At 36.0% G+C, this 121,551-nt stretch overlaps 10 protein-coding genes across 15 annotated transcripts in view; 4 read left to right on the top strand and 6 right to left on the bottom strand.

Annotated features, from left to right (window-relative positions):
* Positions 1-7,053: 7,053 nt before the first annotated feature.
* On the top strand, positions 7,054-14,792 carry clic2 (chloride intracellular channel 2). Its single transcript, XM_051918315.1, has 6 exons — positions 7,054-7,308; positions 10,131-10,240; positions 11,284-11,409; positions 12,556-12,656; positions 13,732-13,901; positions 13,990-14,792. The coding sequence occupies exons 1-6, from the start codon at positions 7,255-7,257 to the stop codon at positions 14,146-14,148; spliced, it is 720 nt and encodes a 239-aa protein (XP_051774275.1). The 5' UTR covers positions 7,054-7,254; the 3' UTR covers positions 14,149-14,792.
* Positions 14,633-17,516, bottom strand: urp1 (urotensin-related peptide 1). Its single transcript, XM_051918316.1, has 5 exons — positions 17,393-17,516; positions 16,300-16,401; positions 16,145-16,185; positions 15,920-16,025; positions 14,633-15,142 (listed from the first exon to the last, which is right to left on the bottom strand). Exons 1-5 carry the CDS (start codon positions 17,493-17,495, stop codon positions 15,111-15,113), a joined length of 384 nt encoding a protein of 127 aa, XP_051774276.1. The 5' UTR covers positions 17,496-17,516; the 3' UTR covers positions 14,633-15,110.
* A 2,654-nt stretch (positions 17,517-20,170) lies between these two features.
* slc24a6a (solute carrier family 24 member 6a) lies at positions 20,171-38,209 on the bottom strand. Of its 2 annotated transcripts, none has more exons than XM_051860305.1 (17): positions 37,496-38,209; positions 34,175-34,270; positions 31,549-31,625; positions 30,394-30,468; positions 30,222-30,306; positions 30,040-30,143; positions 29,873-29,947; positions 29,767-29,792; positions 29,607-29,660; positions 28,619-28,761; positions 28,367-28,533; positions 26,611-26,896; positions 24,914-25,080; positions 24,705-24,819; positions 24,491-24,603; positions 22,760-22,825; positions 20,171-22,665 (listed from the first exon to the last, which is right to left on the bottom strand). In XM_051860305.1, exons 1-17 carry the CDS (start codon positions 37,659-37,661, stop codon positions 22,555-22,557), a joined length of 1,926 nt encoding a protein of 641 aa, XP_051716265.1. In that variant the 5' UTR covers positions 37,662-38,209; the 3' UTR covers positions 20,171-22,554. The 2 variants fall into 2 exon arrangements, with proteins under 2 accessions (XP_051716265.1, XP_051716266.1); XM_051860306.1 differs by having other exon boundaries at positions 28,448-28,533.
* A 149-nt stretch (positions 38,210-38,358) lies between these two features.
* Positions 38,359-41,889, bottom strand: zdhhc24 (zinc finger DHHC-type containing 24). The gene is made up of 4 exons (XM_051860308.1): positions 41,723-41,889; positions 41,071-41,471; positions 40,691-40,968; positions 38,359-39,735 (listed from the first exon to the last, which is right to left on the bottom strand). Exons 2-4 carry the CDS (start codon positions 41,373-41,375, stop codon positions 39,443-39,445), a joined length of 876 nt encoding a protein of 291 aa, XP_051716268.1. The 5' UTR covers positions 41,376-41,471; positions 41,723-41,889; the 3' UTR covers positions 38,359-39,442.
* Positions 41,890-43,723: 1,834 nt separating this feature from the next.
* LOC127494263 (protein starmaker) lies at positions 43,724-51,227 on the top strand. 3 transcript variants are annotated; one of them, XM_051860012.1, is made up of 11 exons: positions 43,724-43,912; positions 44,035-44,094; positions 44,423-44,579; positions 44,922-45,005; positions 45,080-45,236; positions 45,317-45,820; positions 45,946-46,090; positions 47,739-48,362; positions 48,472-48,669; positions 48,750-48,784; positions 50,584-51,227. In XM_051860012.1, the coding sequence occupies exons 2-11, from the start codon at positions 44,048-44,050 to the stop codon at positions 50,682-50,684; spliced, it is 2,052 nt and encodes a 683-aa protein (XP_051715972.1). In that variant the 5' UTR covers positions 43,724-43,912; positions 44,035-44,047; the 3' UTR covers positions 50,685-51,227. The 3 variants fall into 3 exon arrangements, with proteins under 3 accessions (XP_051715972.1, XP_051715970.1, XP_051715971.1); XM_051860010.1 differs by having other exon boundaries at positions 45,077-45,236; XM_051860011.1 differs by lacking the exon at positions 43,724-43,912 and having other exon boundaries at positions 43,937-44,094; positions 45,077-45,236.
* Positions 51,228-53,645: 2,418 nt separating this feature from the next.
* foxa (forkhead box A sequence) lies at positions 53,646-57,136 on the bottom strand. Of its 2 annotated transcripts, none has more exons than XM_051860005.1 (2): positions 56,936-57,136; positions 53,646-54,955 (listed from the first exon to the last, which is right to left on the bottom strand). In XM_051860005.1, the coding sequence occupies exons 1-2, from the start codon at positions 56,993-56,995 to the stop codon at positions 53,885-53,887; spliced, it is 1,131 nt and encodes a 376-aa protein (XP_051715965.1). In that variant the 5' UTR covers positions 56,996-57,136; the 3' UTR covers positions 53,646-53,884. The 2 variants fall into 2 exon arrangements, 1 of the variants encoding a protein (XP_051715965.1); XR_007924832.1 differs by lacking the exon at positions 56,936-57,136 and adding an exon at positions 56,166-56,487 and having other exon boundaries at positions 54,820-54,955.
* A 2,830-nt stretch (positions 57,137-59,966) lies between these two features.
* cyfip2 (cytoplasmic FMR1 interacting protein 2) lies at positions 59,967-88,409 on the bottom strand. 2 transcript variants are annotated; one of them, XM_051860098.1, is made up of 29 exons: positions 88,242-88,409; positions 80,532-80,681; positions 79,600-79,689; positions 76,795-76,872; positions 76,229-76,330; positions 75,698-75,879; positions 75,110-75,206; positions 74,557-74,685; positions 74,369-74,473; positions 74,192-74,280; positions 72,687-72,924; positions 72,313-72,605; positions 72,096-72,243; positions 71,840-71,993; positions 71,546-71,702; positions 71,079-71,175; positions 70,904-70,980; positions 70,660-70,768; positions 70,348-70,467; positions 68,996-69,195; positions 68,816-68,903; positions 68,567-68,710; positions 68,311-68,401; positions 67,865-67,995; positions 63,493-63,565; positions 63,283-63,377; positions 62,286-62,524; positions 62,027-62,174; positions 59,967-61,696 (listed from the first exon to the last, which is right to left on the bottom strand). In XM_051860098.1, exons 2-29 carry the CDS (start codon positions 80,646-80,648, stop codon positions 61,529-61,531), a joined length of 3,759 nt encoding a protein of 1,252 aa, XP_051716058.1. In that variant the 5' UTR covers positions 80,649-80,681; positions 88,242-88,409; the 3' UTR covers positions 59,967-61,528. The 2 variants fall into 2 exon arrangements, with proteins under 2 accessions (XP_051716058.1, XP_051716059.1); XM_051860099.1 differs by lacking the exons at positions 59,967-61,696; positions 62,027-62,174; positions 62,286-62,524; positions 63,283-63,377; positions 63,493-63,565 and adding an exon at positions 65,566-66,726.
* A 1,384-nt stretch (positions 88,410-89,793) lies between these two features.
* itk (IL2 inducible T cell kinase) lies at positions 89,794-100,334 on the bottom strand. Its single transcript, XM_051860679.1, has 17 exons — positions 100,109-100,334; positions 99,865-99,969; positions 99,610-99,691; positions 99,341-99,463; positions 99,161-99,192; positions 98,612-98,763; positions 97,565-97,630; positions 97,400-97,454; positions 95,158-95,237; positions 94,919-95,064; positions 93,827-93,901; positions 93,047-93,215; positions 92,721-92,937; positions 91,656-91,720; positions 91,448-91,566; positions 91,145-91,302; positions 89,794-90,764 (listed from the first exon to the last, which is right to left on the bottom strand). The coding sequence occupies exons 1-17, from the start codon at positions 100,244-100,246 to the stop codon at positions 90,696-90,698; spliced, it is 1,851 nt and encodes a 616-aa protein (XP_051716639.1). The 5' UTR covers positions 100,247-100,334; the 3' UTR covers positions 89,794-90,695.
* A 5,128-nt stretch (positions 100,335-105,462) lies between these two features.
* Positions 105,463-106,937, top strand: med7 (mediator complex subunit 7). Its single transcript, XM_051860025.1, has 2 exons — positions 105,463-105,613; positions 105,999-106,937. Exon 2 carries the CDS (start codon positions 106,009-106,011, stop codon positions 106,735-106,737), a length of 729 nt encoding a protein of 242 aa, XP_051715985.1. The 5' UTR covers positions 105,463-105,613; positions 105,999-106,008; the 3' UTR covers positions 106,738-106,937.
* A 186-nt stretch (positions 106,938-107,123) lies between these two features.
* lonrf1 (LON peptidase N-terminal domain and ring finger 1) overlaps positions 107,124-121,551 on the top strand; it is a 17,408-nt gene continuing 2,980 nt past the window's right edge. Inside the window, exons 1-11 of the mRNA XM_051860024.1 lie at positions 107,124-108,709; positions 111,370-111,488; positions 113,428-113,550; positions 113,679-113,849; positions 114,035-114,164; positions 114,801-114,876; positions 116,819-116,933; positions 118,078-118,199; positions 118,409-118,567; positions 119,245-119,407; positions 121,437-121,551. The exon at positions 121,437-121,551 is cut by the window's right edge and continues 35 nt beyond it. Of these exons, the coding sequence (XP_051715984.1) occupies positions 108,397-108,709; positions 111,370-111,488; positions 113,428-113,550; positions 113,679-113,849; positions 114,035-114,164; positions 114,801-114,876; positions 116,819-116,933; positions 118,078-118,199; positions 118,409-118,567; positions 119,245-119,407; positions 121,437-121,551 (1,606 nt within the window). The 5' untranslated portion in view covers positions 107,124-108,396. The remainder of the gene's footprint in view (positions 108,710-111,369; positions 111,489-113,427; positions 113,551-113,678; positions 113,850-114,034; positions 114,165-114,800; positions 114,877-116,818; positions 116,934-118,077; positions 118,200-118,408; positions 118,568-119,244; positions 119,408-121,436) is intronic.

The raw sequence follows: 121,551 nt of genomic DNA, 5'->3' as shown, positions 1-121,551 counted from the left end.
TTGCGTGTCAAACCGCCAAACTGCTGAAATCACGTGACTTTGGTGCTCCGAACCGCTGATTCATAACGCTCCGAAGCTTCCTGAAGCAGTGTTTTGAAATCGTCCATCACTATAATAAGTCGTTATTTTGTTTTTTTTTTTGGCGCACCAAAAATATTCTCGTCGCTTTATAATATTAATATTGAACCACTGTACTCACATGAACTGATTTAAATATGTTTTTAGTACATTAATGGATCTTGAGAGAGGAAATGTCATTGTTGGCTATGCAGGCCTCACTGAGCCATCGGATTTCAACAAAAATATCTTAATTTGTGTTCCGAAAATGAAGGTCTTACAGGTGTGGAACAACATGAGGGTGAGTAATAAATGACATTATTTTCATTTTTGGGTGAACTAACCCTTTAAGAAACATAGCTATTTCAACGAAAATAATTGTAATAATTTTAAAATAATTTTTGTATAATTTTTCACTGTAAATTATACAATCACCTATTCTTTTTCAATTCCAAAAACTGTAAATTTATTGGTATTTTACTATAAAATTACATTAAATGTACAGTTAGAAAATATTAAGCAGCACAACTTTTCAACATTGATTTCTGAGGGATAATGTGACACTGAAGACTGAAGTAATGGCTGTACAATTTTTGTTTTCTTGAGTTGATCATGTTTTAAGAAAGTATTTTTACTGGAAAAACCTCAAAACCTCAAAAATCTTTTCTGAGTTTGATGGTTTTGTTTCCTTCGCTTGCATTGATGTATAATCACAGAAGTGGGCCCTCATGATCAACATGTGGGGTCCTGTTTAGGGAGATAAAACAAGGATTTTCCAAGCTGTGTGTTCCCAGCTGCTGGATGTCCTGTAGATAGCCTATCATCTCAGGATAAGTGCTTCCTCTCTCAGCCTGAGGAAAAGAGAGGTCAGTGGTTAGTGAGTGCATCACATTTCTCTCCATTCCAGAAATACTATACACTGTAAAAAATTCCGTTCAATTTACGGTAATAAAACTGGAAACTGTGGTTGCCAGAAATGTACCGTAAAAAATACAGTGGCAACATTTTAGGTTTTACAGATTTAACTTAAATTTACAGTAAATCGTAAATCATATTTCATTAACTGATATGTTAATTTACCAACCTATTGAAGTACTGGTTTGTACCTTTGTAATACACTGACAACCACCAAAAACAGGTGGTGATGAGAAAGTCACATGATGAATCAAAGCTCATCACAGGCAGCTTTTGGAGAAGATAAATACTAATATATAGAAGGTGTCATTCACACAAACACTAAACACCATAATGCTAACACACATGACATTAAAAAATGCATTAAACATTCATTTAACAACATTAGATGTAAACCCTAATATACATAACTGGTTAGAAAAAATAAAGAAAAAGTATTAAAGAGTTAGTTCACCCAAAAATGAAAATAATGTCATTTATTACTCACCCTCATGCCGTTCCACACCCCTAAGACCTTTGTTAATCTTCGGAACACAAATTAAGATATTTAATTAAGATGTCAAATTGCTGAAATTGACTTTGGCGCTCCGAACCGCTGATTCATAATGCTCTGAAGCAGTGTTTTGAAATCGTCCATCACTATAATAAGTTGTTATTTTGTTTGTTTTTTTTGGCGCACCAAAAATATTCTCATCACTTTATAATATTAATATTGAACCACTGTACTCACATGAACTGATTTAAATATGTTTTTAGTACATTAATGGATCTTGAGAGAGGAAATGTCATTGCTGGCTATGCAGGCCTCACTGAGCCATCGGATTTCAACAAAAATATCTTAATTTGTGTTCTGAAAATGAAGGTCTTACAGGTGTGGAATGGCATGAGGGTGAGTAATTAATGACATTATTTTCATTTTTGGGTGAACTAACCCTTTAAGAAACATAGCTATTTTAACGAAAATAATTGTAATAATTTTAAAATAATTTTTGTATAATTTTTCACTGTAAATTATACAATCACTTGTTCTTTTTCAATTCCAAAAACTGTAAATGTATTGGTATTTTACTATAAAATTACATTAAATGTACAGTTAGATTTATTACAGTTATCCACTGTATATAACCTTCTGTTAACCAATTAACAGTTTTTTACCATAGTATTTTTAGTCTTTTACTGTTAAAATCACGATCATTTTTTACAGTGGGAGGAGCAACTCTTATAGCAACTAAATGCATAGCTGGTAAAAAAAAATTGCATGTGCTGACAATTGAGCAGAGGCCAGAAAACATGTAGGACTATCTATATAGTGCATTTAGCATTCTCAGCACTTTGTCAATACTATCACCCTCCCCAAGTTAAAGAACATTTCACCCCCACATATGAGATTGGTCTAGTGCCTGAAAGGAATGTTTGGAAAATTAAATTGGAGCAGGGTTGATGTATGGAGACAAATGCTGTACAATAATGTGCTGACCTTTGGTATGTTTGCTTAGTGATTGCAGCAGTGGAGTCAGATTAGAGGCTTACACTCTTGCATCGTTACAGCTCATCATCTCCATGGTGATTTCTTGTTTGGTGGTATATTCTGTGTTGCGGTGCAGTCTGTTAACTGGAAAGAGAAGCTAGCGTGGACTGAAACAGCTCACAGTTCAAATCTGTTACTCATAGTATCCTGTTGGCTCCAGGAGAAGGGAGTACACTGGGTAAAATAGCATGGCGGATGGCTCATTTCCTGTGCTAGCCGAAGTGGAACTCGCTTAATTTCCAGGATTTGTTAGTTTCCATGTCAGGCTCTTGCTTTGTATATAAACACAGTATAATCACCAGCCTTTTCTTTATTTTCTTTCTTTTTCTGGAACACCAAACCAGATTTTTAGTGAAGTAAATGAAATGTATGAGCTGCTCTCTTCCAAAAAATGAACGTTTTATACAACACGAATTCCGGAAAAGTTGAGACGTTTTTTTAAATTTGAATAAAATGAAAACTAAAAGACTTTCAAATCACATGAGCTAACATTTTATTCACAATAGAACATAGATAACATAACAAATGTTTAAACAGGAGAAATTTTACACTTTTATCCAATAAATGAGCTCATTTCAAATTTGATGCCTGCTACAAGTCTCAAAAAATTGGCACGGGGGCAACAAATGTTAATTAATTGATATCAGGTCTGTAACATGATTAGCTATAAAAGGGATGTCTTAGAGAGGCAGAGTCTCTCAGAAGTAAAGATGGGCAGAGGCTCTCCAATCTGTGAAAGAGTGCGTAAAAAGATTGTGGAAAACAATGTTCCTCAACGTCAAATTGCAAAGGCTTTGCAAATCTCATCACCTACAGTGCATAACATCATCAAAAGATTCAGAGAAACTGGAGAAATCTCTGTGCATAAGGGACAAGGCCGAAGACCTTTAATGGATGCCTGTGGTCTTTGGGCCCTCAGACGACACTGCATCACTCATCGGCATGATTGTGTCAATGACATTACTAAATGGGCCCAGGAATACTTCCAGAAACCACTGTCGGAAACCACTGTCACAATCTGCCGTACCATCTGCAGATGCCAACTAAAGCTCTATCATGCAAAAAGGAAGCCATATGTGAACATGGTCCAGAAGCGCCGTCGTGTCCTGTGGGCCAAGGCTCATTTAAAATGGACTGTTTCAAAGTGGAAAAGTGTTCTATGGTCAGACGAGTCCAAATTTGACATTCTTGTTGGAAATCATGGACGCCGTGTCCTCCGGGCTAAAGTGGAGGGAGACCTTGCAGCATGTTATCAGCGTTCATTTCAAAAGCCAGCATCTCTGATGGTATGCATAAGTGCATACATTATGGGCAGCTTGCATGTTTTGGAAGGCATTATGAATGCTGAAAGGTATATAAAGGTTTGCAGACGATGTCTATTTCAGGGAAGGCCTCGTGTATTTCAGCAGGACAATGCAAAACCACATACTGCAGCTATTACAACAGCATGGCTTCGTCGTAGAAGAGTCTGGGTGCTGAATTGGCTTGCCTGCAGTCCAGATCTTTCACCTATAGAGAACATTTGGCACATCATTAAACGAAAAATACGTCAAAGATGACCACAAACTCTTAAGCAGCTGGAAATCTGTATCAGGCAAGAATGGGACCAAATTCCAACACCAGAACTCCAGAAACTCATAACCTCAATGCCCAGACTTCTTCAAAATGTTTTGAAAAGAAGAGGAGATGCTACACCATGGTAAACATGCCCCCGTCCCAACTATTTTGAGACCTGAAGCAGGCATCAAATTTGAAATGAGCATAAAATTGTAAAATTTCTCCGTTTAAACATTTGTTATGTTATCTATGTTCTATTGTGAATAAAATATTGGCTCATGTGATTTAGTCATTTCATTAGTCAATTCATTTTATTCAAATTTAAAAAACATCCCAACTTTTCCGGAATTCGGGTTGTAGAGACCATGCTGACAAGGTCAACCATTAAAATAGTCCTTACTTGTACTCTATATTGTTTATAATGTATATTACTAAAATCTAGCTCAACAGACGTGGTCAATTACTTTCACAGCTTGGACATTCTGCTGAGGACATTCAGACAAACATGAGGGTAGTGGTGGGTGATATGGCAAAAATATCATATCACGATTTTTTTCAGGAAAATCACGATTCACGATTTTTGTCACGATTCTTCATGTTGTTTTTACTATTTTGCAAGTGACTGAGCATTACAGCCAAACTAATTTCCCTATTTTAAAAACAAAGCCTTACAAAATAACAAAATATAAAATAAAATTAAAAATGGCAGACATTTAGGCCAAAGTGGCGAAGATAAAAATCTTTGTCATTATTTTTTTTTTTATGTTATTTGTTATTATTTGTTATTAATTTTATCTTTGTTATTAAAAAAGAAGAAAAACATAGGCTACACATTATGCAAATGAAATTAATAAAATGATTTATTTTTTCAGCTACAGTAGATGTATTTAACAGTAGCATTCAAGTAAAAAATTAAATGAACAAATATAAAAATATAACACTAGACTTCACTGTATAAATTATACATTGATTCTTAATAAAGCTAATGTATTAAAGTTCTCAGTCAAGAGCAAAAAGTTATTTTGAAGAATGTAACCAGACAGTTGCTGGTCCACAGTGACTATGTTTTTCCTACTATGGAAGTCAATAGAGACCAGCAACTGTCCAGCTAACCCACATTCTCCAAAATATTTTATTTTATTTTAAGAAATTAATAGTTTTGAAACAACATTACAGTGAACTATCCCTTTAAGGACAAGCGACCGCATGGTTAATATTAGGCTGCTCTGTCATTTTAAAGACCTGCACGTATATCTAATATACAGCCACACATCCAATTTTCTCTCAAATGTTTACTTTCACTTTAGACATAACCAACTGTGTTTATGTAAACTTTGTGCGTATTTGACAGTATTAGAGCATTTGGACTCTAAAGATAACTTAGTAGCTAATTAGGCGCTGTTTGACAGGCTTTTAGTGCCTGTGCGCTTCGCGTGAACGCGCTCTGAAAAACGTAAATCAGAACAGCGCATCAGCACGCGAAAGAAAAGTTTAACCGGCAAGGCACATGTAATAATGATCTTTTGTGGACTGAAATGTCCCTTGAATATTACTCTACCGCTGCGTTAAAATGTGATGTGAATGTACGTCACGTTGAACAGTATGCTGAGAACTGCAACTGATAGAAAGCACTGTAGCGCGATACTACGATATTTCTTCATAAGCAAATCGTGGAGACATTTTAATCGTCCACGATCAAAAATCGTTATATCGCACACCCCTACATGACGGTGAGTAAATGATGAAGGAATTTTTATTTTTGGGTGAACTATCCCTTTAAAACTGTCTACAAACATTTTAAAAAGTCTTTGTGAGGAAAGAACAAAGCGACTCCTTGCTTTCTTTTTCATATAGAAGGGACATGTCTGCTTTTTACGGTAATATTGTTTCAAATAAGCGTGAATTCCCCTGAATGATGCAATAAACCCCCTCAATACAACATCTGTGTGCTGAATGAGGAAATGAAACTAAAGGGGTTGAAAACAATTATGTAACTCTTTTTTTTTTTTTTTTAAGAATGGCATGCCTTCACTAAAGTTTCTGTTTTATAGCGCTGGCGACGTACGACATGACTTTCATAGTCTAAGTTGGTGTAAGAGATTAATTTTATGGAGTAAGTTGTTCTAAGAGTCTTTCCAGGTCACTATAAGGGGAAGCCATGAGATGACGGAATTGTTGAGTCTTACTCAACATGTCTACTCAGGGAATGAGGGGAGCTCCCTATTTGTTTAAGGAGAAGCCATCCCTTGAGAATGATCACATACCCACACCCTCATTTGTCTACTCACACACACAACTGTGTATCTTAGCAATAGACTTCTAATGTTTTATACACTATAAATATAGACTAACCCTAACGCACACCCTACCGCTACTCATACCAGAAAACTGCAATTTAGAAATATTTATGAATCATTATTCAAATTGAGGACGTCCCCAAATGTCCCCAAAGGGATTAAGCTCACTTTGAGGGTTGAAAAACACAAAATCCACTTGGGATTTGCTTTCTGCTGTGCCTCAAATGTTATCAAAAGTGAAATGTTGTTTTTGGAAGGTTTTAACAGGGGTTACTGGAAGTTAGAAAAATTCCAGAGAAGAGATAAATTGAAAGCACAGAATGAGTCAGAAAGTCTAAATGGCCACTAGAAAAAAGATCGAAATAGAAAAGAGGAAGTACCTTTACTCCGTTGTCTGACACGTGAAAGCAATCAAATGTTTTCTTTAAAGTTAGTGGATTAGTTCATGTATAGTGAACAGCCTCTGCATTACACAGCTGAAAGCGGCACATTGTGATTGAACATATGGGAGAGGGGAATATTTGTAAGAGGTAGAAGTGTTAATAGTCTGCATGAATGGAATGTGGCCCCTGCTTTACATCTGAGATAACACTGTGACGTTTCTCCTGAGTTTAAGTGCGTGCTGGATAAAATTAAGAGCTATTTTTGAGCTCTCTGTCACAGCCTGGCAGCGCAGTTATATAGTTAGGGTCACGCCCATCCTCTCTAGCCTCCCTCCCTCCTGACTTTTAAAGTGTGTTGCCGGAGGGAAAAAGAAGACAGAGTCTGACTAACTTTCATTTCTGAACACTTGCACACGTTACAGCTGTTCACAATTCTTTCGGGATCTTCTGCTGTCTGGTTGATTTGTGGAATATTTTTCACAGAGGTTTGGACTTTTCTTTTTCCTGCTGGAAAGAAATGGCACTCAGACAAGACTCGGATAAAGAACCACGAATTGAGCTCTTCATAAAGGTCAGTTGTTCAAGTTTACAAGTTTGAGTTGGTCAGATACTCTTATTCCAAATTTTTTTTTTTTTTCAATTCCAATAAAGTAAGTACATTTTCAGGATTGTAGGATCAAATAATATTAAATATAAAAATATAAATATAATTTATGATAATAATAATTATAACAACAGTAAGTTAAAATAAACTACTAAACCACTAATCTGAATATTGATCAAACATTATGTAATCATTACTGTTGGAATAGTGATGTTAAACTCAATTATTTTAACTTTTGATCGAATTGTTGTAGTTAATAATATAGTTTATGTACCATTTGCCTCTTGTTTTCAACATATTATGCCACTTTTTTCTTTTTCTGATAGACAGGAAAGGAGATTATATTCTACTTCACATTCTTATAGACTGAAAAAAGGACTATACATGAGCTGGTTGCCAAGTTGTTTTGTTGAATAGTACTCTACATAGACACCATGAACCAAGATTGTCCAGTGCTCTGTCATTGCTTTTCATCAGGGAAGGTCTCCATTTGGGCACCATGAATCAGAGGTTGATTTGGGTGTATATAGTTTAACACAGTGTACTGTAGACTGGATAGTATGGTTGATTTGCAACTGTTCGCCTTTGCGCTTCTCTTTATCAGAACAGACACACACTGGAATCATCTTATCACCACACACATACACATACACTGAAAGACTGACAGCTCTTGGATCTCTGTCGTCACACCCGTAAACACGCTTATGTTATAGATCCCGTTGCTGTCAGTTGAGCTACAGTTCATGAACTATGGATATGCGGTGACCTTTAGATCCAAAGATCATCAAAGCTTTATAGATGGTCACCATTTATTACAGAAGTTATTTATAGTGCACCTGTTTGTGCTCTTATTTAAAAAGATTTGTGTTATGGGCGGTAGAGGCATTGTTCAGATTTGTTATCTCCCTCTTCTAGACAATTCCTCCTTTTCCTCTCCTTGGATCGAGCTCTTGAATTGTCCCTCCCACAACCACACAAAACATGGACTATTTATGTCCTATTCTTTTTGAAGGAAGGGACACATTTATTAAAAAATAAAAAGCTATCCATCAACATTAATAATAATAATAATAATAATAATAGACCGATGGGGGTCTGAGAGACCCCAGACATGTTTAAATATCTTACATAAACATTGTTATGTTTATTCAGGTTTTTGCAGAAACATTCTGAAACATCATGTAAACACAAACGTCTCCTTATGCTATACTGTCATGGTCCAAAAATAGAGACCAATATACTGTTGTTAATGAGTTGTCAATTTTGTTAATAAGAAGCAATTTTCAGTACCTGTAATTTTCAGTAATTACCTGTATTTTGAATGATGTGTTGTGATTTAGGGTTAAAGGAAATGTCTGTTACGTAATGGATCCTGGCAGAAAATTATCAGTACCATTTCTGCTTTTCTATTGGAAGAATAGAGAAAACGGTTTAATAAACCTGGATTTCCTTCAAATTTGAAGTGGCAGTAAAGACATTTTCTTTTAAACTTGAAGTCATCATATTAGAATGGTTTCTTCTTTTACTGTATTTTTTATCAAATCGATGCAATCTTGGTGAGCATAAGAGACTTTTTACAAAAACATCTTAGCAACCCCAAACTTTTGAACGGTAGTGTACACCATTTGACAGAGTAATAACAGTGCATATAAACACAAATGCAATTTGTGTCCTATGCAGCTTTCTAGCAATAACCAGATATGCATATCTCTTTATTTTTCTCAATGATAAAAAAAGATGGTTTAAACCTTAAAGTAATTTCTGCCTCTACTGGGTTTTGGTTAAAAGGAGAGTTCACCCAAAAATTAAAATTCTGTCATCATTTACTCATCCTCATATTGTTCCAGACTTTTTTCTTCTTCTGCAGAACACAAAAGAAGATATTTTGGAGAACATTGGGGTCCAAACAACAATGAGCCCCATCGACTATCAGTTTATAGTCAAAAAATACTGATACAGTCTTTAAATATCTTCTTTTATGTTCCACAGAAGATAGAAGGTCATACAGGTTTGGAACATGAGAGTGAGCAAATAACAACAGACTTCATTTTTGGGTGAACTATCCCTTTAAGTCAGAAAAACATATGAAAAGAATTGAAAGAGAAAGTAAACTTCGATTTCAAATGTATTATTAATATTTTTTTTTACATATAGGGTCTCTGGGACACCAAACAAAGAACATATAGAACGGTTTTAACATCAGGGTTAAAGACTTAGTTCACCCAAAAGTGAAAATTCTTTCATTAATAACTCACCCTCACGTCGTTCCAAAGAAATCTGATGAAATCTGAGAGCTTTCTGTCCCTTGCTTTATATGATGAACAGATTGATTTTAGGCTTTTAATATTCACATATATAACATTCATCAACTCACACATCAGTTTTGGTAAACAGAAGCTCAAACATGTTTGCTTGACGCGTGCGAGAACCAAAGAGGTTCATTCTCGTGTGTTACGCAGCACATTTGAGCTTCTGGAAGAGGTTTGTTCTTCCGTGTGAAGCAGGGAAGCAGGCTTTTTATGAACTTTTTGAAGTGTCAAAGTGGTAGATCTGTAGCTGTCTATTGAGGGACAGAAAGCTCTCAGATTTCATCAAAAAGATTTTTGTGTTTAAAAGATAAACTAAAGTCTTGCGGGTGTGGAACGACATGAGGGTGTATAATTAATGACATTTTTGGGTGAACTAGCCGTAGGAAATCTATAATGTGTGTTTCTCTGTCTGTTATGTAACTTAGTGTCTGGTCTGTGAAACTTTGTTGCTGACCATGAATTTCTCTTTTTTGTCTCAAGGCGGGTCATGACGGAGAGAATGTAGGGAACTGTCCCTTCTGCCAGAGACTCTTCATGGTTCTTTGGCTGAAAGGAGTCAAATTCACAGTTACCACCGTTGACATGAGGAAGTAAGCATCGCTTTAAGCTTTCATTTCACTGAAATAGAAAAGTACAGCCCCCATGACGAAAAGGCTATCAAATGGAATGGAATTCAGTAGACAAAAGTGCTTGTCACACTTTAAATAGTTAACCCTGGTTTATTCCAAACCCTGGATAAACGGAATCCTGGGTTATCTTGCTTCATGTTTCACACTGCTCATAATTTATCCAGGGTAAACAATTAATTCGATAATCAGGGTAGACAATATTCGTAAAATGGCGTTTCACACTGTACATTCCTAAACCCTGGGTTAACGTTCTTATTTGCATATTTGCGGTGTCAGCGTCATTGCTTGGATGAACACAGCATGCAACCTGTTTACATAAAAGCTCTAACAATGAGCATCCTTGTATTGAAAACAACAACAACAACAAAAAACAGGACATTCGCTGGTTAAAAACTTGGAAAAACTTTGGTAAAATGTTAATAATATAATGACACATGCAATAGCCTATATGATCATATATAAAACCACAATATCAACTTTAACAACACATTGTTTAATTATTAAAAAAAGAAAAACAGTGACATTTCCTGAAAAGTAGTAGTATTAGTCTTACGAGGTTTCCGACTGACAGCGTTGACATAGGCATATTTGTGCCTGCCGGGCATGTCACAATATGAGGTAAATCTGACCCTGGATAAGCCTATCAAATGTAATGGAATTCAGTAGACAAAGAGTGAAATCTGAGGAATTCTGGACCAGCAAGGACTGTATTTGATAACACTGGGGGCGTTCAAAGTGCAGGTGTACTACAAACAGGATGAAGGGAGTGTGAACTTTCCCATTTCCCTGTTCCCATCTAATTCTTCTAAATCTATTTAGCAGCTGGACACTCCCATATCCGTGTGCTTTGAGTGCTAAATGAGTTTTATACTGTTTTAAAGCAGCATTAATCACTTTAGGTCTCATTCAAAGACTCTCAGTATAGAATAAATGACTTCATGTTGACCATGTCCGCACCCTGTGGTTTACACTCCCTCTGCTCTGCTCCACCCTGTGTTGTTTAGGAAGCCAGAAGAGCTTAAGGATTTAGCTCCAGGTACCAACCCTCCTTTCCTCCTGTACAATGGCACGCTGAAGACCGACTTCATTAAGATCGAAGAGTTCCTGGAGACCACACTCGCCCCTCCTCGGTATTGTGCATGTCTATGAGCTCATGCTATATCAAACATATTGGCTTCACATTGACAAAAAACGTTCACAATGAGGCATTCTAGTGTTATTTATTCTGTCATAAGTCACATGGTTGCACTCATTTAAAGAGATAGCTCACCTAAAAATAAAAATTATCTCATGCTTTACTCACCCTCAAGCCATCCTATGTGTATATGACTCTTCCAAGATTTATAATGGTAGTGATTTTGAAGCCCCCCCAAAATGGCGGAAGCTAGTTATTATAGTTAATAAAGTTTTAAATATGGATATTTTTCTTACAAAAACCCATTGCTTCACTTTAGAAGGCCTTTATTAACCCCCTGGAGCAGTATGGATTATTTTTATGATGGATGGATACATTTTTTTGGGCTTCAAAATCTCGCCCCTTATGCACTACCGTTATAAAGCTTGGAAGAGCCAGGATATTTTTAAATATATCTCTGATTGTGTTCGTTTGAAAGAAGATAGTCATATACACCTAGGGTGGCTTGAGGGTGAGTAAATCATGGAATAATTTTCATATTTGGGTGATCTATCCCTTTAAGTAATATCTGACACACTGACATTGCTGTGTGAATCATCAATATCAAAGACTATCCCCCTGGTACTTCAGATAGTTCTTGCTGATCTTTTTAATCTTGTCTTTACTGTTCCAGAGATTTCAGAAAATTTCAGCATTGGCCAAATATTCTGGATTTTTTTTTTTTTTAAAGAAATGAATACATGTATTACATTGATCAAACGTGATAGTAAATGCATTTATAATGTTACAAAAATCAGCATATTAGAATTATTTCTGAAGGATCATGTAGCACCGAAGATGCTGAAAATTCAGCTTTGCCATCACAGGGATAGATTACATTTTGAAAATATAATTATTCTGTATTTTTTATCAAATAAATGCAGCCTTGGTAAGACTTACCTCTGACCCCAAACAGTAGTGTATATGACAAAATATTGGTGACATTTTTAAAAAGGAAAGACATACGAACTGTTTAACGTGCATTATGTACCATGGATAAGCATAAGTGTTTTTTGAGTGTCAGCATTATTATGTAAATGTTGGATGTCTATCTTTTAGGTGTGTGATGCTTTAAATATTTCCCTCTGTTTTATCCTATCAGCTATCCTCATCTCAGCCCTCGCTACAAAGAGTCTTTTGATGTTGGTGCTGACATTTTTGCCAAGTTTTCTGCATTTATCAAGAACAGCCCAAGCAATACTTGTGAGTTACAAGACCTATATATTAAATTTAATATATTACCATGGAAGCAGCATGAGTGTGTGATACTGCTTTTATACAACAGTTTGATTCATAAAGAAATTAAAGGGTTAGTTCACCCAAAAATGAAAATTCTGTCATTTATTACTCACCCTCATGCCGTTCCACACCCGTAAGACCTTCGTTAATCTTTGGAACGCAAATTGAGATATTTTTGTTGAAATCCGACGGCTCAGTGAGGCCTGCATAGGGAGCAATGACATTTCCTCTCTCAAGATCCGAATCTTCCTGAAGCAGTGTTTTGAAATCGGCCATCACTAAATAAGTCGTTATTTTGTTTTTTTGGTGCACCAAAAATATTCTCGTCGCTTTATAATGTTAATATTGAACCACTGTACTCACATGAACTGATTTAAATATGTTTTTAGTACATTAATGGATCTTGAGAGAGGAAATGTCATTGCTAGCTATGCAGGCCTCACGGAGCCATCGGATTTCAACAGAAATATCTTAATTTGTGTTCCGAAGATAAACGAAGGTCTTACGAGTGTGGAACGGCATGAGGGTGAGTAATAAATGACATTATTTTCATTTTTGGGTGAACTAACCCTTTAATATTGAGTAACTTACTTTTTAGACACAATATTGCGAAAATACTGCCAAAAAGCAGAACTGTTGCAATAACTCATTCATAATAAGTTGCTTGTGTCATTCCTAAATGAGTCAGATTTTTTGGAACAAATCAGTTGAATGAATGGTCACTCATAAAGACCGTAATCTGTCGCCACCTACTGGTGTAACGATGTAACCTGCAAAAAGAGTCCATGAAAATACACACCACAGACTGGAGCTGTGATTATCTACAAGCGGAGTGATACAAGCAGTTTTATTAAGATTTTCACTGTCATGATCAGTAACCATTTACTTAACAATGCATTTATAACACTTACATAATAAACGACAGAATATGACCATTTTCTGATTTATATCTGAATACTCATATAGAAACTGTGGCATCAATGTACTATATCACTATATGAGCTCTTAAATATGTTTTCTCTATTATTTGATTCCTCAGTCCATGAAAAAGCCTTATTGAGGGAGTTCAAGCGTCTGGATGACTATCTGAACACTCCACTTCAGGATGAGCTGGATCAAAACATCAGCAAATCCAACAGAAAGTTCCTTGATGGCAACCGCTTGACACTGGCAGACTGCAACTTGCTGCCAAAGCTACACGTCATCAAGGTCAACAGACACACACATACATAGGCCTATAAAGCTATTTAATTTGAAACATAATTATGATGTGTTCATTCTCTTCTTGGTTTTGTAGGTTGCTGCCAGGAAGTACTGTAGTTTTGAGATTCCTGCTCAGTTCACCGGTGTGTGGCGTTACCTGCAGAATGCATATGAGAGAGAAGAATTCAGCCAGACCTGTCCAGCTGACATTGAAATTGAGAAAGCCTATCTGAGTGTGGTCAAGAGGAACTGAACTTCAGATTAATGAGGAAATAAATGTTGTGTAAATAGTGTAAAAAGTTTAACATTTCAGTTTCTAGGCATCTATAGATGAAGTTCACAGTTTTAAATTACAACAAACACAAAAGACGCACCACACGCAGTTTGCTTATGCACTTTCTTTGTGCCTGTGATCTCAGAGCCCTTTAGATTTACTAGAGTACTTTTGAGTGACTGCTACTGTCAAAGAGGCTTTATTCTGGTAGTTTTGGATGTTATAGGATCTTTTGCAAACAATCTTGAGTACAATCACCTATTGTGCTCAAGATCATTTGCAAAAGATCCTATAACATCTAAAACTTCCAGAATAAACCCTCTTGTGCTTCTAACGGCATGTATTGTTTTTGTGCATAATGTATATATGTATTTTACATTCATTATGGTATATTCGGTTATATGTAATGTATATCTTTTAATCATCTGTAAGAATGAGTTGAAAACACAAATCATGTGCAGTACATAAGTCAATTAGTCATACGTCAGTAATGGTTGTTTTGTATTAAGGGTTATTGTGACGAATGAACTGCACAAACACCATTGTTAGACATCATGATTGTTTAAAAAAGAGATTAAACTGCTTTCTTTCAGATGTTACATAAAATAAAATTAATATCACCAGTTTGCCTTTCTCTTTTTATGTGAATGTGAAGCATATCCAGAGCTTTGATGGAAGATGATGACTGGATTGAAAAACAAAAAATACACAAATATTACAACTGATCTGTTTATTTTACATTTGCAGTTCTAGGTCCGTTTCTATTTATGATAAAAATACATTCATATTCCTGTTAGATTACTATATACTTATATATAAATATAAAACAATATTCACAATGTCAAAAGGCAGCTGAATGGATATTTCATGGGGAAAATCAAAGGTGTTTGTACATGAAATGATGTTAGGCTGGTCCTCTGTCCATCTCAGCCGATTAATTCCTAGTTTGTAACACAATATTTCCAAAAACAGGCTGTAAAGGGAAGGTAAAAAACTTTGATTAGTAATATAATAAGGATATAAAGACATTATGTCATCCTTGACATATTCTTTATATGAATAAAATCTGTATTGCGTAATTGTTTTAAAATTTTCTAAAATCTCATAATTTTTGTCATTGAAAACAATTATACACATATACATAAACACAAATTTTAGATACCAGTGAATACTTTGTCCTTGTTTGATTAACATTAAAAACACACAGCAGAAATATTAGGCTGCTGTCACTTTAAGACCTAATGCACGTATCCAATACACTGTCATCACTGGTAGACATCTTTCTCTACTATTTATGTTCACTTAAGCCAAAACTGACTATGTTTACTAGGATACTCACCGAGACAGTATTTTTTTAATTAATTTTTTTTTTTTAATTTTTACATTTTTTTTGTGTTCATTTGTCATTTTAAGCGCCAGAAAACGTGAAAGAGAGCTCAATTCAGTATTTGGGTGCTGTCTGAGACGCAGCTTTCTGGGTGTGTGTTTTTGATGTGTACGCACAAAATTTTACACACAGCGTGTGAGTAAAGAATTGAGTTCCCTTTTGCATATTTTTGCACTTGTATATTTAAATTGCCAATGCTTTATCTCTTGTGACGATCCTGTCAACTGCCTCGAGCTTCGTTCACGTTTGTTTGTGTTCATGTTCTCACGACATTGCATTGTTAAAATTCATAAAACTATTACTGGCCATAAGGAGATTTACACAGTATCATATACTTGTCATATCATTTGTTTGATGGCTCACCTCTCTTATTGTTTTTGGGCAAGTTTTGCTCAGATCGTAGATAGCCTTGAGAACGCAGGTTATCAGCTGCTGCTAGTTTTAAGACAACTGCTTTTAAGTCATCCACCTAAAGACATAGACATAATTATTCATTATCAAACAAGAAAGGAAGGAAGAAAAGAAGGAAGGAAGGAAGGAAGGAAGGAAGGAAGAATTGTAAATTCATTCATAAGAGTACAGTCATACCATGTTATTCATTTTCTCTTGCTGCAAAGTTTCTTTTGAACCTAGAAAGACAGAAAAACATGAATTGCCTGCAGGAAAATGTCCATCCATTATAATAACATGATAACATGAAATGTTGTCTAGTAACGACAAGTACCCAGGAGTCCCTATCTCACCTCTCTGGAGCAAGACAGGAAGCACAGTCTTGATGTCCCTTTGCTCTGTTAAATCATTATTTTGTCCTTCCTCAACCTCTGCCACCAGTTTCTGAATCAGTTCTGCAAAACCAAATGTCATATTTTGATTTTGTTAATAATTTAAAAAATAAAAATAAATTAAATTTTAAACAAAAAACTAAAAAGAAAAACATTACATAAGAAAAAAATCTCTGAGTTTCCACTATGTCCAAAAACAGATTTCTCTTCTGTTTCCAAGTTACATGTCTATTTTAAAAATTGGTATAGTGGAATGATTAGGAATATCATAATAAGATCAAGCTAATAGGTCTTCATCAAATTTTCCACTGTAAAAAGTAATACACTCTCTCTACTCATAAAATTGTGGCAACAGATTACAAGCAATATTATTAATTAAATTTGACATATAAGAATTTAGTTAGAATTAATCAAATTAATTCCTTAAAAATCAGCCATTTAAAATGGGTAAAATTAGCAAACAACATTACAAAAACCACAAACTGACATAAAAAGCAAAGAGTCAAACTGCCCAACTAAATGAAACACCTGATCGCCATAATGGTGACCAAACATTTTCAATAAAATCAACATCTAAACCTCTGTTAAGTTGTTTAATTTCTCTTTCCTTCAGTGATTCTACTTGTTATCATCGGGTGTCTTCAATGTTGGCAATAAAAAATTAAGAGTTCTTAATTCATCTTTGACGTCTGTCTGTTATTCAGATATTTTTGTTTAAATTTTACTTAAATTTTACTCGTTTTAAATGGTTGACATTTAAAGGAAATTAATTTGATTAATTCTAACTCAATTCTATTTGTTGAATTTAATTAATAATATTGCTTGTAATCTGTTGCCAAAATTTTATGGAGTAGATATAGCATATTACTTTTTACAGTGTATACTGCATTTCACCACTTCCTTTTTAACATTTACATTGAAAGCAGAAGAGACGTTAAGCACTCAGCAGTTTAATAAATGTACAGCCAAAGTTTCCTCATACATTAACTTGATGTTCACCCCTAACAAACATCATGAACTTGCCAACTTATCAAAAGCACAGAGTTGATCTTACCTTCCTGCTGTGGCAGTGCCGTGTCTGAATATAGAGGCAGTGCATGAGTCCTCCGCGCAGAGCAAACCACAGCCAGAATGTAGAGCAGTGCCAGTGACAACATGTTGAGAGGATCGCGGGTGACTTCAGTCTTCAGTGCCCTTGCCCCAGCCGGCATCTTCAGTTTTATATCATCCGAGGCCATCTATCCTGAAGGGATCAATACTGCTCATGTCACCCCATCCCAGTGTTAATGGTTTTGACGTGATGTTCTCTCGTCATAGACACAATTAAGGGGGTGCTGTCAATTCAGACAGAGCCTATCTCTGCTTGCACAGAAAGCCCTAACAAATGTTTACTCTTCACTACCCATCATGACTGATCCACCGCCTCAGATTCTTTATGTCTGATTCCTTACATTGCATGACGCACTTTGCAAATTTCTTCTTATTTTTAATCTCAGATTTGCTCTGATGTTTCATTTGTCACACTTTATATTAGGTGTCTTTAATGTACTTACATAAAAAAAAAATTAATTGTTAGGTACAAAGTACTTATTGTGTTCATGTTGTATTGAGGTGGGATATGGGTAAGGTTAGGGACAGGTTAGGTGGTATGGTTATGTTTAAGAGTTGGTTATAAGGGAAGGGTCAACAGTAATTACATGCAGGAATTTTTAAAAATATAAATACAATGTAAAAACATGTATGTACGCAACAAGTGCATTGTATCAAATGATTCATTTCAATGTTAGTACATAGTAGTTAAAGACACTTAATATAAAGTAGTATCGAAGCATTTGTTTATTTTTGGGATGATTCTGTTCTCAGTGACATTAAAGTTAGATACTGTCTCATTCAAACCTTGTTACACATTCAAAGCAATAAATGAATATTCAAGAAGCCCTTTTATGCACCAGATGACGTGTGTCCGGGGACATTGCTATTGGTTTCTCTTTTGCTGTATTTATCAAAGTGAAGGGTATATAATACAACACAAAGGTTTGGTGCCAAATAAACAAACAGCGTAGTGCGGTGATGGATTGTGTCGTCTCTGAGTTTCTGAAATTGCAGGTGGAAGTATTAGACCCTACTAACATCTCTCATCTTCAACCGTCTTTGTGTCCAAAAACAGAAAGAAACAAAACAACAAGAACATAAAAAAGAACATTTTGTGTGTGTGTGTGTGTGTGTGTACTTAAGAGAAAAAAATATTTGACGCATTTGTATGTATGTATATACACTGTAAAAAAGAATTGTTGGTTTAACTTAAAAAAGTAAGTTACCTGGTTGCCTTAAAATTTTGAGTTAATTGAAATTAAAAATTTGAGGCGATTGGTTTAATCTAGAAAAACTCTAAATATTATGTTATCTGGACCACATTAATTATTGAAGTTGATTTGACAAAAGAAAAAATGTGATAAATCATGAAAATATATATTTTTTTACATTTCATACACACACACACACACACACACACATATATATATATATATATATATATATAGAAATCACTTATATATCAGAGTGTACTGCTGGTATATGCTCATTAGTTATGTTAAAGGGTTAGTTCACCCAAAAATGAAAATAATGTAATTTATTACTCACCCTTGTGGGTGTGGAACGACATGAGGGTGAGTAATAAATGACATTATTTTCATTTTTGGGTGAACTAACCCTTTAAAAAATGTCAAGCAATATACACTAGTACTGGTCAAAAGTTTGGAGTGGAAAATGTTTTTGAAAAAGTCTCATGCTCACTAAGGCTGAATTTATGATCAAAAATACAGTAAAAACAGAAATATTGTGAAATATTACAATTTAAAATAACAGTATATTTTAAACTGTTATTTATTCCTGTGATGGCAAAGCTGAATTTTCAGCATCATTACTCCAGTCTTCAGTGTCACATGATCCTTCAGAAATCATTCTAATATGCTGATTTGGTGCTCAAAAACATTTCTTATTATTATCGATATTGAAAACAGCTGTGCTGCTTAATATTTTTGTGGAAGCCATGAAATAAAAGTAGAATGGAATAAACGTTGTGGAATAAGAGGTTTACACTTTATTTTAATATGATAAACAGTATATGAATGAAACCCAAAAGTGACGTTCTGACACGTAACAGTGTCTTTGTTACACTGTAATTATACATTTAAGTTCTGAGTAATATTACATAACTACATGTACTTACTATAAGGTTAGGATTAGGGTATGGTTTGTAATTAAATGAAAATTCTGTCATCATTTACTCACCCTAAAGTTGTTCCAAACCTGTATGAATTTATTTTTTTCTGCTGAACACAAAAGAAAATATTTTGGAAAATATAGTTAACCAAACTGTTGTGGGGCACCATTGACTTCCATAGTAGTTTTTTTGTTTTCTGTACTATGGAAGTCAATGGTGCCCCACAACGATTTGGTTACCTACATTTTCTAAAATATTTTCTTTTGTGTTCAGCAGAAAAAAATAAATTCATATAGGTTTGGAACAACTTTATGGTGATTAAATGATGACAGAATTTTCATTTTTGCGTGAACTGTCCCTTTAAAACACTGCTACATCACAGATAGAAGATAGAAATGTTCTTACAATAAATGTTTACCTATTTTGTTAAAACTGTTTCTGTGAGACTATGCATCATTCTTCCCTAAAAATGTAGTTCCCATAATGCTTATAAATAAACTCTTAAGAACTCAGCATCTTTAGATTAATGTTTTCACAAAATGAAACTTTATTTGTAACACTTCCATAAGTATATGGGGAAGAATGCAATGACTCATAAAAGTGATGATCTTGGGTATTGCACAGACCTTGTTTTATTGCACTCAACAACATACAAATATCTTTAAGAATATAGACAGGACTGTAACAAATGGTGAGATAGTAATAATGAGCCATGTCCGCATTATGTGACTTTTAAAATGAAAATAAACAGGGAAGATGTTCAACTGGACCTTAAACTGTGGCATAATAATAAGATGTTTACCCGGTCACATACTTTTTAGTGTGAGTGGTAAGATGAAAATCTTCTGGACATTTCAGAAGAGAAATTAAATAAATTACAATTTTGCTCATTAGTACTGCAAACCACAAGCAAGAAAATTTTGACGATTGGTGCGGGACTTTTTAAGCAATACATGTCTTTAAGAATTAAATATACAACAGAACTGAATCATAAGCACGTTTAATCAGGATAAAATGTCAAATGTTGAAAATAACTTTAAAGTTAACAATTAAAACACTGCTGTACCAGAATTAACCAAATTATTTTCAGCTTAAACAGAGGGAGCCTTTGGTTATTAATATATATTATAATTCATTATCTGTCCTGTAGACAGTATGCAATGTAGGATCATAAAAAAAAGAGATTCTATTGTTTATAACATTATATTATACTATTATTATAAGTTATAAATATATTGAATTCCAAACATTTTCATTTGGTGCAAAGACCAATTAAGGTCTGTTGTTTGATGAGGTGTCATTCATACATAGTGTGAAAATATATTCATTAAATTATAAAGGCCTGTGTATAAAGCAGTTATTTATGAATAATGGTTACACATTGTTAAAGATTTAATTGATTGTTACTTTCTCATGTTCATAGTTCATAGTGTTGCAGTGGGGCACAACAGTAACTATTTCATTACAACATATCAAAATGTGCAGGACACCTCTAAGTGACACTTTATATAAAACTAAGCATGTTTGGTACGTAAACACTTACCAAAGACAGGGGGTGTTTTTGGTTAATCAGTAATACTAAAACAACTGCCTTCCAAAATACCAGAATATTCTCTTTTTTAAAGGGTTAGTTCACCCAAAAATGATAATTCTGTCATTTATTACTCACCCTCATGTCGTTCCACACCCATAAGACCTTCGTTCATCTTCGGAACACAAATTAAGATATTTTTGATAAAATCCGATGGCTCAGTGAGGCCTGCATCGCCAGCAATAACACTCCTATTTTCAATGCCCAGAAAGCTACTAAAAACATATTTAAAACAGTTCATTTTTTGTGCCAAAAATAACAAAATAGCGATTTTATTCAACAATATCTAGTGATCGGCGATTTCAAAACACTGCTTCATGAAGCTTCGAAGCTTTACGAATCTTTTGTTTTGAATCAGTGGTTCGGAGCGTGTATCAAACTGCCAGAGTCACGTGAACTATTGAAGTTTCAAAACACAGCCTCGTTTACTGAAATCATGTGATTTTGGCGCTCTGAACCACTGATTCGAAACAAATGATTTGTAAAGCTTCATGAAGCAGTGTTTTGAAATCGCCCATTACTAGATATTGTGGAATAAAGTTGCTATTTTGTTATTTTTGGTGCACAAAAAGTATTCTCGTCGATTTATATTAAGGTTGAACCACTGTAGTCACATGAACTGTTTTAAACATGTTTTTAGTAGCTTTTTGGGCATTGAAAAAGGGAGTGTTATTGCAGGCCTCACTGAGCCATCGGGTTTTATCAAAAATATCTTCATTTGTGTTCCGAAGATGAACAAAGGTCTTACGGGTGTGGAACGACATGAGGGTGAGTAATAAATGACAGAATTTTCATTTTTGGGTGAACTAACCCTTTAAGGAACAACACAAAAAAAGACAGACTGCTCTTAAATATACTGAAACAGGAAAATCCTTAAATCCTAAACCACATTTTTACAGAACTAACGTCAAAAATAAATAAGGCAAAATAATGCAATAAATTGAGTGTATCTTGGTTACAAGAGTTAATAGGACTCTTTTTAGTAGTAACACTTTTGCAATGTCAAATTTGTTCTTCGTTTCATGGTTGATTGTGATTAGAATAGAAATATGCAAAAGGCGAAGCTAGAGGAAGTGTTCTGTGTGCTGTAAACATTTAACACCGCTTTATATAAATTCTTCACATCTTGCAATTGAAACTGGTTTTTGTTCTCTGTATGTTAAGTAGAAATGTTTCAGAGGTACAGTATGCAGTACAGTCTCCTTGAGTTTGGCAGCACTGTCTAGCGAGCGACTGGCTTAAAGCAGTGTGTAGAACTGGCCTGTTCTTAACCTACCAGAGCAAAGTCACGGTTCAAACCATGGCTGAAATAACTGCTACTAATAAGGCATGACTGGGGCTAAAATATGGTTATCTATGACTAGATCGACCCTACAGCTAAGCAAAACATGAACAGTGTGATCTAGAGTTTCTCAAAGCAGATGGAGCAGAGCAGGAAGATGGCATACAGGAACATAAGCCCAAGGCCTAACCTCCGGTCCAGCCTCCAGTGGTTCAGGTGCACGCTTAGTACCTGTGCAGATGGACAGAATACACGCCATGTACATGCCATAAGTAAATGCAAAAATATGAGATGAGAGTTCTCAAATTCTCAATGATGAACTTACAGTAAGAAAAACAGAAGCAAGAAGGAGAATCACTGAGTACACCAGCCCCTTACTGTTAATGAAGACCTTGAGGAAGACCAAGAGAGAATGCTGTAAGAATTGAAATATTGTACACTTTTGGTGCCATCTGTATTAAACACACAGAATCAGGATTATTTTTTAACTAAAACGAAGTATTAAAAATGTGTTAATTAAAAAAAAAAAAAAACTGAATGAAACAAACTTAAACTAAATGAAAAGTAGAAAATGAGTTGCCTGGGCCAGTGTTTCTCAACTGGCGGGTCACAACCAAACAGTGCGTCACAAAACCGTTTGGAGTGGGTCGCAAAGTGTGAAGTCAAAGAAACAACAACAACAAACATAATTCTTAATGTTTTTCTGACGCTAAACTTTTATTTTGAAAGACGCGCGCGAAAGCTGTTGACTCTTCAATCAGACGCAGTTTAAGTAAAGAGTCTCTGAGAAAAACATGTTGTCCTGATTCAGTATCTGCTGTCAGATTAGATGTAGTTTCAGTGTCATTATTCTAACATTATTTTCCTAACTTTTTACGAAATAAAAAGTCTCTCACCTCAGAAAAATAAACATTTCTGTCCTGTTAGATGATATACTCTGCTCTTAGTGTGCACTCTTCAGTTGCACGCGCAAATGTAAATCACTTCACTATATATAAAGAGCAAAAGAATTTACAAGTATGCAACGTAGTAAAGTTGTCAATTAGTAAGTCATGAAATTACTAAAGAGTTTCAATAAATTACATGACTGGTATGTTGTTTGTTAGCTGGGAAGGATTTGCATGCAGGTATGGTGTTCACTCTATTCATCAGGAGAAGTTTCCATATGTTTCATTAAAAGTTCATGTTAGTATTGTGTATTTAACTTGGTAACTGTTGTTTCCGTAACCCCAAAATACCTCTTTATTTTCACTTTATGTTATTTTCTATATTTTTGATGATTGTGGTGGCTCATTGCAACTTATTAACTTTACTGTATTAATAAAAACTAGTTTGGGACTGCTATTTATCAATAGCCTTACTTTATATTGTTCATTCATCAGTGTTAGTGATATTCTTACAATTTATGTGTATGTAAGTAAAGTGGGTCGGTACTTGTATGTGTGTCAACCATTTTTGTGAAATAAATTTGCTTGGTTTTTAAAATTATATATTTAGGCCAAATTCCTAAAAAATTGGGTCGTGGCTTAATGATCATGGAAAATGTGGGTCCCAATGTCAAACCAGTTGAGAACCACTGGCCTGGACAACAAACTGAAATATGTTTACAATGAAGCATTAAAATTACGTGGAAATACATAAAAACTAAATGTGAACTAAAATAGAGATAAAAATTAATTAAACCTGAATAGTAATATTAATAATAATAAAAATGAAAAAAGCACATAAAATGACTACAACTTACTAAACTAAAATAAAAATGAAAACTGTAAATGTAAAAATAAAAGCTCATTAAAACAAATAGAAAGTAAAAGTAAAAGGAAAGAAACTGTAAGTTAAAATTAGGGATGGAACAAAAGGAGTTTTAAGACTTTTAAAAGTTGCCTGAAAATATTTATTTGCTTTAAATATATTAATTTTATTTCATTATTAAATTATTGTTATTATTTATTTATTTTTTTTTACATTCAATTAATTTAATTTTTGTGGATCCACCCACAGTTGTTTGAGAAAGAATCGCAATTCCATCCCTAATTGAAAATAAATACAAACTCACCATTGACCCATAATCAACTACTAGAGTGCGTAAAGCCCATGGGAAACCAAGACCCAGCAGAATGTCAAAAATGTTGCTGCCGATAGAGTTGGACACCGCCATATCTCCCATACCTGCAGCACCAGACACATTAATTCATTCAATCATCAATAAAACTCTATAAAACTCAATAAAACTGGTCAAGAAAAGAAAAAAAATGGGGTTATCTTAGCACCTTGACGGGCAACTATGAGACTAGCCATGCAATCTGGGACACTGGTGCCTGCTGCTAGAAACGTAATACCCATGATAACATCTGGAATGTCCAGTGTAAAACTGATAATGGTGACCTGCAACAAAGATATTGTGTATTAAACAGAAATCCTAACAGGCCATCCTACATATTTTTTACAGTGATAATGAGCATTGAAAGGCTGATCTCACCATCCACACCATGAGGTAGGAGAACACGGCAATCCAGAGTGTTGAGGCCACAAAGGTAACCATGAACCAGCGCTCCCAGCGCGGCAAAACACAGTTGGGGACAGTGTAGTACAGCAGGCAGCCTAAGGGCCATGAAAATGCCCACTTCACTTGCTCCCAGCACCCCTCTGTGGATAAAAGTACTTCAAATCATTACCATTTCATACTAGGCTCCTTAATGCCACCTACAGGACAAAGAGAGTATCACAATTTCAAATGTCACCAGCAGGAAAAAGACTGTCTATATCAGGGGTGTCCAATCCTGCTCCTGGAGTGCCACTGTCCAGCAGAATTCAGCTTTAACCCCAATTATACACCTGAACCAGCTAATCAAGGTCTTAGTAGGCATAATAGAAACTTTCAGGCAGGTGTGTTGAGGCAAGTTGGAGGTAAACACTGTAGGATATTGGCCCTCCAGGAACGAGTTTGGACACCCCATGTCTATATAAGCCGCTTTTCCACCGAAATCACCCGGAACAATTTGTCCCAGGAACTTTTTTCCCCCAGACCTGTTGCTGTCTGCATTTCCATCGCGGTCTAAAGTACAGTGAAGATTAGTCCGGTCCAGTTCCCACTGGATTTCGTCCTCCGCATATAAGCTTAATAAAGCCTGAACCTCGTTGTCTGTCCATCATTCGTAATTTTTAAACTCCGTTGTTTATTGGAATAGCAAACAACTCTTACTGTACGCACCGCAACAAACTTTTAAAAATTGTGGTTGAAATAAAATGCAGCGTGGGGTCAACCAATCAAAATGCTGCGTGAACTCAACCAATCAGCATGTTCAGCATGTTCAAGTCCCACCCCTGAAAGTTCCTGAACTTTGAAGAAATGTACTACCTAGGCTTTAAATTTTTTAACCGGAACTTCATTTAGACCCTGATCCTTGCAGTCGAAGCACAACGAGTACCACCCCAAAGCCCCTAGTTCCTGGGGAAAGTTCCTGTGGTGGAAACGCGGCTATAGACAATGATGCTTGAATGAAATATTAATGATCTCTCCTTATTTGCCTTTCTTTTAATGAAATGTTTCAAATGGATCCCTTTTGAGCTCTTTAAATTGCAATTTTCACCCTTCCTGTCATCTTCAGTAACATGTTCAATTGTTCAGCAGCGATGGAGTTCATTTGATTGCAAGCTGCATTAGCCCCGAGTGATTTGAGAGCTCTCATCACTTTTCTATAATCATAACACTAGTGCACAAATCTAAAACGCATGCCCCCATTATCTACAAATGGCTCTTAGACTAATGGATTATGGTCCTTAATGGGTTAAAAATGAGAACCATTCTCCTAATCAGAATGCAGGGAAAAACTGGAGACACTTGAAGCACAAACTCAATGTGTTGTCCTGTTATTCCGAATAATGGTTAAATATAATGTTTTGATATCATTTATAAACATATCCACTAGAGGTGGGAGTGTTTATGCACCTCATGATTCAGTTTGTTTTTGATTCAGGGAGTCATAATCAAATTCTAAAATTATTCTGGGTGAATCTAATTTTTATGAGTGCTATAAGGATTCCACAAAAAAAACAAAACTACTTATTTCAAATATCAAAAATATTCATGATACAGATAACTGGTTGTTAACTTTATTAAATCAATTGAGTATTGTTTGAGAAACAATCTGTAATTCATCCTTAATATTCACTCACCTGGCACAGTAAGAGGTCTGAAGGGTTGTTCTTCATCTGCCTCTTCTTCTTCCTCTTCCTCCTCTTCTTTAGGCTGCGCATCCTCTATATCTGTTACTCGTTCTAACTCCTGTCCTTGGCCCCTCTGTCTGGGTTCCTCCAGGGGTTGAGTTTCACTCTCAAGGGCCCCTCCATTCTCCAGACCCCAGGGAACCCCCTCCATGCCTGGACCATCTTGGCCGGCAGTGTCCCCTGCTCCACTGCCACTGCTGTCTCCAGGGCTCCTGTTTCTAATCAGTCTCTGCCTCTGTGGAAGACAGGCAGAAGATGTGAGAGAAGTACAGTCGAACACTGTGCAGGGGAGACCCAATGTGAACCCCTTCAACCGAATGAGATTCAGTTAGATGAGAAATGGTGAGGACAGAGTTGAACACAAGATAAAGCGCAGCCTGTCAGGGCTTCTTAAAGATGACATGCAAGAGCTGCAAGAGTCAAGCCAACAAGCAAGTCATGTGAACAATATTGTAGATGGAATAAAGCATTTGCCCAAACAAACAACAAAATGGTTGTTACAGAAGATATCCAGGGGTTTAAACGAATATGGAAATCAGGAGTAGTGTCTAAGGATGCTTGAACCTATAGGAAGAAATACTATTGCTGACATTTGAAAAGTATACAGGAAATGACAGCAGACGTTCTGGACTGGATCAGTCACCATCCTACCTGCTGCAGATGTTACAGTAGGAGGGTCATATTAAAGGACCCATAGGAAAAAGAAACCATAAATAAGATCTCTTTAATATTTAATTTTTACTCTCCTAATTTTAGCAGAAGCACAGCTTTTTTTCTTAATCCTTTTTTTTATTTTGTTTTCCAATAAAACATAAGCCATATAAAAATTTAAACAATACATTTATTTGAGATTAAACATTGTGTAAGATAATAAGACTTTATAAGAATATGTATTGAATTAAGTTTTTTCTTATCTCAAATGTAATATTTTCTGATTTTAAGCATAAACCTCAAACTTTTTTTTCCCTTAAACATTGTTTTGCTCGAACCTTTTGATTTAAAATTATTTGCTAATGGATTGAGAAAAATATTCATTTCAATATTTTATTTATTTATTGTTTTATTCAGCAAAGATGCATAAAAAGTTGGATTGATCAAAAGTAACTGTAAAGACATTTATAATGTTACAAAAGATTTCATCTATTTGTATCTGTTTCAAATAAATTTTGTTAATTTGAAATTTCTATTCATCAAAGAATCCAGAAAAAATATATCACAGTTTCTACAAAAAAATATTGAGCAGCACAACTGATTTCAACACTGATAATAATGTTACTTGAGCACCAAATCAGCGAGAATCATGTGACACTGAAGACTGGAGTAATAATGCTGAAAATTCAGCTATGCTATCACAGGAATAAATTACATTTTTATAAGTATTTAAACAGTTATTTTAAATTGTAATAATATTTCATAATGATACTGATACTACATTTTTTATCAAAAACAGTAAATGCATAAGATAACTATCAAAAACATTTTAAAAATCTTACTGACCCCAAATTTTTTAACAGTAGTATATTCTTAAATATAGTCTTAGTCTTAATATCTTATAAAATGTTGTTTTTCACACCAGTATTTTTACTGAAAAACTGAAAACTTTAGATCTTGAAATAAGCCTGATAGTTTATATTCTCGTTTGTGAAACTGAGGTGCTGTTGTCCCATCCAGACGTGCAAAAAGCGAGCAAGCATCCAGCCAGTACCTCAGTGATGAGCATGCGTCCGGCCATGCTGAGGCGAGTGCGGGGGGAGAAGTGGGGCGTGATCATGACACGGAGGCTTGCCTCTAAAAAAGAGAACTGGTGAGGGTGTAGACTCATCAACTCATCCACCATCACCACCGGGGAGTCCTGGCCACCCGCATTCTGACCTGACAGAGAGAGAGACGAGGTACTTTATAATGCACAACCACTCAGTATGATCCACACAGCTCCACCCTCCACCCACACACACACCTTTCTTCAAGAGGATCATGGAGGTGTCACAGTGGGGGCTTGCCTCTCCTACCGACACATCTCTGCGCAGACTGCTCACCAAACACGGCTGACCTGGGATACCAAACCTCTGCTCCACCCAGCCCCAAATCTGACTGTTAAACCTTGAAATGGACACACACAAACCCATATTATATATTGGGAAAATTATGCACTGACCAAAAATATAAGTATGTAAATATGTTAATTAATCAAATAAATAAATAAATATTATCTTATTTACTATAATATAATAGATTGTATTTTTTATTATTATCGTAAATTATATTTTGACTGGTACTTTATATGATAAGTAAAAATGTTAAATACTTCATGAAAAGGATGTAAACTCCATTGGAATATAGTATGTAAATAAGTTAGTAAAAATAAATAAATAAATAAATAAATATTATATATTTTATTTTTATTTAATATATATAAATGATACATATATATTAAATATTATATAATATTTATTTATTATAATATAATAAATATTATATATTTTATTTTTATTTAATATAGTATTATATATAATACTATAAAAAATATATATTTATTTATTCATTTATTTTTAAATAAATAAATATTATATATTTTATTTGTATTTGATATAGAATTATATACATAATACTATATTAAATCAAAATAAAATATATAATATGTATTTATACTAACTTAGTATGTAAATAAGTTAATAAAAATAAATAAATAAATATTATATATTTTATTTTTATTTAATAATAATACAATATCAAATAAAAATAAAATATATAATATTTATTTAATATTATATTTTAAAATATTAATATATTATATTAATATTATATTTTATTTAAAATAAAATATATAATATTTATTTATTTATTTTTACTAACTTATTTACATATAATATATTATTTAATATAGTATTATATATATATATATATATATATTAGGACTGGTACTGTATATGATATGAAATACTCACTTCATGATAAGGATATAAACTCCATACATGGATATAAGGATTATAGTCTCCCACCTGCAACAGTGATGTTATATGATAAGGCTATATGCCCAGTTTCAGTGAAGATTAAATGTCAAAGAAGATTATTACATCTTATTTATAATGACTTTGGCACACTTACCAGATTACTTTTTCATCATATATGACCTGAAATACACAAAAATAGATACAAAAATGTCTTTAATTGTGACTACAAAACACAAACAGGCAAATATGGTGCTGCTTACCAGAATCAAGGCCAACACAGAGAGGATGTAGAAGATAGAGTCACGGAAGAGCGGCCACCAGGTCAGAGTGATGGTCTGTAAAGCAGGAATGGTGAAAAGTCACAAGAAACAAACACAGAGAATCTGTAAAGTTTTATATTTTATATAGTAAAATAACCATAAACTACCTGCCCAGAAAATATTCCACAAACTCCGATGATGACCAGGATGTTGAAGACAGCTGATCCCACAATAGTTCCCACCCCCAGGTCTCCCTTGGTGATGAACACACCTGATATGAAGAGACAACTACTTACTGACAGTAACAACGTATTACAAAAAAACATCGCTAGAAGTCACCGATACTGACCAATCAAAGATGTGAAAAGCTCGGGTGCGGAGCTGCCTGCTGCCATGAAGGTGGCACCTGCAACATCCTCACTGAGGTGCAGATTCTGAAAAGACAAACTCCAGCTCAGAATAAGCTCTGCTATATCCCAGTAACATTGAGATTCCTGCCGGTAGCAACAAACTACACTCACCTCACAGATTTTTTCCAGAGAGGGGACAAAGTAGACATCGCAGACAATAGCAAGGGCATAGAACATGTAAACTGCCTGTGGTCAAAACAGCACACAGAAGACAGGTCAGCAGAGAACCTTCACAAACACTCTATCAAAGACCGTACTGCATGAAGTCTTTCATTTTTAGTTATTTTGGTAACACTTTACAATAAGGTTAACATTAGTTAATGTATTAACTAACATAAACTAACCATGGGCAATACATTAGTTACTGTATTTATTAATCTTTGTTAATGTTAGTTAATAAAAATACAGCATGTTAGTTCACAGTGCATTAACTAATGTTAACAAACACGACCCTTGATTTTAATAATGTATTAGTAAATGTTGAAATTAACATTAACAAAGATTAATAAATGCTGTAGAAGTAATAAATGCTCATTATTAGTTCATGTTAACTAATGTAGTTAACTGATGTTAACTATGAACCTTATTGTAAAGTGGGTCACACTTTACAATAAGGTCTCATTTGTTAACATTTCTTAATGCATAAACTAACATGAACTAAACAATGAGCAAAACATTTTTTATAGCATTTATTAACCTTTGTTTATGTTAGTTAATAAATCTGTTCATGCTAGTTCACAGTGCATTAACTAAAGGTGACAGATACACCTTTGTATCTTAGAAATGTATTAGTAAATGTTGAAATTAACAAACTAAGATTAATAAATGTTGCAGAAGTATTGTAAATTGTTAGTTCATTTTAACTACTGCAGTTAACTAATGATAACATAAAATCCTTATTTTAAAGCGTTACCCCTATTTTAAAATTGAATTTATTCCTGTGATGGCAAAGCTGAATTTTCAGAAGTCAGTCTTCAGTGTCACATGATTCATTCTAATATGCTGATTTGCTGCACAAGAAACATTCTTTTTACAAGAAAATGTTTTTACGCATACATTTTCAGGATTCTTTGATGAATACAACATTCAAAAGAACAACATTTTAAATGTCTTTGCAGTCACATTTGAATGCATCCTTGCTGAATAAAAGTATTAATCTCTTTTAAAAAAATCTTACTGACCCTAAACTTTTGAACAATATGATACGGTCAATCGTTGCACCACACAGTTCTCTGTATATTTATCACTGGACTGTGGCATACTTACACAAAACACATGCAGTAGAACTGCCCCATGCCTCCTCTGTCCCTTAGTGAAAATGTCCTCTGGAAATTCATGGATAGCTGGGTGGAAAAGTAAACATTTTTGAGAATGCAGACGTACTATGAAACAATCACTATTCAAACTATGACTATAAGACTATGAAATTAATCACCCTCCAATCACTATGAAACTATCTTGACAGCTCTGGTCTGAACTGAAACAGGTGCTAATCACATTTAGCACATTAACATTTGCGTTAAAGGTCACATCTTAAAGGTTTTGCATCTGACAGCACACAGTGGCTATGAAACCTTATTCTGGGTTACTAAGAGTTTCTTTTGGCCCTAAAAATTGTGACTGATAAGAGAATATTTAACCATGCACATTCAGATGTATATATACAAAAACAAAAGTTAATTTGATTTAATCTTTAAAATTTGATTTCATTTTTGAAAACGCTAACCTATCTAGTGTTGCGCTTTCTCACTTCATTGATGTACTGTAGTAGAGAATCAAGAGAATGTGTTCCATTTAACTTAAGGTTGTTAAGAAGCTTTTGTCTATTGTAACTAAGTGGCAATTGAATTGACCAGCCTCTTAGCTAATCTGTAATAGTGCAGAGAGGCCAGGAAGAGTGGGCCCAAATCAGAGGACTGGTAATACTTTAGCCCACAGCTTCTTGAGATGCAATCAGCGTGAAGACTGTTCTTGCTCTGACTGCCTTAAAGAGGCCAGCTGTCTAATAAACAGCCATGAAATAAAGAGACGAGGGAGGAAATGACACCCCTTTAAATGCACAAAATAATAACAATCACAGCTTTTCAGTTTTTAAACTTTGCTACATTTATCAATTATTGCAAGTGCCATTCCACTAGATAATATGCCAAATGTAATGGAGAATATGTCTTTATTATCCTGAGCAATGCTATCGAATCTGTTATCGCAATGCATACTAGAACAGCTGCTCAGTTACATTTAAGATTAAATTTACCAAGGACTCCCTTATTGAATTTCATAAATCAGAAGGATTTATAAATTATTTTAGAGCCTTTTAGAGCATTACATTTTATTACATTTGTCCTCCAAAAGCAATCTGCTCTGCCTACACTACCGCTGATAATTTAGTTAGCTGTTTTTAAATATTTATAAGCCTTGCAAACAACTTTTACTAAATAGCAATAATATATCAGCAAGCATAATAATATATACAGATGTAGTATTAAATGTCATCAAAAATTAAATCACTTCATATGTGAACAGACTGCAAGCAAATAATCTTTAGCAAAACAGTGTATTTTTATGTCATTAAAGTGACATAAAAATGGCAGTAAAGAGCCACCAGGATAAAGCTTTTTAAAAAAGACGCATAAGTATCACAGAATGATCCCATGTGACATGTGTCATACATTACATGTATTGCTAAATGTAATACAACTCCTAGAAATCCCAAAAAAAGTATCCATGTATTTTCTTCACAGAGTTCAATATCTCAGATGACAGTCAGAATGACTTTTGACAGGTGTGAATGCGATAGCTTCTTGTTGCGACAAACACAATTATTATTATGTATTATATTATTGTATATTATACAATTATTTTATATTCACCTCAGAGAAGAAAGTACTTGGATTGTATTTCATGTCACGTTTTTATTAATCAACTCGGAGTGAACTGTGGTGTAACAGAGTGTCATGAATGTGCGCCGTGCACAGAAGACCAACGGCCAAGGTTGGGATTTTCTTTAAATAATACATTGATACATTACATTTTGGTTTGTTTTTCACCAAACCTTATCATATACCCCCAGAACACTTGGAATATATGACATATGTAGCATTGGACCATTCTGTGATACTTCTGCATGTTTTTTTTTTTTTTTTTTAAAGCTTAAAGCTGGTAGATATTTACTGCCATTATATGGATGAGCATGAGTGGTACATTTTTTTTTTTATTTTTTTTTTAAATATATCTGCTTTTGTGGTCCAAAAAAGAACGAACGGCATACTGCATCAGAACACCAGGGTAAGGTAAATGACGACTTAATTTTCATTTTAGGGTAAACTAACCCTGTAAATGAATTCAATTTAATTCATGACACCGACTACAGTATCAAGCATAAAAGTCCGCAAGGTGGAACCCCGTGCTTGGATCCATTAAGGGTTGTGGGACATCAGAACTGTCACAAGCTTTAATACCTGAGACACTGAACATTTATTTGGTGAAAAAACACTCACAATCTTTCATTTCCAAAGGTGAGATCAACATATCAAAAAGTGAGTGATTTGGAGAATGGGAGATGAAAAAAAGGAAAGAAAGAAAAAAAGAAAACACCTCTGTCGATGAGTCATTTGAGGAGTCGATTGAAGAAAAAAGGGCATATGACTAATATATCTAAAGTGGCACACTTTGAATGCTTAAAACAGACTATCCTCTGTTCTGAAATTAGGGATTCCGTTGCTTAGTAACACAAGCCTCAAAGGGGGCTTGACTATGAAGAGGGCACCTGTCTGCATCACTTCACAGAATGAAGAGGCAGGGGGAAAGATAGCAAGATATGGAAGGATGTGATACAGAAAGACAAGCGAATAAAGAGAGAGAGAGAGGGCGAGCTGCACTTGCTTTCACTCACCAGCTCTGGGTGTGTTTGATGTCTGGTTCTCCTCGATGATTTGCTGGGCTAGTCTACGCCGGGCCCAGGTCAGGTCTGAATCCTCTTTGGAATGGGCTGTAAAAATGCATAACATGTATACCTTTAACATTTTCTACTTATACATTTTTATTTTTATTTTATTTTTTTTAATAAAAGCCATTGCAATGGCACAAATGTAGCTTCTCAAGACAATATATATATATATATATTTTATATATATATATATATATATATATATATATATATATATATATATATACTGTAAAACCACAGTTCTTTAGTTACACCAAAGATGCAGAGCAGAGTGCAAAAGTCAAGTAAAAATGCTTCTATTTTGCATTCTTTTCTAATTGAATACATTTTTTTTTCAGGCTTTTGGACACGCTGTATCAAACTTCAGCTTATTTAAAAATAGGCAAAAGATTGAGGCAATCAGAATGCTTCCTCCCGTTCTCTCAAGTTTCCATGGAAACCTGATCCAAAAGCAGTGATTAATGAGTGGTGTGGAACTGGATTTGATCCCAGAGAGGGTGTGGTTTACCCAAGAACCAAATGACAAAGATAGTTCTCATTTGCATATGCAAACTAATCAGTTCCAAATATAACTGCAATAGGCTGAATGCCTGTATATTAGAATATGTAGACCAGACAATATTAACACAAAGGCACAGTAGTGATGGATAAAATTCAAGAGAGCATGATTCACACATAACAGCAACCTGTATATTTGAAAATTACTTTTTAATGATTTTTTTTTTCCAATGATGAGTTTACTGAATGACTGAGTTTAACTTATTTTAAGGTCATGACCAATTATAGAATTCAATTGTCATTTGCTAAGATGCCTAATTCATCTATAATAGGCTATATGGTTTCTGTTTTTTTTTTTGACATGTCTATAGATTCACGTCTAAACATGCATTGTGCTTGACATGGTAATGTTACAGTCCATTATTAAAGTGAAGCTTCAGTTACTAAAAAAAAAAAAAAAAAAAAAAATTCACACTCTTTTATTCAGCTGTAGATTCCAATGGCACTTTTTCGGAGCTGCTTAACATTCAGACTCAGCCTCCCAGAGGAACTCATTACTCACACAGACAAAGCTGGAAAAGTTAAAGGCACTATGAAAAGATCAAATTATAAGCAACACAGAAGAATGACGACACAGAAGCAGGTCACATTATACTTCCACCCCATCCCGTCCCATCCCATTTATGTCAGCATCAGTTTGTGCTTTTCGACAGATTGTCAAAATGTCGCCTCTGGCAGAACTCATTAGGAAGCTGACATATCCCGAGGTGTAACATGCTATTCTCAATAATAGACAATTTTCTCTCAAACATTTATGATATACAGTGCTGAGAAAAAGTCTTAGGCCACCACCAGCTTTGTTGTTTTAGCAATGTTTTAATGACCATCCATATTTATTTTTTTGTCTTTATTATGATACAAACAGTAAATACAGGAAATATGTACACACAATGTGAAGGAAAAAAAAAAAAATCAGAAAATGGCTTCTTTAAGCAAAAATCAGCATTTAGTGTGACCTCCTGGACATAGTTTCTCAAAGAAGAAAATCTGAGAAACTTGTCTTCAGATTTTGAAAGTTTTCTTGGCTTTCCAGTCTTTTCCCATTCCTTTAGGTTTAAGAGAGCCAGTTCCTGCTATTGCTTAAGTGTAAAGGGAGGTCACCAAACCAAATACTTGCCACTTTAGCCTATAGAAGTCTTTTTTTTTTTTTCAGATTTTTTCTGTTGTTTAATTCTGCATACAAATTTCCTGTATTTTCTGGTTATATTCTAATAAAGAGACTGAGAAATAATTATATATGGTCATTATACCATTGCTAAAACAACATTTAAAGGTGGCCTAAGAATTTTACACAGTACTGTATATCCAGCTTTTATCAGCTCATATTGAGTACTTTTTAAAAAAATATTTTGAAGCACTTTTGTCAGACCACAGTAACTAATTAAGGCAAAAAGGCGATTAAAAATGGTCAAAAATAAAAAGAAATTATGACCAGTTAAAGCACATGGACATGTTATGCATCAACTAATAGTTAGATCACCCAAAAAAAGAAAATTGTGTCAACATTTACTCACTCTCATGTCATTTCAAACCTGACTTACTTTATTCTATGGTACCCAATAGAAAGCAATGTTGGACCCCACTGACTGTCATTGTGTGAATAATAAAAATTGCATAAATAAATAAAATAAAATAAAATAGTGACATATTTTTCAAAATAACTTTGTGTTTCAGGTTTGAAACGACAAGAGGGTGAGTAAATGATGACAATTTTCATTTGGGGGTGGATTATCCCTTTAATACGTATGTAAACATATGGTTCCTATACCATTATATTACGTCATATTCATTTAATTGTCAAAAAATATAATTTAGGTGCTCTATATAAGCACCTAAATTACAACGGAAAGTTTGTACCTCTAAAAATTGATTAAATGGACCCTGGACTGATCTTCTCTGATGTCTGAAGAATTTCTAAACCCCTGCTGATTCAATCCTTCAGCCTCTGAAGATGAGTAATAGTGAAGACCCAATACATAGGTGTGATGTCCAGGTAACAATGCTCAAGAGATTCCGGACAGGTCACTGCGAAATATGTCAGGCTGAAGCAGCTGTCACAGTGATGCCCTTTAGAGAAAGGCAATTATGCGCCTGCCATGGTCCGCCACCCCTGCAGTTCAGTTAGTCCCTGCCGCTCTCCTCCTCCGCAACTCCTTTTGGGGTTTTAATGTGACATCTCACGATGCTTCGAAATGAACTGGATGAAGAAATTGAGTAATCCTTATTCTGTTCTCAAGTGTGTAAACTATTTAATGAGTTTTGACTTTTTAATTTTTTAAGACTTCTGATCGCAGGCATCTGATTAACTTTTTGTGTTTGGAACCGTATATAGGCTATAGGCCTACCTGTATGTCAAAGATAATAGGTCTACATATTTCTGAGAACCTCTCGAACATTTTGTTTTTAATTTAGGGTGGATTATGACAGTCCCACAATCCTCACCCTGTTCCTTATTCCCAGTTGGTCTAATTATTGGATTTGACCATTATAGCTGCATATATGGTTGATTCAAAGCCACACTGCATCACAGAAATACATTATGACAGAAACTAGTTAATGAACCATGAATACACATCTCCACGACAATGAAAAATACTCAGTTGTACTGCAACACACAGCATGCACCACGGCAAACACGTAAAAACTAAACATTTAACAAAAAATATGTAATTATTAGCAGCGGAAAGATTTGTTAATGAATAAACGCACCTGTTACATGAAGAATTTGAGCGAAGCAGGTGATGGCGATGAGCCCGACAGCACATATGAAGAGCCGATAGAAGAGCCGCTGCCGTCTCGATACCAACACCGCCTTCATCCCTCCACCACACCTCTCAAAACATGTCCACCCAAGAGAGAAGCCCTCTTCTTTCATTCACACCACCTATATTGGCCTTTCTTTTCAACATACGGCGGGCTAGCTTGCTTAAATTCAGCCATACGTCTGTCGCCTTAGCATCCTACCGCTTCAATAAAGACACACGGTCATCTTTCACTTACCGATATTTGCCCTCTTTCGGATCTTTAGTAATGTAACGGAACAACGAAAAGATTTTAAACTGTCGTTAAACAAGAAAAAAAAATTCAGATGTTTTCACATATTGTCTCAGCTTATAAGCATTCTTATCACATCCACCTCCATCTCCATCTGTGTCCCTCTTTCTCTCTCTCTCTCCTCCCTCCACACAGAGCTCGACTCCGTCACCGAGGGTGTTTCCCAGACTCACAACTGCGCTCTCATGCAGGGTGAACTATAAGAACAACACCGTTATCCAGCTAAGGTAAATCGTCTCTCTTGAGTGTTTGTAGACTAGATATACTGGCCTCAAAAAGTATTTGGGCTATTTTCTACGAATAGAGTACAAAATAGGGCCAGAAACTGGTATATAGTTTGGCTAAATTTGGCACTCTGTCACCCAGCAGGGGCTTGCTAGTTTGGGATGAAATTATGGTTTGTAGTTAATTTTTTTATAGGAAATATATTTGTTTTCTAACAATAATGTTGGTAACAGGGTTGAAGCAGGATTGCTTTGGACACTTAAGATATATCTAAAATTAATTAATAAAATAAATTAATAAATAAAAAACCCAAAAGGTATTTATTTTATGGAAAGATAACTCAGGCCTTGGTATTGATTAAAAAAAACAAAAAACAAATATAAACATTAAACTAAAGGTAAACAATATTCAGTGCCATACAAACAAAATTACATTTGTTGTATAATTCAGGACAAAAAAAAAAAAAAAAGACAGCTTGGCATACAGCACATTCACATTAGTGTTGTGAAAAGTACCGACCGCGATATCAAGTCGGTACTGAAGTTTTAAAAACATGATGCTTTGAGCGCTGTTGAGCAGATTCGTAAACACCTCTGATTGGCCTTTGTGTTTACACGCTCATCAGATATGTCTGCGATTGGCTACAATGATCAACGCACGGGAGTGTTTGAATTTGAAAGCGTTTTGAAAGCAGGAGCCGCTGATAGACGCCTGCTTTCAAATGCTCCCATGTGTATCTGCACAAGCACTCAGTGAAGAGAGTCTATTGAGCGTCACTGATGTCTATTTACAACATGTTTTTGAAGCATTGATCATTGTAGCCAATCACAGACATATCTGATGAGTACGTGAACACAAAAGCCAATCAGAGGTGTTTACGAATCCACTCAACAGTGCTCAAAGCATCATATTTTTAAAATTTCAGTACTCCCGGTATCGCAGCCGGTACTTTTGACAACACTAATTCACATTTGTTTGGACAGATTGTTTGGCACATCAATGACAGTAAAAAAAAAAAAAAAAGAGCAAACCAATCAGATATTCAAATAATTCCCTTTTCAAAAAAAGTTTGCTTTACAAAAGCAACGATTGCACAATAGAACCAAAAACAAAACGCATTATAAAATATTTAAAATTACATGCTTGACATCCACCAAATTAACACCAATTAAAACCAATAAGACTGCCGCAATGAAGAAAAACAATTGTAAAATGAATTAAAAAATCTGCATTTCTTGCTGGTTTTTCAGATAAAAAGAGAGCTGCTAATTGTTTGGTGTGAGCACAGCATGCAACCGCTGCTGCAGGTTCAACAACATGCCATTCTGGATCAGCTGTATTGAAATTGCAATGAGAAAATACCTATCAGTGCACACCCTACTTCTTGGGCTCTAGTGGACCAGTCAACTTGAAGTTTATGCCGTCTCCCGGCAGCGGGGAAGGTATCAATGGACAGAGCCAGCAGATGTACCAGTACTTGCCCAGGCATTCCCTGATGTTGCCCAGCACTCCCAGGCTGTAAGGCTTCCGTGTGGAGTACCACTCACGTGTGGTCTGTCCCCTCAGCATCAGAACCACGTGAAAGAAGAGGAAGGCAGCAACCAGTAGGAAGCCCACTACACAAGTGTCAGCAATGAATGCAAAAGCAAACGCCCGTGCCGTCACCTGTCCTGTGAGTGGAGAAAAACGGATGTTTATGGTATTTTTGTGACAATTTAAAAGGTGTCATATAATACATTAATGCATCATTTTATGCACAAATACATTATGACTTCCCCCCCTTTTTTTTGCTGTACATATACTAACATTCAAAAGTTTTTTTAATAGGCTTTAAATTCTTTTATACTGTCTTTAATTTTGAGTTTAAGTATTTATGCTCACCAAAGCTGCATTTATTTCATCAAAAATTCAGTAAAATCAGTAATATTGTGAAACATTTAAAATAACTGTTCTCCATTTAATACATTTTAAAATGTAATTTATTCCTGTGATGGCAAAGTTGAATTTTCAGCATCATTACTGCAGTCTTCAGTGTCACATGATCCTTCATAAATCATTCTAATGTATGGATTTGGTGCTCAAGAAACATTTCATATTATCATTTTCAATGTTGAATTCAGTTGTGCTGCTTAATATTTTTGTGGAAACAATGATACATTACATTATCAGGATTCTTTGATGAATAAAAAGAACATAAATTATTTTATAACTTTATAAATGTCTTTACAGCCTTGATCAACCTGTCGCATCATTGCTGAATAAAAGTATTAATTTCTTTCAAACATTAAAAAATAAAAATCCTACAGATCCCAAACTTCTGAATGGTGGTGTAACTAATGCTTTCCAAGACTATTAAGTGGGCCTAATTTTTACATTTTTAAGATGTCCTCATCTATGTTATATATTCATTTAGCAGATTCTTTTATCCAAAGCAACTTACAAATGAGGACTGCAAATATCATCCGACAAGATTAACATGTATAATATTGGATAAACATTGGATGGATAAACATTTCCACAGCACACTCAACTCTCGTTTCAAAAGACAGAGGAAAAATTGATTTCTTGTGGCATTATGGATTTCTCATAGTAATAGCAGACACTCATTAGAAACCTCATACTCACCAGAGACGAGCATTATCCAGGGCATGAGCAAAAGCATGACACTGTGAAAAGTGACACCCTCTTTTAGGATGACAATGAAGACCTCGGCATTCATGACTACTGCATAGAGCAGCCCTGCCCACATGAAGAACAAACAGGTCAGGAAATACCGGTAATTACGGAAGCCGACACACTGGCCAAAAAACACACAGTGGTGATCACGGCGCAGCACACACACGTTGCAATCGTGGCAGTGCGAGCATCGTGGAGGAGTGTGTGTCTCGCAGCTGTAGCAGTACCTGTCATAGAAGAGGAAAATATCACTTAATTGTTTACGGACTTTTGACTGAATTGGTGAATACCACAAAAGTATTAAATAAAACAAAAAACAAACCAATTACCTCCACCCTTGACCCAATGCATCTCCTCCAAGAAACACTCCACGGATACTTGGGTTAGTTTTCACGAACAATGAAGCATTCCAGGTTATATTTCCCAGCATGAAGTACTGAGCGAAGAGATGCATAGTTTTCCATATGGTGGACCACTCGGTCTTCTTCTCTGCTGGCTCAAAAGGAGCTTCCACCAGCACCAGATAGCTGACCTCAGCAGTGATGGAGAACACCAGAAAAGCGTTCAGAAAGATTGGCAGATGGCGACCGGTTGACTCCACCTTACACCATACTCTACTCATGAACCTAGCCATGTTTTCAGCTTTAAATCATCCGCTGCGTGAGACACTACCTGCTCAACCTGTTTGCTTTTTTACCTGTAAAGCCACTCGATTCTCGTTTGCTCGAATCTGATCACAAAAACAGAAAAATGGCCAATTGAGAGAGACATTAAAATCCTTAAAAAGTATTTTGGCTAAAGGACATTATAGAAGCTGCAACAAATAGGAAGCTTTTGGAAGTAGTTATGAATAGGACACTGCTAACTCTAACACATTACTTTGAATGTTCCAGTAACATTGTCAACAGATATCGAAACTAGAAAACTAGAAACTATAAAACACTCATACGACTTTATATACTTATATAAATTGATACCGACCTGTCATTCCATTCAGAATATCGTTTCGACAAGAAATACTCTCTCTGCTGGTTGCTGTCTCTCGCACAATGAACTGCTACTGAAGGCTAACAACATTCGGCACATGACAGGTCTGTGTTGCAGCTGAAACGGTCCCTCTGACGTAAACGGCACTCTACAACAGTTCCACTTAGAAATAAGGGGGTTGTACAACTCTCTCTCTCTCACTCACACACACACACACACACACACACACACACACACACACACACACACACACACACACACACACACACAATTAGCTTAAGAATGGGGACATTGCCTAGACTTCTATTGTTTTTATATATATATATATATATATATATATATATATACAGATAGTTATAAACCTACCCGGTTAAACCTACCCATCACAGAAAATCTTTCTGCAAAAAAAAAAACAAAAAAACAAAAAAAAAAACTTTTAATTACAATCCCCTGGTTTCACAGACAAGGTTTAAAGGGTTAGTTCACCCAAAAATTACAATTCTGTCATTTATTACTCACCTTCACGCCGTTCCACAGCCGTTAATCTTAGGAACACAAATTAAGATATTTTTGTTGAAATCCGATGGCTCAGTGAGGCCTGCATAGCCAGCAATGACATTTCCTCTCTCAAGATCCATTAATGTACTAAAAACATATTTAAATCAGTTCATGTGAGTACAGTGGTTCAATAATATTATAAAGCGACGAGAATATTTTTGGTGCGCCAAAAAAAAACAAAATAACGACTTATATAGTGATGGCCGATTTCAAAACACTGCGTCAGGAAGCTTCGGAGCGTTATGAATCAGCATGTCGAATCAGTGGTTCGGATCGCGTGTCAAACCGCCAAACTGCTGAAATCACGTGACTTTGGCGCTCCGAACCACTGATTCGATATGCTGATTCATTATGCTCCGAAGCTTCGTGAAGCAGTGTTTTGAAATCGGCCATCACTATATAAGTTGTTTTTTTTTTTTTTTTTGGCGCACCAAAAATATTCTCGTCGCTTTATAATTAATATTGAACCACTGTACTCACATGAACTGATTTAAATATGTTTTTAGTATATTTATGGATCTTGAGAGAGAAAATGTCATTGCTGCCTATGCAGGCCTTATGGAGCCATCGGATTTCAACAAAAATATCTCAATTTGTGTCCCGAAGATTAACGAAGGTCTTACGGGTGTGGAACGGCATGAGGATGAGTACTAAATGACATTATTTTAATTTTTGGGTGAACTAACCCTTTAAGCTAGTCCTAGACTAAAATGAGCTGTTTTAACTGAAAGCAACTTGCACTGACATGTCTTAAAATTTGTCAGTGCCATTGTTTTGTCTAAAGATACACATCAGTAATGTTTTTTTCTAGGGTATGTTTATAAAAGCAACTTTACCCTAATTGAAATAAGGCCTAATCCTGGCAAATAAAATAAATTAAAGTTTAAATTTTCAAGTTATTAATTTTACATTCACTGTTACATTTTTAACACAATAAAAATCACGTTTAAATCACGTTTAATATAGGCTATAGACAGACACGGTTTTCCTTTGACCACCCCTTTCCTTTCCGACCCCCTTTCGCAAAGAATAATCCCTAATCTGATAATCCGCACTGCTGGTTGTTGAGCAGATTGCCATTCAGAGCGAGTTTAACATGACATCATTTACAAAGGGTGAGGAGGAGCGGCATGACAATTATCAAAGGAAAGTGTACGAGAATATACAACACAAGTGAGTGACCCCTCGTGTGATCGTGTGACTTTATTTTGTTCGTTTCGTCCCTGCCCCAGATCTGTTTCTACCTGTCTCGGAGTTATATTTACTCAAGTTCTCTATATAGAATAGTTTAGTTTGTGTTAAGTGTTGTGTGGTGCACGTTTGCCATGATATTGTGAGTTAAATTCTAATAAGTGATTGAATTCTTATTTCCTTGTGTTAGTGGTCTGCCGTATCGTTAAATCCAGGAGAGGGCGCTATTGTCTGTCAACAAGTGTAGTAAAAAATCGAAATACTACAGTTATAGTTAACCCAAAACTGACAATTCTGTCATCAGTCATTTACTTTAAAATTATGAAACAATTAACATTACCTGTAGGATGTTATGTAGACTCGTTTTATGGTAAAAAGATGCAATGAAAATGAATGAATGCTTATCACATCTCCTTTTGTTTTCCTCTGAAGAAAGTAAGCCATAGAGGTTCGAAACAACAAGACAATGAACTGCTTTTAAATCATTCTGTAGTCTGTTTAACATTACTAACTTTTTCTGAATGTTTATCTGTATCTCTAATATCCAATCTCTGTAGTCAGCGAAGAAGGATGCAGCTTCAGAGTGATTTTCAATCACAACAGCGAAATCATCGCCTGTAAGAAACCTATCCATTCACCGAACATCCTAACATAAATATTTATTGAATTCAGAATTTTCGAATAAATGGAATGTGTTGTCTATGGCATTGTGCTGCTATGTAATGAAATGTTTACAAAAAAAAAAAAAAAATCCTAAAGCCTATCATTTTGGAACCAATGGAATCAAGAATTCTATATAAAAATCAGTAAGATTCTACTGGATAAACTAGATTTTTCAGGTTATCAAGAAGAATTTGACTTCATTTTTCATCTTGATTTAGATGCTTGCATTCGTTTTGTTTATCGTCTATGAATGAGTTCATCATGTTTTTTGTTGTGATATAGCAACAGGGCTGCCTGGCTGCAGGGCCGCTGGTTGGAAATCAGTGAGCAGGAGCGCAGGGCTCAGATCCATAACCAAAAGCTACTGCAGGACTTTCAGAGGGCACAAGACACACTCAATGACATGTTGGCCCGCACCGAAGCCATGAACAATATACGGGTAAGCAACCACGCAGGACTTCCCTGCCCCCTTCCATAATTTACAGTGTTGAAGAATACACCTGTATTGACGGAAAATGTCCTTGCAATGTCATCTCTTCTCTGATGAAGTGTGCACTGGTGTGAGAGTGGGCCTACAATCCCTCCGCTCCAGCAACCTGCCAATCACATGAAATGTCAATTAGCAAATGACCACAATCCAATCAATTCACAAAAGACAAAATCAAGTCCTGCTCTACATTTTTTTTCTTCTTAAAAACAAAATGGTTCATTACATTTTGGCATTGCATGTTCATGATTATTTTTTGTTGTTGAATTAACCTACACATTTGCTCTTCAAAAGGTTCAGTATGAACAGTATCTGGAAGAGAGCTTCCCACAATGGCAGAAAAGACTGAAAGACATAAGAGCTGCTGAAAAGTCCAAGGTGCTTTTTTAAAGGGAAAGTGATGTGTTTAAAAGGTGTAAACTTGTATTGATTGTGATGTTTGTATCCAGCAGGTACATCAGCACTTAAAGAACTATATTCAGCAGATGGAGGAGGACGAAGGTATGAAGACTGCTCACAGGTCTGACTTTAGAGGTCACCCTCTGTCCTCCAATTCTCCAAATCTATCTCAAACTTCTCACACCATGAAAAACACTCAGACAGCAAATGGTAATGTGCTTAGCAAGTTTCTGTTATATCATATCATCAGCGTTTTTGAGGAAACTGTTAACACTGCCCTTTTTCTTAAGACATCAAGCAAAATGCTGAAAGATGCAACCCAAATGGCCATCATCCTTACTTTCCACCCACTTGGTTAACTGGCTCACAGCCTTTTATTTCCAGATCCCCCCAAAACAATATTCCAAAGGATTACAAAAACATTCAGAACATTCAAGCCTTGAATCATCCCTACTATTCTTTACCTGGCAATTCACTCCATCAGTCACATTCTCTAGTCCAGCAGAAGTCACCATCAATGGACCATCTATGGGCCGGTATAAGGCAAGGGTTTATGCCTACAGCTCACTTCACTCCTACTGGTGCTTCTTGGCCACGACTTCCTGTGCTGAGCCCCATGATGTGGGGTATGATGGATGTACCAGAACCCAGTGAGGAACGAATCCAACGCAGTGAGACAGGCAAGGAAAAGGTGGCAAAAGAAACACTGAACCCAAATGAGGAGAGTTGCCAGAGACTACAACATAGGAAGAATGGGAAAGAAAGTGATCGGTCTGAGCTAGACTGTAGGCCAGGTTAGTTTTGTGAAATTTGGTAACTTTCCATTGATTTGTTTCTCATTTGGAAAAATATGACATGATATTAGTTTAATGTAAACAAACTGTCTTTATAAGTCTGTGTATATTTTGTATGCTTAAAGTGCGTCTATCAACTGACCATGAAGAAAGTAGTGAAGGCGGCGCTGTGCCCTCTGAAGTCACGGTTTCTGGGATGCAAAAGAGGGGAAAGAAAAAAAGAGTTGGGACCAAATCACACTCCACAGAAAATGATAGCAATTCTCAAGGGTAAGCCAAATTAACAATAATTTTCACATTTTTATCAATCCATGCAGACTGCATCTAAAAGATGGATCTTCTTAGGGCTGCCACGATTCCTTGATAAAATTTGAGTGCACGATTTAAAAAAATCCTCGATTGCAATTTACCTGTGTTGATTAACCGGCAAAATACCGGAAGTGGTGCATTCCACAGACAAGAATCCATGAACTGCATTGTTAGACCATTTTCTAAGCCTGCACAATATATTAAAACCATTTAAAATTCTGAATATAGGATAGTGCTATTGTGAAATCACAAAGGCTGCAATTTCTTTCTTCTGCTGAACACAAAAGAAGATATTTTGAAGAATGTCGGTAACTAAACAGTTTTTGGGCCCCATTGACATCCATAGTATTTTTCCATAGTATCAACTGTTTGGTTAGCCAAGTTCTTCAAAATATCTTCTTTTGTGCAGAAGAAAGAAATTAATACAGGTTTGGAACAACTTGAGGGTGAGTAAATGATGACAGAATTTTCATGTTTTGGGTGAACTATCCCTTTAAGTAGCTTTTAAAAACATTACTAGTGTGCATCTCGAGACAAAACAATGGCACTGACATATTTTAAGATATGTCAGTACAAGTTGCTTTCAGTTAAAACAGCTCAAACATGCATTTAAGTCAGTTTTTGATACATTATTTGAACCAATTATTATTGCCTCTTATATATGTATTTTAAATCATTTTATAAAACAGTTCCTGTCCTTGATTCTGATTGGTCAATAGCTGTGTTTTATTCACGATAAAACACGGCTATGATTGCTTCACCCAACGGTTCTGTGTATCACTACGCAACACCATTAGCAACGTAAACTAAATTGAAGCTTACTGTATTATATAGAACTAGAAGAGTATTGTGAGAAAGAGATCAATTGAGCGATTTATTACCTGCATTAAGATTTAGCATTTTCCTTCAGGTCAGTCCTATATTCATAATAAAAAATCTGTTTAAATGTCTGATGTATTATTTTGTCCTTTTAACAGTTAAGGGGTTTTCCCATGACTGCCAGCGCTGGTCAAAGCATTTGTCAGTTGCGTCTTGTTCCGTGTTCACAACAATTCAGTCTTTTCAATGTAAAAGTCTTCGCTACTGACTGACGCACTCATAAAGACAGTCTTTGCCGCCATCTAATGGCGTAATAATGTAACTTCTGTTGCTGTTCATGGTCAGGGACTATTTTTTCCGGCGGAAGGAAGGCTTTTAGTTAAAGTTTACTTCATGAAAGTTGCATTGATACATATTTTTGGCTTTAATATTTGTATTGTGTGGCAACCGTTTTATAAAAAGCAATAAGGTACATAACAACTCCGCTTCGCGTCGTGCCTAACAACGCCCTTCAGCCATGACTTATTCATGAAACAGCACTAGCCTCAAGTACCTTATTGCTGTTATAAAACGGTTACCCTTATTGCTTACTTAAAGGGTATTGTTCACTTAGGTCTGTTTTTATTATCATTAAAAGATCAGATTACTCGATTAATCGTCAAAATAATTGATGGATTACTCGATTACCAAAATAATCGTAAGTGACAGCCCTAGATCTTCTATAAGATTTTGAAAACTATCAAAACATTTATATCTCATTGTAACATCTTTCCACAATTATCTGTCGTAGCTCTTCCACTATGTCCCAAGATGCTTTGGATAGCCACTCGGACACAAAAATCAGCAAAATACTTAAAAAAACATCTAAGAAGTATAGCAGCAAAGAATCTATCATCACTAAGAAGAATGTTGGTGCAGTGATGCAATATGAAGAGGAAGACGAACAGGAAGAAAGCAGGAGCCAAGAAATACTTCCAAGTAGTGTAAGCTCAGAAAAGAAAGATGGATCTGAAGGACTCAACATTAGAGAGGAAGAGGATTTTGAAGGAAATGATGACATTCATGTTGCAGAAGAGAAAATATGTGACAGAGAAGTTGAAGATGAAGAAGAGGACGAGGAAGGCACAGGTGGAGAGGAGGAAGCAGGATTGGTTGATGAAGCACTGGGGGATGATGAAGAAGGGAGTGAGAAAGTGATGGGAAAGTTAGATGGGATTGAACCCAGTGATAGAGAAGAGCCAGAAGGGGAAGGAGATGTTCCAGAGGACATTCCAGATAGTGAAGATGGAGGAGAGACAACGGAGGAAGAGGAGAGAGAGAACAGTTTTCAAGATGAAAAGGAGACCAGAAAAACTCAAGAAAATGTAGAGGATGACAAAAAAGTTAATACTTCAGACAGAGACATTCACAAAAGGTGTATATTTCAATTTGTGCAAATAATACTGTTCAAGAATATTTATCACTTCTTGTTATTTTTAAAATGAATCTTCTCCTTATTGGATTAATACTGACTTTCTGCATAGTCTTGAAGAGTTGTATGCAGATGAGACTGAAGATGAAGAGGTTTGCAATCAAGAAACAGAAGATGATGAAGATGAGGTTGTGGTTGAGAAAGCGTACCCCTGGTCAAGAGACCCTTTTGAGGATCACACAAAATGCCCTGATGATGAAGATGATGATATTGAAGGCCTTCTCAACCCTGTCAACTCCCAAACACAGAAGTGAGTTTTGTTGTATTCTGTACTGTATTGTATAGGTTTTGCTCATCAGGACTCTCTCTAACCTTCATTTATTCCCACAGGGAAGATGACATGGAGGAGACAGACCAATCAAATGGTATGTATAAAATATAGCTGCAGTACAGCAAACCTGCAAACTATAAGGTGATTTCAGGGTTTGTCATTTGAGATTGACTCGAGTTTACCCTACTTAGAAACTAAAAACACAGGAATTGTTAAAGGGGACCTATTATGCCCCTTTTTAGATGTAATATAAGTCTCTGGTGTCCCCAGAATCTGTCTGTGAAGTTTCAGCTCAAAATACCGCACAGATCATTTATTATACCATGTTGTAAATACCCACACTGCAAAAAATGCTTTTCTTACTTAGATTTTGTCTTGTTTCCAGTCCAAATATCTAAAAATTCCTAAATCAAGAAGCATTTTCTAGACAAGTAAAAATTATTGTCTTGTTTTCAGAAAAAATAAGTCAAAATTAAGTGAGTGGGTAAGCATGGGGTATGGGGTAAGCAAAATAATCTTGTTTTCGGTTTGAAATAAGATTATTTTGCTTACCCTGTTGGCAGATTATTTTGATTGTTTTAAGGGAAAAACCTTAATTTTGACTTATTTTTTCTGAAAACAAGACAATAATTTTTACTTTTCTAGAAAATGCTTCTTGATTTAAGAATTCTTAGATATTTAGACTAGAAACAAGACAAAAACTCTAAGTAAAAAAAGCATTTTTTGCAGTGCATTTTTGAGTGCTAGCGAAAACATGATGTTTTCGCCTTTAAATGCAAATGAGCTGCTGCTCCCTGTCCTCTTTCCAGGAAAGCGCTTCATTCACAGCTCCTGCCTGCATCGGATACTCTGCCAAATACTAAAAAGACATCTGCTTGGTTTTGATTATCATCTATATCGTGATCACACTCCGGGACATTGCAGTTCTTCTACATCATGAACAGGGCTTGACATTAACACCCGCCAACCCGCCAAATGCAGGTAGATTTCAGCTGTGGTGGGTAAGACGGACACTCCCACTAGCCACTTTGGCGGGTTGAATATAATTTCAGCCTACAGTCAAATGAAAGGTAGCTAAGCTCGTCGTAGCACAAAATTACAATCCGATCACTATTCATTATCGATTAACTTGCAGTTAATGAAGGCGGGATAGGCGGAATCGCGCTGAATGACACACAACAGAAGCGCTCTCTCTCTGTCGCGCGCGCGATCAGATCTGCTTGCGCCTGAATAGTCAAATACACGCGCACACAGATGTCAAATTGCCCATCGTGTGGAGTACCCCACATGGATACAGTCGGTTATGGCTTAAGTGTACGTAAGCAGGTGGGTAAAAACTGGATGTGTCAGTATATTACGTACATGCATTCAGCAGCCCAATTAAATATCTCTATGTCATTAATGTTAAACAACAAAAAATGTTAAATAAATGTTAAATAAACCTACTGTATCTGAAAAAAGAGTTTAGGCTATTTAATTTACTATTGTATTTGTATCTTGATTTAGGTGGTCAATCTGCATTTGAAAGTTTGAAAGGGTTTTAAATCTAGCTGATCAAGTAAAATGACTCAAAATCAAGTAATTTTAGCATGCCAAATTCAACTTTAATCATATATAATGTAATTTACCAACAGCAAAATTGTGGCCAGTGAAAATGCTGAGTGGCTAGCAACTTTGGAAAACCACTAGCCACAGTAGCTGATGAGCAAAAACGTTAATGTCAAGCCCTGATCATGAAAGTTTTATTATCTGCACGCATTTTAAAGCTATATCAGTTTGAACTTCTATCTATCTATCTATCTATCTATCTATCATTGTAACAGTGAAATTTGACTAGTGGAATTTTGTTATTTGCATTTCATCTTTTTGTAATCTTATCTTTATTAAATCCAGATCAACACTCAAAGGAGGAAAATCAACCACAGAAGAACCATCCTGCAGCCACAGATGAGTCAGTGGAGTCTGATGATGAGTTTGACCACTTCTATGATTAAACCAGAAACTAGAACATAAAGGTGGGAAATAATGGAAAGAGGAAAACAACAATGGATGAATACATTGGACAGAAGCTGCAATAACTCGATGCTTTCAGAAAATGAACAAGGTGCACACCCTAAACAGCAGCCTCAGACAGAGAGCCACAAGGCCGAGCAATGAATAGAGGAATCAGATTACAAAGGGATGAAAGAGGAAGAAAGGGATAAATAGATGCTGGGTGTCCCTCATCTTTTTTTTTTTCTTTTTGTTATTTGCTGGTAGCTTATCTGACTGTCCTGAAAGCACCACACCACTGTCACTCTGCAAACACAGGTGGATCCAGAGATGAAGAGAGAATAATAGAGGAGATGAATAGTGGATGACATTAAATGAAATAAGCCAAATTATAGATTTTATTCTGAGCACATAGTGTCACTTTTATAAAACAGAAAAGTGTTTCTTTAATCTGTTTTATTTATGTCCTATTGGGAATCAAAGTGTTTGCCCTGAATTCTTCGGCATTAATTTAAATGTAGCCAGAGTTTGAGCGCTTTCTCATTCAGATAGGGAGCGTGGCCTGAAGCGAGGGGGGATGAGTGGGGGTTCGGACGAAGAGGGGGTGCTAAGGGAAAGAGTACAGGCCTGTCACTGCCTCTGACTGATGGCTATTTGAACAGGCATATTTACCCGAGCCCCTGTGAAAGGAGACGGAGGGACACTAACGGAGACGCGCAGGCACAGACAGGCAATAAAAAGCTGGCCACTGTGTAAACAACGTGGCCTCGTCTGTTCGACCGCTGCCATGCCAACAGGGTAGCTTCCACTTTTCAGCCAATCACATGCCAGCTTTTTGACAAGTGGAACAAAACCCCCATCAGATGTTTTAAGCAGCCATTGACGAAATGTTAATAAAATAAAATATTATCTTCTGCGTTTGGGTAGTTGATGCGGTGTGACATGCTGTACCGTTTTTTAAACAGCATTTTGTAATTCTTTTATCATTACTGCGCATGCAGCTTTTTTATGTCCTATGAATTGTGTACTTTAAAACTTTAAAACTTTAAAGCAAAAAGCTGATCATGAATGATGTAAAGCTTAAACGGAATGGTGACCAACAAATAAATATACACTTTTGAAGCAATTTAATTACATTTATTCCTTTTTATTTATATATTATAAAGAATTGTATTAAATTATTATTTTAAGATTTATTTATTAACACAGTAGCTACCGTTCAAAAGTTTGGGGTCTGTACGATTTTTTTTTATGTTTTTAAAGAAGTCTCATATGCTCACAAAGGTTGCATTTATTTGATCAAAAATACAGTAAAACAGTAACATTGTGAAATATTATTACAATTAAAAAAAACTTTACTGTAATTTGTTTCTGGGATGGCAAAACTGAATTTTCAGTGTCACATGATCCTTCAGAAATCATTCTAATATGCTGATTTGCTTCTCAAGAAACATTTCTTGTTATTATCAATGTTGAAAAAAGTTCAAGTGCTGCTTAATATTTTTGTGGAAACTGTGATACATTTTTTCAGGGTCCTTTGATGAATATAAAGCTCAAAAGAACAGCATTTATTTGAAATATATTTTTGTAACATTATAAATGCCTTTGCTGACTCTTTTGATCAATTTAATGCATACTTGCTGAATAAAAGTATTATTTCTTTCGAAACTAGTAGTAGTTACATTCATATAATTTCAATGACCAGTAGTACAGTCATGATGATCATGTTTTTGATACCATAAATTCAACTTACATACATTTAAGCAATTTTAGCTTTTTTCGAGTTTGACAAACAGTCACCTGGCAGCAGACCCCTTCCTCCCGTCCCACCCCCCTCACAGTCTGCATCCACAGCTGGCCTACTGATGACCTACAGACAGCATCTTCACACTCTACAAATCACAATTCACACCCCTGTATTGCTTAGAACTGAATACACACACAGCCAGACTTTTCAGATATTTATAAAGCAACAGCACAGTCATCCATCATATCAGCATACAGCAGATTCTGAAGACGGGCAGCCTTCGAAAGAAGACAATTACCATCAAAGGAACCGTTCACAGCCCTGAAATCTCATGAACTCCTCACGTCTCGCCCTCTCTCTGAATCTCGGACGCACACTGAGGGGTCTGTGGCTTCTGCTCAGATCGCTGTGGGTGTCCCTGTGTCCCATTGTTGAGAAGACACTGCTTTAGGGAGGTCCACCATTAAGACCAGTGTCTTCCTTTTGTTCTCATACACTCAAACACAATCCTGCTTACCCAGGAATCAAAGGTTAGACTAGGAGGGGATGGAGGGGGTCGCAACCTTTCTGCTGCCAGTATTCAGCCCATCAGACAGTCAAAATCGCAAGCCATGTCTGGACACTACTACCCTATCATATATCATCAGTAAATCAGTAGTTTGATTAGTTTGTGCAGAGACATGTTGGCACCATAATTATACTTTTATTTCAAACGCATTTACTAGTAAATATGCAAAATAATCCTAATAATTATCTAATAATTATATATATATATATATTCTGCCTGTTTAGAGACATGTTAGTGTTAGAAATATGCATTCAGACTCATTTACTAGAAAATTTATATGCATAATATTCCTATATTATCTAATTCATTTTCATAACTTATCATTTATTCATTATTTTCATGATTATTTATTGTTCAGAATCTTCTGTTTATGTGTCTTGTCCATTTTATTCATTTTTTATTGGTTTCTAAAGGTGGCTACTAGTTTTCAGTGTGGCTGTCTTGGTTAGTGTGAGGAATGTTAGGGCAGGAAATGATGTTTATCTTTTACAATGTGAGCAGGACAATACCTCCGTTGAGTTGATTCTTCCCCAAACACTCTCTTGAGGAATTTCAAAAATGCAGCAGAATAATGTGAAAGCTTGAAAATGTGATATCTTGCACCTTACACCAGACATGCAAATAATAGAATTAACACCTTTTGGAATGTTTAAAATTTTACTTGGGATTTACAGCAAGGAATTCATGTTGATATGTATCTTCAAACACCTTCAATTCAATTGAATTTATCTGAATCATTCACAGAGAATCACAGAAATCCTTTAGCATCAGATAACAGATACTTCTCCAGCTATGGGGCGTCCATTAACTAATATATACAGCAATTATAAGTATCTAAACAGAAACGGATTCATTTTTAATAGCCCTTATATGCTACAGAAGGATGATCAGGAGGAACTCAGAAGAGGAGCAGAACACATGCTAAATCCAGGATAGTAAACGGAGTCTCCAGCATATGAGGTGAAGTTGGGATGGGAATTTGTCTGGCAGTAAACCGGGTAGCTCACAGGGGTCTCGCAGTACTGTAAGTCCATAAGTCGTGGGACAGAAATGGGGTTTTGGGATGTTGATTCACAGTGCAAGCTGGTTTCCACAGAGGCTGATGGCACAGACTGCAGGTTAGGGGTGGACATTGTTGGGAACGGGACACTCAGGGAGTGTGTTGAGATATCTGGAGTCTGAGTAGGAAACAAAGTGTGTGAGTGAGTAAGATGCTGAGGAAGATGGGAAGAAAAAGGTGCTTTGGTGGTTGGATAGGACACTGATAATATATCTGAATGCTGTGTTGTGGCGTCACTCGAAGGAGGTACAGGTGATTTGCAAGAAGAGATGACTGTCTTGACCTCCACCTTTTTTTTCTTCCCTTCAACTTTCACAGCTTCCCCATCCGAATTTTTCGTTGCTGATGGCGACGTCGCCTTTTGGCACTTGAAACGCTTCTGGCGACGCATGTAGCAGCCGTTTTCGAACATGTTACCGGAGTCAGGGTGCAGGGCCCAGTACGAGCCTTTCCCTGGCGAGTCTGGCGATCTCGGTACGCGCACGAAGCAGTCGTTGAACGACAGGGAATGGCGGATGGAGTTTTGCCATCGCTGTTGATTCTGTCTGTAATACGGGAAGAGTTGGCGGATCCAGTCGTAGATCTCGTTCAGAGTCAGTCTCTTCGCTGGTGATTGCTGGATTGCCATGCAGATAAGAGAAATGTAGGAATACGGCGGTTTGGCATGGCTTAAGGTCCGTCTGTAAACTGATTTCAGTGCTGGAAACTCAGGTTCATTGGAGTTGCTTTCAGCGTATCCTTTGGGATTTGGTGGAGGCAGTATCCCCACTGGGCTTTCAAGCCTCCCGGTGTTTCCCGCAGCTGCTGAATCACACGATGGGCCGTAACTCAGGTAGTGATGCTCTGGGGGGGAATATCCTCTAGGGCCCAGAGGCAGACTGTCTGCTCCATAATACACCTGCAAAGATGAGAAATGATCATTATAATTGAAAAGAACATTATTATTGTAATGTGAGGGCCAGAGTCAGAAATAAACCAAGGCCTTGTGGCAAAAATGTCCTGTAAAAAAAATCTGTTATCTAATATTTTATATAAATAAATATAAATCAAAGGCATTGTTGTTGAATGTGTCACTAAAATTATGGCTTTTTCTTTAACCAAACTATTAAAACTGATTAAATCTAAAATAGAATGAGCTATATAATTTAAAATACTTTATAGTTTTCTGTTTATAGTGTTGATTGTGTGCATTATTTTGATTTTATAATTAACAGCCATCAAATTTACTGTAGTTCATTTTCAAATAAAGCATGATAGGCTACATAAATGGATATATGGTTTATATGGTTAAAAAAAAAACTACTTTACATAAAGAGAAATATCAAATCAAAAAAAAAAAAGAAAAAAAAAAAAGAGGCTAATAGACAGTTTAATATTCTCCCTTACAGGACTGAGTGAATATAAAAATGAGACCCTGGACCACAAAACCATAAGTCATAAGTCACACGGGTATATTTGTAGCAATAGCCAACAATACATTGTATGGGTCAAAATTATCGATTTTTCTTTAATGCCAAAACTCATTAGGATATTAAGTAAAGATCATGTTCCATGAAGATATTTTGTACATTTCCTATCGTAAATATACGATTTTTGTAAGTAATATGCATTGCTAAGGACTTCATTTGGACACCTTTAAAGGCGATTTTCTCAATATTTAGATTTTTTTGCACCCTCAGATTCCAGATTTTCAAATAGTTGTATCTCAGCCAAATCCTAACAAACCATACATCAATGGAAAGCTTATTTATTCAGCTTTCAGATGATGTATAAATCTCAATTTCAAAAAATTTACCCTTATGACTGGTTTTGTGGTCCAGGGTCACAAATTTGCTTGCTCTTTTACCATTTTGGTAATGCATTATTTGGGTCATAAATATTAATATTAACTCATTAATATTGGACATTGAGTGTGCATCATTTGGACTTATATTGCTGACGTCGGCGTCCATAGATCCCTGCCTAACCTTTATTTCATAACCAAACCTAGGCGCCTTTGGTAACGCCATGTAAATGTATTCTGACCACCCACCCGGCCGATAACCCCATTATCCGGCTAGTCCGGCTTTTCTTCTCACCCTTGTTTTGTCTCTTTTTAAGTCACTCACCGTCCGCCTTTTTTCTATCTCATGACAGAGGGGTGTTTGGGGGCGCGACTGCTGTTCTCAGTTGTTCTTTTTTCCCCAAATGGACACCGTTCGTAATAATTCGGCCCTTTCAAGTCGGAACCCCGCTTTCGTGTTTCGGATTCCGAAACGCCCCTCTGGTTATGAGCCCGTGCTGGGACGATTGTAAGTCATACACTAGTGTCAAAGCGCGAGACATCCAACACAATCACAGAGTCAATCAATTAACTGCTGCGAGACCACACACACACACACACACACACACACACTGACGCAGACAAGATGAAAACACACGTATAACCACGGGAATGTTAACGTGACTGCGTCATGCAGATAAAACCTTCAAACGGATTCAAGTCACCTGTTCTAGCTACACTATTATTTTAAAAGGATTTGTTCTCTTGTTTTGACTGAAAAAATATGTTTGAATGAATTAGAAGAATTCTAAAAGAAAACAAGCTATAGGCCTATGTTTGATGAATTTAAGATTAGTTTTAAACTAAAGGCCAACGTGTTTATGCGTCAATTATGACATATAAACACGTCATTAATATGAAAAAATAAACGTTAGCAAGTTATATATATTTATATATATATATATATATATATATTACTAGCTCTATTTAGCTATTTTGGAGAATAAATATTTACTCGCAAAACAACTAACAATAAATACGAAATATCAATTAGGTATTATGAATGAGAAATTACAGGTAAATCGAATGAAATGTTTTCTCCCATGGGGAACATACCTCGCTGGAGTAATATGACATCCATTGATCGCCTCTCTCACGTTTTACTTCGTCAATCATGTCTTCTGTTATTCAGCTAAATAATTAATTGCCAAATAATGCAAAATTCCAGAGTGAATTTTAAATAAATTATATTTAAATCTCAATTTGGATCACAGAGCATTTGGAAATCCCACACTATGTGTGTAAACTGCTGTAGGAGTCCAGTCAGGAAAGTTTGGAAGTGTGTTGCTCCTCACAGACTGAGTCACATATATGAGTGCTGATCTCCCGCCCTCTGACCAGCGTCCTGCCCACCTCCTGCCCTCTGCACCGTACACACACTAGCCTACTACACTGCTCTATTGACATTATTTTATTCAGCAATTACACGCCTTCAATAAAAAGATAATCTGAAATTTTATTGTCTCAAAATGGCCTGACAGTTTTAGGCCTAGCCCAAAACATTGTGTTTAAACGACTTAAAGTAAACGTTCGAGATACAACAATGGTCAGATTATCTCTGGATAATGTAAAGTTACAATGTTCAAAGGGCTTGAAATTTCTTTCTTTCTTTCTTTCTTTCTTTCTTTCTTTCTTTCTTTCTTTCTTTCAGCTTGATAAAGACTAATAATCTAGTAAAGGACTAGTAAGCAAAGGAGCTTGGGGCAAAAATAACACTAAAATTGACAAAAAATCTTTTTGGTTTTGCAAGAAGAAAGAAAGAAAGAAAGAAAGAAAGAAAGAAAGAAAGAAAGAAAGAAAAAAAAGAAAGTATATTATTTTATTTTACTATTAATATATTACTATTATTATACTAATAATTTTAATGTTCTACTCTAGGTGTAATTATATATTATCTCCTAAATAAGCAGTTTTAGTTGTTTTATGTTTAATATATAAAATTCATTTGTGTAATGTGAAAAAAAATGATGATAGTTAGAAAATAATTGACCCTTAAAAGGTGAAAACTCTTCCTGAAGTTCAGGAGGCAAATATTGACTCTTAATTATTTCCTGACTCTGATCATCACTACTATAAAGACGTATATAGACCTATATATAATATTCATGTGCATCTATTTTTCAGTCTGTAAGGTTGGCATTGTGTCTCATTCAGTGGTCACAGCTCACCCCTCTCCCGTCCTCTCCATTGTGAGAGACAGCTGTTTGGCGGATTGGGGGTGTTGGGTGTCATTTTTATTGATGGAAAGCAAACATTTACTCTGTGTGCCATTTAAAAGCACCACCCTCCTCTGCCTGCCCGTTCAGCTCAGCCAATCAGAGGCCTCAAGAAACACTCCTGCTCTTACAAAACAGACTTTATGAGTTGTGCAGGCTATTCATATTGTCAAAAGTGAGCAAAAATATTCATAACATCCTTGAAACTTCCACAAATGAAGAGTCAGTTTTGAAAGAAAAAATAAAAGAGAAAAACTTTGTGGATTCTTCACATTTCCAGCTGTGCCATCATCATCCTCATGTGGAGGAAATGTTTATCTAGTGCTAAGTGCCTCCTGCATTAGATGAAATGTTCTTAAAAACAAGGCAATTAATTACATCCTATTCAGACCTACCCAAGGTGTGAAGAATCACAGGAACTTACTGATTAAATCACCAATTAGACATTAACATGGTAATATCTGAAGACTCAAATAAGTAAAGCTTTCTTAAATAAAGTTTAAATGCTACATGAGGTAAGCATTTCACTGTTCTCTACTTTGATGCATATTGGTACCAAAAATATCAAAGTGCTGTGATTCCACCTCAGAAAGCATCTAAAAGATTCGCTAAAAGGATCTGAAGATTTAGATAAAAAGAAAATATTTCATTAAAGATGGAAGATGTTTCATTGTGGTAAGCCTAGATTAAACACTGCTGCAACTGAATAAATGACACTATATGCTAATTTACTGAAGCTTAAAGGGATAGTTCACCCAAAAATGAAAATTCTGTCATCATTTACTCCCCCTCAAGTTGTTCCAAACTTGTATAAATTTCTTTGTTCTGCTGTACACAAAGGAAGATATTTGGAAGAACCAAGTAGATCTCGCCCCCATTGACTACCATAGTATTTTTTCCTACTATGGTAGTCAATGGGGGGGCGAGATCTGCTTGGGGGGCAAGATAGTATTTTTTTCCTACTATGGTAGTCAATGGGGAGTGAGATCTGCTAATTTTTTTCCTACTATGGTAGTCAGTGGGGGGCGAGATCTGCTTGGGGGGCAAGACAGTATTTTTTTCCTACTATGGTCGTCAATGGGGGGGCGAGATAGTATTTTTTTCCTACTATGGTAATCAATGGGGGGTGAGATAGTATTTTTTTCCTACTATGGTAGTCAATGGGGGGCGAGATAGTATTTTTTTCCTACTATGGTAGTCAATGGGGGGGCAAGATAGTATTTTTTTCCTACTATGGTAGTCAATGGGGGGCGAGATAGCTTTTTTTTCCTACTATGGTAGTCAGTGGGGGGGGGCGAGATAATATTTTTTTCCTACTATGGTAGTCAGTGGGGGGCGAGATAGTATGTTTTTCGTACTATGGTAGTCAGTGGGGGGGGCGAGATAATATTTTTTTCCTACTATGGTAGTCAGTGGGGGGCGAGATAGTATGTTTTTCGTACTATGGTAGTCAATGGGGGGCAAGATCTGCTTGGGGGGGTGAGATAGTATTTTTTTCCTACTATGGTAGTCAATGGGAGGCGAGATCTGCTTGGGGGTGAGATAGTATTTTTTTCCTACTATGGTAGTCAATGGGGGGCGAGATAGTATTTTTTTCCCTACTATGGTAGTCAATGGGGGGCGAGATCTGCTTGGGGGGGCTAGATAGTATTTTTTTCCTACTATGGTAGTCAATAGGGGGCAAGATCTGCTTGGTTACAAACATTCTTCCAAATATCTTCCTTTGTGTACAACAGAACAAAGAAATGTGTACAGGTTTGGAACAACTTGAGGGGGAGTAAATGATGACAGTATTTTCATTTTTTGGGTTAACTATTCCTTTAAGGCAAATAATAATAAATACATAAAGACAATTCAAATAAATCAGTCCGTTTCAGTTAGATCTTTTTTTATTTCATGGAAATACAACATTATTATAATTCCTGTTCAGAACCATTTGTTGTACATTGTATTATTTTCTCCTTTTTTTTGTATTTCAAAACATGATCACTTGTACAACAATATGAACAAAAATCTCATGTCACAAATAGATCCATGATGACAATAAATTACACCTGTCATGCTTTGAGTTTTTAAAACAGCACTTCCTTAAATGTCAAAACATTTTCCCATCATCATTCACATTTTAACCCTTCCAAGAGCAAGAAAAATCAACTTTTATGCATAAATAGATTACTGGAAAATACCCATTTAATTCAACAGTTATTTAAAAACAGATTAAAATCAATCTGAAACTCTGAAACTGAAAAAAGGAAGTAACAGAATATGATGAGCATTCATGAGGTTACATTTACAATAGCCACATAAATTACAAAATTGAACAGAACGCTTGCCAATCTGTCTAACACTGCTGAAGCAAAGGGCATGTGAAGGTAAATACTGAAATATTTCTGGAAGTTTTAGTAACCTTGATATTGAAACAATGGATGTCCAACATTTTCCCTTTTTGTCCGTTATTGGTCAAGGTAATGCAGTAGTACTACTGCAGTCCGTAACAACTAAGAGGTAATTGAAGAGATGTCATCACAGCACAAATCCAGTTATTAGTACTTTAGAACGGTGAACTGCTTCACTAGTTTACACATGGTTATCGTGTACAAAATAGCCCAAATTAACAGTCTGAAGACTGAGATTAAACCGACAGAAAAGATAAGTGAGGTTACTTTTCAATAGTTGAGGCAAATACTGATGTCAGTGAAGTACCGATAAAATTAGAACAAGTACCACACGCAAATCTCGACAGCATTTACAATGATGGATGTTACAAATGCAAAGACCTGTAAACCAGTGCTGTAATACAATAAAGAGAACAGAATTCTGTAAACAATTCTGGCCATAAAAATATTTGAAAGGGGAGAAATTATTGGACATTCATGTCCATAGATGTCAATGTACTCTTGCTTTTTGGTCTGTATGTTACAATACAAACAGTATTAGGAGGATATATGGGATTTGTGAGGTACATGCAAATACTATTATAAATGAAATCATATCTGTATGGGCATGATTAAAAAAAAAAACTAAACTAAACTGACATCAATCATGGTTTTCTCTTAATAGTTATTTATAATCAAAAAGTCATTTAGATTTACTTTTTTTTTTTTTTTTTTACTAGAACTTAAACAACATTTGTTAAAACTTCCTCTGGTGACCTGGAAATATTTTTAGCAGTCCTAAATCTCTCAAACCGGTTTACTTCAAATCTCCTCCAAATGTTAAACGGACGACGGGTGTTGATATTCATAAGGGTTAGATAACATCTGGGACAGACTGAGAAATCTACTGTGTTTTTTAACCATGTGGCGAGACTGGAGGTCTGTCTCTTATTTAAATAAAACTGAGGCAATCTTCAAAGCTCAAAGCCCCTGTACACTACGTTTGAGACCAATGTCACACCAGAGGAAGAATAGGACAGCTGGAAGTCAAAGTTTGTTTAACATGTGGTGGCCAGAGACTGATGTATAGGAGGCTGGAAACAGCGAACATGCTCCACAGTAGAACTGTCTGTCTCCACAGCCTTCATGTACTTGTTGAGGATGGCAAAGATCTCGTTGTTGAGAATCTGATACTTTCTGATGCGGTCTGCCATCTTCTTCAGTGGCTGAAAGTTACATGACAAATAACATTAAATACAGAAGTTGGCGCATTTACACTACCATTCAAAAGTTTGGGGTCTGTAGGATTCTTTGATGAATAGAAACTTCAAAAGAACAGCATTTATTTGAAATACAAATCTTTAGTAACATCATAAATGTCTTTACTGTTAGTTTTGATCGATTTAATTCATCCTTACTGAATAAAAGTACTATTTTTTTAATCTTACTGACCCCTTTTGAATGGTAGTGTATATAGCATCTCTGGCTGTGTTCATAGTTTCCTGAAATGAGTTGTGTCATTTTAATAGTTCATGTCTACGACATTAGACACCCACCACGTTCTTAATGATCTCGTCTTTGCCATCCTGTCTCTGGACCTTCAGCAAGTGGTAGCAGAAATCGAAGAGGTCAAAGCGACGTTGCTGTCCTAATAGCACAATGATGGCACAGCCAGCCCAGTTCAGACCATCACCGAAACACTGCCTAAACACAAAAATACCCCAAACATTTCAGTTTTATGATGTAAACCTAAATCAAGTGCTTGTTGCTATTTTTTTTTGTAAATGACAAACTGAATGTATGATGTTGGCATACTCTGCAGTGAACTCGTGTGTGCCCACAGGGATGCAGTACACAAACTGCATGGCACTCCAGAGGCGGTGGAACTCCATGCACTCGTCCACATGCATGACGCCATTGGTGGGGGGAGGGCCTCGCCACACGCTGTCCTGCAGGAAGCTGCGAATGCGTGTCAGGATGACTTCAAACATGGACAGCCCACAGCACAGACGCTCCTTCGTCAGCAGGTCTCCTTCTCGCGCTATTGCAATTTGCTGAGAAAAGTTATTAAAAAGAAAAGAAAATGTTTAAATGGAAACCAAATCAAGCAATTCACATACTGCACTGAAGCCATAAACAGTCTAATAAACAGATGCACAAACCTACACTAACAGTCAAAAGTTTAGGGTCAGTAAGACTTTATTATTGAAAGAAATAAATACTTTTATTCAGCAAAAATGCATTAAATAGATCAAAAGTGACAGTAAAGACATTAATTTTTTCCGCTTAAAAAGACATGCTGTTCTTTTAAACTTTCTATTTCCACAAAGAACAGCCTTTTCAACATTGATAATAGGAAGAAATGTTTCTTGGGCATCAAATCAGCATATTAGAATGATTTCTGAAGGATCATGTGACACTGAAGACTGGAGTAATGATGCTGAAAATTCAGCTTTGCCATCACAGGAATAAATTACATTCATATATATATTAAAACAGAACCGGTTTAAATTGGAATAATATTTCACTATACTGCTGTATTTACTGCATTTATGATCAGCCTTGGTGCGCATAAAGACTTCTTTCAAAAAATTGTGAACAGTAGTGTTTATTTTTTAAAAAGTAAACGAATCAAAATTAGCAATAAAACATAGGAAATAAAATGATTATTTAAAAAAAAAAAAAAAAAAAAGTATTCATTTTTAGTATTTTACATTCATGTAGTGTCCCACTTGGAGACACTGAGTGCATCACAGTTTGGGAACATCTGGCATTAATAATCAGAATACTAGAGAAGAGCATGTTGCCTCACCTGTGGGGTCCCAAGTCTCTCAATGAGGGGCACCAGGTGAAGAGGAGCGTACTTTGCCTCCAGCCTCTTCATCCTCACCTCCAGTCGCTCTCCCTCTGTAAAGTTCAACATTAAAGCAAGATTTCAGCAGATATAAATATATATCTACATCAAATGTCTTAATTAGAAAGCACTGAAGATGAACGTGAGGTTTTGAATATCATTTCTCACCTTTGATGTAGACCCTTGGGAGGATGTTCTGGAATGGTGCAGCATGAAGTAGGTCACAAACTTCTTCCTGTGACTGAGTTAAAAAAACAGCACAGAAACATGATGAGGAGCAAATGAGAAATGATTCTTTATGACACTGTTAAATTAAATCTGAATCAAGCTTTACATAACACAAACATCACACACACATATCAGTGTGAAAATGGGTTAGTCATAATATGTATGAAAATGTGAAAATGTAACATTTTGACCCTAAATATGATATTTATGTAGAATTCATGTTGAATGAGAAGCTCAGTCTGAATAATGTTCACTGATTATACCAAATATAGTATTGATAAAGGATCCCACCTAAAGGCCCAAGTATACTTCATTTTCCGCGTTCCGCTACGTCTCGCACACAATTGTGTCGGTACAGCTTTCAAAGTAAACGCAACCGCGGATGAGCGTGGATGGACGAGCGCAGTACAATTGCTTTTTTATACTCTACAAGACATCAGAGGGCAGCACTGAGTTAAGTCACTTACAGGAAATTTGCTCTAAAGGATAGAAAAGTAGCGGATCCGCTTTACCGTGCAAAGTTTAAAACAAGAACCAAAATAAAAATAATGGACAATGATATGCTGCTTTGTTTACTGTTCTAAGAACAGTAGGTGTGTCCCAATTCACGTACCTTTGCACTGTTCTATAACGTTTTTAAGTACAAATAGTGCGAGTAGTGTGTTCACACAGAAAATTCCAAAAAGAAAAAGTGCACTTTAAAAACCTGGATGATGCACTAAATTAATGGAAAAAATGAAGTGTGGAATGTTGGACACTTCACGCACTTAGCTGTCGCAGCTTTAATTACATTGCGGAGGGGGGATCAGACAAAATAAACGTATAAAATTCATATACTATATGGATGAGTACATAGTGCATAAGTGCATCATTTGGGATGCAACTAGTGTGTTTTGTATCACTCTTTCTGCACTCTTCTTCGACTATTGTATGATAGGCTACATCACAACTGCATATTGCCACCAAGTGGATTCTTCAGTCTCAACATTCACCTTGCGCATGCGCTGTTGTATACGCACAATCTGTGCAGGCATCCGCGGACCCTCCTGATGAAGGAAATTACGTCACGTGGACAATGCGAGGACCGTAGCGGAAGGCAAACAGCTAAAGTATACTTTGGGCGCAGTCATTTGATTCTACTGGAAAGTTTGTTAAAAGGGTCTATTAAAAAAAAATCTACAGATTTTCACCATTACAGTCATCAAAATAAGGCTTGTATAATAAATTCACTTTATTCAACAATTTCAAAAAAATTTCCCAGGTGGCTTTAAATCACCTGATGTGAGCAGTGTTCCCATTATTATGCATAGTCTGTCTCCATATTTTTGTGAGGACTATGATAGTTTTTTGCACTGAAAGTTTATGTATTTGTGGAATACCTTCTGGTTACCCTATTAAAGGGTGGCATGTTATTGCTATTTTGTCCTTGGACATGGCGCACTTTTTCCATCAGCATTTTGTGCCTCGACACAATTTAAATAGTTAACTTTAACTTTAATGAGACTTGTGTGTTCTATATTCCAGTCTGTTGTACTCCATCTAGCTCAGTGGTCGGCAACCTCATGGCACGCGGAGGGATAAAATCACAGAAGCGCGCACCTCCGGTCGTGTGAATGGATTAATGGATCTGTGCACTAGAGCAGGTTAAAATCACACACTTTAATAGTATTTATAGGACCTAACTTAATAAAATAGGTTGTGTGACTATGAGGAATGATTACCTCAAAGTGTATATTCGTATGAAAGTTTGAGGGAATTCAAATTAAATAAATACACCTCTTTAGCTGTTGTTCCAGTGATTATCATGCCACAGGTTGCCGATCCCTGATCTAGCTCTTTCTGAACACAAGATTGTGATTGCCCAATGCACAATCAACTAACTTATCATTATACCTCTACATCAAAAAGATTGGTAACACTTTACAATAAGGTCTCATTTGTTAGATAATACATTAACAAAGTTAAATAAATGCTGTACGAAAATATTGCTCATTGTTAGTTTATGTTTCTTAATGTTAGTTAACAAAAAAGCTCATATTCATGTTAGTTCACAGTGCATTAATTCATGTTAACGGATACAAATTTTGTTCTTAAAAATGTATTAGTAAATGTTAAGATTAACATTAGCTAAAGTTAATAAATACTGTAGAAGTATTGTTCACTATTATTTAGTGTTAACAAATTAAACCTTACTTTAAAAGGTTACTTAAACATTTATTAAAATAAATAATCGGTCCCAGAATATGGAAACTTGTTTCTGCCACGGAATAAAAAATAAAAAACGACTTTTTATCTCACAAGGTTTATATCTCACAATTCAGACTTCATAACGCGCAACTGTGAGTTTATTTCTCACAATTTAATATCTCGCAATTCTGACTTTTTTTTCCTCTCAGAATTGTGAGATACAAACTTTCAACTGCGATAAAATAGTCAGAATCATGAGATAAAAAGTTCTCTCATGGTGGAAACAAGCTTCCACACCAGAAAGAAATAAAAAAATATGAAACAAATAAAATATTATTGTGGCAAGTGGTGGAAACCCTAAATTGAATGCAATGTGAAAGTTTAAAGGTCTTATGGCAATGACCTTCACATCAATGAGGTACAGAAATTTGAGCAAAAATCACTTCATTCACAATAATAAAACAAGCACCGAACAACACCCAAACAAGAAGAGAAAGACGACCAGAAGAGCACCCTGACAGAAACGATGTTAATGAGAGATCAGCGTGCAATGATCATCCGACACATTCACTATGCTTCAGAGAGTGACCCAAACAAAAACACAAGAGAAACAGGCATCAGAAGAGTTACAGTCAGAAGAAGTGAAGAGAAGTGTATGGAAGCAGATGTGCACCAGCACGGGACGTCACAGGCAGCCAGAAAGGAGTCGTGACTGCCATGAAAGCAAGGAAGACTTCCTTTGGAGGAAATGATCCTAAAGAAGCCTCTTAATATTAACCCAGTGGGCACGAGTCCAAACATCACAACAGGGCCAGCTCCGTATTACATTTCGAGTTCAATTCTCTCGTCTCGGTGACGCTAACATCCTTGAATCCATGGCAGAACACGGCACAAAAGTGACTAAAGAAAAAGTATAGAAACCAGGAAGAGTGTGCGTTCAGTCAGTTTGTGGTTTGATTACATGAATGAGGCCTAATTCCTTACCACCTGTAGTTGTTGCCAGCGTGTAATGAGAAATAAAGTTGCTTTTTAGGGGCAGATGGCAGCAGTGTCATCCACCCACACACCCGTTAACACACACACAGTAATTCATTAATATTCACATCCAGAAACACACACAGGCATACACATCAGCATACAACACACACTTTCTACAAATTCAAATCTGCCTCTATGCAGCTGATTAGCAAAGCCAGGCTGACTCACGTCAAGGATCGTGGCTTGAATTTTGGTGCGTCAATAGGATGCTCTCATGATAATCATTATAAAATATTTCCATTAAGAATATCATAAAAATTCATAAGAAAACAAAGCATTTTATGAAAGACCAGACCTGCCAACCTTGGCAACGTATTTTGAGTACCACAACAGTGTAATGCTTAGTTCACATGCTTTCGCACCACTCAGTCAATTCCTCCATTCAACGGGATTTCATAAAGTTATTCAACAGATAAATCGGCTATGAAAAAACAATGCAAATTTAAATGTGAATTTACTGTCAATTTTAACATGAGGATATATAAACAATCTCACCTTAGACTCTAGACATAGTTTTTTTTTCTAACATAATAAAAAAAACAAAAAAAACATTATCAACTTTATTTCTCAGCCAACATTCACACTGTTGTTTTTTTGTGAGCCATTCCATATGACTGCATGATAATAATGTTTTTATTAAATTGAAAAAATTAAACAAAATTAGTGTAATTTTTTTTTACAGAACAGTAAAATTACAATACTATAATTTATAATATTTATTTCCATGCTTGATATTTGGGGAATGAACCCAGACCTATGATCGGTTAAACTCTTCTTCTTTTGGTTTTTCTGCAGGCTATATGCTGCTGCCTATTGCTGGACTCAAGTAATGCATGTGCACAATTGAACACAAGGTGTCACCAGCTTTTTGCATAGTTTGCATAGTTTAGAGTCACAAATCGTACCTGGGTACTTGCTACACAAAATGCATACAGGTTGGCAGGTCTGAATGGCTAATGCTAAAACAGAAATCTGCTTTGAGATGATGAGATTTTAAATCAATTGATTAGGAGTAAGTTATAAAAGATAAACTAAGCAACTACACTATGTCATGCAAAGAGGAAGAGGAAGTCAGAGGGGGTCTCACCAGAGCTTGCTCGATGAGCAGACAGAAGAGGATGGCATTGCCCACCTCCCTCAGACTCTGAAACACATCTGTCTTGAGCTCAGCATATTCAATTATGTCCTTCAGCTGATGGTGGAAGAATTCCAGGATTCCTGACAAATGTTCCATATTATATAATATCAAAAACACTCCAGGCTAGATCTGACATTCATCCTAACAAGCTATACAATATGTTTTATGAAGTGTTTTCATTAATTCATTGCACTAAATGAACACATTAAATCGACAGGCCTAATATAATTACATTTATGCATTTTGAAGACACTTTGCTTACAGAGCATATACATTTTATTTATTATTATTATTATTATTATTATTATTAAATCTTTTTATTATTGCCTTGCTTAATAACATTATAACATAACATAACATAACATAAAGATTATTAGTATTAGTGCTGATCTCACCTGGAGAGCCGTACTCGTGACGAGGTAGACGGCAGATCTTAGGCATCACCTCTATGAGGGTCTTCACATACTGCAGGATGGTGCCTTGCAACTGAAAAAAAAAATGCAGATAGACAGGACGAGTGAAAAAAGAAATTCTCTCTAAATTGTGGCAAATATTTAGTCCAAAAAAAAATAAAAAAATTCAGATTTTATGGGAGTGCAATGGCTAAGAGAAAGAAAATTAATGTACACTAAGCAGAAAGATAAAAAATACCAAGCTCTTGACTATCTTGAGCAGCTCCTCCATCACCACAGCGATGCCCTGGTAACCAAGAAGACGGCAGATTGTTTTGAAGTGTGGAGGACCCACAAAGTTCCTGTAGGAACTGTAGATGTGGGAGTAAGCAATGTTCAGAGGCTGAAAAACAGAGCGAGATGTTTATTAATAGACATCAATGTTCTCTAGTACACTGTATGAAACACATTCAAGTCTTCACATGAACTAATCATGCTGCTTACAGACCTTGGAGCCATACAAGTAGTAAGGCTGGACATTTGCAGGCTTGTCCCTCTGAGGCTCCTGGGTGAATGGAATAGCTGTCCGCACAAACCTGTTCCATGAGATTCACCTTTTTTTTAAACACTGTCATCTATAATGAACCACATTAGTAGGGATATGTATCTACAACTTATGGTCACTGACCTGTTGGTGGAGCCATTGTAACAGTAGTTTGGTAAGAAGTCAAAGTTGAGTTCCCAGAAGACGTGCAGCGTGATGCGCCCGTACGGAGCAGACACGTTGTGGTTGGCCTCACGGAACATGGCGTCAAAACTGTCCAGGGTCATGTGCTTAGATAGCAGACGATGAGTCAACCTGTTGATTTCCATCAGCCATTCAAGCTCCTGAAACACACATGACCAAAACATAATTTTACAAGTCCTTAGAGTCTTTAAATTTATAAATCATAACACTTTTGTCAGTCTAATATTAACCCTACAAAGCCTACTGTATCATATTTGATACGCAAATTTCTAAGGCCTCTAAATTGTCAACATGATCAAAAACTTTGCTGAACAAACTTTGCCTTCTCTTGTCTGACTGATACTTTATACGTTTATTAAAAGGCCTTTTAGTATAATTCTAAAAACAGGTTGTGGTTCACATCTTTTTGCTGTGAAATCTTTACTGTTTTTATAAAGTAAATATAGCTTTTATTTTGTTAGCAATATTTCAAGATGAACACTAACTGGAATTAGGCAAATTCAAGCATATATTTTTTTTTTTAGAAATATCATGTTAAAATGTGAGTTTCAAACATGATACATCAGGATTTTGCCTATTTGTATATCTCTCAATCACCACTGCATTAATTTATATATGTTTTGCCCCACAAAATAAAAACTACAGAGTTCTGATCATAAAACTAAGCATTTAAATATCACCTTACTAAAACATTGTTGTGAAATATAGAGAGAAAACTGATATTTATATGTTATGTGAGTAGTCTGCTACACCGTTATAAAGATCTCATTGATTTACATCAGAATTTCATCTTTTTGGTCATATAAATATCAGCAACTGCACCAAATTGCATATTATTAATCAGTTTGGGCATTTTTTCCCCCTTCTCGAGCTCCATATTCTCACATATCATACTATATGAGCCATAAAAGCCTGATGTATCAAATATGATACTACTACTTTTTCTTTTTTTTTTTTTTTTTCAACAAACCATTTCATTAAAAAAATTCTTTTTATTAATATTTTTTAACTATTATTTTATATGTTAGGCTTTATAGGGTTAAAGGGATAATTCACCCAAAATGAAAATTCTGTCATCATTTAATCACTTTCAAGTTGTTCCAACCCCGTATGAATTTTCTTTCTTCTTCTGAACAGAAAAGAAGATATTTTTCACAAAAGAATATGGGTAACCAAACAGTTGATGGGCCCCATTTACTTTCAAAGTATGGAGAGAAAAAAATAAATAAATAAAAAAATTTGTCCGCAAGTTTGTCACTGAATAAACAGAGGTTATGGAGGTTATATTATACCACTATGGAGGTGAGGTCCTCGCTCTCAAAGCGGCTGATGGCCTGATCCAGAGATTTGTACATGGCCGCTGAGATCCTCTGAGTTATCAACCTGTTCAGGTCAATGGAGCGACCCAGCAGCTATAAAACACAAACAAAAATATGTTATGTTATATCCAGAGTGAAAGTAAATTTGTTATTCATTGAAACTGCAACACACATACTTACAGATCATAACAACAGAGATTGAAATGCATTTATTATCAGTTATTAATTCACTAAATAGAACAACAATTTTGAGTTGCCCATTCAAATGGTAGAATTGTGTGACACCTGCACATGTCTCTGTTTGAGCAGTGTCTCGTAGCGGTTTGAGGGCGGGTATGGAATGATCACACCATAGTTCTTACACTCCGCACGGAAGCGTTTGTCTAGGAGGACACTGTGAGGAAGAGAAAGAACCATACAATCCATTCAAAGATCAAAAAACCCATCTAGCAGACTAATGTCCTCACTTTGACCTTAACTAGCATGAGAAACAGCACTAACATTTAAAATAAGGAAGGAATATTGTTACCTTCCAGCCATTGCTTTGTAGTAGGCAAATATCTGGTCAGCTAACTTGTATACAAACTGATCAAAACACAGGTTGACCTAAAAAGAAAAGAGATTGCTTTAGTTTTTACTTAATAAGACACATTTTTGAATGGAAGACATGTTAATAAATGCTAGATAAATCTGTGACACCCCACCTCGGCCTCTATCTCATCATAGAGGAACTGCTTCTTGAATTTGGTGAGGGCATAATAACCACTGTCATTATAAAGGTCCAACGGATACAACACATATCTGAGGGGGGAAAAAGATTTCTGTCAAAAAAATGATACATTCAGACAGACACAATTGGTCAATGTTCACATACACTACTGATCAAAAGTTTGGGGTTGGTAAGATTTCAGAGAGCTCTTGGATTTCATCAAAAATATCTTAATTTGTGTTCAGAAGATGAATTTGAATATTCTTTGATGAATAGAAATTTCAAAAAGAAAAGCATTCATTTGTAACATTATAAATGTATTTGTCACTTTTAAACAATTTACTGCATTCTTGGTAAATGTATATATATAAAAAAAAAAAAAAAAAAAAAAAAACTGACCCCAAAGTTTTGAATGGAAATGTACTTAATGATCAATATGAACGTTATGTATATGGCACATACTCCATCATGGAGGGCTCTTTGGTCTCCAGAATGTGATCGGTGAGGATCCAAGGCATGGACATCTCAATGGGGAACTGGATGCGACGGCCCATGGTGAGCTCCAGGAAGAACTCTCGGAACCAGAGTTGGGACAGATCACAGCACTGCTGCAGGGCCTCTGACAGCCGATCAGGAGAGAATGAGAACGTCATGAAAGAAATAAAACATTTCTCTCAGTCTATTCTCTTTTGCCAAGAAAATCATGAATATGCACTGATAGCCTTTCAAAATAGAAAAATGTTACTGTTGTCTCACCACTAAAGTTCAGGAGGTGGGTGAAGAAGAAAGACTGCTTGTGGAAGTCCTCGATGGCCTGAACGATGGGGCCATCCAGACTGCTGCGAAGAGTCTTCTTAGAGCCACTTTTATCAGCGATGAGAGACTCCAGCATGGTGCGCACCATGTAGAGCTGCAAAACAGGAAGGATCAGAAACAAACTTTGCTTTACAGGCAATACAACACCACAAATATCAATAAATATCTTCTATGTTGCAAAAACTATTTGACTGACCTGTGTGCTTGAGGGGCCAACAGCGCGACGAGGAACTTTGATATCAAAGCCTCCTTTGGGGTCCTTCTCTCCCCTCAGACACGGGTCATTAGGAGGTTCTCTTCCCCCTTCCCAATCACAGATGGTTTTACGAATAGCCTGAAGAACACTACAGGAAAGCAAGAAGATAAGCAATGCCCCAAAAAGTATGTCATTTTTTACGTGGTGAACTTCTTACCTAATGAGGACGTTCTTCTTCTTGCGCACAGCCTGTCTGAGTGGCTCTCTCAGGGTCACCTGTGCAAAGTCCTGGAGGGCGGAGTAGATGGTGTGCCTGATGGCCTGGTTGAACACGCTCTCCATCCGGCCCATCAGAACCTGAAGACCCTTGATCATAGCAATGACCTCCACCAAGGCAAACTTCTCCTCGCTGGTGTAGTTGTAGCGAGTAGCGCGTTCATACTCCTCAGCTGTGCCGGGACAGTCCTTATTACAGAATTTATCGGTTGGGTGGACCAGTTTCCAAGAGTACTAGAGGAAGAGAAGATGGTTGAAATGCATGACAAATGGAGAACTGAATGCTGAAAACTGTTTGCATGATCTCAGACGTACCACTTCCATGACATGAGTGCTCCACTTGGACAGAAGCTGCAGTCCTCTGAGCGCCAAGTCAAAGAGCTCCCTGTATTCCTCATCAGACTTCTGACTGTCCAGTCCAGAGCCGGTCACCACCTCACTGTTACTGTAGCGCGCCAGCTCAGAGATGAAGCGGATGTGGTCTTCTCTGATCTGCACCATCTGTTCGCACAGGTTATACTGCGGACTGATGCTGCTCTGAGTGCAGGTCCACCTGAGAGAGAGAGAGAGAGAGAGAGAGAGAGAGAGAGAGGGGGAGAGAGAGAGAGAGAGAGAGAGAGATGTACATTACCATTCAAACACTTGGGGTCTGTAATGTTTTTTTTTTTTAAGAAGTCTCTTAAGATCACCATTGCTACATTTATTTGTTCAAATCAGTAAAAACAGTAATATGTGACCCATGCTGACAAAATGTATATGACAAATAATATATATTCTCACATTCTCTATTAAAAACCTTCAAAATGATGTATAATTTACTGGAATCCGACAAAAAAAAGAGGCGTCTTTGTGCACTGCTTCGGATCTGTCAGTCAGTGCGAGTAAGATCGTTTTGTTTACATCAGCATGAGTTTGACAATCACATTTCATTGGTTCAGACTCATGCCATCAAGAATTCGCTATGAATATTCACAAAGTTGAAATGCTGTGCTTTACAATGATACCAAACTTGTGCTGAGGGGAAGCGCCAGTCGGTGAGAAGCGAGCAGAGGAAAACTGCATTTTTTTTATGGTCAAAGGAAAGGTACTCCTTTCAGAAACTGTACAAATAAAGATACTTTTAGATGTTTAATTGCTATTTAGAGCATTGGGATCGCTAGATGAGGGCTTAATAAACTCATTTTTGTGAAAACCTCACTTTCGACCAAAACTGACATTTTTCCCTTGTTTTGCCTGTAGCTCGAAATTAGCATTCCGACACATACTATAAAACATTATTACAATTTAAAATAATATATTTTAATACATTTTAAAATGTAATTTGTTCATGTGATGGCAAAGCTAAATTTTCAGTAGCCATTACTCCAGTCTTTAGTTTCACATGATCCTTTAGAAACAATTCTAATATGCTGATTTCTTGCTCAAGAGACATTTCTTATTATTATCAATGTTGATTGATGATAATATTTTTGTGGAAACAGTTTTTTTCAGGATCCTTTCATGAACAGAAAGTTTAAAAGAACAGCATTTATTTGAAACATAAATATTTTGTAACATTATACATGCCTTTACTTTCACTTTTTTGTCCTTGCTGAATAAAAGTATTAATTTCTTTATTTAAAAAAAAAAAAAAAAAAAACTTACTGACCTAAATGGTTACAGGGTCAAGTTCAAAAATAACTGTTTACTTTTTGTTAACCAGACAAATAATGCTGAAAAAAAACAAAACAAAACAAGTATCACACAGAAAGCAACCCTAATGCTTTTAAATCATGCAGGACATCTGTTCATTTGATCTTTAGCAGTAGACGATCACTCACTTGGACTTGTTCTCTTCATAGTGGGCGCTTGTTTCTATGTACCGTGACAGCTCGATCTGCATGTCTCCAAACAGGGGCACGACCTGGAGCTGTGAAGCATCCAAACAGTCAATACAAACAGAGTATTATGACGAAAAAAAACCCTGTTTTCATGAGAACCAGACAGTTTGTCTTCACCTTAAAGAACTTGTCGATTTTGCTGAGGTTTATCCTTTTCTTTGCGTCCAGCTTATAGATGTTGCTGACATTTCCATCCATCAAGTACAGGCCAAAACCCATGACCTGAAACATAGAGCCATACCTTCATTTGTGAAGTTCTCTTTCAGTCGAGTCTTAAAGGCTTCAGCAGGAATGGATGCGCTCACCTTTAGCAGCATGTGTTTCTCACTGGGTGTCAAGTACATCTTGTTTTCATAGTAATCCACACAGATGTTGACAATATCAGCCAGCAGCTCCTCATAACCTGGGATCACCTCCAGCTGTTGGTGCAGACACTGGACAAACATCGCACAAAACAAAACACTGCATGTCATTGTCCAAATGAAAGATGAACAGAGAAGCTTTGGAGGAAGGCAAGGTTATCCACACACATACAAAAAAAAAAAAAAAAAAAAAAAAAAAAAATTATTTCAGGCTTTTCCACACACAATTATAGCTTCATAAACTGTATGGACCACTTTTATGCTGCCTTTCTAGTGTTTTTTTTTTAGCCTTTACTAGAGTTTTTAAAAGTCAGAATTAACTGTCATTGAATTGCAAGAGCTGAACAAGTACAAGAACAATTATTAAAAATGTACAGCATACAAATTGGGAATGACATGAGAAATATAAAGCAAATAAAGTTAATATAGAATATAAAATAATGTACATTTTGGGTGAATTATTCCTTTAAAGTATCATATGTGAAGTTAAATGTACCTGTGTAATTCTGTTGTGATTGGCTAAAAACATAGAGAGGTTTTGGGACTCCTGGATGGACTGTGGGTCAGCCATCTTTCTCAGGAACTGAGCTGCTCTGTAAAGAAGAAATAGAGATAAAGAAATTTTAGAGATCGAAAGAAACATGATATATATATTTCACACACACTCTCTACCATATAAAAGTTTGGGGTCAGTGAGTTTTTCTTCGGTTACACTATAGATTAGGGTCCAATTCTCAGTATTAACTACGACTTTTGCCTTAATAAACTCCTAATTACTGCTTATTAATAGTCAGTAAGGTAGTTGTTAAGTTTAGGTATTGGGTATGATTAAAGGATAGAGAATATGGCCATGTAGTATAAGGCATTAACATGTGTTTTATAAGCACTAATAAAGAGCCAATCTCCTAGTAATATGCATGCTAATAAGCAACTAGTTAATAGTGAAAATTGGACCCTAAACTAAAGTGTTACTGACACTTCTTTCAAAAACATAAAAAAAATCTTACCAACCCCAAACATGTGTGTGTGTGTGTGTTTCATGGAAAATCCCTTTTCCTTAAACATAAGCATGACCCTGTAATACCTTTTGTAAGCAGAGTGGTCATTTTTTACACTGCACTTCATGTTCTTCAGTTCATCCAGCACAGCAAACATGTTGATGAACTTTCCTAAAGTGAGCAGGTAGGCCTCGGATACAAAGTCCTTCCTGCGTTCAGCATGACAAAGTCGCTTTACCTCGCTGCAAAAACGTTCAATGGCCTTGCGCTAGAAGGAGGGATATCAATGTTATTACCATGTACTAATGAAATGTCACGATTCTTAAAATCAATTTTGATAGCTCAGCAAAAACTAATACGCTATTTTTCACACTCCTTTATTTGAAAAGTTACATCTTAATATAAATAAATTAAATTGCATGTAGTTTAAGTATTAAGTTAACGTTTCTTTCATAAACCAATAAAGTAAAGAGTCAAAAATACACAAGAAATACAATTAAAAGCAATGAGTGTTTTTCTCTTTTTCTTGTCTTGTCTTGTATTGTTGTTTGATGAACATGACATTTAAGAATTAATAAAAAATGAATAGAGTTTAAAGAGTTTTATTCCTCTCTCACCTGGAAGTACATGAACTTCATGAGTTTGGTGACCTCAGGTTCCAGCACCTCCACAGTCTTCTCATAGATCTCCACTCGGTTTGGCTGCTCGTTGCACTTCACCTGATACACACAAGAGGGCGACATTAAAATTGCTGGATTCAGAAATGAGATTATGAATAATGAGTTAGTTGTGCAGAGCAGTCATGCTGCTGAACTTGGTCATTTCAATTATCTCTTTTAGATAAACAAATGAAAAGGGTTTCGGACTCTCTCCAAACAAGGAGATAATGGTGGAGAGCATATCTTAAAATAAAAGTCCATTCATGCAACACATAACACACACAGTATTTTGAATGCTGGCACTTGGCAGCAGTATTTGAAAAACTTCAATAAAATCTATGCAAATGCAACTTGATGATACACTAGCATGTTCATACTGAGTTCCTCTTCCGCACTGACACACCTGATAGTAAAAGTGTATGTGGGCTAGTAGGCCAAAGCGTGTATGAATTTTACTAGAGTACTAAGAATACACCTCTCATTGGACCACAGTTAACTGCATCAGATGTCGTGTGTGTGTGTACCTGAGGAATGGCTCTAGAGCAGCTCCTCCAGGTGTACAGCATGACGGCATACTCATGCCCCTCCTCCAGCATTTCATTCTGAGAGGAAAAACACAGTTTAAAAAAAAGAGGGAAAAGAACAACCGCTAAAGGAACCTCAAACATAAACTGTGAATTCTGTGTAAATGTAGAGTTAATACATTTTATGACCTTATGCTTAGAAACATGGAATTCACCATTATGTAAATCATGTAGTATAACTAGATCTACATTCCCTGAAAGAATTCCCAGCACTTACAAGGCAACAATAAGGGTACGGATAGATGTAAACCCAACAATAGGCATAAAGAGAAAGAGAGAAACCAACACGGCAAAACTAGATTGCTCCATAATAATCATCAGAGCCCTTGTAGTCTAGACAGTTTCGTTGATTAGAGTGGCAACATGCATTCAGTGTAGACTGAGTCTCTAATTATGCTCCACTTTCCATTAATAAATCATGTAACCTGGATTTCTGCCAATCACAATTCAGCAAGTATTACAATTAGGGCTTTGCAAAACTAAGCATGTGCAAAACTGAATAGTTAGTGGGTTTATAGAACAACGATGTACTAAAAATGGAAAAGCTTTTCTTTTGCGTTTTTGAAATGTTTTGCGTACAGAGGACAGCGTTGTCAAAACGATCCCCGTTCACACGGATCTACGAAAACAACTTAAAAACGCTGTATTATTCATGCCAGGCCAGTAGTTGGCGATGTCACTTTGTAAAGAAACACTATGCGCCTATAGACTGAACATGTAAAATGCATGCGCATGAAGTCACCGTTTTCACAAATTCGCATTTTGTACTTTACACAAAAACGTTTAAATGTATGGGCAAAACACACTAAATTTTTTTTTTAGTTTTTTAGTTGAAAACAGTGTCATGTAAATGCCCCCTAAGTGGTTTTGAGGAAGTCTTGCATGATTAGGCTTGTTACAACATCACCTGATCCTGATCAGACTAGTCTGTACTGTTCGATAAAGAAGGAAAGAAAAAAGAAACAGCTGAAAAAAACAACAACAATAAAAAGCACCCTATTTCTAAAATATAAAGGCAGCAATATAAAATATAAGTATTATAAATGTGGAAAATATTCTGTGGAAAATATTTACTTTATTAAGTTGATCCCGTGTCTTTTATTGTTCAATACAATTGTGAATTTGTTTTGGGAGAAAAAAAAAAAATTGTGATTAATCTCAAATTTTCATATTGAGAGTTTATAATGCAGAATGAAATCGCAACAAGGTAAATTTAAAAAAATGTTTTTGTTTGATTTTATAATTTTTTTTCTCTGAACTTTTCCCCATATCCCTAGCACCCCCTTGTGGCCCCTTGGTAGTCATTGGAACCTCTGGACTAGGTGACCTTACTAATCAATCATCTATGAAACATGTGAATGTAGTCTGCACATTAAGCAATTTGATTTAAATGTATAAAAGTGAGAAGAGAATAATATTAGTAAGTATGAGGGTTTGATTTCAATAGGCCTGTATTGTTCACCTTAAAAACACCATATATGCGCTCATAAATCCAAGTTTAGAGATGCCACAGCATTCATCCAGACCTACAACTATACGCTCATTAGAGCTTTAGCAGAAGGTATCTGAAGCAAACAGTACCTCCAGTCCTTGAGGACTTCTCTATTTCTCTGACTAAAATGTACTACTGTTTGACAGTCCAAGCACATCCACGAGCCACTGAGCCGTGTGAGGAAGAGGTGGTTCAATTTCAATTCTATCCAGCACAAACCCCAAACCCCCACAGAAACAAAACAGTACAGAACAATAAGCATAAACAAGGGTGGTTTTGTGAAAAGGTAGTTGTCCTGAGCTCTTCGCCTCTGCTAAAACAGAATTGAAACTGATGGGGTTTTGTTACAGCACAAAACATCTTGCCCAGATTTCACACGCTGACCCTTAAATAGTCGTTACTGTTGCAAATCTGTTAATACTTTTTGAGTTATTCTGAAAAATGGTTGTTCATATTTTAAAACGAGGGAACAAATTATTATATCGTGCACACCATTTACTAAAACGAGAAAATGAATTTTTAATTCGTGGCCACAATATGTCATGTGCGAGGCTCTGTACAATCCAAGTTTAGCATAATGAAATACCTTCTTTTTTAAGTTATTGAAAACCAAGTTCAAATTTAGACTGATTTAACAAACAATTGCACATCAGAACAAAGATGTTGAGAATAGAAAACAGAGTTGTTTTTGTAGTACATTGCACTATAACAATAATTAAGTGGATTCAATAAACGCCAAATTTCTCAAGAAACATTTTCTATTATTATCAATGCTAAAAACAGTTGAACAGCTTAATATTTTTGTGTAAACTGAATTTTTTTCAGGATTCTTCGAAGAATAGAAAGATCAAAAGGACAGCATTTATCTGTAACAGTAATCTTTTGTAACATTATAAATGTGTTTAATTTAACACACCCTTGCTGACTAAAAGTATAAAGTATTACTATCTTTTAAAAAACAAAAAATCTTACTATCCACAAACTTAACAACATAACACAACTTTATTATTGGCCAACACAAAAACTGATTCTGCTCAAGACTGATTTAAATATCGCTGTGACAAAGAAAAGCCTACATTAAATAAACTGAATGACTGTTTCTGCTTCTCAGTGCCTTCTCAGTTCTGATAACGATTTCAGTAAGAAACATAAAGAGCAGCTTTGTTATAATGCAACATCCTTTTGTTATTGCTGCCCTGGTCACATGACCAGCTATCCTAATGTGCTGTTTCACAAAGTGTCCTTCTACTTACCATGCTGGAGTGCACAGTGGCTTGTTCAATGTAGCGGGCAATACCAGTGACAAACGCATTTCTGTCCTCAAAGTTGGTGTCAAAGTTTGCCTAGTAACAGACAGAAGGCCAGAATATTTTACTGTGAACTCTATATCCTACAACAAATATTTAAAATGTATTGGTGTTAAAGGGCTAGTTCACCCAAAAATTAAAATTAGCCCATGATTTACTCAACCTCAAGCCATCCTAGGTGTATATGTCTATCTTCTCTCAGTCAAACACAATTGGAGATGCATTTAAAAATATCCTGGCTCTACCAAGCTTTATAATGATAGTGAACAGGGGGCCCAAATATTATTGGTGAACACAGAAGTGCAGAGGATAGAGCAAAACAAAACACCGGTCACGAATTAGAAGTCTAAAATGAGAAATTTTAAAGACAAATGTAGAAGGATTTCAATATAAGAGAAGAGGAGCTTGAGTTTGTTGCACAGCTTGGTTTGTTTGAACCGAGAGAGGCGTCTAGGATTACGATACTCCTACATCCTGCGTCATTCATCACTTCAGGGGTTACTCAGTCGACTTGCGCAGTATGCGTATGGTGGAAGCTAGTTATTTTAATTTATAAAGTTTTAAATATGGATATTTTTCTTACAAAAACCCATCGCTTCGCTTCAGAAGGCCTTTATTAACCCCCTGGAGCTATGTGGATTACTTTTATGGATTACTTTTATGATGGATGGATGCATTTTTTTGGGCTTCAAAACTGACCCTCCATTCACTACCATTATAAAGCTTGGTAGAGTCAGGATATTTTTGAAATACATCTCCGATTGTGTTTGTCTGAAAGTAGATAATCATATACACCTAGGATGGCTTGAGGGTGAGTAAATCATGGGATAATTTTCATTTTTGGGTGAACTATCCCTTTAATGCATAAGGGCCTGTACCTGGTACATAATGGAGGATGGTGGGGGTTCGATGCATGGCTGCTGGTCTGGGAGGGGAAGCTCCTCCAGCAGGTCCACATTGGACAGCGCATCCTCCAGGGTCACGTGGGTTGTCATGGCGACACAGGTTCACTCACAAAACAGCCCAATCTGAAACAAAAATAGGCCATGAGCTTCAACATCATCAGACAAGGATGATTCAGCACTTCAACTCTATGTTTAAGTGAAATACAGTCTATAAAACACTGGCATTTGAAAAGAGAAATGTCATGACCTTAAAGAAATCTCTCTAGTTAAAGTCTTTCACTCGGTTTCACTGGTGGAATTCAATTATTCTCAAAACACAAGTGCTGCTGTGGCTGCCAGCAAATTTCAAAAGACATCATTAATTACGGCTGCAACAGATTTTGTCAGTAAATTAAATTAATATATAATAAAGGGGTAGGTGATATGACCCAAATCTTCACAATATGAGTAATTTTATTTCATAATAACTATATACATATATATATATTTGTTATTTTTGCTTGAAATGAGGTTATGATAGATACCACAGCAATTTCGATAGTGTAAAAGCTAATACTAGCCTTTACGTTGTCTTAACCTACTATGTTTACAGGAATAAGCCAAGACAGTCATTGTTGTGCTGCTTAGTGTGTTTCAGTTCAATTCACATATTTGTATAGCGCTTTTCACAATACATATTGTTTCAAAGCAGCTTTACAGAAAATGCATGTCAACATTGCAATTTAGAGTAATCTGTAATCAGAGGTGACTGTGTCCAAATGATGTAATTTCAGAAATGTACATATACAAATCACTACAAACAATGTATTAATTTAAGGGAAAAGCACACATTGTGCGCTTGAACAGTTTAAAATCGCTTCAATATTTAAACTGGCATGATGATTCGAATTTTAACAGATTTATCATGTCTACTAGTATATTGCCTACCCCTAATATAATATAATATAATATAATATAATATAATATAATATAATATAGCCCACATATAAAGGTAATTCAAGACATTACAATATTGCATTTTATAGAAGAGTAGAGATGGTGCATCTGTTTTTTCAGAATGTAATACCATGAACAACACATTTCTAAAATGAAGTGTCAAGATAAAAATAGTTAAACTTTTAAAAATGAGTCTCAAGACCTCTGCATTCTCAGGAAGTGTGATTTGGTATTGCCCATATTAGACCAGGGTTTGCTTGACTGCAGCCTGCAAAAATAATGTGCACCGGTTGACTGGCCATAAATCAGTTTTCAGTTTTATTTTGGCCGATCTCTATTTTGGACTTGCACACAAACTGCATTGCAATCACTTCCCAAAATGTAATTCGCATGGAAATATTACAAAGTCTGTAAAGAGGATGCTAACACAGGCCAGAGACATGTCACGCTGAAGACCGACGCAAAGAAGAGAACACAGACGTGCCAGCACAGCAAATACTGTACCAGGCACAGCCATGTGTGCCGCATAAGTCCTGAAAAGAGAAGCCAAGGCATTTTCGATCACCCCCTGGTGGCTGGCTGCAGTACAGGTTATAAACCCTGCCCCTCTCCATGTACAGGTACTTGAATGGTACGAAAGCCAAACTAAAAAAAATCCAATTACACTTCAAATCACTATTGCGCAGACTCAGGCTCTGAACAACGTAATCGCAACGACGGTTGCTGGGATATTTTGGCTTCATTTTTCTACAGTGGAAGGAAGCGGAGATGCTCTGTCCATCTTTTTACAGGTTATGGGTACAGCAAGCTCACCGTTCACAATACTCGAAATATTAGAAGAAAATTATACAAACTGAATTGGGGGTGGGGGTGGATATTTTCTGTCTTCAGAAAAGTTGTGATGGCATTTTCTTATCCTCTACCTCCATATAAAGTAGTGTTTATAAGCACAGCACTGCTTTGTTTACAGCGGTACCCAAAGAAACATAAGCGCCACCTACTGTCAGAGAGTAAATTTATATTTTTATTCAGTCTGTCTGCTGTTTTTGTTTTATGTAGCATAATTTCACAAATCTAAAGTCAGACCACTCTGTTTTTGCTTTAAATCTTGAAATTATACAAATCTAATTCAAATCAAAAACAACTGCTCATGCTACATGTGTGTAGCATCTTTAAATCTTGAAAAAGCAGCAGGGAAACATGGTGTTAGCTTGACCATTAAATATAGCACATGCAGGAAGAGAGATCGCCTGTGGTCACTGTGGTATTAAATATGAAGCCTATATGCAAGAGTACAAGGGTTCTCCAAGTGTGGAAAGTATTTTAACATCAAAAATTTCACACGTCGGCTTTAAACTGCATTTTCAACAGGTCTGGTGGGCGAGACCGATGTTAGTGTCAGGTGGTTGGAGGTCACAGCAGAATCACATGATGAAATAACTGTCTCAGATCTCTCAGAGTAGCTCAGGGTGGAAACAACACTTGAGCCCAGTGCTAAAGGCCACAGAAGAGGCAACATTGTTGGCTGGTTTCATAAACTAAAAGATAGTCATCTAATTTTTTTTTTTATCAAGACTGGTTATGACCAAGTCAGCTACATTAAAGGTAGACTGGTCTAATTTGAATCAGAAAAGTAAGACGGATTACCTCTTGTCTAACTGAGCCTAAGTTTATGCAACTGGCCCCTGGTTTTAACAAGCACAATCTAGTCCAGGCATGTCAAATCGATAAAAGTCATTTTACTACTGAGTCAGTATGTGGTCCAAGCTACAAAGAACATCTTCTAATAAAAAGCCTGTGGTCTATTCTTGTTGGAGTACACATCAATAACAAATGCATGCTGATATGCTCCACAGCAATTTAACAATACGGATTCATCCATTGCTTCTGTAAAAGGGTGGGGTTTCCTGTCAGCATTTATGTATCTCACAATGTCATGCAACTATATGTACAAGAAGATTTTCATTTAGACAACCAAAGCAAATCTTACACAAGTTTGACGCTGCTATTGTGCTTACTTAATTCTGCAAAGCTTGTTCAAGTTCTGCCCTGAAAGAAAAATTAAGCTCCGCTCCAAAACCTAGTGAGCCGATGTCACATAAAATCAGGTCCTTACACAAAATCGGGCCTTCATTAGGACCCCAAGCGATCCCATTAGCTTTAAAAGAAATAATTTTTAATGGGTACTTCCCTGTTGAAAAAAAACAGCATTTGCTGGTTGGGTATGTTTTGAAGCATGGAAGCTGGTTTGAGCTGGTTTATGCTGGTCCTTAGCTGGTCATGAGCTGGTTTAAGATGGTCCTGAGCTGGAGCTAGTTTCTTAGGACCAGCTTAGGACCAGCACTTGACCATCTTAAACCAGCTCATGACCAACTAAGGACCAGCATAAACCCGCTCAAACCAGCTGCAATGCTTCAAAACATACCAAACCAGCATATGCTGTTTTTTTCAACAGGGTTCCTTAGTGCCTGATAATAATCCCTATAAAAATCACAGAATTTTCATGATATATGTCATTTGAACTACATTATAATGACAATTAATGTCTGTTTTAGTTAGCTTAAGTACTAGCACAGCATACAGATAACCAATTAGCTTATACGTAACGTATTGCACTGTATATATATATATATTTTCACATGCCGCATGTATTTACAACAATCTTTAATGCAATTACATAAAATGTCCACATATTTCATTTATGAAAAACATGTAATGATGCTCAATGGTTTGTTTATTATTTATTAGCCATTTATTACGTGAAAGAAATTGCATTGTCAATTTTTTTATGCTCAATATCCCGTCGTAAGCAATTTATATAAATTTTACATTAATGTTGTTGGTGTATACTATAGTTGATGGAGACCTGATTTCGATTGAGTCTTGCGGCATACATAGGCAGCATCCTAGTCATCATAATATCTCATAAGTGTTAATTTGGAACAGTCTACATATGCAGTGCCACATAAATACTTTGCTTGAGAGTATCTAATTGTGTCTGCTTTAGAACAAAAATAAAATTGTGGAAGTACTTTGAGCCCTGGCAGTTTCTGCACATTTTAATCTGTTGAAAAGGATCACGTGAAGTGGCATGAGACATGTTCAGACTGATAACAACCTCAGAGCTGAATCATTGTCATTCAAAAAGGGACTCTTGAAAAAAACATCTATGACACCACCACGTTTCAAGCGGAAGAAGTGATCTGACAGGGAGAGAGCGAAAATGTGGTAGAGAGAGAGAGGTAGAGACTGTGCCTGTGGGAATGGATGCTGAGATACTAGAATAAACTTTCCCGCAATGGCTTATTCTCATTGTACGATGGAATGAACGGTTGACATTCCTATACGTTATGTGAGCATGACGAAATCGGACAACCACTGACATAAACGCATGGGTTCTTTTGGTCCCGACCAAAAAGGGAAATGATACATTTAGTCCTAGAGTTGTTCACACTGTTATTTTTTACACTGACCTAAAGATACAAAGCAAAAAAAGCTTTTATGAGGTTTACTTTGTAAACTTTTTTAACTTTGTTAACTCATTGTATGTCCATACATAAATATTATGGTGCTTTTACAAGCTGAGAACTCACAAAGAGCTTATAAAATGTGCAAAGGAGTCAAAACAGCGCCAGGAATTCCTCTGCTCATCAGAGATCTGCTGCAAGGAGACCACAGTTCTGACGCCTGTACCGAAAAGTAAAGGGCAACATAACTCCTATGACGAGAACAACCAGGTATACTTGAGCATTCTGTCCTTTTAGGACCCATCTTGTGACATCACATCCTGTTTTTTGGTTCGTTTAGATGTTTTTGGTCTGTGTTGTGCTCATATTTCAGTTGAACTGCGCCAGAGTTTGTTTGGAAGCGGAGCGAGGCCCCCTGAAAAGGCAGGGTTCGGATGGCAGCGTTCACACTTTTTCAAACCAAATTCAAAACCACAACAGAGCAATCGCACCAGTTTGTTTTAATCGAACAAAATCTGCCAAGTGTGAACACACCCTGAAATGCTAAAAATATGTGATTGAGGTTATCACTTTTAACATAAGAACGGGACTGAAATCCATGTAATTTCCATTATCTGATCCCAAAGCCCCACATTGTCCACAACAACATTCAAAGGCCCCATGACATTTCTAGTTACTCGTGATTTACTGTACAAAGATTAAGGATAAGCATTTTTAAAAATCTTTTTTTTTTTACTCACATTTTTTACCAGATTTGCAAATATAGAAAATATATATTCATAAAATGTATAAAAATGCCTATGGAGATATTAGATTTTATTCATTCAAATTACTTTTCCAGGTCTGAAAATCCAACCTATAATTCTTCAAATAAAATAAAAAAAAAAACGTTGTTGAGGGGGTGAATTAAAATAATAAATATCTTGATGTTTAATGCTTTTATCTTTATTTTAAATCATTTTATGTCACTTTGAGGCCACCTAGTGAGCCCCCAAGTTGAGAACCATTGGTCAAGTCACATAAATAAGGACCAGACATCACATAGGTTACATAAGAGCATCCACCCCTGAAAGAGTGTCACATTTGGGTCACACCACTCAGTGCGACATTATATTCCCGCCTTCTCTGCAAGCCTTGAGCTACAATTACTAGACAGGCAGGCAGGACATGTAATTGATGGCTGACTGGAAGAATCTCCCTTATGTACAGACGGGACACACTGAGACAACCCATCTGCATACTCTGCCTGGACTGGTCATGATTGCATCATTCAGTCGTAATTTCCTGAGATTAAAAAAATGAGTCAAATGCGGTTGATGATGTAGTTAGGCATGCATCATTTCTGTCAGCAGGTGAAGTGACTCATTATGATGAGTGCTGTACACCATATATATTAACACTGAATACATTTGCAAACAAAAACCATGAGAATGTTTTTTCCGTTAGTATTCAGGAAACTAGTGGTTCCTTGTTCCATTAAAAGGCACATGTGCATAATATACAATGTGTAAGTGATATACATGAGGTGGTTCAACATGTCCTAATGCACAACACAGGATTTTGCAGGATGTTACACAGTAACACAAGTCGGCATGAAATGAAAATGCGTACTTTTTGTTATCTTATTGTTAATGAATTATCAGTGCATGTTTTATTTTTTAGCTCATAACTCCACCTTGCACTGAAACCACAGACTTTTCTCTGGTAATATATGCTGGACTTCTCCAAAAAATGTCTACTTAAACCCTATCCCTTTCTAAAAATCGACTGCAAGCTCACAGTCAGATCAGCCTCTATCCAATCAACAACAAATGAACAGAAAGAACAAAAGAAGCATTTTTCTCTAATTCGTTTCATTCGGTTATGTCACAATACAGAAGAGTTTTTATTTTTATTTTTTTGCTATTTCCGTTTCATTGCGACTTCAAGATATCGACAAAAAATTATAGATTTTACACAGCTCTCTTGGGAATACTGGATTAGTTATCAAATTTATTTGTACAACGACAGCTAAACTGATTTGACAGTTGACCATGGCAATACTGATGCTACATTCACATCTCTCGTATCACTCCGCGGTCTAGCGCAGCGCCCTCTTGCGACTCAAAATGGTCATTACCAAGTCAGACTGAGGTAAAAATGGCCTTGGAAGACTTCAGTTTTAATTGTATTCAAATAAAACTTTAATGGATAGCTAGAAGCTCTGATATCTTAAAAGAACGCCAATGAAAATATCACTCGGAAAAACAACAAACCGGTAAAAGATATGTAAACAGCAGGGTGAGAGAGAAAGTGATCATTGTAGCTGCATATGTTGCCTACATGGAAAAATTAACTTAGATGTCTGATTAATGTATAAAGTAATTATTATAATACTGTTGCACTGTTCGGCAGTGCTCCTTGACCAATTGTAGTCTACGCTGTAATGGACTATTTTTCTTAGCGGAAGGTTAAAACTAATATAACACAATTATATTAGTATTTCATGCCCATGTGTTTTTTTATTTCATAACTAGCAGTGTACTAAGCATGATAATGTACAATAAGCTGGTCATTACCAAACAACATCGTTTATTTTGTCCGGAAAGCTGTAAATTATCACTAATAAATTACATTACAGATTAGTCATGTTCACTAAACCTCATTTTACAGCATAAAAACTCAAAATATGTGGCCTTAATCATAACATAAGCAAAAACCATCCACGCATTTAAAGGAAAAAACTACAATCAGTCATTTAATGTGTCATACATCGCGATTCTTAATCATCAAAGGCGTCAAAATAACGGTTCGGTTGGCTATATCCTAGCAACAGCCCCCAGTCACCGGACACCAGCAGCACGCTCGACAGCTCGCGGAAAGAATGGATAAAAACACCCTAAAATGTGCTTATGATGGAATGAAACTCCACTCACAGTTAAGAGATCTGATTATCCACTAATGTAAACAAATGAAGATAAAGCACGTTAAAACACATATGAGATGTGTGAGATACGTGCGCGCACTCCCTCACCCCACCCATCTAGCGGAGAGATGCTATCAGCACCTCCATCATAATAAACCATATTCACCAAATTAGTGTAAAACGCCCCCAAACGCATAAATAATAGATGCTGTCTTGAAAAAACACACAAGCCAAGTCGTTTTCGCTATGAAAATATGACTGAGCATCATGCTCGGAAATAACGTTACAGGCGCAGGTTGGTGTCATCATCTCTCGCGCTCCGTCGAGCGAACGCTCTCATCTCTGTATTTCATTAAAATAATCACATGTACATACCTGCTAATTGCATGTCCGCTCTTAAACTAACGGGCGGTCAGTGCAAAGCGGGGAGAAACAGTGTGAAATAGCGTTTGCTCGGTGTAGTAGAACTGATGCTGTGGGCTCGGTCTCTATCCGCTAATCCACCCCACACAAAGAGCAGAAAATGGCTGCAAGTGCATGCTCTTAAAGAGACAGGCACCCATTTAAAACAGCATCTCTGGTGTGAGTCATCAGTTTACATACTCGATTTTTAGAATTCTTCGATTTAGGTAGGCCTGTTCATTTTAGTATGATCATGAATAAACATGGCAAGACAAGTGTAAATTCTAGATCATTTTCTACAAGCATGGTCATAAATTTGAATTGACTGCTACTTCTGACCCACTTAGCACTGTCACTGTGGTCGATTTATATTATGTCATGAACAATGTTTATAGATTTAAGTTTATAGGATTATAAAGAGCCGAAAAATATAGAACTGTAACATAAATATACTTACATGAATACATTTTAAGTAAATAACTCGTCCCAGGCTCTGTGATGAGGGGGCCCCACTAAGGTCCTTTACGGGGGGTTTTCAAACTGGGGTTCGTGGACTCAGGGGGCCGCAAGGGAGTGCTAGGGGCCCATGGTAAAGTATAGAGCAGTGTTTCTCAACCAGAGGGCCAGGGCCCACTAGAGCCTGAGCAAATAACAAAATACATTTCTGGTTACTGTAATTCGTTTTATACATTAGATTAACCAACAGCAAACATATTAAATCAATATATTAATAAAAAAGTTGGAAAACAAGCAGCTTTGTCATAATCACAGCAGAAGTATCAGAAATATCTTAGCAAATATGGAGGGGGGCCTTTTAATATTGTGTTGGACTTGGACAACAGGGAGCCTGCGAATCAAAAAGGATGAGAACCACTGGTTTAGAGAAATACTGTGTAAAAAATGTCAAAATAATTCAATAATGATCATAAAGATTAAAATGAATAAATGAATAAAACATAGATTAAAATAAATAAGTAAATAAAAATAAATAGTAAATAAATAAATCATACATTTAATAGTACGGTATATGAGTATAAAAACAACATAATATAAACTATTTAATAATATTATTAATATTTTCCAAATAATATTTAAGACATATTTCTAATATTAATTTTTTATACAAGAAACTTGATGCTTTCCAAATTTTAGGATCGCAAAAGGATGATAATTTGGGGTCCGTGTCATCTCAAATATTGAAAACCCTTGCTCTACGGTAAAGTCTACGTACTGGACTCAGGGAAGAGTGAGTCCTGAGCCCAGGCCTTGTGAATTTTAGAGACAACCTTTTATGATTGCATTTGTTTCATTAAAAAAAAGAAGAAGAAAAAAGAAAGACTTCATTATGGCCCCAGGCTGCATATATTGTGAACATTGGCATGCTGCAGTGTTTCTATTCAGTGCCGTTGTCACAGTAACCAGTGAAGGCATTTGTGACACTATGGACCAATCAGCAGGAACAGCAGGTCTGCATCATGTGCTTATACGTGTATGCCAGTTAGAATAAACAGTCTGTAGTTTAATATAACTTGAGAATATGACTTTTAATATAATCCAATTTCATGAACACTTCAGCTCAAATAGAGTATTGTAACATTTACTTAATTTAGGAAATTGTGAGTTTATTGTGAAAAAATTGTGAAAATGACCTTATGCAAACAAAGGAAAGCACCAATGACAGAATCAGTACAAATATGTAAATGTGACGTTTTGTTAAATATGCAGGAATAAACTAATAATAAGCATTTTTACTGGTGGTTGAAAAAACATGGCTCATGTGTGCCTCCTAAAGGACAGAATTGTGTTTGCAGAAATCATGCATGTATATAAACACAGGAAATATGCCATTCAGTGATAGAATGTGAAATGAATTATGAAAATAAGAAATCTGTGAAATAAATAAAATATACAAATAAATACAATATGTGATTTGTACAATATACAGTATTTTCATTTACAGGGATAATTCACCCCCCAAAAATAAATTGTCATTATTTACTCGCCCTAATGCCATTCCAAACCTGTTGAACACTAAAGAATTTTTTTTTGAAGCAGCTTGTTTCCCTATAACAACAGTTCATAATCTGTCAAGCTGCAGCAGAAAGCACATCATTTTCAGTTATTAATGATTTAAATTTTAGTCTTTTCCTCACACAAAGATATCATATTGCTTCAGAACTCCCAAAAGTCATATACACCATGTCTATGTTCCTTTTATAGTGCCTTTTTTCAATATGATTGACCAAAGATTCTTCAGAATTAAGCATTATATATATATATATTATATATATATATATATATATATATATATATATATATATATAAACTGTTTACAGGTTTGAAATGAAACAAGGGTGATTAAAATCACAAAATGTTAATTTTTGAGTGAACTGTCACTTTAATTCAACGGGAAAGGTGTGATCAGGATCAAGGTTCTTGATCAAGGCAGGCCAGTTCATGCAGGAGCAGAGCAAACGAGGGGCGATCGTCAGGTTTCTGTAAAACAAACATTGTTGTGTTTATGTTGCTGTGGCAATAATGGCAAATAACTGAATAAACAGATCCAGACACATAAATATCACAATATCACAAAAGAAAAAGCTGATATCACAAAAGAAACACAATAAGAATGTTTATATCAACTGTGTGTAAAAATACCCTATATAATACACATTTAAAACTGTGAAAAAAAAAAAAAAGTTAAAGCAAAAATGGGAATATGACTAACTTCCCCAGAGGGCCCTATTCATGAGAACAGGATTTCTCAAGAAATGGGGCATGACATAATATTTTATTAATATTCAAAAAGTTCAAGGATAGTTTGTTGAGATCATTTGCTATACTGGCAAGCTTACTGCTGTTTGTGGTGGACTCACCTCTTTCCAGCTCCACTGCATTAACTCATACACACTCTTTGGACAGAGGCGGGGTTTCAGGAGCCGTAGTCCTGCATTTAGGGCCTCCACTACTTCTGCATTACTACGGTTGTCATAGGGCACACGTCCCTCACTGTACACCTCCCACATGAGAACACCTACAAAGGGAACATCATTGAATATTTAGATAATCTAAAATATGTGAATAATGGTGGGTGATTCATTTAAAATTTAAAAGTCTTTTGCAACTACCTGATTTTTTTTTCTGTTAAACATTGTTTTAGTGGATCAGTATGGACTCACCAAATGACCACACATCTGATTTGCTGCTGTACTTCCCGAATTTGATCACCTCTGGAGAAGACCACCTGACTGGAAATTTGGACCCAAAAGAACTGGTGTATTGGTCATCTAGGACAAACCTGCAGATACAGGTGGGAATGTTCCATTACACTGGAGTCTTATAAGGTAATGACATGGGTCTTTGAAATATTGAGGCACAGCTACTCACCTTGTCATTCCAAAATCTGCTATCTTCACCACATTATCTTCAGAAACCAAACAGTTCCTTGCAGCCTGTTAAAAAAAGCAAGATTTTGGAACCAATGCACATAAGTTTGTCTCAATAATGCAAGAAATTGACTCATTAAAGGATTAGTTCACATCAGAATTCAAATTTCCTGATAATTTTCTCACCCTCATGTCATCCAAGATGTTTATGTCTTTTTATCTTCAGTTGAAAAGAAATTGATGTTTTTGAGGAAAACATTCCAGGATTTTTCTCCATATAGTGGACTTCAACAGTTACCAATGGGTTGAAGGTTCAAATTGCAGTTTCAGTGCAGCTTCAAAGGGCTCTACACGATCTCAGATGAGGAATAAGGGTCTCATCTAGCTAAACGATTGGTCATTTTCTAAAAAAATAAAAATATATATACTTTTTAACCACAAATGCTCATCTAGCGCACTAGTTCTGCGATGTGCCACGCATTACGTAATCACGTTGGAAGGTCACGCGTGACGTAGGCGGAAGTACTGAGCAAGTGTTTACAAAGCGAACATGCAAAGACAAAGTCAAACAGCCTTTACAAAAAAAAGGTAAAACAACAATGTTGGACTATTTTGATGTTGGAGGAGAAAATGAGATGGTGTTTTTTGCCCTACTGTGGTACTTCTGTCTACATCACACGTGACCTTTCCAACATGATTACGTAATGCGTAACACATCGCAGAGCAGTGCAAGACGAGCATTTGCAGTTAAAAAGTATATACATTTTTATTTTTTTTAGAAAATGACCAATTGTTTCGCTAGATGAGACCCTTATTCCTCATCTGGGATCGTGTAGAGCCCTTCGAAGCTGCATTGAAACTGCAATTTGGACCTTCAACCCGTTGGTAACTGTTGAAGTCCACTATATGGAGAAAAATCCTGGAATGTTTTCCTTAAAAACCATAATTTCTTTTTGACTGAAGAAAGAAAGTCATCCAAGATGTTTTTGTCATGCGGGTGAGTAAATTATCAGGAAATTTGAATTCTGAAGTGAAATAATCCTTTAAAGACCCTGTTTATACCTACCAAGTCTCTGTGGATGAAGTTGGAGCTCTCCAGGTAGGCCATCCCCTCACTTACATCCAAACACATCTCCAGCAAGGTCTCCTGGGAAAGACTGCCTTTTTTGGCACGTAAGAAGTCTGTTAGGCAGCCATTCTCCATGAATTCAAATATCAGATAGATGGGTGAGCGCTGAGTGACCACACCATACAACTGGACCAGTTTATCGTGGGAAAGTTTCCTGTGGAGGCAGACAATGAGGGAGCAATAAATTCATGAAATTTTCTCATGCTACGCTTCGGATCCATACATAGTCATGTCCTTTGAAACATACAGCATGAGTTACTCACATCATAACTTGTGCTTCCTCTTTAAATTCTTCCTCTGACATGAAACCCTCACGGACGGATTTAACTGCCACCTGCCGGTCATGCCAGCTTCCCTTCCAGACCAAACCAAACTGCCCACTGCCCAGTTCCTCACTTAGTATCAGTTCATCAGGGTGAATCTCCCATTTATCTGTAAAAACAGGTTATGATATATTATATATATACATAAATATACACAAACACTACATTTCAAAGTTTGGGGTCGGTAAGATGTTTTTTAAAGACGTCTCTTATACATTGATCAATAATACAGTAAAAACATTAATATTGTGAAATATTATTAGAATGTAAAATAACTGTTTTATAATTTAACACATTTTAAACTGTAATATATTCCTTTGATGACAAAGCTGAATTTTCAGCATCATTACTTCAGTCTTCAGTGTCACATGATCCTTCAGAAATCATTCTAATATGCTGATTTGGTGCTCAAGAAACATTTCTTAATTATTATGATCAATGCTGAAAACAGTTGTGCTGCTTAATATTTTTGTGGAAAGCGTGCTACATTTTTTTCAGGATTCTTTGGTGAATAGGAAGTTCAAAGGAACAGCATTTATTTGAAATAGAAATATTTTATAACATATTATAAATATCTTTGCTGTCATTTTTTAATCAATTTAATGCGTCCTGCTGAATAAAAGTGATTAATTTCTTTATTCAAAATATTGTACTGGTATATGTACACTGTATTCAAATTATGAAATTTAAGTGAATTTTACTTGACAGCTGAAATTTTACCTGAAGACAACTCCTTGATCCTTGAAGAGTTTGGAACGTTTTTAGATACACAATGCCTCAATCTTGTTATCAAACCTGCCACAAAAACAAGCATAGGAGAAAGAGAAGGTACTTATGCAATTTTTTTCAGCTTAATGATAGAATTAACATTCACATTACAGTTTTTTACAATTGCTAACAAGCGTTTACCAATACTTAAAGTACTTTTTCTAAACTCACAGGAACACACCTACATCACACAATTGGCCAAATAGTGGCCAAGCCAATACAATACACAGCAAACCTGACTCAAAATTGAATCATTCTGTCAAAACACTAGCACTTGTTTTCTATTCAACATGAACATATAGTCAATCATAGAGCTTAGACTGTCAAAATGCTAACAATTGATAGCATTATGAAATTGCATTACTTGTCATGTTTCAGTTCTAACTGCAGACAATATAAAATCAATTATTTTTATAATTCAGTTTCCTTTTACTGTAAGCCATTATACATTTTGGTTGAGTGTTGAATGTGTGCATTCTTGGCAACATATCTAAAGGCATCCTTTATAGAATGTACAGTAGAAAAAAATAGAAAGTAAAAGAATTGCTCAGCCACTGGTCAAATGGGTCCCCTATAAAGAGCTTCAGTTGCCCCCTTGGTTGAAATTGCTTTCTGGGGGTGGGGTGTTGATGGTGCCCCCTTAGTCGCCCCAGAATATGCGCAGACCGCATATTCTGTGTATATGGAACGGTGGTACTGGAATCATTGTAGTAAAAGCTTTACATAAAGCTTTGATCAACAACAAATCCAACATACATGGCCTTTGGTTACTATGGAAGCTTTTTTCCCCATCATTTTTTTCCAGAATAAAAAAGTAAAAGGTAATTGTGATTTTTTATCTCACAATTCTGAGCAAGCAATTGAAAAAAAACTTTAAGATCTAAAACTTTATCAGTTGATTGTGGTGCAACTTTCAGATTTGAAAAGACTTTCGGTTTTTGAAAACAGCGCCTCTTACAAGAAACATAGCCTATCATGTAATGAACGCTATTCAACATAATGACATGAGGTTTAGGAGCAATTGAAGTATTTTTCTTAACTTACCTGCCGGATTGTGTTGGTGATAGCGGATGAGCTCTGGAATGCTTGAGAACAGGTATTTCTCAGCTAGGAAATACATGACTTTTTCACCTTCTTTCTGTACTTTGATCTGGTAGTGCTTAACTAGGGGATACTTCTCTCCATTAGACCTGCAGTGACATTCATCAAAAAACGTTAGAACACCAATTTAAGATCAAATATTGATATTGTAAGTAACATTCATTTCATTGCAAAGTGTTTACCCTGAAACTCTGGAAAATATTGACACGGTGTATACACCTGGATGTTTAGAGTCACGAACCATGAAACCCCCATCCTTGTTCTGTAAATGCAACTTATAATGTTAACCATAAATTCATATTCATGTCAATAGTGACCAATATGAATACCATAAATGAGAACGTATACATAGAAATATAATTGTTGTTTTATTATGACAAAGTGGTATAGATAAATGTGTCCATGTATGTGTTGTACTGATGCTCTGTGGCAGAGGGACAGTTAGTCCCTAGTTAACACTAGTTACTGATAATAATTAGGACATACATGAACTTGTTCAACCCTCACATGTTCTGCATGTCTGAATCTCCTCTCATATTTAAAACATAACAAATAAGATCATCATGACAGGAAACACAGCAGCCACATTCTGGTTTAAGGGCTGTAGATTTCTGTTTGAACTCTGCACGCTTTTGCCTGCACCTTCTGCAGATGTTGCTCTTGCACGTTTGCAAATACCCCCAACTTTCTGCAATGCCCAAAAAACTGTGAAAATGTACTGAAGTGATGTGCAGATTTTGACTAAGTGTTTAACAAAGTTAAAGCTTACTGTTATCTGACTTCATGGAAACATCAACCCTCTGGTGCTCTTCACATGGCGGTCAAAAATGACAGGATTTTTTTATTTCAATGAAATTAATGTACTATATTTTAGTTTGATAATTTTTTTTATTTAGTATTTTTTATTTTTAGGGGATTTTTTATGGTTATTCATTTTTTGAGCATAGACCTGAAAATTTCCAACTTAAACTTCTTCTAAATCTTGAATTCTTGGAAAAAAGTTTAAAAAAAAGTTAGAATTTTATCTTAATTGTTATGAAAAATACTATTTTCAATTTTTATATGAAATATATATTTTCCAAAACACGTTTTACTCTAAAACTGCAAGAAAATAAATCTAAAGAAGTTAAAGGTGCAGTATGTTGGATTTATGTCCGCTAGAGGTCGCTAGAGGCCTATTCAAAACAAAGGCGTAGCTTAATGACGCCAAGTTTGAGCGCGGAATCTTGGGACATGTGGTCTTCACCTGAACGGACGATGCCAAAGAATAGGGATAGGACTCGGGAAGAAATCATGTTCATGGATGCGATTATTAACGTTATCGTAGTATGAAGCAGAGCAGGACCGAGTGTTGTGGGAGCTGAACGAGGCCGCTGGAGCGATTGCGCAACACACGCCGCGAGCAGCGGAACTTTTATTATGCCACAGTCGCCGGCGCCGCTTCCGCTTTTCCGGTCATGAGTATGAGGTAACACAGCTCTGTTTATCATATTAGATACATTTGAGTGTGTTGAAAATGATGTTATAACGTTACTTTGTGCGTTTGCTCGGTGGCTGCTGTGAGACACTTGTTTGAGACAAACTGCAGTAAGCTAGATTGATTTTAGAATATCATATTAAATACTGGATTGCTTGTGTTGATAAATGGTATGCAATTCATTTTAAAACGTATTGTATGATGGAGAAAATTTTGTATTACTGTTACTAAAAATAAAGCTGCATCTGATTATGCTATGTTAGCTACTTGACAAAATAGTGTTTTTCTCTGAGGCATGGTAAAGCATGGTACTTTCAAAAAATCAAGAAAATTAGATTTAAACAATAAGACTAAACATGTTGAGCTATATAACAATAATTAGTTTTCTGTCTATAAATATATCAAAACAGTTGTTCCCTTGTCTATTAAAATGTGTAATATATTAAAGCGTCTTTGGTGTTTCCATGGTTTCTACAAAATAAAACTGGAAAACTGAGGCAGACCAAGTGTTAACGTGGGTATGACGCAATTGACAGGCGACTCCTCACACGTCCCGGAGCCTTGGTTAAAATTGCAATTTTCTCACGATTTACAAATAGTTAGAAACATTTGGGATATTGTAAGTACTCAAGTGAACAAAATGTTTAACACTGGCCTAGTGTTTTTTGGATATTTTACTGCAAAAATCTTACATATTGCACCTTTAAGTTCCAAATTTGAGCTTGATATCTGAAAAAATGAGCTTTCAGTAAGATTTTGTTTGGGCGCAGTACCAAAAGTTTCCACTAGATTAAATTTGTTTCCCATTCATTTCCAGTGCAGTCATTTTTGACCACAAGGAGTAGTGACTATTTTTTTTAAAGTGTGACCTTTTCAAATCATGTCCATGACCACCAGAGCGTTAAGTGATATTATAAACATAATTTGACTGTTGTTGGTTGCCTTACCTCTCTCATGAGTAACTCCTCTGCCTCTGTCCGAGTTACGTCCTTATTGTACCATCTGTAAAACCACAAAGCATTACTGTGTGCTTAATCAAGCTTTGATTATGATCTTAGACCTTTTATCAAATTTTATACTTAAAGTTTTATTCTGTAACATACAGAACTTACTCAAATTTCTCAATGTTGTTTGATATTTTTTCTGAAATATATATGCACGGCACAGAACCAACATTTCTGTAACAGGGAGAGAAAAGAGCACAAAAATTTTACTTGTAAAAGAATTAAAAACCTTACATTTCCTTCCCTAGTTTTAATTTAAAAACATTGTTTTCCTCACAATTCTGTCCTTCTTGACTGGATTTGCCCCCTTTTTTTTAGTTTATAGGTGATGACTTATAGGTTTATGAGTGTTTTGGTATTATGGCAACATCATGAGGTATTGCTATAAAAAAATTACTCACAGTTTTCCTGCAAGGACTCATTGTCATTGTTTCATGCTAAGTATCAAGGTTCCTTGTTCCTTTTCAAATGCAAAGAATCGCACGGGGGTCTTGTCGCTTACAATTTATAGTCCTGTGAGTTAGTTAAATCCTAAATAAAGCTGCTCAAATTAATTAACTGCTGAATATCATGTAAATAATACTACACTGTGTAAAATTATTTTCCTGATTTGTTATCACTGCATTTTTTCTTTCGTCAAATCAACTTAGATAATTCATGTAGTTAAGATAACATAATATTTTGAGTTTCTGTTGATTAAACCAATCGCATTCATTGTATTAACTCAAATTTTTAATTTCAATGAACTCAAAATTAAGGCAACCAGGTAACTTTAAGTTAAACCAACAATTCTTTTTTTACAGTGTATTTCATCATACATTGGGAATAATGCTATGTAAATTACGCAATAATACATTATTTTAAATACCCTATTGTAAATGTTCAAACCTTTTTTTTTTTGTATAGGAACTGATCTTGAATGCGGAACTGGTTATCTATCTATTTATCTCATGAGTTTTTGTGCCTTATATTCATGACGGCGAGTGCAAAGGGTGTGGCACTTTCTTTAATGATCTCGTTTGGCAAAGTAAAAAACATTAATTTATATGTTTTTGTAATGTGTCAAACTTCTGACTTGACAGTGAAGGAATTCTTTTACAAGGCATTTTGCTAAATCTAACTTACGAGACTGCAAAAACCGTTTTAGATATTTACCCATCTTTGTCCCTCACAGTCCACCAGTTCGGTTCACTACAGTCTACGATAAAATACTCTTCATCTTTATGTAGAGGAAGGTCTGTATCTTCTACAGGGCTGAAATTCCTCAAAGCCACAACAATCCTGTCCTCTGGATCTGAAGATCGTCTCTAGAGGATAAATACAGACAGCTCAATTTACATCATCTCATCCAAACACTCTCCTGAAGCATTTGAACAGCAAAAATAACAGAAACATTTTAATAATCGCAAACATTTAAAGCAAATTTAAAAATTTTAACCTAAAGATAAATAAAACATATTGGCCTGGTTTCACAGACAGGGTTTAGAGTATAGCTTTTTAAAACATGCCTTAAAAAAAGCATTACTGATGTACATCTTGAGACAAAATGCCAGTGCAAGTTGTTTTCAGTTATAACAGCTCAAATATGCAATTTAGTCTGGGACGAGGCTTAAACCTTGTCTGTGAAACCGGGCAATTAAGTGTAAAATGTGCCACACATAAGCATGCAAATCAGGAACAGAAAACAGAGATTGAATGACAAACCATTGGATCTGGAGTTGGAGGAAGAGGTTTGGCTGTGGGATGAAATGAAACAACTATGAAAACTATGGTCATACTCCACATTATAATTACTGCATTCGTATATGGTGGAGTGACAGTTAAGTGATGTGATTTAAACTGAGCATCTGTTGTATATACTGCAAAACATAAATGAGTTTGCACCTCCATTGGGATAGTATTCACTGCATCCCGCTGCCAGCTTCTCTGTCTGAAGACAACATCTCCATTTCCCTTCTACCCAGAAGTCAGGATGGTACTTCAGAAACAAGTTGTTATTTTGCGTCGCTTCATAGGTTGAAGAAATAACATAAAATACAAAAGATAAAGTGCATTGACTTGTGTTTTAAATGTGTACACAAAAATATTTCACTCTACATTGAAAACAATTCCTTTTTCTAGGATGTGTATCACTTTCTGTAACAGCTGCTTACCTTCTTTCAGAGCTTTGACCCATTTTAACCTGCAATCGTTGTCTGGAGCAAACACATACAGATAGTAGCTGTCATGGGCAATCTGTGAACAAACATTAACAAACGAATAAACAAATAAACCTTTAAGTAATGTAAAGCAAAATGTTCATTTTAGACTTCTATGAAAAACACACAAATATTTACAGGCACTGTCTTCTATATGAGCTGCTTCGCTCCGACAAAGACATTATAAGCAACAATCCACTTAGTTCTCACCTGGAAAGGGTACTTGTAATCACAGGGAATGGGAACATCACTGCGTACAATCTCCACACACTTGATATGAGACAGTTCGATGCAGCCTTTTTGAGTTGCCTTTTTCTAAGGTGATGTTAAAACAAATGAAATGTTACTCTGTTGTCAGTTCATCACAGACATTTTCTTACTTTTTCACTTTTTTTAAAAATGAGTTAATTTTTATATTTGCAAATATAAGTCTCCAGAAGGTGTGAATACATACCCCAGGACGATGTTCAAAGTATGTAAGATCCTGTGTGTTTAACACGAAAATCCTCTCTTTGTAATTGCATGGTGAAGTTCTTCTCTTTTGTTGTGATTTCTTGAACAGTGTTTCCTTTAGGATGACCCTTGGGTACATGGTGAAATTCGGATATTTAACTACCACATGGAAGGTTGACTCATGGCAAATGATGTGTGCCAATCCCTGTTATACACTAGTAGAGCTTATACGAGATCATATGATGTAGAGCATAGGTTTCCGGAGTCGATACTAGGTAAACCACTTCCTGAGGTAGACTGCACAAGACAAACTCAAGCAATTACATGCATGCACACAGACACACACACAGACAGACACACAGACAGACACACACACACACACACACACACAGACACACACACTATCTGGTTCACTATCCTTGTAGGGACTCTCCATAGACGTAATGGTTTTTATACTGTACAAACTGTATATTCTATCCCCCTACACTAACCATACCCCTAAACCTACCCATCACAGAAAACTTTCGGAATTTTTACATTTTCAAAAAACAAAAAAACATAATTTAGTATGTTTATTAATCCATTTCTGCCATGGGGACTGCTGGCTGGTCCCCTCAATGTATAGGTGATCTCAGGTTATAATAGCCTTGTGGGTACAATTTGGTCCCCACAATGTAATATAAACCTGTACACACACACACACACACACACACACACACACACACACGGTTTCTCCCCCTTCGTTCCCACTCTTTCACGCACACCTTGCAGGGGACTTTGCATTGACTTCTGTTATTTATATATTGAGAGAACGATATTTTTAGCTCCTGACGTACACCTAATTGTACCCCTTACAAAACATTTTTAATTTTTCATTAAGACATTTAGAACGTTTATTAAGCTGTTTTCCTTGTAATATTACAGCGTAGGTGATGGGAACATCTGTAACATCAATCTTATTAAAGCCTAAACATGAAACGGAGGGATCCACCTGAACATTTCTGCTTAAATTCCCTCATGGAGACAGAAGAAACCTTAAAATTATAAAAAATGAGTGTTAATAATTTTGAGAACAGTCATATAAATTTGAAACTTGACATCACATGTAAAGGTTGAACATTTTCTAACCACAGTTTTCACAATTGCTAAGACACATTTCTTGAAACCATCAACCATTTACTCAAAAATTTAAACACATTAAATCCTCAAATTACAAAACCCCTGACACTTCTGACAAAATCAAACAATCAGCTCAAAAGCATTTCACCTGTACTCAAAATCAAAGCTTTCAGATCATACATACAGCCAGCCAATATATAAACACTACACAGATCATTCATTAGACACATAAAAAAAAAAGGACACAACATCCAGAGCATGTAGTTACAGAAAAAAATTTATATTGTATACAGTAAACAAATTTTAGCTATTTTTGTGTAAAACAGTATAGTAATCACAACTTAATAAGGTGAATATATATATGTATATATCTATATATTGTATAGATGTCTGTATTCAGCACTTATACTGTAAAAATACAGTAGCCCAACTGCAAGAGCCCAAAAAGTCAAACAAACTCTAAATGAAAAGCATGTTACAGTACACTCAAAAAAGTTGTGCAACTGCAAAATCAAGGTCAATTCAGCTTCAGTATCTCGTCTTCATGTTGAGTCCAGCCTGAGGACTTTGTCCACATCACAGGCAATGTTGTCTCTTGCCAGGTAAAGGAAAAAACCCTCTGGTGTGCCGGATCCAGCCTTGACAACACACCACACTTTGCTCTTTCTTTCTTTTCATCCTCGTACTCTTCCTCCTCTCCTTCTCAGATTGTTTCCATCTATTGTATATCTATCAACATTCAGTGCACCTGGGTCACCTGTGCGCTCTGAACTGGCTGATATGTTGTACAGTTGGATTGATCACACCATTAGAAACAAGTGTGAACAATTTTGAACCGTTGTGTGTAAACAATGACAACTGTGTTGTAGCTGTGTTTAACTTTTGCTGCTTGTGTTTACTGTTTTGGAACACAAGTGCATCTCAGCGCGAAATATGTTTTAGTGAGTGAGAATGTGTTTACAGTTTAGCAAAAAAGAGTGCATGAGATTTGCAAATGGTATCTAACTGCCTGAACTCGTTTTGCAGAAAGAGTTATTTATTGGGTTAAATGGGTTTAGGCCTTTGAGAATTTGTTCAGAGAGTGGGGTTTAATAGCAATTGTGAAAAACAGTAATAAGGAAACTGCATCAGTATGAAAATAACAGTCATATAAAAAAATAACCTAATTACTGTATGCATCTACTACTGACTAAAACAGAGAACAAAATAACGACTATTTGTTTTTAGTTTTTTTTTTTTTTGTGTGTGTGTGGGTTAAAACGTGAAGAAAATATAAAAATTTCCAACACATTTACTGGTAGCAGCTTTCTTTCTTTTTTCTTTTTTTTTTTCTTTTAATTTTTCTATCTGATGCTGTTTTGAAAAAAAGTTGCTGAATTCTTTGATTTCCTGCAAGAGAGGCATGAGCCTGACCTTTTTTTTAATATCAATAAAACTTTTTCTCAAAATAGTTAAGTTGTTATATATCTACACTATATTGTCAAAAGTTTTGGGACATCTGCCTTTACATGCACATGAAGCTTAATGACATCCCATTCTTAATCTGTAGGGTTTAATATGGAGTTGGCCCACCCTTTGCAGCTATAACAGCTTCAACTCTTCTGGGAAGGCTTTCCACAAGGTTTAGGTTTAATTTTTGACCATTCTTCTAGAAGCGCATTTGTGAGGTCAGGCACTGATGTTGGCGAGAAGGCCTGGCTCGCAGTCTCCGCTTTAATTCATCCCAAAGTTCCTCCACACCAAACTCGTTTATCCATGTCTTTATGGACCTTGCTTTGTGCACTGGTGCGCAGACATGTTGGAACAGGAACATGTTAGAACAAACTGTTCCCACAAAGTTGGGAGCATGAAATTGTCCAAAATGTCTTGGTATGCTGAAGCATTAAGAGTTCCTTTCACTGGAACTAAGGGGCCGAGCCCAACCCCTGAAAAACAACCCCACACCATAATCCCCCCTCCACCAAACTTTACACTTGGCACAATGCAGTCAGGCAAGTGCCGTTCTCCTGGCAGCCGCCAAACCCAGACTCATCCATCGGATTGCCAGACAGAGAAGCGTGATTCGTCACTCCAGAGAACACGTCTTTACTTCTCTAGAGTCCAGTGGCGGCGTGCTTTACACCACTGCATCCGACGCTTTGCATTGCACTTGGTGATGTAAGGCTTGGATGCAGCTGCTCAGCCATGGAAACCCATTTCATGAAGCTCTCTACCCACTGTTCTTGAGCTAATCTGAAGGCCACATGAAGTTTGGAGGTCTGTAGCTGTTGACTCTGCAGAAAGTTGGCGACTTCTGTGCACTGTGCGCCTCAGCATGCGCTGACCCCGCTCTGTGATTTTATATGCCCTTGCCCCTTTGATTGTGAAAGTGAAAGTGCCCTTTGCGGTCGCATCGCGACTCATTTCTCGGTCCCATTTCTTTCCCCCGGAATGCGATTTCTACCACGGGAGAAATCCCCCCCCCCCGGTTAAAAATATAGGCCAAGCATTGTTTTATTTGTATCTTTATATATTTTTACCGTGGTATCGACTTTGGTATCGAGTATTGTGCACTTTTGGTGGTATCGGTACCGACTACTAGATTTTTGGTATAGTGACATCCCTATTTGTTACTAAAAAAAGTATTATAAACTAAATAAAAGTATTATAGTATGTTTTAATAAAGCTAAAATGTTTTAAAAAGCTATAAAAGGCTAAACTGTTTAAATTATTGAAAGAGTTTCCTTTCAATTGTCTATCCGTCAAGGTTTATAGGGATTTTAAGAAGTAATTAGTAATGAGTTGAATTACTTATTGGGTAATTAAAATACTTCTCAGACAGAGTAATTAGAAAAGTATTTTAAACACAACATTGATGATGTAATTAGTAATTAATTACTTTTTGAAGTAACTTACCCAACACAGGTGGCAACCTATCACGGTACCTTGCTTGAATTCACTGAGCTCCTGAGAGCGACCCATTCTTTCACAAATGTTTGTAGAAGCAGTCTGCATGCCTAGGTACTTGATTTTATACACCTGTGGCCATGGAAGTGATCGAAACACCTGAATTCAGTGATTTGGAGGGGTGTCCCAATACTTTTGGCAATATACTGTATATGTCATCATATCTATATGTCTATTATTATTATTTAATCCAACCTAAAAACAATATCAGCTTTCCTTCTAATAAAAATTCCACAAACTTTTTAGTGCATAACATTTAATTTTTTTATTTTTATTCAGTTATTAAACTTTTTATACAACACAATAATTAATATGCTAAACAAGAAAATAAAAAGACAACAATAACGAAGAAAAAAAAGCCAGAAAGACTAAACAGGAAATACATAAAAAACAAAATACAAATATCACTTTTAACAGCTGCTCACCTTCTTTCAGAGCTTTCACTCATTCTAGGTGGTATTAACATTAAGTGGCATGGCATCATACACACTGAAGCCATCAGCACATTCTGCTTTGTTTAGTGGCACATCTGGTTTTCAAATGTCGTTCGCCGGTGAATAATACCACCCACTCAATTTTGTGTCATCTGCCAGATTGTGGCATGTGCAACTGAATATTGTGAAAGACGTAGGCTAACATTATAGGCTATTTTGTGACACCTCCAGTAGTCCACATGAGTTGAGGAGTCGACAGGATTGATGTAACGAGACACAAAATTAAAGGTTGTGTTTTTTTTTTGTTTTTTTTTGGTGCTTAGTGTTTTAAGTAGCTGAATTTTATTAAGTAATGCTTATAATATTCATTAAGAGATGAGTAGGAGATATCACTATCAAACAAACAGACTAACTAACTAAAAACGAACAAAAGCATAATTTTGTGAAAGACAATCCTAAATAATTATCCTATTTAGTCTTTATATTTAAAAAAAAAAATACTTAGTAATTTTTTAATAAATGTCAATTAAACATTTATAAATGCTGAGATATTATAATTGTCATAAATGTTTTTTTTTTTTTTGGCACATTTGTTTTTGAGTTGAATGTCATGTTGTGTAACAGGCTACGTTGTATTACACAAACGGCCCATAAGGAAAACAACAACAACAACAACAACAAAAAACCTCACAGCATAAATTTGTCATTGGCCACTACGAACGTTTACGTTATTTATTAATCAATTGTATCGATTGCTCTTATATTTATTAAACAGTCAAACTACAATTTCATTGAATACGCTTTACTTTGGACACGCCCTAATCTGAGTTTGACCAATGAAATAACTCGTTGCTCACTGACTGTGTACCAATGCAATTCATTTATGTTTAGACCTGAAGAAATCGAGAATCGAGACATGCAAGAGAACTTGATAGCTTTGCTTATGTTTACTGAAAATCTGTTTACGTAGCAGACACTCTTTTTGTTCAATAAAGCCAGCAGTTTCGGTATGTATTTTTTTTGTTGATTACAACGGTAATGAGTCCCGCTTTGCGATACTTTATATAATTTTTATTCGGTGAACTGTAGCTTTTAGCTTGCAAGCTGTTAGCCGTTTATAGACCAGTATTGCTGATAAAATACGTTTATGGTTCATTTACTGCATTTCCAAAGCCCTCCAGTGTGTTTATTCGACAGTAATATATCTAGGAAAGCAAATAATTAGATTCAAAGCGAATGTTGTGTATAATAAATGATAGTTTTTTTTTTATTGTTGTTGTTGTTGTAGATTGCATCCCAGAGAGAGAGACAGTTTTAATAAATAACATATTGAATATTGCTACTAGTCCATTTAATAAATACGTTTGATTGTTTTCTCTCTTTTCTCGACAGGATTTACAAAATGGGGGAGCCACAGCAGGTCAGTGCTCTTCCGCCGCCTCCAATGCAGTACATCAAGGAGTACACGGATGAGAATGTGCGAAAAGGACTGGCCCCCAAACCCCCTCCTCCTATTAGAGACAGTTACATGATGTTTGGCAATCATTTCCAATGCGATGACATCATTATTCGACCATTGGAGAGCCAGGGCATCGAGCGCCTCCACCCTATGCAGTTTGACCACAAGAGAGAGCTGAAAAAACTAAATATGTCCATCCTGGTCAACTTTCTGGACCTTCTGGACATCCTCATCAAAAGCCCAGGCAGCATTAAGCGAGAGGAGAAGATGGAGGACTTGAAACTTCTGTTTGTCCACATGCATCACCTCATCAATGAGTACCGTCCTCACCAGGCCAGGGAGACGCTTCGGGTCATGATGGAGGTTCAGAAGAGACAGAGGCTGGAGACGGCTGAGCGTTTCCAGAAGCATCTGGAGCGGGTGGTGGAGATGATCCAGGGGTGTCTTGCTTCGCTGCCTGATGATTTGCCACAACCTACCAGCTCCAGTGTGGGAGAGGCTGGTGGTGCGGTGTCAGCTGGAGCCTCGATACTGAAAACTGAACCTATGGATGTAGATGTGACGGGTGCTAGCTGCATGGTTGCGCAAACGGACAAAAATGTGCCTTGTAAGAAGGACAAGGTGTGGGACAAGGATGCTGCGATGTGCAGGATTATTGATGAGATGACTTGAGCTGTCTAAGGAATTAATAGTGTTTTTATTGTTATTCAGGAAATGCCAGTTCTTCAACTTTGTTACAAAACACAGGAAGTCAACAAGTAGACCACAAACACTTACAGACATTTAACATGGCGGTCAGCTCACATGGTCATTGAAGTAGAACTGTACGTGTAAAATAATAAAGATCTACTGGTCTTTTCGTTTTCATATCACTCACTGTGCTTTTTTTGTGTTTTTACATAAATAAATAGACTACAAGCATCAGTTCAAGCCAGATTTCATAATCTGTTGATGGGTGTAGATATGTATATTAATGGAATGATAATGATAAAGCGGGAACAAAAAAGGTTTGTCAAACCGCTGAGTAATAACCTGCTCTGCAGCCAAGCAATGTTCTGTCATGTGATATCGTTATGTGATTTAGCCCTTCTCAGTGTCACACGTTTATATGATGCTGATTGGTTGGAGGAAATGCAAACTTATACAACTTTTACTGCACTTATGCAATCTTATGTAAGCGTACTTTAGTCTAATGAGTGATGTGTATTTTAACCAAATAGGTATTTGTATCCTCGTTTGGTAACTACAGTGCCCCTCTGTATTTGCAGTGTCATCCTAATATGCTGTTTCCAAGTCTTCTGCTAGTGAATTCAAGTTTTTACTCACCAGTACATCTGTACTAGAACATAAATGAATCTATGCAACATAAATACACAAACATAAATACAGCAAGTATACTCAGTAAGACAGGGTTTGTAAAGGTAATGTTTGTAGAGAAGTTGTAGACAAATTGAGATACATGTTTAAGAAATTGACACAATGTTATTCCTCAGGGTTTGTAATATTATTGCCTCAGAATGCAGGGTCTCGGGAAGAGACCGCGAGAATTTCGACTGCATGTGTCTTCCTACGTGCAGCAAATGCTGAAATACACAAAGGAAAAACAAGAAAGCAGTTATCAGAGCACAATTATTGAACACCCATATGGCCATGGCACAGTTTTCGTTGTAGGCGTCTGTCATTGAATTAGTGCGCGAGATTCCCTGTTATGAAACGCGGCGTTCGCTGTTTCACAACAGGGTGGAACGCGGAGCGGGGGAGCCAATGGGAAGCACCACCACGCGTCACGTGTTTTTTATTTATGTAATGTAATGGTGTCAGAACCGAACCTAGCATAATCTGCGGTCTAAACACAAGACAAAGATGTTGGTCTTGCGAGCTTAAAAACAGAAAAATAGAGGTCCATCGGTCGCTTTTTGTTTTGTCTTTGCACTGCGTTGATGGAGTTCGAAGGAGTCAGTAAAGCCACGCTGATCGGACTGAAGCGGAGTGAACCAATTCATCATGCACAACAAGGGAAAACGTTACTCTCACAAAAAAGACTGAGATATGATTGACAATGGATAATCATACATGTTAAATCTATTGTCATTTTTAAAAGGAAGTTGGATAGGGAACCCTAAAGCATGCTCTTGGCACAAATTCGTAGAAACTGCCATCGGCCTGAAGCTTATAAAAGCAGTGGTCACGAAATGAGATAGGACAGAGCTATTAAACTACCCGTGTCGTTTAACTTTTTAATCATGCCACATTTCACGCTCACGAATCGAGGTCTGTAACTTTTGACAAAGGGCATCAGCTGTTCAACTTTCAGAAGGAAGCTGTCATCGGATGAAAGAGTCGAGGATGGATCTCCTGGAGTGTCCGATCTGTCTGTTCCTCATGTGCGAGCCCATGACCATGAGCTGCGGTCACTCGTTCTGCAGGAGATGCATGGGCGCTTTCCTGCCCTCGCGATGCCCCACATGCAAAGAGCGATTAAAACAGAGAGATGCGAAAAACATCAAAAACAATGTGTTACTCTTCAGCGTCATTGAGAAATGTTGCCCAGAAGAGACTAAGATGAAATGTCACATTCAGGAGAAGCTGAAAACGAGCGAGTTTACAGAAGCGCTGCGTATTGCGGACGAAGGGATCGAGATGGGTAAGGATGCAAACTCGGTTTACGAGGAAAAAATACCTTATGCAACCACATTGATGTTTATATATAGGCCTGTTGTGCAACAGGGGACGTTTAGTGTTCCATTTCGGTTATGAAAACTGAATATGTCTCAAAAGCTAGGGTTGTGAACGGAGCTTGAGTCGTTTCTTTTTTAAAACATCGGTTACATTTGAATAAATACAGCAACGGAATATTTTTTATGATGCTAAGTTGCTTTACGGAAATTGCGTTCAAAACATACAGAGAAACATACTAGTGTAGTCGACTGAATCATTCTTAAGAGCCGATTCTTTTTTGTGAATCAAAACATACATCACGAATCAGAAACCAAGACGGTTCATTTGAGTAAACCAAAACACTTATGAGTTATTGAATTAATATGACTCACTTACCCAACCTAAAGTTATTACATACTAACGTCATTTCTGGCTCAAAATGAACCAAAACTGTTACTGTAGCATGTTGTAGCCTACTTAAAGGGATAGTTCACTCAAAAATGAAAATTCTGTCATCATTTACTCCCCCTCAAGTTGTTCCAAACCTGTATAATTTGTTTTCGTTCTGCTGTACACAAAGGAAGATATTTGGAAGAATGTTTGTAACCAAACAGATCTATTGAGCTGTTGACTACCACAGTAGGAAAAAAAAATCCTATGGTAGTCAATGGGGGGCGAGATCTGCTTGGTTACAAACATTCTTCCAAATATCTTCCTTTGTGTACAGCAGAACAAAAACATTTTCATAAAGGTTTGGAACAAATTGAGGGTGAGAAAATGATGACAGAATTTTCATTTTTGGGTGAACTATCCCTTTAAGTCTCGCAAGACTTTTATCATGTTAATTATTGGTTGTTCATACGAAAAAAATATTTACTGTTTTTGTTTTAATATTTGTATTTAATTTATAGTTTGGATGAATTTTTTGCGTTTATACCACCTATAAAAAGTAAACCCACTTTTTTGCAAAAATTGCAATTTTGGTGCATAATAGAATTTTTTTGTGCCTAATAACTTAAGTGCTTGGTGACATGGAAGGTGCCAAGGTAGTGCAGTCTAGATAGGAAGCTCACTAGATTTTAAGATACAGCAAATTGTAACCTTTGGTTTTCTTCTGTATGGGATATTTATAGCTCATAATAATAACCGGCACTTGCCTTTTATAGGACATTTATGCAATGAAAGCACACTACATTCTTCTGAAGTAGGCCAGTGAGTTTGTGAACCTCATATTCACTAAAGAAAAAGTAATTCATTCAATGCAATTAAAAACCTCTAGAAGTATGATGATTTGAATTAAATGAGGATACATTTACTACTAACTGGAAATAATATGTGAATCATATGTCAGTTCAGGTCATCACTGTGGAAAATACATCATAGAGATGATGTAATTAATATACTAAATGCATGTTCAGAATCAGATCAGCCTATAAACACAGGTAGGCTGAGATAGTACAAGCCATATGCAGCAGGAGTTTGAAATCTGTTGTTTCTAGAAATATATGCCCTAGATTGCAGCATTTTAACACAGCGTGGGTTAGTTGAAGACTGTTAGATTTTGTCTTTGTGATCCACCTACTCACGCACTTGTGAGCAGAGAGCCGTGCTTGTTGAAAGCAACAGTGATTTCATAAGCTCAGGTCTCCTGAAGGGTTAATGAGTTCCAGTGAAAGTGGGTTAAAACATGTTGTGATGTGTGATGTCACTAACAAGGGTATATAAGGTCATGAAAAAATCTCTAGGGCACACATTGGTGAAATAACAAGTCCCACTAGGTAAAGGAGACATTAGAGAACATACAGTACTGTAAGATGCATCAATGTAGTTGTGCAATTAATGTATCCCCGACATAATGAGATATAGTGCACTATAGTGCAGTTTGGTAATATTAAGAGGCTCTTATCTTATAGATGTGACATTACTATTAACAGCAACATTGCCATTTGTCCTTTAGTGAATTGTATGTATCATTTTACGGCCACTGAATGACTGCAATTATCTGTCTAGTAACATAAACCCTCCAAGGCAAAACCGAGATGTCTGTCCTGTCAACGCTTTGAATCCAATTAGAGGCAGTTTCCTGTACGCTCAGCGTTCCGCCCCACATATACTTTACCTCTTGTGTAACCAAGGATCTAATGACATAATCTGGTTTTGTATCGTAACAGCCCGGTTATTTCATCGGTCTGTGTGCACATACAGTAAGTGACATAGTGCAACATTTTTGTCCCTCTTTATGCAATAATTCGTAGAATTGTTGGATTTCCGGTCACTGTGAGATCCCTTTGTAGTTGAATTTGATTAATCTCTCATCCACCCCTTCCTTTGTTTATCTTGTAGCAGGTGAACTCCATTTGATCATTATGCTTTAGACAGTTTGTTTTCCTTCTTTTTTGCATTTTGCTATTAGACATTTTGCTCATGTCATGCCATCTAAGTGGTACAGATGTTAGATGTGCACTAATACACAAGGTGGGAGGAATGCTTATGCAAGGTGCTGCTGTTCAGAGATTAATGATGTGCATTTAGGTTGCTCTCTTTGTGTTGATGCACATTTCAAACATTTCAAACAGATAAAAGCCTCAAATCTATGTTTGGAAAAAGACTGAGGACCATATTTTCCATCTTTTCATGCATCTACAGCCCCTGATGATGTGAGTCTGAAAGTGTGGAGGGCTGAAGCCTGCATGGGCCTTCGTCGCTTTTCTGATGCCCTCCGTGACCTGGATGACCTGTGCGGTGTGCGACCCAATTGGACGGAGGTGAAGGCTATCTTTGCTGACTGTACTGGTTAATTATATGTTGTCTAGGGACAAGACTTTTTTTTGATTACTGTTTAGGAATGGTGTTGATAAGTATCAATTTATTATACATATTTATTATTCTGTATACGTAAGATCTCTAAAATGTCCGTGCAGTCTCATGGTGTGGTATTACGGAAATGACTGACACAGTTTCATAGTTATGTCATCTCTGTTGGTACGGACAGAGCACATTGTTGGATTTGGCATTATTCCCACAGCAGTATGCTGGCATACACTGCCATTCAAGGTTAATATTTAATAGGGCTGGGTAAAAAATATCGATTTCTCGATTTTAATCGATTATCATTTTTACGAATCGATATCGATTCTTAAATCCCAAGAATCGATTAGTCTAGTCTGTTTTCAGTTGATGAATTAACAGAACATGTAGCGCGCCTCCCATCCAATAAATCGCAATAATCTTTGTGTTTTATTACTTTTGATATGAAGCAAAGTCTCAGATTTCAAATGACGTCCATCTTATTATGAGATTCAAAAAATAAATACCGTTTTGGCATGACAGATCGCTTTAGCGCCTCAGTTAAAGAGAAGCGGCATCACGGAGCGCATGCGAACTTCCTCCCCTCTCCGCTTTAATACAGTTATAGCGCGAAATAAACATGACTAAACATCTGAATTACTGTATATTTTAACATACCAACTTACCGAAATCCGTATCATGTCTCTTGTAATAGCTCAATCAGTGTTTCAACCTCGGAAAGACGTCAATAAAACAGCTTGTAAACAGTGTCATGTAACCTCACATTTACCTCAGTAAAACATTCAGTGACCATAAACTCATTAGTCAGCTAGAAAAGTGAACTTTAGAAAGCAGCATTCTGATAAATATAGCTATGCACCGTTACATATTCATTATAACGTTCTTCAAATTTTAAATGTTTAGCCTATATTTAAAAAAAAAAAAAAAAAAAAAAAAAAAAACCGAATTGGAGTAGAAATATGATTATGTAATTCTAAACATTATTTATAATAAAAACATCATTGAGTGTAATTTAAGTGTTTGTATATAAATAAGTAAATTTAACCTTCAATATTATTATAGTAGTACCAACTGACTCCCATGGGTAGTTTACAGCATTAGTTGAGAGATTTTTTTCCTCTAGAAAATTTGGCATGTACTGTAACTGATATAGCCTACTACATCCAAAATAATCGATATCGAATCGAATCGAATCAAAATCGTAATCGAATCGAATCGCAAGCATGTGAATAGTAATCGAATCGAATCGTTAAAATTGTGTCAATACCCAGCCCTAATATTAAATAATACTTTTTAAAATTAATTTATTACTTTTATTCAGCAAGAAGACATTAAATTGATCAAAAGTGACAGTAAATACATTTATAACATTACAAAAGAATTATATTTCAAATAAATTTTATTTTTATTTTATATTTTTACTTTATATTCATCGAAGAATCCTAAAGATGGTTTCCAAAAAAAATATTAAGCAGCATAACTGTTTTCAGCATTGATAATAATAAAATTGTTTCTTGAGCAGCATAGAATGATTTCTGAAGGATCATGTGACACTGAAGACCGAAGTAATGATGCTGAAAATTCAGCTTTGCCATCACAGGAATAAATTTCATTTTAAATTATATTAAATTAAAAACAGTTATTTTAAATTGTAAAAATATTTCAAAATATTACTGTTTTTACTGTATTCTTGCGCTTAAGAGACTTCAGACATTAAAAAATCTTCCTGACCTCAAAAAATGTAAGTGTAGTTGTATGCATTATGTAATTATGTTTTGATTATATTTATTATGTAAAAAGGGGGAGATGTACATTTATTCCTGAGGATTTTTTCTAAATTATATTTAATAAATTGAACAGGATTATTTGTTTTAATTAAATTCTATGCTTTTGTAGGGTTTCTTTCGTAAAGGGAATGTTCTTCTTGAAATGGGCAGAAAGACGGAAGCCCTCATCCAATTCTACCGCTGTCTGAAGCAGCAGCCTGACTTTGCCCCTGCGAAAAACCAGATTAAGAAGGTGGTTGTTTCAGAAAGTTTCCAGAAGTTTGATGAACAATACACTTTTCTGAAGAGAGTCAGAACCAAGTGATTCAGAACCAAAACTTTTGCTTAAAAACATGAATGATTGTTTTATATGATATGCAGATCTTGGAAGCAGAGGGCATGGCTGTACCGGAAGAAGTTCCACGGATCCTGCATGTTGTGTCTGAGTACTTGCAAGATCCCTGTCCTATCACCAGCTCTGTAAGCCCCTCGTGTACAGATGGTCAGCGCTACATGCACAACAATGCTGAAGGTCAAAGTGATGCCGGACAGGTGAGACTAATGCTGTTGTGTAACATTGGTAATGTGATATCAAACTGAAAGATCTGATATAGTTATTATTGTAATATTTTCTTAAAGATTCTTTTTTTTTTTTTCCATTAAAACAGACTTTGATGTTGAAATAAATACATTTGTGATGTGAGCTATATGGTAAAGTTTTTCCTGTTCTGTCCTAGAATGAAACTAAAGCGAAGCACAGCACCAGCGGCGAGTGCTGCCTGAGCCTGTGTCAGGCCGTGTCCTTCCTCCCCACTGCTGAGGATGATGAGGAACTGATGATGAAGAGAGAGGAGAAACAGAACAGAGGTGAAGATATCTTACTAACTGCTCATGAAAACAAATGTAATGCATTCACATTTATATATGCACCTTCTAGAGGTGATTAAAACATAATTATAATTCAATAATTATTTCAAAATATAATTCTTAAATGAATAGTTCCCATGCAAAATGCTGAAAGGTTGTAGTTTAGCTGCTTTGCTTCATACAATTTTAATTAATTGTCACTTGATGATAGTTATTAATCATTATCTATCTCATACATTTTTAAACAACGCATTAAGTAAAGAATACATAATAATGTATGTAGATGTTGGTTTCAGCAAGTTGGACACATTAGCTGTAATTATATTCATAACACATTAGCGCATTAGCCAAGCTATATGAACTGTATAACACGGCCTCATGTGCATAAGTATACAATAATCTAATAATATGTAATTAATAATTGTCATATTAAACATATGATATTCATTTTGATATTTGAGATTACTTTGGGTTTTAATGGGTTATACATTTATATTATTATTGAATATAATAATTATTATTCATATAAATATTATTTCATTTTACTTCATAAGCAGTTCTCAAACAATATTGTCTTTGTTTTGACAATAAATCAGAATGGCATCCACTGAAAGTTCGTTTTGTTTGATTCTGTAGGTGTGTGCAGTGTGGGCAGAGAGTCCTGCCTCAGCGTTCTGACAGTGACGGATTTTGAGTGCCCTCTCTGCATCAGGTCAGTGGAGATTTGTCGTGTGTTGTTTTTCACTGGCCTTATGTCCTGCTACCAGACACTTGCATTTCCTTTGATATAGAATTTAAAGGTTGGATTACAGTGGGTACTTGATGAAATCCGATGGCTCAGTGAGGCCTCTATTGAGCGCAAAGCCATTGAAACTCTCAAGATCCATAAAGATACTAAAAACATTAAACATTTCATGTGAGTTCAGTGGTTCTACCTTAATATAATAAAGCGACGAGAATACTTTTTGTGCACCAGAAAAACAAAATAGTGACTTTTCAACAATATCTAGTGATGGCTGATTTCAAAACACTGCTTCGGAGCTTTACGAATCGAATCAGTGGTTCGGAGCGCCAAAGTCACGTGATTTCAGCAGTTTAGTTGTTTGATAGGAGATCCGAATCACTGATTCGAAACAAAAGATTCGTAAAGTTTAGAAGCAGTGTTTTGAAACTGGCCATCACAAGATAATGTTGAAAAGTTGTTATTTTGTTTTTTTTGGTGCACAAAAAGTATTCTCATTGCTTTATAATATAAAGGTAGAACACTGAACTCACATGAACTATTTCAAATATGTTTTTAGTACCTTTATGGATCTTGAGAGGTTCGGTGGCTTTGCTCTCAATAGTGGCCTCACTGAGCCATCGGATTTCATCAAAAATATTTTAATTTGTGTTCTGAAGATGAACGAAGGTCTTACGGGTGTAGTAATAAATGACATAATTTTAATTTTTTGGTGAACTAACCCTTTAACAAGTGTAATTCAGTATAGGGTAAATGTCACAGTTTTATTCTTCTTATGTGGTCATACCAATGTATTGTAAGTTAGTATACTACAGGGCTGTTGAATGCTTGATTCTGATTGGTTGACGAATGTTCTAAGGTGAACACACAGCTAAAAAAGTTCCAAGAAGGTCCTGACCACATTACAGTTCCATGTCACTTTGTGATATGATTTCAGTTATATCAAAGGTCTTTACAATCTACAACAGCAAATGTACCAAAGCCCAAAAAGACCCTGATCAAGCAAATAGATATAACGAAAATAAGATAAAAATAAAAAAAAATATATCCATGTTTTCCCCACAAAATTACCTTTCATTATCATTGAAAAACTACGTCATTTCTCAGTGTCTCAGTTACATCGCTGTTCTTGAAGCAGTTAAACTTACATATTTGCTATTAGTTGAGATACTGCTTGCGATGAAATTAGTATTTTAAGGATAAAAATCTAAAAATGTCTTGAAATAAAACATTGAACAATGTTTTGAGGCGTGGTAACTGTAATGTAAGTGGAATAACTGACAAAATAATGCATTATTATTTGTAATAATTCAACGTCCCATTGTCAATTATTCCTTATCTAAGGTATTATCAGTTGATATGTTTCTGCAAAGTGATCCTGTAACACTTTACAATAAGGTTCATTAGTTAACATTAGTTAACTATATTAGTTAACATGAACTAATAATGAACTGCACTTATACAGCATTTATTAATCTTTGTTAATGTTAATTACAATATTTACTAATACATTATTAAAATCTTGTTAACATTAGTTAATGGACTGTGAACTAACATGAACAAACAATGAACAACTGTATTGTCATTAACTAACATTAACGAAGATTAGTAAATACAGTAACAAATGTATTGCTCATGGTTAGTTCATGTTAGTTAATACATTAACTAATGTTTAACTAATGAACCTTATTTTAAAGTGTTACCAGTGATCCTCTTCTTAATGAAATGGGATAAAACCAGATGGTGAGAATTTCTAGCTGTCTTAACAGGGTTTTTAACAGTCTAGTATTCCATAAGAACGGAAGAGCTTATATCACTATAAGTTGTACATAAACAGATGTATTTGTTAACTTCCCACCACTTATATATGCTCAATTGATCAATGATCACTGTCATGATCAATGGATTAAAGGTTATTCTATGAGCCGGTGACAACACCCTGTGGACATACCTTCTGCAAGAACTGCATTGAGAGAAGTCTGGATCATAATCTACGCTGTCCACTCTGCAAACAACCACTGCAGGAGGTACTACTGAAACAATAATTACATAGAAGCATGTAGAAACATATACTTGTACACACCCAAAATGGCTAAACACTAAGCTTTTCTTTCTGTCTTAACCACAAATTATTGGTCAGGAAATTAGCAAATTTTGAGCACAAATGCACTACTAAAAAGCCATTGCTGTCTCAGAAAAACATCAAAGACAGAATGAAGTCTTTGGCAGAATATGGGGATCACAATAAAACTTTGAAAGAGCTAAGTCTTTGAAAATCTGCTGAGAAATGTAATAATAAATGCATCTCTAGCACAGTAAAGCATGGAGGAAGAGGTGTCATTGTGAGCCTTTTTAGCTGCTGGTTTTGGTGAGCTACTTCACTGTGAAAAGTCATTTAATGCTTTGGAGTACAGGAGAATATTGTGGGAAGCAAGCCATTCTGCAAATGATATGTTGTTACCTAAGAGGAATGATCAGATGTTATTGTTCAACAAGACAATGCTCCTGCCCAAATTGCAAAGACAACCAAGAAGCGGCTTGAGAACAAGTCCATTAGGTTCATGTTTTGGCCTGGTCGGAGTCTAGATTTGAACACTATTGTGAATATCTGGTCTCGCATTGAACTTAAACGAACTGGGAGACATTTTTCAACTACTCATGAACTGTTTGATGACTCTTTTTCTTGTAAAAAATCTGTCTGCAAGTTGGAGAAGGCTATTCCGTTAAATTACTTTATCTACAGTATTTGTAATACTACATTACAGTAATTTTCTGACCAGTGATTTGTGATCAAAATGGTTAAGACCATTAAAAGACCACTAAATATTTTGCCATTTTTGGCTTATATGTGTGTGTGTTTATTTATATATATATATATATATATATATATATATATATATATATATACATACACACACACACACACACACAGTTGCAATTGTATTGTCTTAACTTTTATTAGTTAATTTGAATTTTATTTTACAATTAAATGTTGATTAACCTGTCTTAAATCAGACCTAATAGTTTGATTGTTCTAATTTAAGTCAATCATGTCAATCAAGTCAATGTCTTTTTTATAAAGTAAATAAACAAAACTAAATGAACAAATAAAACAGAGCAAATCATATTACATAGCAGTTCAAGTCTCACCACATTACTTCCTATTCCCAGTATTTTAAGAACAGGAAGTACAACCCCACAGTGCTGCTGCAGGAGATTATGTCCCGCCTCTTCCCCCAGCAGTTGGCTGAGAGGAAACAGGTGCACGAGGCGGAGATGGCAGAACTTTCAAAGTGAGTGCCCCTCTCAATGATAACAAAAAACTGTGATTTTAAGCATGATGCTGCTGAGGTCTGGAAGAGCTCCAGTATCTACAAAATGTATAATATGGTGTCTGTCTTAACATTTTATCTGAGTCTTTAAAAGTACAGAAGAAGTTTAATATTGCGTGAAGTTATGCAAAAGCAGAATTATTTATTAATTGCCCATCTTTTATCTCTAGTTTGACCAAGGACATCCCGATCTTTGTGTGCACGGTGGCATACCCTGGCATCCCTTGCCCGCTGCACATCTTTGAGCCTCGCTACCGTCTGATGATGCGTCGATGTATGGAGACGGGCACCAAAAAGTTTGGCATGTGCAGCTATGAGCATGGCAAAGGGTACAAAAAATATTATACAGCTAACATCTGTCATTTATCTGTCATCAGGTTATGCTAGCTTCTGCACCCTTACTGAATTTAAGAAAATTAATTTAGGCCTTATTAATTCTCAAAGTATGTACATATATGCACACTACCATTTGGGGTCAGTGAGATTGTTGATTATTTTTTTCAGCAAGGATGCGTTAAATTGATCAAAAGTGACAGTAAAAACTTTCTATTTTAAATAAATACTGTTCTCTTGAACTTTTCTTCAAAGAATCCTGAAAAAAAGTGCACCAGTTTCCAAAAAAAAAAAAAATTAGGCAACTGTTTTTAAAATTGGTAATAATAATAAATGTTTCTTGAGCATGAAATCAGCATATTAGAATGATTTCTGAAGGATCATGTGACAAGGAAGACTGAAGTAATGGCTGCTGAAAATTTAGCTTTGTCATCACAGGAATAAATTACATTTTAAAATATATTAAAATAGAAAACAGTTATTTTAAATTGTAATAATATTTTACAATATTACTGTTTAACTGTATTTTTATTCAAATAAATGCCACCTTGGTGAGAATAAGAGACTTCTTTAAAAAAACATAAGAAATCTATCTATCTATCTATCTGTCTATCTATCATCTATCCATCTGTCTATCTATACAGTGTTTTGATACCAAAATTCCCTGTCACAGCTTCGCAGATTATGGCTGCATGCTGGATATTTTGGATCTGGATTTGCTTCCTGATGGTCGTTCCTATGTGGATACAGTGGGAGGAAGTCGCTTCCGAGTGCTCAGGAGAGGACAGAGAGATGGCTACCACACTGCTGATATTGAGTACCTGGAGGACCATAAGGTCAGAGGTTACAGATTGCCATAACTCAAATTTCCAAGAAAAAGGCACATTGGAAGAAGTCTTTAATGCAATACAACAGTATTAAAGCACATAAAGCACATTGTGCCTTTAACTTAAGGCTTAAGATAGGAAGTATCTTTAATACAGCCATTGATGTAAATAAAATTGCACTTCTCATCTTAAAGGTTACGGTCCCTGTCATATTAGAGATCTAGCACCTGAAATGTCTCCTGATGGCACACTTCCATTCTTTAATTTATAATTAGTACTTACACGAAAGTGCCACGTGATCTTCTGGTATAGTAGTCTCCCATAGCAAACTGTGGTTGTAGCAAGCTCTTTCTGTCATATTATGATATTATGTCATTCTAATAACTATCAGTCAACTAATTTTATTATATTAAAATTTAGTATATCATATATTATTAACTATAGTAAACATACGTTTTACTATATAATATAATGATCTTAATACCTGCATAAAGGTGAATCGTTTTAATACTGCTTTGTCCTGTTGTGGGACACTTCCTCAAGATTATACACTGCACTGCATGGGAAGTTGTGGTGCCCACTGAGGCTATATATGGAAGTGATCATGATGGTTGTGATCACACCATGATAGTCACTATAATAATAATCAAGCCATTTGGCTGCTGCAGTTATTTTTATTAAATTGCATCCTGTGGAGCTCACATTCTCGGTTTAACACAGTAATTTCAACAGGTTCAGGTTGGTTCTGACTGGCAATTAAACATTTATTAATGAATGAATGATGGAATGCTTATGGCAAGTAGAGCCATGCAACAGTGTGATGTTTTTGTTTAGTTATCATTATTAGTGAATAAGGCTGGAGTATGGTTTTCTGTTACATTAAAATGTTTTAATCTTTTCCCAATGGTTATGTGTCTCAGCCACCTAAATAAGGTGTCATGACTGAACATTAAATGAAAAGCAAGCATTAAATATTCATGAGGGAAGTTATTACCACTATCACAAGCCAGAGCCTGTTTGCATGATGGATTGCTTATAATGGCAGGAAATATGAAACCTTTTGTTAGCACTGCAAATTTAATATCAAGTAAATACTTAATGTTAATTAGCGTTAATTACAAGTGTATTCAGCAAACATTAGGAAGAGGAGCTTGTGATTAACTGCCTGTTAGTCAACAAATTCAAGCTCTTTTCTAACCTATCTTCATTATGATTACACAAGCATTATTTTATCATCAGCACTGTAAACCCTAATGCTCAAAATAATTCATTGGTTTGAGTAGGACAAACTTAAATTAAACAAATTAGTTCAGTCAAATTAACTTTTATGAGTATTTAACACTTTCTTTTTCTTTCAAGTTCACAGAACTGATATATTTTAAGTAAACTGAACTGTTTCATTGCTTTGAGTTTTATGAACTTATTTCTTTTAATTTAGACGAACTTAAGTTTAACTGAAACTGGGCTATGATTTCTCTTTCCCAGCATGCTTTGCCCATAGGCACTTGAAAGGAAGAGTAAAAACTAAAATTAAGTGTTATATAATGTTTTTTTTTGTGCAAGATTAATGTTAAGTAGGAGATTTAGTAGTTATTAATCTTTTGTTATGCTAATTTAGAAGAGTTTCTTGGATTTTTAAGAGTTACCACCATGGTGACAAGTGGTGCATCCGCACGGCTTAGTTTGAGAGCAAGTATGTTAAATGTTTTACATTGCTGTACACATTCAGCAAGTGCTATACCATGCTATTGCTAACATGTTAGCAAGTTAGCATTTTCTGTATTATCTAGTTGTAGCTAAGTTTCCACTAATAAAAATGTTTACTTTGAGATTACATGATAATTGTAAGTTAAATATATAAATTAGTTTACTCAAATGTTTGAGTACAAAACAAAAACCTGCTAGTTCTGCTTACTTAAACTTTGAATTTCTTAACTTAAAAATTGTAACCAATTGACTCATTTTATTCGGGTTTACGTTGAGGTTGAAGAAATCATAGCTGAGTGAGACAGTAAAACTTCTACTTGTTTGTGTTTAGGTTGAAGGCAGTGAGCTTGAATTACTGCAGCGCCTCCATGACAGCGTGTATCAGCAGGCGAGGGAATGGTACCACCGTCTGAACAGCCGCATTCAGGAGCAGATCAGCCGGCAGT

This window comes from Ctenopharyngodon idella, chromosome 14 (genome assembly GCF_019924925.1).
Source record: "Ctenopharyngodon idella isolate HZGC_01 chromosome 14, HZGC01, whole genome shotgun sequence".
Lineage (NCBI taxonomy): Eukaryota > Metazoa > Chordata > Actinopteri > Cypriniformes > Xenocyprididae > Ctenopharyngodon > Ctenopharyngodon idella.
The sequence above is the reverse complement of the archived record's forward strand: the minus strand, read 5'-3'. Positions and strand labels throughout refer to the sequence as shown.

Bases quoted from the DNA above. Each gene is read 5' to 3' on its own strand.
- clic2 (XM_051918315.1), top strand. From the start codon at position 7,255: ATGGCACTCAGACAAGACTCGGATAAAGAACCACGAATTGAGCTCTTC. The intron at 11,410-12,555 runs GTATTGTGCATG...TTATCCTATCAG, and splicing joins ACCACACTCGCCCCTCCTCG to CTATCCTCATCTCAGCCCTC. The intron at 13,902-13,989 runs GTCAACAGACAC...TTGGTTTTGTAG, and splicing joins CAAAGCTACACGTCATCAAG to GTTGCTGCCAGGAAGTACTG.
- urp1 (XM_051918316.1), bottom strand. From the start codon at position 17,495: ATGTTGTCACTGGCACTGCTCTACATTCTGGCTGTGGTTTGCTCTGCG. The intron at 16,402-17,392 runs GTAAGATCAACT...TTGGTTTTGCAG, and splicing joins GGCACTGCCACAGCAGGAAG to AACTGATTCAGAAACTGGTG. The intron at 16,186-16,299 runs GTGAGATAGGGA...CTGTCTTTCTAG, and splicing joins TCCTGTCTTGCTCCAGAGAG to GTTCAAAAGAAACTTTGCAG.
- slc24a6a (XM_051860305.1), bottom strand. From the start codon at position 37,661: ATGAAAGAAGAGGGCTTCTCTCTTGGGTGGACATGTTTTGAGAGGTGT. The intron at 29,948-30,039 runs GTAGTTTATGGT...CCTGCTTTACAG, and splicing joins GTGGAATATTTTCTGGGCAG to ACCATCACTCTGACCTGGTG. The intron at 25,081-26,610 runs GTGAGTGAATAT...TTTTATCCACAG, and splicing joins CAGACCTCTTACTGTGCCAG to AGGGGTGCTGGGAGCAAGTG.
- zdhhc24 (XM_051860308.1), bottom strand. From the start codon at position 41,375: ATGGCTAGGTTCATGAGTAGAGTATGGTGTAAGGTGGAGTCAACCGGT. The intron at 40,969-41,070 runs GTAATTGGTTTG...CTTCTATGACAG, and splicing joins GCATTGGGTCAAGGGTGGAG to GTACTGCTACAGCTGCGAGA. The intron at 39,736-40,690 runs GTGAGTATGAGG...CTCCACTCACAG, and splicing joins CTGGATAATGCTCGTCTCTG to GACAGGTGACGGCACGGGCG.
- LOC127494263 (XM_051860010.1), top strand. From the start codon at position 44,048: ATGCAGCTTCAGAGTGATTTTCAATCACAACAGCGAAATCATCGCCT. The intron at 45,006-45,076 runs GTGCTTTTTTAA...GTTTGTATCCAG, and splicing joins GAGCTGCTGAAAAGTCCAAG to CAGGTACATCAGCACTTAAA. The intron at 48,363-48,471 runs GTGTATATTTCA...CTTTCTGCATAG, and splicing joins GACAGAGACATTCACAAAAG to TCTTGAAGAGTTGTATGCAG.
- foxa (XM_051860005.1), bottom strand. From the start codon at position 56,995: ATGATTGACGAAGTAAAACGTGAGAGAGGCGATCAATGGATGTCATAT. The intron at 54,956-56,935 runs GTATGTTCCCCA...TCATCTTTGCAG, and splicing joins TGTCATATTACTCCAGCGAG to GTGTATTATGGAGCAGACAG.
- cyfip2 (XM_051860098.1), bottom strand. From the start codon at position 80,648: ATGACAACCCACGTGACCCTGGAGGATGCGCTGTCCAATGTGGACCTG. The intron at 72,244-72,312 runs GTAAGAAGTTCA...GCTTTCCTGTAG, and splicing joins AAGAAGAACGTCCTCATTAG to TGTTCTTCAGGCTATTCGTA. The intron at 71,994-72,095 runs GTCAGTCAAATA...CCTGTTTTGCAG, and splicing joins TTGGCCCCTCAAGCACACAG to CTCTACATGGTGCGCACCAT.
- itk (XM_051860679.1), bottom strand. From the start codon at position 100,246: ATGTACCCAAGGGTCATCCTAAAGGAAACACTGTTCAAGAAATCACAA. The intron at 99,970-100,108 runs GTATGTATTCAC...ACATCACCTTAG, and splicing joins ACTTTGAACATCGTCCTGGG to AAAAAGGCAACTCAAAAAGG. The intron at 99,193-99,340 runs GTGCAAACTCAT...TTCATCCCACAG, and splicing joins TGAATACTATCCCAATGGAG to CCAAACCTCTTCCTCCAACT.
- med7 (XM_051860025.1), top strand. From the start codon at position 106,009: ATGGGGGAGCCACAGCAGGTCAGTGCTCTTCCGCCGCCTCCAATGCAG.